The sequence below is a fragment of the Chroicocephalus ridibundus genome, chromosome 1 (assembly GCF_963924245.1).
Source record: "Chroicocephalus ridibundus chromosome 1, bChrRid1.1, whole genome shotgun sequence".
Classification (NCBI taxonomy): Eukaryota; Metazoa; Chordata; class Aves; order Charadriiformes; family Laridae; genus Chroicocephalus; species Chroicocephalus ridibundus.
In genome coordinates this window covers 155,647,998-155,792,176 of record NC_086284.1, presented here as the reverse complement: position 1 = coordinate 155,792,176, position 144,179 = coordinate 155,647,998, and the positions used below count along the sequence as shown (strand labels likewise).

At 39.3% G+C, this 144,179-nt stretch overlaps 1 protein-coding gene across 2 annotated transcripts; it reads left to right on the top strand.

Annotated features, from left to right (window-relative positions):
• Window positions 1-74,023: 74,023 nt before the first annotated feature.
• On the top strand, window positions 74,024-123,400 carry SYT10 (synaptotagmin 10). 2 transcript variants are annotated; one of them, XR_010069024.1, is made up of 8 exons: window positions 74,024-74,324; window positions 86,578-86,935; window positions 94,976-95,540; window positions 107,633-107,753; window positions 108,103-108,274; window positions 109,758-109,887; window positions 110,981-111,122; window positions 111,701-123,400. XR_010069024.1 is itself a non-coding variant. In XM_063319579.1 (7 exons), exons 1-7 carry the CDS (start codon window positions 74,174-74,176, stop codon window positions 111,050-111,052), a joined length of 1,569 nt encoding a protein of 522 aa, XP_063175649.1. In that variant the 5' UTR covers window positions 74,024-74,173; the 3' UTR covers window positions 111,053-123,400. The 2 variants fall into 2 exon arrangements, 1 of the variants encoding a protein (XP_063175649.1); XM_063319579.1 differs by having other exon boundaries at window positions 110,981-123,400.
• The last annotated feature ends 20,779 nt before the right edge of the window (window positions 123,401-144,179 follow it).

Sequence of the window (144,179 nt, the reverse complement as noted above, 5' to 3'; positions counted from 1 at the left end):
ACTTTCTCTACTGGCCAGAGTTTGACTTAAATCCGTTGACATTGAGGAGAGAGGCTGAACTCTGGACCCCATATCACTGCAGACCTCGTGCAAGGGATTACCTCCAGGTGCCAGCTGTTCTGTGCTGTTGATGTTACTTTTAGAGAAAGGAAATTATTTCTCATTTGGTTTCAGTGCAACTTAGTAATAGCAAGCATTCGCTTCAAGTGAGTTACACTAGGAAAAATAAGGGTTGACTAGGACTCATTTTTTTCTATCATTCATATTCCAATCAGACAGCCCCTACCTTTCTGCTGTTTTAAAAATATGTTCCAGCTATGATTAAAGGTTTCTTTGTTTTGCCTTTCAATTATGCCTCTGCAAGACTGTAAATGCTTTTATATGAGAATTGTAAAGCATTGAGCATGCATCTGTTTTTAAGCTTGGGAACTATTACAGTCATTAGCTGCTTCTATAATTTGCCCTTTTTATACTAATACTTTCTCAGCTTGAAGGGCATATTGCTTATATATTGTTTCTTTGTACTTCCGTGTCTCATTTACCGGGAGTGGCACAGTAGGTTTGCTAAATTAAGGATTAGACAGACAATGGCCAGGATACTTCTCCCATCTCTATTTTCTGTAAATTTTCACAGATAAAAATGAAATCTTTAAGTTCACAGAATGGGTAAAGCATACTAAATAATAAAAAGAATAATTTAATAGATAAAAGTTGAAGAAATATATCTGTATATGATGTGTATACTATATTGTTTGTTTTTCTTTTCTCTTTTCTGGTTTTCAGTAGGACGAGTCTGGTTTGCTGGAAATCCAGTTCCCACAAGTAGATAAAGCAGTGATTGGCATCGGCCTACAGGCAGATTATAAAGTTCCAAGTATAATTTTTTATGTGCATGTAAACCCTTTTTCTGAACCAAAGGTGGGCCAGAACGGCACCCCTCACCCAGCTGGCAGTCCTCACGAAACTGCCCCTCCTCATAGTACTCAGAACACCAAATCTGTTCTGCAACAAGTACAGATTTGACACAGAGAAAAGCTGGGGGTTTTTTTCTTTCTTCTTTTAACACATCCTTCTAGTCAGGAACATCGTTTAGCAGAGCGAGGCCTTCTCTGAGACAAAAAAAAACAAAAACCTTGCTGTACAACTGAGGAAAAGACTTTCATTAGATCACGCGTAACGGTATCAGACCATGACTTCTAACACGACAATGCAGTTGTGTTCTTATCTCACAAGGTGAAAGGTTTTTACCCAGCACCTCCCGGGAGCACCACGACAAGGCCGAACCCAGACCAGCAGCGGTGCCTCCCCCTCCCTGCCTCTGGTGAAGCTCCGCCCCGCCGGTGGCATCACCTATCCTGCTGCTCCTGGAAGTCCCGCCTCTCTTCTGGTCACGTGGTTGTTTTGCCACCTCCCCTTTCTGTCCTTGGGGGCGTCATTCTCTAAAGTGCCCTGCCCCCACATGTGCACAGGCTGTCCTGTCATTGGCTGGCATTGCCATCTGCCCCTGCCAATTCAGCCAGGTGCACTCCGCAAGAGGAAGTCCCGCCCCAGTACATGCATGGAGGCCGCCATTTTGGGTTGTCCACCATTTCCTGGCAGGGAGCTGCCATTTCGTAATTCGTCATAACCAACATGTTTTCATGCTCTTCTGTGATTGGCTGAAGGCTGTTTCCTAGTTCCATTTTACCCCATGTGTTCAAAAGACGACCTGTGATTGGCTGCCAGGACCAGCCACGCCTTCCAGCTGACCCAGAAGTGCATCAGCACTGGAAGCCCTGACCACAATATACAAGGAGGCCACTGTTTTTGACATCATATTCCACATGTTTCCATAGTGCTCTGTGATTGGCCGCCTGCCATGTTTTGAAACTGTCACACCCACGTGATCCCAGAACAGCCTCTGATTAGCTGCTCATTTCCTTTTGACCAGGAAGTGCTTATATATAAAAACATATACACTAAATATGTGTGTGCGTGTATGTGTTTGTTATTGATACAAAGATAGACATTATATATATTTACATAAGTTATGTCATAGAAATATATACATGTATAAACATATATACATTTAATATATACAGCCAAAATTGTGTAAAAGTACGGTGTATACAACATAATTATAGAAAATAATGAAACAGAGTTAAAAGGCAGTTTTGGAGCCCCGCACTTCACAAGGCTGCCGGTCAAGCCCTAGCATGTTTGGGGTGGGGGAAGTTCAGGAGGGCGGGATGGGGCACCAAAGGGGCAGGGGGCAGGAATGATCTAGAACATGCCCCAGAGCTATGGACACATCCCTGGATGGCCGATGCCACCAAGGGCCCCTGAGGAAAGACGCACCCTGTGAGCTGCACCGAGAGGCGCCGCGTATGGAGCCCGAGCCCAACAGGACAACACAGCAGCGTGATGAGGGAGGCTTATGGGCTTCGCTCAGGGCTGCAAGGGAGCTCCCGTTGCTCTCTGCTGTGGGGGAGCTTGCACCTTGCAGTAAGACCATTAGAGGGTGTGCCAGGTGTGTTTCCTTATCCTTAGGCTGATGACCTGATCGAAAGTCTCAAAATTCCCTATCTGACTGACTGAGGAGGGAGAAGGGAGAAGCGTGCTCTGGCCCGTTGTTCCTTTTTCTGCCCCATCCTGCAGCAGAGAAAGAAGGAGCAGGTGCAGAAAGAACAACGCTGTTTGAGAAAAGAAGGAAAAAGGCTGGAGAAGCCTGATCAGCAACCAACGCGCCCATGTCTTGTTAATAAAGAACCTCAATGCATAAGTTAAAATGATTGTCCAGTGTTTCATTTCTTACATGGGTATGGAAGCAGTCTGTCAGTAAACATGCCTATGCCGCCGCTTCACTTAAAAGCCGTTGATTATGCTCCTGGTAGGGTGGGAAGCTTTGGCAACGGAAATCCCCTTTCTGAAGCCACTAAAAGGTGAATTGCTGGTTTGAACAGACGCCAAGTTGTAACCTGACTGGCAAACCAAGATGCTTGCAGGTTACAGAAGGCAGCAAGAAAGAGCTTTGAAAGAAACAAGGACTACAACTGAATAAAGATTGAATTATTCTCCTCAGTAAATATTGATATTTTCGCTGTATTCAGAACTGTTGAAACTATTTGTTTAAATACTGTAATTCTTTTATTTCCTTTTTTTTTGCATTCTAAAGGTCATATATTTATTTTTTATTTTTCATCAGGTTAAAAATTATCCCTGAATATTTTTTTCCTCATCAAAAGGTGGGAAAATAAGATTTCTTTAAAGTTATTTTGTCCTGGAATATTTGTGATTAAACCTATACTTAATTATGGCTTTATGGTCCTACTGAAATCCGTTATTAGGGCCCCTAGTTCCTCAAATGAGTACAGATTATTCTTTATCATCATACTGCTGTCTTGAGAACATCATATATGAATAAGCTTATAGGCTATTAAACAGTTTGAACTTCCTAGGTGATATTCTGGTTGCTATGCAGTTTATCTTTAAGTCTTTTTTCCCTTCTTAGAATTTTGTGTCCTTAAGTAAGTACCTTGTCTGCCTGATTCTTGCACAGCTCAGTTTTCTATTGAACACCCTGACTTTCTCATAACAGTGATTTGTGGAACTGAACTTATTAACTATCTGGCATTGATCACTGGGCTGCTGATGTCAGGAGGTAGTCAGCTGCTGCTCTCAACTACAAATACTGGATAGAGAACCTGGATCAAGGTTTTCATCTGCTGTCAGCTGACATCTCTGTTATAACCAATAAAGTTCTGATTAGCCACGAGCTAGCCCTCGATGAATATGTATCAGAACAGTCAATGAAAGAATATTATGACCACACAGAAAGAGTATTTAGAACATTAACTAAAAGCAAAAGAAAAGTTTTTTTCTATTACTCAACAGATTTCTTTCTGTCTGTCCTATGAATGACAAGTGTCTCTTGTCCTTGCAAACTTTTTCAAGTTTGACATGTAAAAAATAGGATTATATAAGGGGATGTCATGGTTTAACCCCAGTCGGCAACTAGGACCATGCAGCTGCTCACTCACTCCCCCTATGGCATGATGGGGGAGAGAATTGGAAGAGTAAAAGTGAGAAAACTCTTGGGTTGAGATAAAGACATTTTAATGAGTAAGGCAAAAGCCATGCACACAAGCAAAGCAAAACAAGGAATCCGTTCACCCCTTCTCATAGGCAGGCAAGTGTTCAGCCATCTCCAGCAAAGCAGGGCTCCATCACGCGTAATGTTTACTAGGGAGGACAAAACACCTTAACTCTGAATGTCCCTCCCCTTCTTCTTCTTCCCCCAGCTTTATATGCTGAGCACGACGTCCTATGGTATGGAATACCCCTGTGGTCAGTTGGGGTCAGCTGTGTCAGTGGTGTCCCCTCGCAGCTTCTTGTGTACCCCCAGCCTATTCACTGGCAGGGCAGTGTGAGGAGCAGAAAAGGCCTTGATTGCTTAGCAGCAACTAAAAACTTTAGTGCGTTATCAACACTATTCTTATCCCAAAACCAAAACATAGCACTATACCAGCTGATAGCAAGAAAGTTAACTCTACCCCAGCAGAAATCATAACAGGGGAATAATGGAGAATAAGAAAGTGGAAAGGTACACTAAAAAGCTCAGCAGAATCCAACGTAATAGAGAGAGAGGGCAAGAAGTCTGGATCAGATTAGAATTTATAGGTAAAATGATTGCATAGAAGGCAGTGAACTATGACATTCATTTGTAGTTCTGGTGGAATTCTGAGCTGGGAAAGTAGAGAGTTTACAATCCTATTATGTTTAGAAAATACTGAGGGGCAACATCAGAAGCTTGGGAGACTAGAGAAGAAAACTTGTGAATCATAAAAGTTAGCTGTAATGTTTTTCTCAGCAGATACCAAAGTGCCTATTTTGTATTAGACAACAGAAACCCAGGAATCTTTTAGGAAAATTGTAAAAATAATGTATATATTAATATGAATGGAGAGTGAATGTGAACGCCTGAGTGCAAAATCCCAGCAAGGCATAAAAATGGCATGTGCTGCTGACACCTGCAGTAGCAGATCATCAAGATCCTAGCACCCGTCTACCTGTAATTTCTCAGAACAACCAGATCGGAAACAGAGGCAGTGGCTAAATCCTGATGACTGACACTCACAGAAGTGGGACAGGACAGAGAAGTTAATTGTACCTGAAGGGTATAATGAGATGCATCCAAAACCAGCACACTTCTCGGTGGATTCTTACTTCTAAGTAAGGTCCCAGGTAGTGGGGGTAGAGGCTTGGGGTTGGGGGTAGAGAGTTGGGGTTGCTCAGCCTGGACAAGAGAAGGCTCCAAGGAGACCTTTCTAGCAGACTTCTGGTACCTAAAGTGGGCCTACAGGAAAGATGGGGAGGGACTCTTTATCAGGGAATGGAGCAATAGGATGAGGGGTAATAATTTTAAACTGAAAAAGCGTAATTTTAGATGTTAGGAAGAAATTCTTTACTGTGAGGGTGGTGAGGCAGTGAAACAGGTTGGCCAGAGAAGCTGTGGATGCCCCATCCCTCGAAGTGTCCAAGGCCAGGCTGGATGGGGCTTTGAGCAGCCTGGTCTAGTGGTAGGTGTCCCTGCCCGTGGCAGGGGGGTTGGAACTAGATGATCTGTATGGTCCCTTCCAACGCAAACCATTCTATGATTCTATGAAAAGATGACAGGGCTGGAACTGTTTAGCTTGGAGAAGAGAAGGCTCAGGTGGAATTTCATCAATGTTTATAGGTATCTCAAGCAAGAGTGTAAAGATGCAGCCAGGCTTTTTTCACAAACTGAAACACAGGAGGTTGCTGCTGAACATGAGGAAAACACTTTTTTTGCTGTGTGGGTGACTGAGCACTGGCAAACATTGCCCAGAGAGGTTGTGAAGTCTCCATCCTTGGAAATACTCAAAAACTGCCAGGCCGTGGTCCTGGGCAACCTGCTCTAGGTGGCCCTGCTTGAGCAGGGGGTTTGGACAGGATGATCAACCTCAACCATCCTCTGATTCTGTAATCTACTTGACACATGGTAGCTGAAACAAAGAGGTGGCCCTCTCTCTGAAATAGGAAGGGGCTTCCTCTTTGAGGTACTTTTGGGTAAATTGGATGGGGCAACTGATGAGTCACAGAACAACCTGTAAACATGTTGGGGAGAATGTTTTACAAAATGGTCGAGGTGGAGTCAACAGACCACATGACCGTAGAAGGGGCAAGAGTCCTAGGGGCAGTGGGACAGCTGGTGGCAGGGAGGAGCAGGGCTTTTCCAGAAGTTGGGGACTGGGCATCTGCCACTTCTGTTCTTGTATCACAGTTGTCTATAGAAGTATAGTACTACTCCAGTTGATTATAAAGCATGCCATTAGAGAAATATTAGCTACACTAATTCTGAATATGGTGCAAAAATTTATAGAATAAGAATTTACCTGCTTTCAGTCACTCTGATCCTAGATGAAAAGATAATCAGTGTGTTGTATATTACTCACAGGGGATAATAGGATGGTGCAGATAAGGAAAATGAAGTGACCATGGAGCAGTAAATTGGCATGAGGATCAGACTGGATCATTGCTCTTCTTGATTTCCTGGTACCATACCTTCTCAGTCCCATCTTTTTATACAGACACAGCATGAGAAAGGCTATGTAGGCAACTGGAATTTCTGGCTGGTCTCAACATTGCCTTGGCAATCTGGCCCAATGCAACTGGCATAGAAAGTACAAAAGAAAGAAACATGAAAGCGCCTCCAAGAGTTAGATGAGCAAAGAAAGGGACTAGGGGAGAATGGAAAAACAGTGGTGCGGCTGAGCATGAAATGGACATAGGACCCTGAAATAGGGATACAAAAGTGGGATAAGAGAGAAAATAAACTGGTGAAGAAAATGTACTCATAGACAAATAATCATCATGTGAGAAGTGACGAGGAAATAATAGTTTATTGCACAGCATACTGAATAGCAAGGTGGCAAGGAAGCAGGTTGGAGAAGAGACAGACATTGCATAGGCAGCAAGTCCTTTTTGTCAGGCATCATTTGTGAGCTATTTTATGTATCCTCTGTGGGATGCAGAGAGGGGAAGAAGATGCTTCAATACTGACTGGGGCTCTTGGGTGCCATCATCATAATAAGACTTAATCATATTAATAATAGTCATTATAGTTGTTTTTCCATCAAACACTAAGCTTGCTGGGCTTTGGGAGAGCCTGAAAATTCATAACGAAAATGCTAGCTGTGTGTGCTTTAGTTCAACTTTAGTTGATTGAAAACTGACATCCTCTACAGGCTCTCAATGTTCCCAAATTATTATGGAATAAATAAGAGAAAAAAGGCTAACCATTCTGCATGAACAGGAGTGAAAGTTTAACAGGACTCAGGTGGTTTTGCAGGTATTCACTGTCCACTGATGCAGCATGTGTCCCTGCAGAGTGATCACTGCTGACTGGCCTGTAGCTTAGTTTTAACAGCCATTTTCTTTTTCCTAAAAGAAATCAGCACACTATTCACACAGCCTGGCATGCTGGAAATTCAGACTGTGTAAGTGTGTCTCACCATGAATAAACAGTGATTTGTACTTGGAAAAGGGAAGTTAGTAATTGTAATGGGCATGCCTGAGTGTCTTCTGACCGATAAACAAATGGTGCATGTGACATAAGCTGTCTCTGATGGGTGCCACAGTAAGAAATAGCATTCCTTTTATCTCTTTCATCTTAAATATTAAAACAAATCCTGGTGCCTTTAAAATACTGAAGTTCAGCAAAAACAGACCGAGTTCCATGCAATGAAGTCGAACTACTTACAAACACTTTGGAGTAAATCAGTATTATTTCCAAAACATCCATGTCAATGAACTGCTCTTGTCACTAAAAAGTTACAAAAAGACCTCAAAATCTTCAAACGAGCTGTCCATACATGCCAGGCATGAAAAGTGGACTTTACAGCTTGCACAAATGGAAAGAGGTCAAGGCTTTGCTAGACCCAGGAATCTCAAAACTGTCTTTCTTAGACCATGTAAAAAGGCTTGAGGCTTGTAGTCCAGCAAGGACAGGGGATTTTTTCCTCAAGGAGGCCAACTTTCCTTCTGCCCCTGCCCCTGACCAGCTCTGTGATTTCGGGCAACTCACTGAACTTTTTGATACCACAGTCAGCCTCACTGCAAAATAAAGGCACTTAGACCACTGCCTTCCTTAGGGTTGTGTGGCTTAATTTGTTAAGGTCTGTAAATAAGTCTCTGCTTGACAGAGGGAAGATCTGATTAATAATTATGATCTATGTTTGTTGTGTATTTGGTTGGGGATAACATCAGCTGTCTAGTATGAACATGGAGAGGGTAGAGGAAATACTATCTCCCCCTCAGATGAGATTCCAAGACACTGATTTTTAGGACCAGAAATACTTGACTGGGGCTAGGAGAGTGAGACACAGTTGCACAACCTCATTATCTACAATAAAGCTTCCACAAAAAGGAGGCAGCTTTGTACTTCTCCAGAGAGTTAAGATCGAAGTGGAAGGTCCTGAAGAGCTCCACAAGCAGAAGAGTGACTGAGGAAAGCACCATGACATGCAGAGAGCTACTGGAAGGAGAGATGTCCATATACTTCCCTGAAGTAAAGAAACATTAAAAAGCTTCAATAACCTATAAGGTATACTCTAAGTAAGTACATACCTATAATGCTCACAGAATACGTGTCTTGTTTTCCACCTGAATTCTTTTTTCCACCTGAATACCATAGGCACCATTCAACATTGCTTTGCAATTGTGTGTCTTTATTTATATCTGAGTGTAAATAAATTTTCTAAACATCAAAATAGATCCAGCACCTACCTGCTTTGCATAGGTTAAGTGCAAGCCAGAGGAGAACAGTTACCTCTCAGAGAATCTCTGTATGAAAAGGACAAAAGCTTACTCAAGCAGTAAGAGAAATATAAAATTGCACTTTCCGTTATAAATGTGTGGTTTGCTAACATATCATGCACAGCTGGAGCTGTGGTTGCATAGCCATCAGCAATCCACCAGTGTGCCTGTCTACGACGGTTAGCACTTTTCTCAAGTCTCAGGCCACAACAGTGGGAATTATTAGGAGGCATTTGCCATAGTCTCGGCCCATTCAGTGGTGCCTTCTGAAACATTCACTCTAACCTCAGTCAGTCCTCCTACTCTACTTCTTAAGCAGCATCTGGACCTGCTGAGGAATAATTTAGGGAATTGTTATTCTGTGTTGTTGTAGGAATAAAAAAGATAATAAATGTAACTACCTGGAAAAAAGGCCCTATGTAGGATGAAGAATGAGTGTCACAAAATAAGTGGTACACAACAGATCAGCTTTTAAATACCAATTTCCAATATTCACTAGTGCCATTAGCTGTAGGAGGTATTAAAATTAGAGTGCTTCTGCACACCAAACTGGCTTCCAACTTTTTTGACGTTGCATAACTTTCCTTTTATTCATGTTTTTCTCCACTACCCCTTTTATTCCTTTGCTTTTAGAACATGTGTGTCTATGCCTCATTAAATATCCCGGGCCTTCATGGTTCTCACATGGTTCATAAATGAATGAGGTCTGTCCTCTCTTTCTGAGATTTTTTGAACTGTGCAAATTTGAAACACGTCTTATATTCCTGACTGCCATATAAGGGTAGGCATAACTTCTCTAAAGAAAAACAAAATGTTCATTAGGCAGTCATTAAGGCTGTCAACAAAGGCACTCCTTTGACCAGCATTGTCTTCTCCTGTCCTTTCAGGGGCACTGCCTTGTACAGTGGAGACAGGCAAGTTTGGGATATAATTACCAAAGCAGGTGAAATTATCATTTTTTTTAAATTAATAGGAAATACAATAAGGAACATTTTGTCATCTTGAAACAATTTGAATTCTGCTCATATTCACCACATGAGATTTTCCAGCAGGGCAAAATGAGATAGAAAGAAACAGCTTTGTTATTTTCATACCCTGCATGTGTGTACTGTATCTGATGGGCACCTTCTTGCTATGAAGGTATCACTCTCCCCCAACAGAAAGTTTGCAAGCCCTCTCTGTGGCTGCTAGGAAGATCTGCACTTTGCTGAGCCTTTATGCTGTCAGCTGTCTGACAAGATGAGGCTTTCTGCTGAACCTTATACTTGCAAACAAGGAAGAAACAATGGAGGATGCGAAGGTCAGAGGCAGTCTTATTTTCAGTGACCATGAGATGGCGGAGTTCAGGATCCTGAGAGAAGGGAACAAAGCAAATAGTAGGATCACAGCCCTGGACTTCAGGAGAGCGGATTGGACAGTTCATGGATCTACTTGGAGGGATTCCATGGGAATCTTCTCTTGGAGAGAAGAGTGGTCCAAGAGGATGGGTTGATTTTCAAGAATCCTTTCTTCCCAACTCAAGAATGGTCCATTCTCCACATGCAAGAAGTTCTGCTAAGGCGGTAGAAGGCCCTGCATGGATGAACAAGGAGCTCCTGATTAAACTCAAATATTAAAAAAAAAAAAAAAAAACAAAACCAAACCCTACAAGAACAAAAAGCAACCATCAAACAAAAAAGCCAATACAAGATGTGAAAGAAGGTGACCCAGGACCCAGGAAGAAACATAGAGATACTGGCCAAGTGTGCTGGGATGGGGTTAAGAAAACCCAGGCTGAAGTTGACCAGCTGAAGCTGACCAAACAGAGAGCAGCTTTGCAAAAGAGGACTTTTCATTGTGAGCAATGAGTTGACCACAAAGAGACAATGTGCCCTTGCGGAAATGGTGGCCAACACCATTGCCAGCAGTTTGAAGGAGGTGATCCTTCTGCTCTGTTCAGTGCTGGTGGGACCACATCTGGAGTGCTGAGTGCAGTGCTGGGCTCACCAGTACAAGAGGGACATAGGCGTGCTGGAGTGAGTTCTGTAAAGGACCACAAAGTCAATTAAGGGACTGGAACATCTACCATACAAGGAGAAGCTGAGAGATCTGGGATGTTCAGCCTGGAAAAGAGAAATCTCAGGGAGGTTACACTATATATAACCTTAGGAGGTTATATTCATGTGTACAAATACCTGACTGAGGTGAGTAAAGAAGACAGAGCTGGACTTTCCTCATTGGTGCCTAGGAAAACGACAGGGTAGAATGGGCACAAATTGAAATACAGGAAATTCTTTTTAAACATTAAAACTGCTCTCTTCTACTGTGAGGGTGGTCAAACACTGGGATAGGTTGCCCAGCAACTTTGTGAAATCCCCATTGTTGGAGATTTTCAAACCTCAACTGGACTAGAGAGCTCCTGGACTAGAGATGCCCTCACACCTCAGCAGTTCTGTGATTCTATGATTCTGTAATCAAGGAAAATTCGTTTTAGGTCTTGTGGAGACAAAATAACTAGGTTGATAGGTAAAGAAAACAGATACTGCAGAAAATCATCATATTCTCTCTGTACTTGATTTGCATTCAGTTGAACTAAGGCATTAAAGAGTTGTCAAAAGAAAATATTCATTAGTAGTTCATTGCAGGAAAACATCAAGAACAAACTTACACACATCTATCCAACAACCTGCTAATCTGTGTTCATTAACCATCAAAACAGCATTTAATGAGCTTGACTTTTATCTAGACCTCTGTATTTCACCTTGAGAGAAAAACATTTTTCTGCTTGGTATATTTGTTCACCGTTTGGAATGAGAAAATACAAGAAATCTCTCAAGATCTCTCGGCCAAGAGATTTGAACCCCTCTTTAGTACATATGAGAGTCTCAGATTCAAGTTTTAGGCTATATCACAAAGGATACTTCACTGAATCATGTTGGGGGTTTTTTATGTGTTTTATACCAAATAACAACCTTATCCTACAGCCTTTGACCAGGCACAGTACACTCCAGTTCGTGCCTAACACTCTTGTGATTTCAGTAGGACTGTGAGCCAAAATAAGCAATCAGAGTGAAGGGTGCTCTCAGTAGTTACCCACATGTCAGTAGTCATCCAAGCGTCCCCTGACTCAGAAGTACTCAAAAGGTCCCAGTCTCCACAGAGCTTACAGCTATGAGAGTGGGTAGCCAGTTGGCAACCAGGCTATAAATAATTAGAGGGCATCTCTGACTTGTTCGGTATTGCAGTGGACGTGCTTTCCAGAGGAGGCCAAAATGTCATCAGAACAGGAAGGGAAAGAAGCACTTAATCCACAAGATGAAGGGCAAGAAAAGCCAAAGCCAGGGCTGAATGAAGTATGTTTTGCCTTCATTTTTAGTTCTGTTTTGTTTTGCATTTTTTGAGGTCGCCTAATCTCATTATTTCTTGTAAAGACAGCATTAATGAATACAGCATTGGCAAGCAGCCCGTAGCCTCGAATGGAGACTTGACACTGGGAGGCAGATTGGGTTAGGGCCCCTTAATTTTGTTTATGCTATTCTTACTGACAAATCTTCTTTCTACAAAGTTTCCACTTCTTTCTCTGCATGCTTTAATGGATAAATAAGGAAATGGAGAGTAGGTGACGCTCTCTGCCTGGAGTTTAAGTAATCTTAGAGGGCTCTAGAGAGAATTTAGATATTTGGTGCCTTCTGATATGTTCATACATCTTAATAAATTTGCACTATGTAACAAGCTCAAGCTTTAGCTGATAGAGAGTCCTGCTGGCAAGTAGGCATAAAGATCAGTAGGATGGGCATAAAACAAAGGATCACTCCAAATAATATACAGTATGGACACACCCCTTCTGAACTGGGGTAAGGGGAGGGGAACTTAGCAATGTGCTGATAAAGTGCTCTGTGCTACCTGGCTGTAATGCTCAAGAATATTCTTATATTAACAGTAAGCAGTGTTGGCAGAGCCACTGAGGTGAACAGCCTCTGGGGTTCCGTTACTTCTAGGAAGGCTTTAGGTGTTCCCTTCTTTTCAATAATTTATTTGGCTGTGGGGACAATAACAGCTTTTTTCTGCCTCTGACAAATATGACTCGCTGCTTAAATTACTGGGGAATGTTGGCTTGTTCTTTTCCCGGGTCTATGAATGCTTTTAGAAGAAAGTTAGTCCTCAGGATGGTAAATGGCAAATTATATTCCAGGAATATGGTGGAAATTGGAGGGTGAAAGTGGTAGCTAACACCTTCAAGAAAGAGAAATGAGAAGACATCAGGAAGCCAGAATACTGACACACCACCCATAGAGTAGCTAGTATATGCTGGGCACCTAGGATAGCTTCAGGGAGAAGGTTGACAGTGCTCTCCAGCCATATGGAAAGTCATGTCTGGAGTACGTTGAATCTTATGTAGGGCAAGAGGAAACCACATAGACTGAGAAGGAGGTGAGAAAACTACTAGAGAGAGGGTCTGTAAATGGCAAGCAGGTCTGGACATCCAGGTAACAGTTGTTGACAGTCATGATACCTTAGCAATACAGAGCCTGGAAATTGCCACAACCCTTCTTCCTTGGGGCCCTGGTGACATTCTTGTCACTGCTCAGGAAGAGGATGCCAACCTGTCCCAGGAGGAATATGCCAAGCATCATGGAGGGATAATGGACATGAATCATCAGCAGTGATTCTCGAGCCCAAGATGATGGTCCGGTGTCTCCTGTGATCCATGTGATCAGATCCATATTATTCAGCAGACCCATTAAATGAAAATGTGTATACAACAAACGACCTAGTACAGTTGGGTATGACTTTTTCTACGTGGAACAGCTTGAAAGCAGAAGGTAATGGCCACTTTTGGACTGTGGGGAGAGCCCAGGGACAAATGAGCTCTTTCTCAAAGAACAGTCCCTGTTGATTGCATTAAGCATAGATGTGATCTTATGCATCTTAAACTTAGCAGCCTGTTGGCGGCCCAAATATGGATTTATGTCCCTCTGACCTTTGCATTTGACTGACTTTTAAAATAAGAAGTTCTTCAGGATGATATTTGTCTTTGCATCTCCAGTTTATAATGTGCTTGCTTTAATGATGTGTTAATTATAAATGAAGCATCAGGATCCTGACATGCAGATGTTACAAAATAACTCTAATTACTATGATGAAATATTCTTGTTATGTATTTGAGTTAAACTAAACACTTCATGCTTGTTTTAATAAACTTAGTGCAATTTATAGGATTTCTCAAATCTCATTATGTAAACTGATTATTCAAATAACAAAGGAGCAAGGAATTACACAATATAATGACCTTCCTCCCGTTAATAAGTATTGTTATTTGTTAAATGTTATGTTAATATGTTAAAAAAATAGTTTTGGTTTCAGTTATTCTGTGGCTGTGTTATTTGGCCGTAACATCAAATAAGAAATGTTCAATACACTGAAAATTCTGGACAATTTTGAAACGAACATACAAGGCTAATGAATGAGAGGACATAGTATAAATACAAATACAGGTTTTAATTACAGATAAGCCTAGATGCATGCATATGTTCAAACACAAATACAGACACATAACACATGAGCATGCACTTTCACTGTATCAGCATTGTTGCAGTACTTTTTTTAAAGGATGTTGTGTACGCAAGCTTTCTGTGTCCAACTACTTAAGATTTTCAGTTCATAACCCAGTGCCTCCTACCCCTGAACCCATCTAGGTTAGGCAGAAGAGGTCAAATTAATAATTATGATATGCTTTCTGCAGTAGCCTGCACTACGAAAATTCTCAAATAGACAGATATCTGACTTTTATTTTTCTCGTATCATGAAGTAGTGTCTGGGATATAGAATCATAGAATCATACAATCATTTAGGTTGGAAAGGACCTTTAAGATCATCGAGCCCAACCGTTAACCTAACACTGCCAAGTCCACCACTAAACCATGCCCCTCAGCACCACGTCTACATGTCTTTTAAATACCTCCAAGGGATGGTGACTCAGCCACTTCCCTGGGCAGCCTGTTCCAATGCTTGACAACCCTTTTGGTGAAGAAATTTTTCCTAATATCCAAATTAAACCTCCCCTGGCATAACTTGAAGCCATTTCCTCTCATCCTATCACTTGTTACTTGGGAGAAGAGACCGACCCCCACCTTGCTACAACCTCCTTTCAGGTAGTTGTAGAGAGTGATAAGGTCTCCCCTCAGCCTCCTTTTCTCCAGGCTGAACAACCTCAGTTTTCTCAGCTGCTCCTCATAAGACTTGTGCTCCAGACCCCTCACCAGCCTCGTTCTCCAGACCCCTCACCAGCCTCGTTGCCCTTCTCTGTACTCTCACCAGAATCTCTATGACTTTCTTGTAGTGAGGGGCCCAAAACTTAATACAGTACTTTAAGTGCGGCTATAAAAGGGAGCACTCTCCTCTTGAATAAAGCAAAAAACACATTAGGTGAAAAAAGACAACTTACTGCGCATTAAACTCCCTTTTCTGATTTTGCAATGTCTAGGAAACCTTAAACAGAGGCTCAGAGGAAGTGTACTGAAAGTTCTCCCTGTTTACGTACTGTTGAGTCACATGTTTTCCCCTCTGTCAGTCTCACTAGCAGTTTCAATGGGGAAAGGTTCTCAGAGTCAATTACAGAAGTCAAACAAGGTGAGATTCAGGAATAATCAATAGGTTCAAAAACGCACTGTGACTGGGAAAATGTTGTGGTTTTTGTCAGAAAGGGGTTGACAGAAATTTATTTCTGGTGTCAGAAGACAGGAAACCAGAGTGGAGGCTAGAAAGGAATTGGAAAAGAATTCAAATTCTCAAGGACAAGTATGAGTCAAGAGGATGGGAGATGAGATCCTTTATGAAGACGGCATACAAGATCACGTAAAGTCACTTTCATACTGTGGAAGTGGATTCTTTTTCCCCAGTTTTATCAAAATAAACAAATGTAATTGTGTGTGACTAATTGCATGTTACTGTAACTAATATGCCTTAATTCACTCTAGTTCTATCCATCGCAACATCTGCAAAGCCACTGAAGTTTGGGAACACTTGCTGCTTAAAATCCTACATTGGCTGCTAAATTAATGAAGTGAAGATGTTTTATAAATTCTTGCAGCTCTTAGAGAAATTTAATTATTGAAAAATATTACCAAACCAGAGAGAATGTGCTGTACGAGCACTGGGGCACCAGGGGAATTAAATCATTTTGCTGAGTATACATAACACATCACTTTGCTTCTTCAGAACTACCTCAGAGCAATCAGTGAAATGACTGATTTTTCAATGAACAATGGAATTGAGCAGACTTACTGGGTCCTCTAGTGATGTCCCTTGATGGTACAGGTAGCCATATCAAGTAATATTTTCACATATATACCAAGTTCTCCCTTAAAATCAGCTCGATTTCCCTGTAGGAAGGTTATTGCAGAACATCTGTCCCCTGAGTCTTAGAAGCTGTAAACTAGCTGTCAATATTTGTATTTGTAGTTATTTAGCTCCTATTTTCTTCAGAACACTATTAATTAACATAAATTAGTCTTTTCCCTCTCTCATGTTTAGCACATGCAGTTTTAGAAATTTACTCACTCAGCTAATGAAAACTTAAAGGCTTTCAGTTCTCTAAATTGTTAATCCGTCTTTCTTTAAGGTCCATGCCATGAATTCATCTTTTTTCTTTTCTTTTCTTTTTAATTTGGTAGAATCATAACTCCAAAATCCATTTTTCCAGTCCATTGCATGAATTTCAAGGCTTACATCTTGACTGGAAATGTACTGCCAAATTGACACCTCTGTCCGACATCACAGCAGGAGTTACAGAGGGATGGCAAATTCAGAGTCACCTTCTGATCTACATTCTGATCCACCAGTGCTTCCAAGTCTTTCAGCACCTTTTTATCTTTGAACTGGTAACTAACTAACTTCTTCGTTTTCATTATTAATTCATCGATGGAAGTGTTTTCATGTGACAGTATGAAATTTCATCCTATTCTTCTATTGACGGATTTTAAGGCATCTAATTCTTCCTGACTGTGCTGTACCTTGAACAAATGTCATTAGTATACTTCTATTCTTTGATAGTTATAATAAATTCTAATAGTTCTAATAAAAGTGTTAAAGAAAAAAATCTTCAGAATTGTACTAAAACTTCTTTCTAGCACAGTAGTTCCTATTCCAGTGCAGTATAAAGATCTTCCCTTTCGCCTGTTTTTTGCTTGCTTTACTACTCAGGTAATAATCCACATGTTCTCTAGTTTCAATAACAATTTCCTTTATCCTTGCATCAGATGTATACTGAAAGAATAGTTTAGATCTCGTCTAGACACTGGGAGATATCAGACTAGCCAGGTATTATATGGCATTTCTGCTTTCTAGCTCATTTTTTTTCACTTCTTTACTTATTTGTCCTTTGCAGTCTTCTTGTTGCTGATCCCTGGTTTCAAAGGCTTAGCCCAGAACAGATCAAGAAAGAAACAGTCCCTGGGTTCGTGGAAGCTGGTACACAGTTGATCTAAGTACCCTCTTGGGATTAGCAACTGATAGGAGACATAAGAAACTTCCCTGTGATAAGGCACATCCAAACTTTTAACCTTTTGCAAAGTTTGAATTTAGCCCCCTAATCCTATACATTAGAAAATAGATCCAAACCAACTCTCAGTTTGGAACACACTGATGCTGAAGATATCTGAATTCCACACTGAATACACATCTATCTGTGGATTTTCTGAATAGCTTATTCTGTACTGCAGTGAGACAGAACCCATGATATAAACACCAACGCATCCATGAATGCTCAAAAACTGGATGCAGATTTTTTGCCCGATGTCCATATGCATGACACATAGTCATTAAAAATTCCTGACTCATGAACACTAGGCTAATATACATCACATAAATTGAGTTTTTAAGTATTATATTTAGCTGTTTCTCATTCTTCATCATTAATCATTTGAGAAGAATTAATAAAAGCTGTATAAACTACAAAGATAGTTTAAGGTATTCCATCTTATCTTTGTATGGGATTTTTCAAAGGAATCAAGGAAGCAAGGTCCAATTGCCACAGTGAGATTTAGGTAGCTAGTCTAACTGAGCTTCTTTGAAAATCCCATCTTTAATGAGATCACTGAAGTTAAGAAATCTTTGTGACAGATTAGATTACATCAATGGGAAGAGCTATACCATATATCCTCGGGGCTCACCACTCCACAGGAAGAGTCTGTGACTTCATTATTTCCCTATGCTGAGGGCACAGTCAGCCTCTATGTGTTAAAGATACAGACTACAGAGAGCTATGATCGATCTCAGAAAGGATGACTGCCATTTTCTTTAAAATCCTTGGTGCACTGATTCTGGGCTCTTAAGGACTTGACATAAAAAGATCCAGTTTAATTTGGAACTAAAAATATCTACTCTCCTTTCACTGTACTATTGCAGGATGTTCTAATAGCAGCAATGGACAATCATAATTTGAAATTCTTCAATAATTTGTTTTAGATAGTATATACCTGTAACTCTGCTGTCTTCCTCACACATTTAAAGGGCCTGTTGTCTGTGAGTCTGCAATAATAAATTAACTTAATAAAAAAGGCAATAAGTAGCTGTCTTGTTTAGGATGTGATTATCAGGAAGGACATATTTTGTTTAAATAGCATTGCTGGGAATATTTCTGTACTAACGGAAGATGCCTCATAATTTAATTTTAATTTCATAATTTAATTCCTCCCCACCACCATCCTTAAAACTACCATACATAACTTCGTATGTTATACAATACTTTCTTACTTAAAAATATCAAAGAAATACATCACATGCTTCTCTAAACTTTTTTTTTTTGGAAAAATAGAAGTTCTGAAAATTTAACTTTCTAACTGAATATTTTTTTTTTCTTTTAAATATCAGGGTTTTATCAACTTGTTCTTCCATATGATATTTTGGTATACTCAGGCTACTTATAGATGAACTAAGTAGGTGATTTTTAAAACAGTTAAACATCGTTAACAACTATATGTCAAATTGTACAATAGGAAGTTCAACCTCACACGCGAGAAAAAAAGATTTTACCAAATGACATAAGACAATGTAGAAAATATTTCTACATTACAAAACCATTTTATTATTGAAGTTTATCTTTACATTGTCAGATTAAAAATATATATCTGTATTTGTTAATATAGGTTACATGATGAAATTGTGGACTAAGAAAGGCCAATGGTTCAGTTTCAGAAAGCACGTATATTTGTCTTCCCTTCATAAAACTGCTGAGAAGGTGAAAAATTACAGACATGGCTAGTAAGGACAGAATAAAAAGGCAAGATAGAAGTCAAGAAATGGGAGTTAAAGTAGTTCTGGTCTGAAAGTAATTTTGGACTCGTTTTTGGTATGGATTTACTGACTCCAGTGACAAAATGAAGGGCAGCCTCACAGAGTAAGAGCAGCTGTGCTGAAGCGGATGAGGCTTGAATCCTTCATGCACATCATCAAATAATTGCTTGCTAAATTCTCATCTGTAACTTCTAGACAATCTCTCTGCTGTTGATGGGTTGCACCAGTTCTCACTGGGGATATAGTTTAAAGGAAATCTAAGTGCAGAATGCGATCTACTGACTAGTTTGAACTACATTGCTTTTATCAGTCATGATCGTATCTGAGGAAGACAAGTCTGAGTTGCATTCGTACATCTGGTATCCAGATGTCTGGGTAGGCAGAGTTGTTCTGTAACCTGAAGAGATTTGATCCCAAAATATACAAAATTTCATTATGCCAATTAGTTGTGGGTTTTTTTCAGAAAAGAACTGAATTTTAAGCACTGTACCATTATAAAATGCTCTTTATAAATTACATGATATTTTATTCCAAGTTCAGTATCTTCAATATTTTTTCCCAGATTTTTTCCCCCAGATTTTTTCATAGATTATGGCATAACTGAACCACATTTAATGAATTACCATAAACATTATAAATGTGGTTTCTGTTTTGTCTTTCTTAGGAACATAAAGGTATGGTGTAAGCTAAGGTGTAAGATAAAACCAGAGGGAGCCTACATTAGAATTTTGGTTCAGATCAACCGTGAATGAACTTTTAATTTCTTCTCCTGGTCACCCCCACCCTGTCACAGAGTTTTGGAGTGCGTGTCCTGGTTTCGTTTCAGATGAACCCATAAACTCATGAGATTAATTCATTTTTTTCAGATTAAACTGGACTGGAAGATGCTCACCAACTGTTAATGAGACACAGGTTAAGCATGCCACAAGTCAAGGCCACAGGACCAGACTGGAGCCCAGCTCATGAGACTCCTCCACAAAACTCATGTATGATGTGTTCACTGCATTCTCTGCCCGGATGGTTTCATCTTTAAGATCTGCTCCTTTTGAGTGACAGTACTTTGTAATGTGGGTATAAACTCTTTTGTGTATGTAATCTTTTTATTGAAGGTATTGTAGGTATTCGTGTGCTGGTCAGTTACAGACTGGCTTGCGCTACAAAGGAGTGCACTGTGATAACCAGATGTAAGTGATTTTCCTATAGCAGTTCAGCGTGTCGTAAATGGAAGGGACACTCCAAAGGATGTCACTGCTTTAATTTATTATTTTTTTTACACTTACCATTGGTTGTCTTCTCAGAATCTTGAAAAATACTTTTCTCTACCACTCTGCCTGAAAAATCAGTTTTCTTTTTCATCTCCTGGAAGCTTCTGATAACCAAAGAATACACAATGCTTTTATTTTTCTTTCCTTCTTCTTTGTACCAGTGTCATCAGTTCATGGATCTATTAGTTCATCTTTACTTTCTTTCCTGTGTCTGGGATTAAAATTTAAAAGTTATTTTGAGATCTGCAAGACAGGTATCTATTCTAAGAGATCAGGCTCAGAATTCCCTTTTAGATATAATTTATTCTAGTCTAAGAATAACAGTCATTTGGAAAAATTGCACATTGAGCTGCTTCAGAATTGAAACATTTTTTTGTCATGGAACATAAATCAGTGTATTCCAACTGCCCTCTTTTCAGTAAATTTGAGTGATGCTGAATATTTGAGATTGATAATATGTATTACACACAGGATTAATGATAACTTGTTAGAGTTGGCATAGGCATGTAACAAATTTGTGGCTCCTCTGAGGCAAGAACTTAATTCAAAGGAAACAGGTCTCACTATAAAGCACTAAAAACTAGAACAGGGCAGGTAGAACACCATCACTGCCTGCAGCCAAGGCATGGGGTTGAAGGGTGTAGTGCTACATCTCATTTAGTCAAAAATGGTCAGTGAACTCCAAACCAAAAATCTTATTCCAAACTCTCAGGCTATCTCCTTTCCTATGGAGCTACCTAGATGAAGGTAACACTCAGTAAAGGAGAGAGAAATAATGATAGAGTGGGTGTGAGTTTTAAGTATTGTTCCTATTAGCCTGTTAGCTTGTTTAGGATTGTGAAAGTCGAATGCAGTATTTGGTCAAATGTGATGTGATCTACTTCTGTAGATCAGTAATGAAAACGGTTGTTATATAAAAAGTAGAGAAGGAGTAAAGAAGCAGGGAGCATGGCACCAAAAATCTCTCACTGTCTTAGTACAGCAGAAAATGTCTTTATTCTCCACATCTGCTATATAATCACTGAAAAATGGGAATACTAGTAAATATCTACAGTCCTGTGGTTTGCAGAGAATCAATGTACTGTTACTTTTGTGACAAGGGGATCTTTAGTCAAAAGAACAACCCGATCTCAAAATACATTGTAAGGCTTCAAATACTGGAGAAAGCTTTCTCCTAATAGTTTAAAGCAAAGGAGCAAAACAACTATCATCCGGAGGAAATAAGCGTTGACACAGCCATCCTTTCAGGGTAACATCACTACAGCCACTGCTCTGACTGATGTTTACATAGATTTAAGTGAGCAAGCATTTCACTGACATGGGTATTGCCTGTAGTTTTTTCATAGCAGTATGGAGTTCAGCATAGTCATAAAAACCTAAGCAAGAAGTGGAGCTTCTGTGTAATCCATACTGAGCTCTCTGCTATCACAGTTAGTAGCTATCAGTAAGAATCAAGAAGTTCAAAGCTGTAGATATTGGTGATGAAAGACCAGAACCTATTATCAAACCAGAAGTTTTCAAATCTTAAATGCACCCAGAAATCATGAGGATAAATGTCCTGAAAACTACAGAGAGAAAAAGCAAATATTCAGTTTTATTCTGTTTGTCTTGCTGCCAAAGCATTATTAATTACAAGAATTATTTAAGGTTTGTGAATATTTGCATTTATAAAGGCTTTGTTAAATAATTAGGGAAGTTAATAACTGCTTGAGCAACTGCTTTTTGTGAACAGCAGCCTTATTTAGTCATTTTCACTATACATATGATCTCTGATTATATTTCTTTTACATTCATCTGGAGAAAATCATCTTTACAATGTCATTTTCATGAAGAATTTAGCATAATGTTAATGTAATAACATTTTGTTGTAATAACCCTTCATCAATCACTATTTCTTTACGCTGTCATTGTCATTCAGCTCCCTAAAATTTCACATTCATCTGGGAATAAAACCCTGAAAATGCAGACATGATCTATTCCAAGTCTTTCTACTGAACAGCTGAAATTTGCTCAGATACAAGGGAAAAGCAGAGAAGTCCTTCAAAGGATTAAGAGTTTTCTGGGAATGGTACATTAAAGGCAATATTCTCAAGTACAAAAAAACCCACCAAACAATGCTTCCTCTGCCCCCCACCCCCACCCCAGAAAAAAACCCTAACCCCCAAACAAAAAAAAAAACTAAAAAAAACCAAACAAGCAAAAAACCCAGGACCAAATCTATATAATAAAAATTCTAAAGAAAAATGTTAGTGCCATACTGTCATGCGTGTTTGAACACTCACAATATCATCTCATCCTTTCTTTCAAATTGGAATAACAGTGAATAGTACTATAGTATCAGATGGTTTCTTAGGAGTTTATAATTCAGCAAACACTTTCAGTGCCACTCTAACTTTTGAGGTTTTATGGCCCTTTCCCCTTACCAGATGACATTTGGGAATGTAGATAAGTCACTCAAATGGTTTGAAGTGTTCTGTGTCTGTTGCTCATCTCAGAATATTTGGTTGGTTTTGGTAGTTCTTGTTGTTTTTTTGTTTGTTGGTCTAATATTAGTAAAAAAAAAATGTAGCTGAAATGATGAGAGGGAAAACTATGTCCTACCTGCTGCCTTCCCTTAACACAATCATGGTACCCATGCAGATCAAGGATGTGAAACTCTCCACAGCCACAGCCTCTCATCTCAGAGACACACCTGTGGACTTTCTACAAGACACCATCCTCTGAAACATCACAATTCCTCATTTTGATCTGATAACAGAAAAGGGTTATGAAATCTAGGAGATTTCAAGACAGGGCATCTACCTAGAAGCCTGCTGTCTGCTGATTTCGGACTTTGGGGGAAGAAGGTTCTCATCATCATAGATGAGAAACAGTCCATAAACCAGAGATTGTAATAGCATAGCCTGTAGTGCAACACTGTTTCTTGAGTTGGTATAGTTAACCTAAGTGGCTGGGTGTACCAGAAGATTGACTAAAGGGTGCCTGTTCAGGCTATGGAGTGGGACTTTTTTAGGAGGTACAGGGGTATTTGGTAACTTTTTTTTTTTAACAGGTTGGTGAATTACCTTTGTTCCAACATGTCAGCATTGCCAGTCACACACAGTGGTCAACTTTTACCTTCCTTTAAGCTGACATTGTGACAGTGCTGTGCGTTAATATGGGTTCTCATCTGAAGGTGGAATTTTTCATCAGGAAACAGTTTTCTATTTAACCAATTTTTCAGACTCTCAAATCTATCACAGAACAAAATTCCTTCAAAAACTTTTAGATGAAAAGGTTTCCTCTAAGAGATTGGTTTGTAAAATACTGAAATATGTTAAATTCAAAACTTAATTGTATCTCTTAAAAATTTTACATTCTTTTTCATTAAATGTTAGCACTATGTATTGCTATTTTTACTGGTGAAATGTACGGTTAGTGAAACAACTGGAATATGATTTTACTAGTTTATTTTATTTTTAAAATCATTTTGCTCTTTAGTACTTGGGAAATTGCTCTTTAGTACTGAAATAACTTATCAGTCATTATTCCACTTGTATTTTAATAAAGCAGCTTGACACCAGCAGAATGGAGAACACATAAGGAGACATTTCACCATATCCTGCGTTACTGAAATACTTGAAAAGCACCTAAAATAATAAATTCAATCATTATAAAATGAAAGATGATGCAATATTAAAATTTTGATAATCCCAAAGAACATACTGGGCACTCAGGTACAAATGTCTTTGGAAAGCCATTTTGCAGGGAGGACAAAAATATTTGATTCAGGTTCAGTTCAAAGTAGAAGGTTCACTACTTCCTTCAGAACAGAAATTAAGAGTTTTGATGGCTTTAATCAAAACATGATCTCATCAAAATATAACCCCCTTTTTTTCTCTTTTTTTTTTTTTTTGAACTCAAGATTCTTCATGTCTATTCCCATCAAGATATACCTTAATTAGGTCTTGACTGAGTGGATATAGCTAGTCTGTCTACTGACTCAGTCTTGATTCACTTACGGGTAGAGAAGAAGGTGTCATTTCAGTCTAAAATAGAAACCTTTCCCCTAAGCTCAAACAAAAACGGACCCTTAGAGGGATGTCGAAGTGTTAGCTAATTAGTTTTTTATTGCCATAAAATTGACATTTTAAAATGTCTTTGCATGTCTGAATTCTGCTTGAAATACAATGGTGGGGGGAAGGAAGTAAATGAGTAAGGAATCTCTTACTGTGGTGTTTCTAATTTGGATGCAGCCAGAATGAACTGTACATGTCATATGAAAGCTTTCATATACTGTAGTCTGATGGCAATGCTAAGGACCGAAGTCTTGAATAGATGTTTTGGGAAATTTCATCTGAACAAAACCTCCCAAGTTTTTACGGGTTCCTCAAAGCAGTTTAAATCATATGAGTTTAAAAATGAAAAGTCAAAACAGTATGTTTTGGAGGGATATAAAAAAAATCGTACTGTCAAGAATGATAGCTTGTCTTGTATGGTCACAATTTCTTCATAGATAATGTATAGATCCCTTTGTAATACATGGTCTTTTATTAGATGATAAATTGATCCTTTCAGAGAGAGCTAGTATCTTTCGCTGGTCCCATAAACCAAAACTAAGTCTTGGGAATTGTATATGGGCCAGCAGTTCATGATAGGAAAAGAGGCAGGGAGAGCCATGGAGAGATACAAGCTACTGGTGGTAAATGCGAGTGAAAAGTAAAAACATTTTTGAGAGTGTCTCTATGAAGAGCATTTCCTTGCTCAGTAATACTCAGAATTCAGCTATCCCTTGGCCAACTTATTAAAAGTAGGATAATTTCTTCACTAAAATGTTCACATATCTGACCTTTAAAAAAAAAAAAGATATTTGGCCATTCCTAGTTGGAAGGTAGAAGGCTTATAATTTTTTTTTCAGCAAAACATTGGGAGAAGTCCAAAAGATGAGGGAAACAAGAAAGCTGAATAGAGTAATTTGAGGAAGTCATGATGCCTTCAGCTAAAAAGCAACAGATTCATTTGAAATCTGGAGAAAGCAGCAAAGGGCTTTAAATGTAACCTGGTGGTAAAGAAATACTTGTGAGATCCGGGCAAGCGGAGAGAACTGTTGAACTTCTGCTTGCCTGGGGAAGGAGAAATGGTATGATTTAGCTGAGGACTAAGATACCTCAGTCAAGGGAATAACAGGATCCAGATCCTGCCATTAAGTACACAAGATGAACATGATGTCACCGTTTTCTCTTCTGAATAGATTCCAGCAAAAAACCACTACTGATATGAAAGCATAGTATTTGGAAAGAGAGGATGGCTTTGAGTGTAGTGTTTATATAGTGCAAGCTTATGGTAAGGTTTTAAAAGGTTAAATATTTCTATTTGAACCTAGAATTGGAGAACAAGGAGAGGAAGGAGTATTTTATGTACCTGAATACTATACCTGCTATATTTGAAGGGAACTCTATAGGCAAGGTACATATTATTTACTTTCAGTGGCATATGTCACTTTACAAAATGGAAAACTGACAACAAACAGGAAACATTCATTTCTCTGAATGTGGCTAGTATATTAAACAGTAAATGCTACTATTAAACTCCGCAGAAGCCAGATCACAAGAGCTTTACAAAATAAGACAGTACCAGCAGAATGTAACCCGCTTTGGTTCAAGCTTAAATCGAAAGCTAAAAATGGGAAAACTCATCCTCAATCTCATGTTTCCTTGGAGCCCTCAAGCTTGCAAGCAAGAATAAGCAAATATATACACCTTAAAAACAGCAGCGTGGCTTGTTCCCCCAATGCATATTCCCTAGTTCAAACAGTATCTTCCCTCAGGTAGTTCAGTGGGCACCGATCAAGGCAGTCCTTTCTTTTTTTTTATGACTTTGTGACTCCTGCACAAACGCTAATGTAGATTCAGGGCTAACTAAAAAGCAGTATGCTCAGACTGCAGTCTTTTCCACAGGACTTATTAATACATTCATAGCTGGCTGCCTGTTTTCACTCTGTCGTAGGAATGCACCACATATGAAACTTGTATTCCCTTGGCATATCTGATTTAAACCGGCAAAAGAATTCAGAATTTATTATAGAAAACAGATATGCGTGCTTGCAGACACAGAGAATAGGAAACTAGGCTGAAAAAGAACAAATCACAAACTGCAATAAAAGCGTAGCTTTAATGTAAATTGGAAAATTCTCTGTGGCTGGTGTTATTCATGACAAAGTGAGTTTTTAGGTTGGGTTTTTTTTTGTCCAATTCTTTAATGTAACTGTGAAAACAATTCCCAGAAGTGCTTTGTTTTTTTCTTCTTGTTGATCATTTCCTGGTACCACCTTTTCTTCCTCCTCCTTAAGCAAACAAAAGCTGTAACTCTTATCAGCCGTAGAAGCCTCATCTTGTGTCTGCAAATCTCCATCTGATTGCAATTGATCAACACAAGTCTTCATTATCTTCCCCTTTGATCTCTGCTAAATAGATTAAAAGTGACACCATGTGCTTTAACAGCTATTTTCTCCACTCTATTCTTCCCCTGTAATGGTATACCAGCACTGTCTGTCTTATGCAAGAACTCCTATTGAATGTATATTACGATTTTTTCAGTATTCAAAGATTTTATTTCCTACTTGTTCATACTCCAGCACTCTTGGTAACCCAGGACTTAGTAATTAAATCTAGTCTACAGCTGGCATTTTAAAAGCAATACCACTGGCAATATCTGCAGAGCAAATTTATGCGGAAACAGGATATTTTCACCACAATGTCTTTTCTCAGTTTTGACCAGAGCTCTTGTCAATGTTTTCCCAAAACGCTCTCCAAGCTCCTACAACTCTGGGTGATTGTAGATCTCCAGTGTAATACTGAGTTTTGGTCCCTGTAAGTAGCAAGTATGGTTCACTGGGTTTCAGATACTTTCATAGCGGAGGTGGCTATTACATGCACCACTTCTGGCTACGGGGAATAGACCTCAGCCACAACTAAGTACATTTGATTCTTTTCTTTATTATTTTTATTTATTTTTTCTCTGCATAGCCGAATTGCTGCTGTTTCTAGGGCTCTGTAGCACATTGGCATGGATGGCAGGTGCTGCTTCTAGAGTAGCTCGTAGAGAAGTCATATCCAACACATCTGTTTTGTGGCCAGCTGGCCCAAGGAAATAACTTTTAGTTTTTCATGCTTTCATTGCTGTACCTTGATGCTACACACAGATCTGTGCTAGTGGCCTTCTTAGCAAACTTTTTGTTATTATTACTTGAATTCCTGCAGCAAACTAATTCTCAGAGTTACCTTGAGTTTCCTGTGCTAGTAAAGCACAATTTGGTCTTTGTTTTTTTCTGTCACGAAAGAGCATAAAGTACCTTACCAGTAATGAAACTTTTCCTTGTTTCCCAAGTCTTCCTTAAGTGTCAGAGGAAGATCATTAGGAAAAGATCCTGCAGGTACAGAACTGCGCTGTCTTTACGCTCCTTTAGAGAGATGAAAGCAGAACAGTACAAGTTCACTGGAACTGGATTTTTCTGATGGCTGACAGAAAATGTGCCACTGCCAATGCTAAAATCAAGACCAAAGTCTTAAGCCTGGCTGCTGCAAAAATCCTCGTTTATGGTTCCAATGTTTTAACTGTGATTTATGACCTATACTGAAGTAAGTATTACTGAATGGATATTCATTAAATGTAGTTATACCCTCTTCTCCAAGTTCCCCAAGCAATGCCTAAAGCTTCTGTTTCTGTATGAACTTAGTTTCACCCAGCTTTTTACAATGTTCTGAAAACATATTCAGCCAACTGTGGACCAACACCCCCAGATCCTTTTCCATTGAGCAGCTTTCCAGCCACTCTTCCCCAAGCCTGTAGCGCTGTATGGGGTTGTCACCCACATGCAGGACCCAGCACTTGCCCTTGTTGAACCTTATACTTTGGCCTCAGCCCATTGATCCAGCCTGTCCAGATCCCTCTCTAGAGCCTTCCTGCCCTCAAGCAGATCAACACTCCCGCCCAACTTGGTGCCATCTGCAACCTCTACTGAGGGTGCACTCGATCCCCTCATCCACATCATTGATAAGGATATTAAAGAGAACCAGCCCCAATACTGAGCTCTGAGGAACACCACTGGTGACAGGCCACCAACTGGATTTAAATCCATACACCACCACTCTCTGGGCCCAGCCTTCCAGCTAGTTTTTTACCCAGTGAAGGATATACCCATCCAAGCCATGAGCAGCCAGTTCCTCTTTGCCTGTTTTATGGTGCAATTTTTCATTTGGGAATGACATATAGATCCATTTCTGGCTAGAACTTTGTCATGATTTAATACTATCCTCGAGTTGTAACACTTCTAATTGCTCTAGGGAATACACACACACAAATGAAATGAGCTTTACTGAATTATTCCCTGATTTTGCAGTTCATTCAGCTGAAATTCAGAGGCCTGGATTCTTGCTGCACTGCTGTGTACGTGACAGGGACTTAGTTTTACGTTCACCATTTCTCTGCCAAGTACAGGGTTTTCTTTTCTTTATGAAATACTCACTTGACATATACAATATTCAGTTTAAACTAATAGGCCTAGCTCATGCCCACCACGGAGTGTAGGGGGGGGGACACCATTGCTTTTCAGTTAAACTGAGAGATGTTTACGTGCTGTGGTTGTTAAGGAAACCACTCTGCGTGCTATCTTGTTTGCAATGAGTTTGGAAAAAGCATTATTATCTTTTTATCTTCATATAATTTTTTTTTTCACATGTCCTCAAAACTAGGTATAGGTGGTCTCATGCTTATTCCCATTTTCAGTGTTTGGTGTTTGGGATCTTAAAGATGAAGTCCATAAAAAAATTTACAGTTGAAAAGTTTATTACAGCTATAAAAAAAATTATGAGTAGAGTCGATCAACTCAAACTCACTCCCCTACTGGAAAATAAGTACTCAACCTCTTCACTGTGCTCCTCATTTTATAATGCTTAAGGGAATATATATTCCTTCTCTTTCTTCCCTTTCTATGTGTAGAAAATTGACCCATAACAGTCTACTATATTGTACTAATAAGAAACACATCCAACTATCTACACCATTAAGTGGTGTCCAGTAAGTCTTTCTTCTTATGAGTACAATGTAATTTTTTTTCATCTCCAAAGAGGTATTTCATTCACTGCCTCTTTCTGCCAATATCTGATCTTTCATGGTTCTGCCTAGCCCTCACTTTACTTGTAGAGGCTGTTTCTTCAGTTTGCACTTGCGTATGCCATCACACCAACCTACATGCAGCATAATACGGCACCTTCATTTTCCATGCGCATGGTTCTGTTCAGCCTTACAAATCCTTTCTCCTCGCCTCCCACTGCCACCCTCACAGGCACCAGCACCTGCCTCTCCTCGCGCTCCCTGGTGTGCTGCCTGCCGTGCACCACGCCGACAGGGAGCCCCCCTTCTTTATGCTTTTCTTGCACTGACGCTTCTCAGTGCAGCTCAACTCCCTCCGAAGATGTGTCTCAGACCACTTGACTGGAATCCATGTGCTGTTCAGACCTCAGTCATTGTGCTCTTCACCTGGGGCCCTTTTGCCGCATCTGGCTGGTTTCTTTCCAAGCGTCGGCACATTTTCGTCGTGAATTCAAATGACATGACTGTCGCTTTGACTCAGCGTATAAACAATTCCTTCTGATAGACAGCGTCTAACAGCTTCTCTCTGGTCGTTTTACACTCTCAAAAAGTGAACTTTAACATCAGAAAAGTTTTTAGAAAACGAAGCAACAGAATACTTTGAAGGTTACCAGTGAAAACACCAGACAGAAATATTTCCTAGTTGCTTTCTGATATTTTTCATTTTATTTACATGAAGCTTTAATAGATGTTTATTTTCTGTAAAAAAATATCACAGGCACATGTTTTTTCTTAGAGGTTAATTACATCTTTCTGCTTTACCTCATGGAGGAAGTCTTTACATGATTGGATATGGCATATTTCAAACTACAAAGACAGAAATTCACCCTTTATTTGTCCATATCTTCTATAAAATTTGTGCACAAGCATTGTTACAGTCTTTAAATATAAATTGAAAAGCATCCTTTTTTTCATTAAATTGTCACCTTCCAAAATTATAGCTATTTAACTTGTGGGGTTTTTCTTTTAAAATTTCTTCCTCATGATAAGTTTTATCTTTTTGCAGTTTTGCCAGACACAGGAAAAAAAAAAAAAGCAACATTTCTTAAAGAAGGATTGACAGAACAATCTTTGTACAGAGTCCAAAGCAATAACTTCCACCATCTCAAACAGAAAGGCAGCACTGCAAAAATCCAGATTATAACTGAAGCTAAAAACCTGGCCCTCGCAACATGCTTCCCCAGAACTCCTTAAATTGTAAGGAGGAAACAGACAACTTCTTAAAATGTTAATTGTTATCTCTGTTTTTTTCTCAGTCTAGCAGCAGACAGACACTGTGATTTATGAAGCCTTTCTGATAAAGTCATTTCATGACTTCTGTCACACAGATTTCAAGGTAATCTGGCTCTGGAATTATTTTCATGGACTTCTCTTATCTGCTGTTCAAATAATAATAATAATAAAGCTTCTTCTATTTCTTTGGAGTGAAACATCTTTTATCTCCTGAAAATAGCTGAAACATCCAACAGGAAGGGGAGGAAAATAACTAACATGTTGAGCTGAGTGAAACTAAAACAATTGGAAAGTAATTTACACTAAATTATTGGTTATATTGAACTTCTGTTTCTTTAATCTTCGGAAAAAAAGAATCAAAGCACTCCATATCTTCCCAAGGTACCTCTGGCATTGCATATTTCATTATCATGCAATCATTCCATTCATTTTAGATGCCTCCTTTTCCTCACCAGAGACCCAGGGAGGATTTATGTTTGGGGAGCTGTGAAGTTTAATATAGCCATATCAGTCCCTTACCCGCGGTGCACAAAGGAAGAGCTCGCTAGCAGGGCGCAGGTTGTGCTCCATTGTGCCTGCTCATCGCTGTGCCACTGTGCTTCGATGGTGGCTGTGGCCAGGCTCTCAAGCACAGCTATATGCAGCGGTGCACCAGGGACCTCGGGGGTCCCTGCACCCAAAAGTCCTGCTGTGTTTCCTTTAACTGTGTGGCAAAGGCACCTGCTGTGAATAGCTACGCAATTCTGGATCAGTTCTGCCTCGGAGATGAGTGAAGTTTAATATCTGCTCTTGAATGTTTGATGACTTACTGAAAATGAGCTGATGTTTTTCATTCTTTCACATAATTGGCATTAATCGGTCACCTTTGCAGAGATGTCAGGACCTCAGTAGGCATGCAGATATCTGCTGCTATAACCATGAGGGTTGTTCCCTTCACCTTAGACCTGAAATACACCAAAATTGCTATGAAAAACCCTTCTGCTATCTTTGAAGCACTTCTCCTAAAGTCAAACACAATACTTGCCTCAAGGCTACAGAAGACTGAGTGTTGCTTCTGCCTTTAAAGGATTTAGGTATTGGTCAAGGTTTCTAAAAAGGCAGCGATAGATTTCATAGGAGGGATTGTAGATCATTTTTTATTTTCCATTGTAATTAGCAAGCAGTAACCTAACTGGAGAGTCTCAATCAGCAAATAAAGTTATTTTTAATTTCAGGTAATAACGTACATACTCTTGCTAACCAAGTGACTCTTCGTCCCGCCCTAGTGAGTTTTAGAGATTATTTTTAGGGGAAAATTTCTTGCCATAGTAAATGTGTACATTTTTGTGTATGGTTTTGGATAGTTGTTCTCTCCCATGTGGAAGTCCTGATAGACAAACTGTGTCCACCTGCTCTGAACAAAAAGAGCCAACAAAATTCATCCCTAAACAGGGCAGCAGGGCAAAGGATCAATCTAAGGGCTTTAATGGCTTAAGGCATGGTAGATAGGCCTGTAGAGAGACCCATTTCTGCAGAAGTAAATATGTAGTTAGTATTATAGCTGGCAATCAGCTACTACTACCTATTTGTGGTTGGTGTTGATTATAAGTGATGGCCCTCTGATTTATAATACGTAATTTAAATGAATTCCAGCAAAACCACTTTTAATTCAGTAACAAGCACGAAGATACCATATTTTCATCAATGAAACTTTCTTCTTTCAAGCCAGATAATAAAATATTAAGCCAACATGACCTTCATATACTTTGAACCATCCATGCACGCACTCTCTTGATGATTACTCCTGGCAGTACACTCTACTTTCTCATTTTTCATTTGTAGTGGTACTTTATATCCTTCTTGCAACCACTTTGCCACTCTATTTTTCACTACATTGTGTATGAGTGGCCGCACTTGCAGAAACTGTCAGAATCCAGTCATGTCCCTACAAAGGAGAATATGTGGCAGGCATAGGAAATTGCCACATTCACCTCAATCCTTATTAGGAAATGAAACTATTTTAAGGAGTAGCAAATGCTGAAAAACCTCAGATCACGACAGTTAGGAGTACTTTCAGTTGGAAAATTAATTCTACGTTAAGTATTGCACAGTTGTTGAGACAAAAAACTAAAAAGATTGGTCTGTTTCAGTATTGTCCTTCTTCTTAAAAGTCTTCCTTTTTCCAACAAGTCTATACTCCTCCTCAGTATTTGAAGATACGGTAGTTAAAAGTGTTCCATCATACATATGTGAGTGGGGACAGGCATTATCAAACCGATTTTAAAAATGAATAACCTCAAACATGAAGTGTCTAAAATTCACTGCAGTCAAAGCTGAGAAAATTACCTGGTTCTCATAATAACCAATTTAATGTCATACCCGTTGAACCAAACTGCTTCTTTGACACACTAGTGAATCAGAGTGCTTAAGGTGCTCCTGTAATTATACATTCACATGTTTTCATATGAAATGTTTTGTCTGATAATTATACAAAGGATGATGAGCCTGTTGCAAAATCCATTTGGATGTTTCTGTCAACTTTGTGTCATTGAAACTTCATATAGTATTAAGAAGCTGCGAAGTTATGCGTTTTTCTTTTAGAGAATAAAGAGCAGGTTGATATTTTTCCCTGTCTAATACTTATATATCAAAGTAATTTTCTTTTCCAACCAATGATTATTAACTTCTAAAGGTATATTTTGAGAAACTAGCAAGCACTTATTATAGCCAGTTTCAAGCCTAAAAACATTCATGAATTATGCTTGCAAGAATGGAAAAAGAACATCTTTTGCAAAGATAAAGATGACTCGCAGAAACACAGGGCACTTCTGTCTCTGTTTATTATTACTCTTTGGTAATCTTCCTGTGCAAGTACCTAAAGACTAAGAGTGGTAATAGACAAAAGAAGGAGAGCAAGAAGAGTAATGGAAGGTATGGAGAGAGACAGAAGTAGTTGAATTAAAAAGAAGACTCAAGCTCCAGGATTCCCATGATTAGTGATTCTATACAATGTAGAGAGTCAAGTATCAGAGTATTCATATAGGTTAGTTCTTCTCAAGAGGGTAATCTTCTTCATGACAAGAGTTCGCATCTTGAGGTTAACTTAGAGGAAGGCAGAGGAGGTTGTTTTTCCCATCATATTTGCAGGCAAGAGGCCCCTAAAACATTAGTAGACTGTCGGTTTTATCTCTTTATCATCATAATTTAATCAGAATTGGGTAAAAGCAGGTAATACATCAGATGTTGATAAATTCTCCTGTGGTGAAACAAGACAGTACAGAAATGCATGCTTGAAAAATACGTAAGTAAACTTTCCTCATTGTTTAAAGTGACAGACATGTATTTTATCTTAGTCTGAGTTTTGCTGGAAGATGAAAGTTGTGCAGAACGTAGACTCTCTGGAGATGGAGCTCTCTAGGAAGTTTGCATTGCTTTTCTTGACAGCCGATTGATACCTGTGGAGATAACCACATTTTAATGCAATTTATAGTCATGCATGCCACAGAAAACAGAAAAAAAAAAATAATAAAAAAAGATAATTAATAAATAAAATTAAAATACAAATTAGATAAATAATGATTTTATTAATTGATGTATTGTTGCTTTAAATTATATTAAAAATAATTTGTGGCATGAGACCTTGCATATTCCTGGTTTCAAAGACAAACTGACATTTTTTCCTCCTCCGCTTCTTTCTTTTTTAAATGAAGCAAGTTACTTGTGAAAGTGTTCTCGTTGATGGAACTCTGCCAGTCTATTTTATTATAACATATTTTTATTCACAAAGAAAGAAAAGGTTATTGCACATGTCATATCTTTATTATACTTGACAAGCTGTAAAGCGTGTATCCTTAAAGGAAACAGAAAGTGATATATTGGATTACCTTTCCATTATCCACAACAAGAGCTGAGATGCTGGGTGGCAAAACAGGACTGAGTGGACACTGAGATTCTGTGGCAATTGGTTATTTTTTGCACTTAATTCCCAGGAGAAAAAATGTTAAATACACAGTTCCACAAGAGGACTTGGAGACTGATGTGTCCTCATCTGTGGGGAAAGCAATCACATCATCGTAGGATTCCCTTACCCAACTTGAACTGGAGAGGAACTCTACAAAAATATTCAAATCCTTGTTAATCTGACCAAAGCCTTCATCCATATGTAATGTGGCTGCACACAATTTTGACAAAAACTGTGAAAATAAAATAAAATTTTGAAAGCACTTTCCCATAATAGGTAAATGGAAAAATGTTTTCAATTTTAAAAGAATTTCCAATTAGTAACATTCATGTATTTATGCAACAGTATAACAAAGACCTAATTTTGTTAGGACTTCTGAATACTACAATAATATTAGTACTTTCTGTATACTAAACTTAGGACATATTACTTTTATCTACCTGTGATTTTTTTTTTATATACAGAGCAGACTAGGTCTCTGTTTTTAACTTTGATGTTAATTGTCTGGAAAGAATTTAATTCAGATACTGCAGGGTAAATGTAATCTCCATGTATATTCACCCTACGCCATGCAAAGATAAAGTCGTGCAGGTACCAAGTAAATTTATAAATCAAAAATTTCCATTGTGTAAATTTTTCAGGACACTGGGTCCTGATATTCTAATCTGATTCCCATTATCTTCAGAAGGATTTTTATTGTGTCCCAAAATTTTACTTCTACATACAGTCACAAAATGCAATGAATATATTACAAGTACATACAAGTATATTACAATATTTTAATACTGGATCAGGAGACATTGCTAAAAAAGCATGAGGTGAAGAAAAAGTTATTTGATCTGAATTTGGAAGAACCGATTATTTTTGAAAAGAAAAAAATTAACAGCAAAGATAAGCAAGCATGCCATGTAGTTTTAGGATTGACAGGCACCCAGAAGAAAAAGAAAAGAAAGACTGGACATGTACAATATTTCATCTGTGCAGTAGAACATTTTATTAGCTGAGTTTTATGGCCCTGTTTGCAATAATGAGCAGGAACAGCACAGTGTCCAGATTAGCAGGCATCAGTGCTACCATAAATCATTTTAAAACAAGACAATTCTTCAAAGAAACACTAAACTTGTCAGTGGTCCACCTTTTAAATAACATTTTGTATTAATTTTGATGCCACAGGACGAGCTCTTAGAAGCAAGTATTTCTGCTTGAAGAATCATATTTAAGATAATACATTCAGAACAGAATTTGGAGACAAAATCTATAGCCCTGTTATGTGAACAAGCCAGACTGTAATGATCTCTTTTGTACTAGAAGGAAACAGAAAAGAATTAGACAATTTTGTCATTAGTTTTGTTTGTCTTGGCAACAGAGCACCCTGGCATGTCACCAGGAAAAGAGATTAATAAATTTTAAATAAAAAATGGGAACACATATGTCGTGTGTAGATTGAAAGCACTGCAGAAAGTTTCAGGAAACATCCGCATCAATACCTTTATCATTATGTGATCGCGCTATTGTAGGATCCTGAAAAAGGAGGGCACTCATTTTAATCATGGCTATTTGTACAGTTCCATTGATTTCTTTGTAAATGTTTATTAACAGACAATAAAAAGTGTTAGAATGCAGTCTCAAAAAGCCAGGGTCCACAAACCCAGTGTAAATCACACATTAAGACATGATACGTGATGACAGGACAGAGGCCCTAGAACTATAAAAATGCTGAAGGAAATAACATACAGAGTTTTCTTCCTGCCCTTTTGGATTCGCTGAAAGGCTATTCAAAGAAATTTTATGTGAAAGATCAAAATAGAATTAGTTACTTAATAATTCCTTCTCCCCACAAAACACAAAGGGCAAAATTTAAAAACATATTTAAAATGTCTTTCTTCGTAAGAACTGTTTCATTTTGGAAGCTAGGATTATTCCTTAGGAACTTTTTACGTGGAATCAGCTTTAAGAAATCAAAAAGAAAGAGAAATTTGTGCCTTTGAGTCATTCATTGGGTCAGCGTTAATCTTCTGGCTTTTTCAGTGTGCTATGAAGTCTTCAAACACTTTTGAATGCTGCATCTAAGCATCTGAGGGACTGGACCTGTCAACCCTATTCAATCACATAGCTGTCGAATGGACCTTGGGCACTGTTGTTCTTGGCTCTTGGATATTTATTTGCATGTAAAAGGACAAACTTGGCCTCTGTATATGCATGATTCTGCACGCTGTAATTTATAGATGCACTTCTTAACATTTACATTTGCAAACTAGATACTGGTATCAAGCAAATAGATGACCTTGAGTACCAGTAGCTTCATCATCCACCTGCTGGTTTCCACTGCTTTTTTTTTTTTTAACCTGATAAATACAACTATATATAGTTATGTTCACATTTTCAAAGGTCTCTTACTCCTGTTTCTATTTATGGACTTAGAGGAGGTTTGATGGACTATAAGACCTTTTCATCTGAGGAACCAAGCTGTGCTTCTGGAGAATGTCAACTCCTTTGGCCAGCAGAGAAGTAAAGGGAGAGCTGATTAGACAGGAATTACTTATTCTCAGGTAGTGGGGATCCATTTTGAAACTTCTTACCTGACTAGCCTATTTTGGCTGATGCTCATGTCCTCCAATAGGAATGTCACTGTATCTATACCCATGGATTGTGATTTGTTTCTCCAGCTACTTTGTTTTCTGCTACTTTAATCCACTGGGCTATATGCCCATATATGGGCTATATGCCCATATGTGACGATACCCTACAAGTCCATAGCAGATGTCAACTGACTGTGGCCACCTGAGTTGCAATACGATAAACCTGTTTATCCTTCATCTTTGCTTCCCACTTAGCAGCATAGACTCCAAAAAGCCTGAGAACCACACATCTGGAAGCTGAGCAAAGTACACAGATTTTTATTCTAATGGCTGTGAAAAGGAAGACCTTTTAGTAATGCCTCTGTAAGGTGAGATAATTTAATACCAGCTTTCTGCTTACACAAATTACTACCTGTAGTGCTTGATGGGAAAGAATTTGGTTGGACCTGGCAAGTCTCTCATTTCTCCCTTTAGTCTCCTCAGGGATAGAAGCTGTGAATGTTTTTCCAATTTCATACAGAGTGCACTGAACATGCCATAATAAAAATATTCAGATTACTGATAACCTGAGAGATTGGGATAACTCCCCTCAACAATAGATATAATTAACCTTCACATGCAAGCAAACATCACGCATCGGTGGCAATATTTTGGAAAATGTGCATGGTAACCACAGTGCTAACGTATCGCAATTATCCTTAATCATCTGTTGATTTTGAAAATCTTTGTTACTGCACTGCTTCACCTAGATCTCTGGTGTTTTCTGCTGGCACATCTTGGTTCAGGTGTTTGAAGGGTTAGTGGCTGAAGAAGTTTGTGTTCTACCAAAGCTGCATGGGGTGGTTGCCTGGTAACAATACCTGTGGTGTAAGAAGTACTGCATCAGGCATATGCCTGTTCCTCTGTTTTTAGGGGACAGCAAAGAATTATAGAGAAGATGTATTTTATTTAAGGAGCCTAGAATAGCTAGAAGAACTGTTACCTGAGAGATGAACCGGAAAAGGAAATGCTGTGAAACCAATATATCATTGGAGACCGCCGTCAGTAAACCACTGCAGAATTAAATTCAGTGTTAACGCTCTGGATAGCTGCCTTGGGAAAATAATCTGCTTCCAGCTGCTTGCTGGGAGTCCCACCCCAGCAAGGCAGCCAAGTGCTTTGGAGAGCAGTTAGGCAGAAGGTCCTCTGCGTTTTGGCCTCAGGGGGCCTTCCAATGTGTTTAAACATCATCCAGCTAGACCATATGTTGCTGTCTGCAGCTGTAACACTCACTGGGCACTACACCAGTCTCCTCTCTCAAAGGGAGACACAACACCACACAGCAGTCTGAGACCTTGGTGACAGGTTCTGCACAACTTTCATTGCTCCCCTGTAGCAAGACAAAATTACTGCCTCATATCAAGTACCAAACCCACAAACTGACCAAAGCAGTATCAATTGGCCCGATAAGACTTTAATTTAAAAGTCTCTGTCAGGGATGGATGGGACCTCTATTATTGCCTCCTCGTCTTCTCAGCTGTTCCACCATTTTACTAGTAGGTTTCTTGCCATGTCTATCCACTTGTTGGGGGTGGGGGGGAAGTTACATTCTTCAGTAACTAATAAAGGCTAAACAATGAATAAGTGACAGAAACGCTCAGATAGACGGAAGGTGTGTTTTACCTGCCCGCTTAATGACACGATAGGCTATTACCATGGCTGTCAAACTGCAGTCTGGAAAACAGTGAGCATCTGTGAAGGGTCTGAGGGTCCTTGTTGAAGAAAGACTTTTACAGCGTCTCCAGTTCCACTTAGTTTGAGGATGAGCAGAGGTCTGCTGGTCCCAAAGGTTAAACATTACTTGAGCTTGAATTAAAATGTACTGTACTACAGAACTACAGAATAACTGAGGAGGTAAGGGACCTCTGGAAATCGTCTAGTCCAACCCCATCACTCAGAGCAAGGACAGCTAGAGCACGTTGCCCAGCACTTTGTCTTGTCCTTCGCTCAGAGGAACTCTAGTCCATAGCATTAACTCTTTTCAAGTATCTCTTGAGTCCTTAGAAGCTCACTCTGATTGACACTATAAAGCCAGATGTGGCAAGGTTGAAAGGATGAGATAGGGTCTTCTAGCCAAATTTGCTGTTTATTACAGTCAGAGATGTTTGCCTAATAATTGTGGCATCAAGTCCAATAACTTCTGGTTGATTACAGCAAATCTTTTAGGCTGACATTTTAATCTTGAATTTAAAACTCCAAGTGACAGAGAAGCCAGAATATCCCCTGGAAAAATTATACTAATGATTAATTATCCCTTCTGTTAAAAAAAAAAAAAGTGCAGTATCTGATTTTTTCCAGGAATGGATCTTGCTATGCATATCTGCCAGATTAAAAAGACTTCTATTGTGAGGATTTTTCCCCCCAGACAAATATTTATGGACCAAGATATTCATATTTGTATATGCTCTTGGATAAGAAATATCCAGCAGCAGTCATAGCATAGTATTCCATGCAATTTTAATAATTATCGAATCACTGTTTTGCTGTGCTACTACTTAAGTAGATGTAATATGATTCATCACGGAGTATTCTATAAAGAACTGAAAGGAAAGTAAGCAGTGCTGGTTAGCTACTGTGAAGTGGGAAAAAAAAAAATCTAGTTCTTGCAGTGAAGTTGCATCCTCAAATCTCCTGTGGCCAGAGTTCACATTTGCTACATTTTGTTGTCATTAAATGGAATCTTAACCTTGGGCATAACACGATTTCAAATAAACAGCTGCGAAACACGAGACAGGCAGAAGGTTGTGTAACGCTTGTGTGCTCAACTCTAGCAGTTCTTTTATTTTTTTATTGCTAACCCAGTTTAATCCAGCCTTACTCATATTTTATAATTGCAGCACCTGAAGGGTGAAGTGTGTGCATGTCTGGGGATAACTATATTCTGTCCAGTGAAATGACCCGTGCAAGCAGAGCCCAGACTCCATCACACCCTAGCACCTGTCACTGCCCTCTTTCCTGACTCCCTCCCCATGCAAAAACTCTTCAATCACATCAACAGAACCCTGAAAAAGAAAGAGCCTGGAAATTTGTTGAAGTTATGACAGCAGGCTTCTGACACGGTCTGCTCTTACCTTCTGAATTAGCTAACCATGATTCTACCCATCCCAACTGCAGACTGCAGATTTATGGCACCAGCATGATGTTTGCTTTTAGAGAACTGGAGGCTTTATACATCAACAATAGTAATTTACTCCTTCTGGAAACAACACCGGGTGTTGGACATTGGCTAGCTGAATTCTTCAGAAATGTGTAACTTCTGAATAATGCTGAATTATAATAATCTCTCAAATTGCTTTCTTATTTGAATACAAGACCTACACTCTTCTAGCTAAGAACGGATGCTGAAAGTCTTCATGGACTTTCTCCCTAAACAGCCACAAGCAAATAAGGATCTCACAATAATCCAAAACTGGGAAACTCAATATCAGACAGTAAGCATATCTGACAGTGGTAACCCTGTCATCTTCTCTCCATGCCAGAATACTGAACGGTAATAGCTGTGCTGCATGTCTCTGGTGCACACTGACACAGACAGTTCTTGTGAGAGAAAACTTTTCACCACCTACTGCTGCCCCGCTGCTGGAGACAGGTTACTGGGCTGGATGGGATGCTCTGAGCTACCAGGCTGGCATCCACCTTCTCATGAAGGCCTCTTAAAAACAGTTTTCTGAATAAATAAGGCTAGCAACATTCCAAAACTCACTGAAGGCTCAGAAATTTCACCTGTTGGCCTCGGCGTTTATCATTTTTAAGAAAAAGTAATTAAGCTTCCTCTGGGCCAGTCTCCAACGAGCACCACCTGATGAGCTGCACTGGTAGGCTGCCTGCGGCCATAGCCTGCCCCTCTCGCCCCCGGCTGCCTCCGCCACAGGCAGTATCACAGGCAGGCAAACATTTACCTTTGGGAAATCAACACCAGCTAATTACGATTTACATTTTCAATTACAGGTGAGTAGGAGTAAATTTTTCTACGCCTCTTTGCAAATCTTTCAGTTATAATTAAAATATCAGTGCCGTTTTTGAGAGCGTCTCTCTCCAGTCTCTATACTGAGCCTGGTAGTTTACCGTTAACATTTTTCAGCCGATCACATGTTCCCCTCACAGCTGTGCTCTCTGTGGTATGTGGTGGAGGTGGTTTAAACAAAAACCACAGGAGAGGAACACTGCAACCAGCCTGGAATAATACGCATTCGTCTGGAAGACCTGAGGCACTTGGCAGTGCCTGGGCTGCAAAAGCAGACATAAATGCTAACATAGGTAAGGTTTTCTTTGAGGCAGAATAGAGGGACACACCAGAAAAAAGTCTATGAAAGACGGTCTCCTAAGAGACCCACTTGCAGATGTTTGTTTAAGCCAGAGATGGAGGTTGCACGCACTGTTTACTCTCGCACTGTTTTTTCACACGCACACATGGACTAAACTTTTGCCTGGCCTCAAACCCATTTCCAAGTATCAGTATTTGGGCTCATCTCTAATAAACTTTTTCCATTTTCATTGGCTGTGATTCTTACTAATCTGGTGCTACGATATCTGAGAAAAGAGGGGACTTGATTCCTCCATCAGGAGACCCTGTAGAGAAGACAGAGTTGGCTGTTTCAAAGGAAAAAATATAGCTGTGGTTCTCCTCGCCACCAACGCTCTACTTTTCCCTTGAATCTTCCTGATTATCCACAGAAAACTTCTAGGCATGTGCTTTCCTAACACTGGAGAACTGTCTGATGTGTCTCTGCTTTATATATACAATTTATTTTATATAATTTATTAATATATTTTATAATATAATAGTATAATATTAATTATATTTTTATATAATTTATTTTATATAATTTATACCCTGTTTTGTTGACCAGTAGCAGAATAGGCAGAGGTGAATGTCCCTGGTTAGATCTTCTTCAGCAAGAAAAGCAGAGGGTTTCCTTGGAGTAGTTGGGAGAAAAGAAGCAGCAAACTGATGGGAAAAGTAATTTACTAGCAGTAAGGAGAAGGATCTAGAATTCCTCAATCTCTATGTGCACATAAAAAATAGGACATACAAAAGATGTTCCAATTTCCTAATTCTCATGGGAAATTCAACTGGAAAATTCATCAATTTATTATATGTTTGCTTTATATGAATACAAAAATCCTGCCTTTGCTTTATTGTTGCAGAACATAAACAACAGAAACCGTGTCTGGAATCATCCTCAAAACAAACTGTGTAGAGAACAGTACTGTGTGCTGTAGTAAAATATGTGCGGTTTGTCTACTTCGGAATATTTCAGCAAATATCCATGCATAAGATCTAAAGTCAGCTCCCACTCCATAATGCTGTCCTTGTTCACGGAGAGTTCAGGAAATTTTTATTTCAGAATTTCCAAGTTCTATCAGAACTACAATGTCAGAAACTATATTAAATGTAGTCAGTTGTCAGCACCATAAGTTTACATCTTTGGTGGTGCCGTATCAGTAATACAGAAGGAGAAACTTCTAAAGGACTGACGTTGATAGTTGTGTCAATTTTGTATCACTTCTTGACAGCTGAATGCATCTCTTATATAAGTTAAGATTTTTGATTTTTGAATCCTGGCAAAACCCCCCGGAAATTAGAAAGTTGTTTCCTGTTTAGACATTTACTTCTGCTCAGACAAATAGATAGGTAGACATATTTGTATATAAAGTTTATTTAAATGCATGTATGCATATATAAAATATGCAGATTTTTTTTCATCTGCATATATATACATTTTAATCAACATTTTGGATAGATATTATCTATCAGTCACTTTTATTTGTGTTTCCTCAGTATTTTGTCTTACAATGTATATAAAAGAATCCAACCTTGCTTCAGTGACAGAGGTCTTGTTTTATCAGAGCTGATGCTGGTCTTGGCACTGCTGACAACCAAAAGCAGATGGGTCCATGCTGTTCACAGAGGCAGTGGCCCAGGACTACCAGAGAATCGTACCGGCCCAGGCACTGTTTCATAGCTGCACCTGCATCAGCTGGTTGGTGGGGAGGAGTTTCTGGCTTCAAATCTTCTTGGTGTGTCCTGTATGAAAACAAGTTGCCCACAAGAGCACCCTTGACTCATACAATTACTTTTCCTTTCCATCAGAAACAGTAGGAAATGATATAAGTATTAATTAAGACTGTGTTTTTCCTTGTTTTAGTTGGATAAACAAGCAAAGATGATAAACTGTGTTGTCAATAGGAGGAATTTTCCATCCAGCAAACCAGTACAGCAAAATCCAGCAAAGTTCTCCCAAAAACGGCCTTGCCCTAGACAGTTGAGAGCTAGATGAAATACTGTGAAAACTGGCTGGCATTTTCACAGGTTGTTTACAGGATAATAAAGATGAGAGTCCCTTTTTCTGCTTTCGTTCTCCCATTTGTGTTACTTATTTTAAGGACAGGCTGGCAGGCAAATGAGTTCTTAACCTTACTCTCTCCTTTTACTCCCCCCGATTTTTTTTTTTTTTTAATATTTAGGATTTACATTATTTCCAGGTATAAAACAGAACTGAGAAATCCCAGCGGCTGCTTTGCTAGGTACTGTGCACACACTTGAAAGAAACAGACCCTAACTCAGGCTATCTATGAAAGATGGATGAAAGAGTAGGTAGAAAAGAAATCTCTAATTGCTTCCTACCCCAAGCCTTTTGTACGTGTGTGTGTGTCTGTGTGTGCATGTGCGTACGTCTTGAGGTGTAGACAGCTCAGAAACTGTAAAGGTTTTCCTAAGCCTATGCAGGAAATGTATTACAGAACCACGGGTTGATGCAAGTGCCACTGTCCCACTCTTAGACTTTAATCACAAACCAGTCCTTCCCTTCTTAGTATCTTCCTTTTAAAAAAGATCTTTAGTGATCAGAACACAGACACAGACGTCCAGGCACATTTCTCCTCCTCATGACAGATAAATGCCGTTAAAATATATACATATGGAATTTAAGTTTGCTTTTGCTCAAAGACTAATAGGACAAGAGCTTGGGTTAGACTTCCTTTCACCAAAAGACCCTCAGGCTCAACCCCAGGACTGAGATACCACAGAGAGCTGAGAGACAGCAACAAAGGCAAATTTTGGAAAGCAGAAGTAAAGCCAGAAGATTGTTCTGTTTTCCTGTTGGTCTTTATCTGAATTTATTGGTGACTTTTTTAGAGATTAACTTCAAGGATTAGATGGTGCAGCAAGTTGAGACTCCTTTGGGGCTTTGCAACCTGTATATGAAGTTAAAGTTACCGCACTCCCAGACTGACATAAAAAGATTTCAGTACAAAGCAAGGAAACTTTTCCCATATCTGATTTCTTTGCCCAGTTTGTGGTTTGGTGGTTGTTTGTCTGGTTTTTTTTTTCTTCCATCCTAATCTGTTTATTTCAAGAACATTCTTAATGATGTTCTTGAAACTACCTCAGGGTAGTTTTGGGGTCTGTCTAGCCAATAGCGTGTCTTTTCAACAGCAGATGCCTCACGAGAAGGGACAAGAAATCTACTAATCTATTCTTCCTAATTTATGCTAGAACTTGGTTAAATCCTATAACATAAAAGCTTACATCCTTAAAACTTTCTTTCCCCCTGTAGCTTGCAAGTGTTTTGAATCTCCCTTTAACTTTAGATTCCTGGTTACAAAAATCAACGCCAGAAGAAAGAATTTCCTGTCAGTTTTCATTCTCTCCTGCTGTTTCCATTTTTCATATTTATAGCTTTTTGCTTAGATATAAACTAGTATAGACCTATTTGTCCTGGATAGAAATGTAGGTTCCACCTGAACACTAGCTATTTAAACAATTTTTTACAGTAACATTACCAATTTTCTTTCACCTGTGAAGAAGAAATTAATGTTATCATAATACCAGAGTTCAAAGCAGGTAGGAACCACCTTCTCTACCCTGTAAGACAGCAATGAGCATACATCATAAAAAATTTCTCCTCTCTGATATTCAGCAAATCAAAATTGCCATGCTTCAGATCCCATTCAGTGAAACTGAAGAAAATACTAAGTTTTGAAGAATACAAAGTGAAGAATCCTAAGCGTTACTTTAAAATGTCCCTAAATGCAGATTTACATTTTAAATGCTAAGTGGACAAGGAGAAGAAGGAGAAAAGCAGCATTTTGCACTCCAACTGGGAAAATCATGCAGCATACATGCTTTAGTACATGCTTTAGGGTATCAATTCCCCTGCCCAACATCTGGAAACAGCAGTCAGTGGTATGCCAGAAGGAGGCTGATAGGCAATCGTGCATCAACAGGGACCATCTTATTGCCATTAGCCAGCGTCCCCTTCTAACAGTTTTTAAGCTGATTTAGGCAATGAGGAAAAGAAGAATGGCATTAAATTATTACTTTCCCTTCCCAGCAACCAAAGACAGCATCCCACTGCAGTTGTAGCTGAAACCCACAGAACATAAAGATTGAAATAGTCAGCTTATCAGCTATAAAGTTAGAAAACACATTTTCTCTCTCTGATAAAGGGAGATGAAACTAGTGATAATACAAACATTTTTACCTAGAGAAAAACAAAGTAAGTTAGGAGCAGCAGTTCTCTGGGAGAATATTCTAAATTCATAAAATTGCTCTTTAGCTTTCTAAATAATAAATTGCCAAAGAGTGATTTTTAAGAAGCTCTACAGGAAGAAATTGGCATAATTATTCCTTCTTAAACAAATAGCACAGGCACTCCATCCTTTATTTAGTTATGGAGGCTTTAAGCAATGTACTTTTCCACATTCATTAAACAGAACCTGAAGATCATGCATCGTCCGCCTAGAAGCAATCAGAATCATGACAACTGTGCTATATCTCTGAAAGCTAATCACTCAGATACCCACCATTTAAACAGAAATTCAGTAGTTAGAGATTCCAGTTGTCCTTCATTAAGAGGCAAGTGAGGTACAATTTCTTTTTAGGTAACTGCATTCGTTTAAAATGATTTTTAAAATTTTTTAAATAAAATGCATACCCTTCTGTTAGCATATATAGCACATTATAACAGCTCCTGTACGTAACTGCTTCCTTAATACATACGTATGTGTTCCAGACATTTAAGTCTGCCATTCCATAGGTCACTACACAGCATTCCTTCTTTGCCTGTAGTCCAGCTCAGGGGGAAATTCAATGAAATTAAACTCATTTCCAAAATCCTGAGTGAATTAATGGTAAATCACATTAGGGATTATCTCTAATCCCTCAATTTGAATGAGCATAGAGGATGTGCCCGACAGCATCTGTGTGTCACACAAGGGCTGAGGTAACAAAGCTTTCATCAAGCACTTAAGTAACAGGAGAATAACCCATGAGGACTCTTGCATAACACACACCGTTAGCACACCTGGCTTAAACTAACCTTTTCCCAAGTGATTATACCAAGGACTTATTGCAAAGGAATAAATTGCTACACTTTCTTTCCCTCTCGCATTTCTCTCTCCTGAGAACATATAATGCTGAAGTGGCATTATTTCCCCTAGAAATGTGAGATCTCACAAATGGGTGGACATAGCTCCGCCAACATAGGTAACAGCCCGAGGATCTGAATAAATGAGTCCTTAGCATTAATTCCATCCTCTAGTAACTTTAGGTAGGAACGTCATAGCAATTTCTGGGAAAAAAAATCAATTATAGGTTAAAAGAAAGTGGATTTGAAGTTATTAGAAATCATGATGAACATCTGTCAGTCAAAAATGGATCTATGATGCTCCAGTTATATCTTTAAAAATGCTATTTACAACACTATTCTGCATACCAGCAATTTTTAGTTTGTATGTATCTTTAGCTCATCTCACCTTTTGATCCAAGAGACCTTTAATTAGAGCAATTCTTTCTATTACCATTTCAAATGGTTTTGTACAAGAAAAAGGAGAGTTGATTTTTTTTTTTAAACTCAGCCAGGACTCGTAATCATTTATGGCTTTATGAAATAAACACAGTGATATTAATCTCTACCCAGGAATGAAATGTACATCAATACAGCCTGTAAATTCTTGCTTCAGTACAGCTTTCTGGTCTGTAAACACTTTGAATGATTCTAGCCTCACGTCCTTCTCACCTGATTGATATGCACTTTGCAGGTTTTTAGAAAGTTCTAGCTTCAGCTCTTTCTTGGCAAAACTTTGCTCTTAAGGATGCACAGCTAATATAGCAGTAGATCTGCTCTTTATCTTAATCAGCAAAGCTCCAATAGCTTAATAGGCAGTATACTGATTTATGAGAGCTGGGCGTATCCTGTAGTCCCTGAAATTGTCCTCTTTGTATGATCTAGAGGCAAATCAGAGTTAATGTGCAGTAGATATGTCTGAAAGCTAAATTCGTCCCATAATCCTGACATTCATCACCACTTACTATGCCATGTCCGCTTTAGCATTGTTTCCGGGTTCCATTAAATCTAGCAAAACTTGTAATTAATGATTGATTCCATTTATTTTCTGGCACTGTATCTGTAGGGTTGCTGTCAAAGGAGTGTTGCTGGATTACACTTTTATTTATTTATCTACTTGTTTCAGTCTCAGTGGTTTAATGAGCCTGCATCACCTCCAGAAAACTGATGACAGGACAGTAGGAAAACAGTCTGCTTTGAGGGACACAGCTGGTATTTTGTAGCCCTGCCTGCTTGTAATGCTCTGGGACTTGTGCACGTGCACACTCATTGAAAAAGCAGAACATCTGAGCATAAAATCATGGCAACTTTAGCAACACTTTTTTCAATTTAATTCAATTCTTACATTTTTTAAAAACGCAACGGTATTTAAACAATTTTAGAAATTAAGGGTGGCTGCTTTCCCTACCCACACACAATGTGCACTTAGTAAGAGAACATTCCAGTTCCCCATAGATATAAGGGAAGGTAATCTATGGCTTTAGAAAGTAGGTGAGCCTAGAAGCAGTAGTTTAGATTCTGCTCTCTCTCAGATTCTGTTTTCCAGAGAGGTTAAGTCAGCATTTACAGTGAACATACTCCATGCCCAAGGACAGATCTTCAACAGCTCTAAAGGGATGCTCTCTTGCCTCAGTTGCTGATATATCTGTATCTAAAATCTTAAACCTTGGCTTCCCACAATTAAATAACTGGAATTTTGCTTTCCCAGTATGCCTACAGCGTAACTATAAGCTGAGATCATTCATGTATTTTGCAAAACATGTCCTCCTCAACAGATTTGTAGGAAAGGTCTTAAGAAGAGTTTTATCATAATCCTTAAGTGATAGCTTAATTTACTTAGCATGCCCATTATGAAATTACTTACTTACTCTGAATGATTCTATAAAAGTACATGTTTTAAGGAATTTAAATATTGGGTAATTTTATATTGAAGCTGAGAGTAACACATTATTTCTATTGCAAACACAATGAGTTGACAAAGCACAGCCTAAATAACAGTATTATGGAATTCATATGATCTTTATATTTGATAAAATTCTAACATATATATTTATAGTGCCATTCATGCATGACAGTTTTACATGTTCACAACTGAAGAACAAAGCTAGTGAAAAGTGAGTGTAAATTTGAAAATACAAATGATAACTAAGATGTATCTGCAACCCACATACTGATCACAAGTGTTCTTTCTCCTTTTCTCAAAGAACTGTCGCTGCATAAAACAAATGGTAGATGAATATTTTGTTTCATTTAAGAGAAGGCAAAAACCACACACAGGGTCACTGTGAGAATATGTAGGTGAATGCAGCGTCCCAACCCGCTGATGAAGCTATGGAAAGAACAGGCAGCTTATCCTGGTATAAGCCCCTGAGGCACCCACATCCTCAAGAAGGAGCCACATCTAGTGAGCATGAAAGGGACTTGCCTCAGCAAACAGAAAGTATTTTCAAAGAATGTTAGGGAGTTAAGTGCTCTAGAGATGCCCAGATTCCCTCATCTTTTCTCTGTAGTAGAACAGAGTATCACTTCTGTTTTTCCCTCTCCATATTTGTAGTGGCTTTTAGGAATAGCATTAGGGCAGCCACTACAAAAGATATCAAATAAGTGAAGAAGTGGAGGTGGGTAACAGTTGTACTATAAGGGACCTTATTCTATGCTCATGACCTTGACCTCTCCACATCATGACAATCTGTGTCTATAAAATGCTGAATTCTCCGCCTATTATATGGGAGGAAAATTCTTCAATGGAGAAATGAGAGAAAACATCATTAGTTCAAACTCATAATTTCCATTCCTCTGCATGAAAATTACCTGTCAAGGGAATAATAAGGCCCTTCGTCGTGCCTCTAGCAGTACAAAGTATTGCCAGGAATTTAAGGAGAAAACTGAACAAGCTGACCTTATTTAAACTTCAGTCTGCCTAAATTCTGAAAAGCACTTACATCTATAAAACGGCATTCAGTGAATAAAAGGGGAGAAGTTGGAGGAATGAGGTTTTCCTGTCTTTCCCTCTAAAATGCCAATTATTGCTTAGATTGCACATTATTTGCCAAGCCTGGTGATTCATAACCTTGAATACCCAAATGCTCACCACATGGTTGCAAAGGCTTTTTTTGTAACAGACTACATAAAGGAATCTAGCCAAAACCCAGACTAAATTTAGATTCTACCATTGATTTAATTTAAAATTTTCCTCCACTGGTCTTAGCAAAACCGCACACAAGCAAATCCCCAAATAATGTGTCAGGACTGAACACAGAACACAAATCAAATGTCCAACTCAACAGTTTTCAGAGCACTCCCCCTCCAGAACCGTATCACTCTCTGGTTATGCCAAGGAAATCTGACAGCAAATTCCTGAATGTTGTGCTTTAATCCTTTCGCTTAGAAATTCAGTGTGATGTTTCTGTGCTTGTCATGGAGAAATCAGGAGTGAAAAGGAAAATGCTGACAGGTCTGACTTCACCTATAACTGTTGTGTTGTCTGTGAAGTCACACTATTCAGTGTGTTAGTGCAGGTGTGTATGCACTCTTCCATATTGATAACAGAAGGAGAGAAACTAGTGATCTCCTAAGAGACAAGAGTTAAACCTTTTAGACTTAAGTGATCTTAATAAAACAGTGTGCATTGAATCAAATCAACTTAGCTCGTTTACGGCCTTAAATATTGACCGGAGAATCTGCACAAGAAAAAAATTTCCACTTTCTTACTAATAACCAGTGATAGTGGAGAGAGATGCTGGGACTGCCGTTTATACCTAATCAGGATATGCTTTAAGTTTTTATAATTTCCTTGGCTGCTACTCATTTCTATGGAGTTATTTAATGGAATAGTCCTTACTGTGATTAAGCCTATTTATTATTAATGATGTGATTGTTTCTTTTGTCCTCTCCCTTGTTCAAATGGCTTTAAATCCTGATCATGGAAGACACAGTTGGTCAAATTCTGATCTCAGTAAGATTGTCATAAACTGAAATACTTAACTACATTGAGTCAAAGGAATCATTCCTAATTTATAAAGGTACAAAATAAAAATCTGGTAAAGCGTATCAAAGTTAGACAAACATAAAATTCATTGCTTCATCCTCATGAAAACACAGCAAACTACAAAGATCAGTGGAGCTTCTTGAAGAAAAGACAAATGAGTGGGTTAACTGATCCAGAAACAAAACAAAATTAAACCAACCTTTACCAACAAACATTTAAAAAGTGCTGAACTACCCAGAACATGACTAACATTAGCCACAGACAACATCTTAATTTCAAATGAAAAACCTATGAAATCATAGCCCCATGTGAACAAAAGGAGCTAAAAATAAACAAATCCCAGTCCTGCCCAAATAGGGCAAGATATTGAACGGACCTAGGGAAGCTGGTAGACTCTGGTAAAATTAAACATAATTTTGAAAAGATTAATTTCTAAACTTGAAAATTTAACTCCATTTTAGCGCATACTTCTTAAAATATGAAGAGACGGTTCTTTCAGAACAACTGCAAGTAGTTAGTTAGGGGTTTTTTTTCCAATGCAAAACCAGTAATAAAAACGGTTCTGCTTTCTGAAAAGAGCAGCTACTCCTTCCCCCCCTGCCCATTTCCTTCACCCTCAAAATAAACTAAATGCAGCTGTTTTGTTTCATCTGAAATTATTGGAATGATTGGGTTTGTTATCTTTTGTAGCCTATACTTCCATCCAAATTTTAACCCATTGTGGATTATCTGAACTTTGGGACATCATCTATGTACCACTATATGCAAAAAAAACCCAACAGCAGATTGATGTGAACTTCTGATAACTATGGCACTTAGCAGATGAAATATTAGTCAGCTGTCTGTGGTTCTCAGGAAAAAATCACACAAGAGCAAATGGCACTCTAAAGATGCATTCCTTTCTTCAGCTTGGAACTGTCAGGTGAGGATTTTTATATATAGACATAAAACAAAGTCTACAAAATGTTGCTCTTCCTGTATTGGTTATATTGGTAACCAGCTTTCCAAGATGATGTTACTGACCTTCTGTGTCACTTAGCACAGACTTAAAAGACAACAATGAAGTCACAGACCTACCAGTGACCTCCTTTGGATTCCTGTAGCTGGAGATGTGCAGATGGAGGCTCTCAAAGCCAATCAAGATGCTGAAGTAGCGCCCTTGCTTGCTAGTGGGCTGCACTTTAGAGGCTAATATGGTTAACGTGTCTTCCTAATTGTCTAGAAATAGTTGACTGGTCTTGCTTGCAGACAGTGCAAAAGGTAAGGACTCTCCTTTGGATACTCCACGTTTTCTCAGCATGAGCAATTTTTCTGCTGCCAAGATCCCCTTGCTGTGATGAATTTTTAAATCTCCGACACTTAGACATATCCTGGGAAATCTTCAAATGGTTAGTTATCTTGACTTTCCAGGCTCTTTGTTTTACCACAATCATTCAAAGAGAAGCCAAAGATCAGATCCCTGACTACTTAATATTGCTTATTGTGGTTTTCGCATCCAAAGATTGCTTCTTCACTTTTTTTTTATAAACTGTTTTCAAGTACTGTCTTTAATTCAATTGAAATTATTTGCTTGTTTCTCAAATCTATTTCTATTTTAATATTTAATATCTTCCATCTTTGAAGACATGAGGAAGAAGAGGAAACGATCACTGACCTGCTACACCGCTTGGATGCACACAAGTCTATGGGACCGGATGTGTTACATCCAAGAGTGCTGAAAGAGTTGGCAGACGTGCTCACCAAGCCACTTTCCATTATCTACCTGAAGTCATGGCTAACTGTGGAGGTCCCAATAGACTGGAGGGTAGCAAATGTAGCACCCATCTACAAAAAAGGCAGAAAGGAGGATCCGGGAAACTATAGACCTGTCAGTCTGACCTCGGTAGCAGGGAAGGTCATGGAGCAGATCATCTTGAGTGCCATTACAAGTCATATAATGGACAAGCAGGGGATCAGGCCTAGTCAGCATGGGTTTAGGAAAGGCAGGTCCTGCCTGACGAACCTGATTTCCTTCTATGACAAGATGACACGATTATTGGGTGAAGGAAAGGCTGTGGACATCGTCTACCTAGACTTTCGAAAAGCATTTGACACTGTCCCCCATTGAATTCTCATGGAAAAACTGGCGGCTCATGGCCTGGATGAGCATACGATCTGCTGGATCAAGCACTTGCTGGATGGGTGGTCCCAAAGAGTGGTGGTCAATGGAGTTAAATCCAGCTGGCTGCTGGTCACAAGTGGTGTCCCTCAGGGCTCAGCGTTGGGACCATTTCTGTTTAACATCTTTATTGATGACCTTGATAAGGACATAGAGTATATCATCAGCAAGTTTGCAGATGACACAAAGCTAGGCGGGAGTGTTGATCTGCATGACGATAGCGAGGCTCTACAGAGAGACTTGGATAGATTGGACCGATGGGCCAATGCTAATGGAATGTGCTTCAACAAGGCCAAGTGCCAGGTCCTGCACTTGGGCCACAACAACTCCACACATCACTACAGGCTTGGGGAAGTGTGGCTGGAGAGCTGGCTGGCAGAAAAGGACCTGGGGGTTCTAATTGACAAGCAGCTGAACATGAGCCAGCAGCATGCCCAGGTGGCCAAGAAAGCCAATGGCATCCTGGCTTGTATTAGAAATAGTGTGACCAGCAGAAGTAGGGAGGTGATTGTCCCCCTGTACTCAGCACTGGTGAGGCCATACCTTGAGTATTGTGTCCAGTTCTGGGCACCTCAATATGAGAGAGATATCGAGGTGCTGGAGTGAGTGCAGAGGAGGGCAACGAAGCTGGTGAAGGGCCTGGAGAATAAATCTTACGAGGAGCGATTGAAGGATCTGGGACTGTTTAGTTTGAAGAAGAGGAGGCTGAGGGGAGACCTCATCGCTCTCTACAACTACTTGAATGGACATTGTAGAGAGGTTGGTGCTGGTCTCTTCTCACAGGTAATTAGTGATAGAACAAGAGGGAATGGGTTCAAGCTGCAGCAGGGTAGGTTTAGGCTGGACATTAGGAAAAAATTCTTCACAGAAAGAGTGGTCAGACACTGGAATAGGCTGCCCAGGGAGGTGGTGGAGTCACCATCCCTGAATATGTTTAAGACTCGTTTAGATGTGGTGTTAAGGGATACGGTGTAAAGGAGAACTTTGTAGAGTGGAGTTGATGGTTGGACTCGATGATCCCAAGGGTCTTTTCCAACCTAAATGATTCTATGATTCTATGGCATGAAATAGTATGATAGAAGTATTACTTCTTTATTAAAAGTCAGTCTAACATATGCATATTTTGGACCATGAAGAAGGCATGATGCTGTCCAAAATTCATTCAGTTCTTGTGTTTAATGCCCTACACAAGCTTTCCAGTCTGACTTTTCCCAACTCTGATATTATAGTATATACTATTCTTTCCTGTACTGTAAAATGCAGATTATACTGCAGTTCTTTCATTCCCAGTCTAACAGGAACATTTTTTAAAGCTGTCACTTTGTTAATCGTTTTGTAGAAGCTATAGCAACAGAGAGAATATTTTTTTTTGTTTCAGTTGATTGTGACAGAAATTATGAATTACCATTTATGCATAACCTTTTCATCAGCAATATTGCAGCAACTTAAAATCAAGTGATAACATAGAACATATTATCTAATGCCTGCACATGGCTTTTCAGGCAAAGCTGTCCTGACCATTCTTCACTTGTAGAAAGCCCCAAATGCAGTGGTTGTGCTTTCACACCATCATCCAGTTGCAGCGGAGGTGAAAGTCAGGCCTACACAAAAGGATCTTGGAGAACCCTTATGCACTCTGGCATGGTGTGATTTCTCTGTGATATTATGTAAATGGAGAATTTATGGTCATGTTATCAGCCTTATCTCTTTGCATGGTTTATGCTCCACGTGCAAGATAGGTAGCAAGCAGAGCACAGGCTGACTAGTGCTTCTTATCTTTTCCTTGGCAATGGTCTTCCCCAAAAGCTCTAGTCTGATGCTCACAGCAAAACTGAGAGGTTTACCTCTAGGAGAGGTTTACTTTCTTTACGTTTCTGAAGAAAGGCACTAAACTCCTGTGTGTATCCACACTTCAGAAAGTATTGGAGGAAGGCACTACTGATACAGCTGGAAGTCTCCATATAAAGTAAGAAGCAAGTTCCAAAAGCAGAAGCTCTGCAAACTTTCTTGTCCTGACTTTGGGTAAATTTAACCTCCTTACTAGCACTGCCTAGTTCAGAATGTATTCTTGCACCTGTAACACGGTTTTAACCATGCAGCTGCAAACCATTCTCCCCTCTTCTGCAGCCTGATCAGGATGGCATCCACCTGACATTATAAATAACAAGTACCTCACGTGGAAACACAGACTCCATTTTTCATTCATTTAAGCATAGTACTTTGTTCCTGTATCAAAAAGAATAATGAATTCTGGAACACATGTAGAAAATCCTGCTATTTTCTGTAAAAGGAGAATCTCATGCTATCTCACCTGTGTGCATAAGAATCTTGTTACCTCATCAAACCAGAGCTAATAGCAGCTGTTTTGACTACATTTCTCAGCAGTAGAAAGGATAGGTGAGCTTTGGCAGATCTTGCTACAGTAGTTTAAGGCATGATATTGCCTAGATATTTAATCCAGTCTCTTCTCTTAAAGTTATTGATTTCTTCCCTCCATCCCTCCAACTGGCACAGGAGGTGGTCGTGATTCAGATTCTTACAGTCATTGCTCAGCATCAGCACTGAAGGTGAGTTTGCACTGTGCCACCAGACTGCAATTCAAAGCGGCCGGACTAAGAGCAGACAAGACTGGTGTGACCTGCACCAGTAAAAGGCTGGATCAGATTGCTTTGGTGCTGTGGTTTAAAGTTTTATTTAGGAAATATATAAAAACATATATATACTGTAGATTCTGATTATGAGTCTAAATTATGATCTTCTGGAGAAACAGACCTTAATTTCTTTTTTTATTTTTTTTCAACTCAGAGGCACAGAGGTGCTGGCCTGAAGAGTCCTGACAGTAGATCAGGATTAGAAAAATTCAGGAGGGGGAGGTCCTTTGCTTGCTATTAACACAGTTATTTGGACGCAAACTTTAAATCAGGAAGGTGGCTAGAAGCTGGCAGATGGGGAATGATCATTCTACTCTTGCCATGTTTTTTGCACTCTTTCCCAAATCATCAAATACTGGCTACTGTCAGAAAGTAGATACGGAGCTCGATGGACACTGGTATTAAGGAGCTTGACAGCACTGTGACTGCATTCTTTTGTTATCCTTATCGTGCTTGTACTGGCATCATTAGGCTAATATGAATATGCACAAAAGAATGTGATTTTTTTTTTTTTCTGCTGAAATGCTTGCAGTGATTTGTGGCAATAACGGCATATACAACCTTACAGCATAATCAAATATAATTCAAATACAGAAAAGATTACAAATGCCTAATATCTACTCTGGAGGTGTAAAAATTAGCTCAAACCCATTCTGTCTTCTCCAGACCCTCAAAGAGCATAACCCATTCTAGGACCAATGTTATTTTAATTCTGTTCTAGAAATTAGGAAACAGGACAACTAGTTTCCCATATAACTGTCAGATAGAATTGAAAGTAAAAGTATTTATTGGGATATATCTGATTTGAAATCTAATGTTTATGACCTGTGGAAATGCCCTAAAAAGCTTTCTTCCACGAAGTATTATTTCAAGTCAAGTTCTAAACACAATTGTAAAAGACAAGATTAAAAGAAATATGTGTATGAGTAATGGACATATTCATTCATTACACAAGAACTTGAGATGCGTGGTTTTTTGCGGTACATGTTAACAAAAAAGCTACTGTTACAAACATTCTATCTGAATACAGGGGAAGAAAATGTGCCAAACTTAATACATGACTGACTCGATATAGCTTGGTAATGGTTCTGCTTTATGGTTACCATCGATAAACTGAGCCATTTAATCTCTAAATCTCTTGAATACAGCTTGGGTAAAAAGATCACTTTTTTTTTAAAGCAATGCAAAGACCACAGTTCTGCACATGGCTTTGTGCTGGCGAGTTACTGTACCTGTGCAGAGAGCCAGCAACAAAGCATCATCTAGAAAAATTTGCAGTATGAAGTCTTTGCTCTTTTGCCAATGCATTTTGCTCAAGAATTAAGATTAAATTACAATTTATCCATACATGAATGTTGTTTGCAACTTCTGTAATTCCTTGTGAGGCCAAAAATCCCATGCTTTTCTGGCATCCATCAAACCTTGTGGACATTCGGAAATTTTTTTATGGGAGCAGGCGGTTACAGTTTCTTCTGCATTCCCGCTTGTATTCATTTATCTAAGCAGGTATATTAATAGAAAAGTCCACATAAAACAGTTTACAGCTGTGTTTGGATGAGGGCAAGGACATATAAAGTTAAATGGAAGCAGTCATTTTGAAAAATAATATTTTCAACAATGTAAAATATGTTAGAAAAAAATAGATAAAAGTCATCTTCTCTTTTGGTATTTTCTTGTGAGGCTACAGTTCATGCCATTATGCAAAAGGACAATGATTGCTGCAGTCATCATTAATGTTTTATTGTTCAAGTAAAAATAATCACTTTTCCTGTGGTTATTAACATTTTAACATTATAAATGTTTATTAAAACAGTCAAAACCTATGTTTTCTGTTTCTGAAAAAGCACGCAGACCAAATTAGTCCTGGGTAAGAAGTGTAAAACCATTTCTAAGATTAATTTGCTCAAATAGTGCTTATAATCATGAACCTTTTTGTGTTTGACTATTACAGCAAACTTGCTTTTTGGCAGAAATATATAAAACATTGAACTTTAAGTGACCACTAGAGAATATTTGTGGAAAACAAACTGTGAATTTATAAATATTCCATTCCCATCCTCAGTTAATCAGGATATGAAGCTTACCTTATGATCTCAATACACATTTAAAATCAACCAACACAGCACAAATTTCAGCCTCTGCCTCTATGCTTCTGCATAGTTTATGGACCAAGAATTACTAATGAGAATTTTTAAGATGTCTGAAGTATACAGATTTGGGGTTGTTTTGGCACTGCCTGCATTAGCAAATAGTACAGCACAGTTGGAGAGACCCACAGGGTGAAACCATTGGTGCTGAGAGTCCAATACCCACAACACATTTTTCAGAAGGTTTAAGCTAGCCCCCGGATGAATAAGTGACAAATGAGTACTCATTAATGGCTGGAGTGTGTTGAGCACACTCTTAGATCTCTTCTTCCAGGTTCATTTCTTTGGAAAGGAACACGGCTCATAGCTCTGAGACCACCCCAAGATGCAAGCCAAAGCACAGAGAAAGGGGACAACTGGAATTGCGCTCCTGATCTGGACAAAAACAGGGCTGTAGGTGGGCATTGTTTGTTGTCAGAATTTATAATGTAAGGTACTTCTGTGCAAAATAAAACCAATAATACTCAATTTCTATTATGTGAACTTCTGAAACAGTCATAAGTATCTTTGCGTGAGTCTAAAATACTAGCACATATTTCAAAGATTATAACTATGTATACGTATTTTATTTCAGGTCACAGTCTTCTTCAAACTTAACATGTACATTTATAAACACATTTAAATGACTTTGTGATAAAGATTTTTCCCCCCAATAAAGCTAGAGTTCAGACTAGCTTCCTTTTCTGAGAAATGGTGTGTTACTTTAATTTCACAGTATGTACTTTTCTGACATGAAGGAGAGATAATATAATAAACTTTCTTCTAGGAAGATCTTTAAAGTCAATATCTAAATCACCAGGGTTATACATTTCAAAAAAATAAAAGCCTCGAATTATGTCAGGCAGCGATATGGCACTGGCGAAACCTTTAGAGTTAGCAGTATGGTAGATTAGCTTTCTAGCTTTTCACCTCTACAGAAGTAGCTTCAGATTCTGGTGCCAGTTTAGCTCAGAAATAAAATGAGTTTGCAATTTTCCTGCTAATACCTGGTGGTTAGTCTCAAAGAACTTGTGCCTGGTTCTGGATGATTACCAGTGCTAGTTTAATAGAAACTTATCACTAGCATAGCAGGCGTAGCACATTATTAGTGAGGTGCATTACATGTCAAAATAAATTCATAGCATCTATAGCTAAAGTCAGTCCTTCTAGTCACTGAGTCTCAAAAATAGCGTGCTAACGCTTTACCTTAGCATGGCCAGTTTTTAAGAAGCCATGCCCAGTAAAGAATTAGCATGCAGATGGAATTTCCTTCTCCTCCAGCAGATGAAATTTGAATCACGCTTTGGGAAAAGTATAAGAAAATTTACTGTCTTGAGGTACCTCTTCTGTAGATAAACAGCAGCAGTTTTAGTATTCCATAAGGACGGAAAATGTATAAAATTATCATTTGAAGAAATAATTAAAATTCTGTGAGTGACATTTCTTTCTATGTAGAGATACAGACACACACAACCTATTTGCTAGACTTAATCCAGACATAATGGATGGCAGCTGTTAATTTCCATGTATGGAAGCCCTTCTTGAACAAAAACTAACTAAATCATATGATCACGGAACACTTTTGTGTGTAGCAAGGTTGTGGGGTCAGATTAGTAAATATTAATTCACAAAGCATTCATTTTATCAAATACATATTCAAAGTTCAGATATTTGTGTGATAAAATTAAAAAAAACCCAAAGAAACATAGCTTCTCTTTTCTATTTATAGAACGCGAGGGAGCACTTATATAACAACTGTATGAAAGGCATCAAAAGTTTTCATTCCTTAAATTTGTTACATTTCACATCCCCTTGGAAATGTCACTTCTAAGTGACAAAGGTTGATTCTTTCCTTGAATGTTATTTAAAATATTAGCATTTTTATAAAAGCTCATTTGAATCTGCAGTATTTCTTTATGAAATGTGGTATAATCAAATTGCTTATCCAGATCCACACTGCATTACTCTTTTTATAATGGTGTGATAGCTGCATTCATTACTGTTATACCGGTATAAAAGCTAGACAAAAACAGTGAGGAATCAGGACCCTATTCTCTTTATTAACAGATCAGTTTTTATCTGAAAACAAAGACTGAATGTTTTCTACTTTGCATATTTTAAATTATCTCTACCAAAAAAGGGAGAAATGTCTATTTCCAAGACCTATACACACTATTCATTATGTCTGGAAAGAGAGGACAGGCTTAGTTCATTAAAAAGTTGTTAAATTTTTTATTAGACCCTGGCTAGTTAATCCATAAAAATGAACAAACCGCTTCTTCTCAAAGTTTAATAGCTTGCTTACATCGTGCTGTGAAATACATAAGAATGTGCACAAGAGACAGCTCAAGTTTTGAAAAGTTTTATCTTTTCATATAGTTGCTTATCATATGAAACAGATGTAAATATGTAGTAGTCTTGTTTAAGACACAGGAGTGTCTTCAATGAATATCTTGCATTATGTTTAGTGTCTTTTATACTTTATTTTGATCTATGATTTGATCTGAGTGCCCTCTACTGAAAAGTAAGATGAAGTGATTAATTATTTAGTACCCAAAGATATAATGCCTGCAAAACACTTAGGCAGTTGTATGTTATTAAAGGATATATGTATTGATATACGAATGGCCTTAGAGCAAATCTACTATTTCAAAGATAAGTGCATTATGCATATGTGTAAATATATATTAAAAAATGGTGTGTTTGTTCCTTCTGCTTCCGATTTTCTGAAACTACGTTTTTTTAATGATCTAGGGTTATATAACAGCAGAAATCCAGTGCATTTGTTGAGTAACAGATATCTCCTGAGAGCCTGTTCCAATACCCCGGAAGTCAGTAAGAATCTTTTCATTAGTTCAAGTGTCTTTGGATTGGTCCTAAGTAGGTATTGTACAATATGAACCAGTTACACAGGCAGCTTCGGAAGGGTTCTGCTCCTGTAGGACAATAATAAATTAGAGAAAGCAAAAGCAGAGGGTGTTTGAAATTTGGACGCTGAGAAACCAGTTATAGATGCATATATGTATTTTATATGTATATATATTAAAAATATGCATATAACTCTCACTACAACAGTTAAAATGAGATGTCCATCTTGAATGATAATTGAATTCTTACTGTTCAACAAGTTTCCCATAAATCATGGTTCTAAACATGGTTCCCATCTTGGTTCTACTCAATTGAGATTAAACAAAATTCATACTTTAAAGTGCTGTATTATTGTCATTTTTAGTGTTGAATGCGTCATTGTGTATAGTATTTTAACTAGTACTAAAAAAAAACCCTAATCAAAACTGTAGACATACACCCTGTTTTATTGGGATAGTATAAACGTGCATTCCATTCTGTGTTTCAAAGGAATCAGATCATCTCTGATGAGGCCTAACATTGCTCCCAGCCAAAGGACATACAGATCTTTTGGTTGAGATGATTGATAAAAACAGCAAATTATGATGCTTCCTCAGCATACTGTTTGCTAAGTGCGTGTAAAAGTGAAAGCTATCTGGTACTGCCAAGAAAATGAATGAGCTAGAGATCCCCTGCCAATAGAATGTAACCCCAAACTCCCTCCATCATACTGTAATAGATATGAGGTTTCACCAGCTCTTGAATCAAAACTAAGTGCCTCTGAACTTTATTGGCCAAGTTCACTAATTCCCCCTGTACTCAGTGCAGTGTTCGCTAGTACACTGGTGTCAATATCAGCCTCCTGCTCTAGCCTGCCTTTCTACTTTTTTTCCTGTCTTATAATTACCTTTTAAGCAAAGTTTGCTGCTTATTTTGATGTTTTGGGTTTTTTACTAGTCAGAGCAGGCACAACTTTAAGCATTCATTTATCTTTTATTTCTCCAGCTTACCTACCTTTTCTTTGATTGTATCTTTTCAAATGTTTCTGTTTGGTTCCCCTGAAGAACCTCTTCTGGTTTGTAATTCTCATCACTCCAGTAGCTGACTGACTACAACTCATATTCATGCCAGTCCTTCTTCTGTTTTATGCGTTATTTTCATCAGATTTGTTCACTAAATATCATGTAAACATTGTGCACTGCAAGTTTTTCTAAATGTTTTATAATATATTCCTTAGATGTTAGTCTCCATTACGTCTGCATGCTGATTTTCCTATAGAAAACACTTTCATTTCATGAGTTTCACTATCACTTCCATAAAAAATACCAGTATAAAATGATTAGTTCACTAGCTACCAGTCTTACTGACCTCTCTAATGAGCTCGGATTACCTTGCTAATTAGAAATTATATACTGTCTTCTTATTTATGATGTGGAAAAATTTCTACAAAGATAATTACTATTTAGGTTTGTTCCTCATAGGCAACATGTATAACATATATACAAGTGCATTTAAAAGTGTGCAGACACACACATTTATTTTATTCTTTTATTAAGGGTGTTCCAGTCCAGCCTGTTCCGGTTCATTCTTTGAACAGATTTGCCACTTCTTAGAGGGCACATAGAATCTTAGAATCATAGAATCGTTTGGGCTGAAAGGGACCTTAAAGATCATCTAGTTCCAACCCCCCCGCCATGGGCAGGGACACCTCCCACTAGACCAGGCTGCTCAAAGCCCCATCCAGCCTGGCCTTGAACACTGCCAGGGATGGGGCATCCACAGCTTCCCTGGGCAACCTGTTCCAGTGCCTCACCGCCCTCACAGTAAAGAATTTCTTTCTAATATCTAATCTAAATCTACCCTCTTTCAGTCTGAAACCATTACCCCTTGTCCTATCATAAGACTCCCTGATAAAAGAGTCCCTCCCCATCTTTCCTGTAGGCCCCCTTTAGGTACAAACCTATACTCATAAGTAATTCTGCATAACCAGCACAGCAATACCAGCTGGATCCATCAATATGCTTTGTGGGTCAGTCCTCATCTTCAGTCCAAACTCTGCTGTCATTCAGGCAGCTTAGCAGACTAAGGAATTTCTGGTTCTTCCTAATTGCTCTAACACACGGTCATGCAACACCTAGAATATGTGGGTTCAGGGAAAAGAACATACTCCCAAAGAAGGCAGTTCCCCTTAGTGAGCAAGGGTTGTAATTGCAAAGCCGCCATATAAACAGTGGGCCCTCTACACATCTCAAGAGCTGCCGGTTGGAACATGTGCTACCCACGTGTGCCCATGCATGTGCAGGAAATCTATTGCTTTTTGACTGTTAGGCTCATGAGGCCTGCATGAATCAACTGTCATGGCGCAGACAGCTAGTCATTGCCTGGGAGCTTTAGAAAGTATGTGGTCTCGGTCATGTTTTGTAAGACATCAAACCTTGCTCCTATGATAGAACTATCACAGTATGCTTTCTCTTACATTAGATCACTCAAGCAACTGAGAAAGGAGAGTGTCTGTTCCCTGGTGAGGATGGGCAGTATGCAAATACCATATCAGTACTTAATAACCTACTTGCTATAGCAATCTTACGACCCACAATGGAGCCTCTGCATATTCTTTTGAGTCCCAGTCACACCCTCCAGAACTGAGGCATGGTTGCTCCGGAGGAAGGGAATCTAGGCAGGGAAAACATACTTTTTTTAGTCTTCCCTCCCAAATCAGTCCCATTCCCAACCCATTCCCAGCCCTACCACCAAGCAGCTATTCTTATGTCTTTCTATGGCAATCTGCCAAAGCAGACACTGTGTGCAGGAGGTCCATAGAAATGTTCTGACTCCGCAGAAGATGAGTAGCTGAAGGAGGAGATAATCTTGGTCTGTGGCTTCCATCACAGATGATCTTCATCAGGCAACAAATCCAAGCACCCCCATGAGACCAGACTGTGTGAGGAACTAGGAAGATTTCCCCAGAACCTCTTGGTTCTGTAGTTTCATGGTGTACTGCAACATCTTGATGCTTTCTACAGGTGCCATTATCTTAGAAGGCTGAAATTCTAAATCACAACACTGGACTCAGTGTCCTGCACTGGGATTCACGTGCCTGTCTGAGCTGGTCATCCCTTCACAGTCAATGGAGAAGAATAAGTATGCTAAGGGACAAATTTATCTCATCTTAGGCTAAACAAGGAAGAGGCCTCAGATAAATCACAGTACAGTACCCACTTCTGACCATAAGCTATAAATGGATGACAGCTGAGATACATGCATCTACACCATACATATCTGAATGTAGGTAAGATGAATCCTAAATTCTTCTATGACAATAGGCCTAGGTCTTAAGCATTCGTGAGCTGTGATTTCTAGCTGATCTTCAGCTGATGGACTGGCACAATGGAGTCACAATCTTTAATGTATTTTAAAAAAGCTTTTAGGCTGCTCTGAAATAGAGCAAAACCTTAAAACCTCAAAACCTCAAAACCTCATCAAAACTGGAATATAGTACCAGCCTCATAACCAGACCTACAAACAGATTCTTTGTGGGCTTCTTCCTATTAAATCAAATGATGACTGCTAGATATGGAGAAGAGTTTGACCATATTTTTATCTTTACTGGGAGGAGAAATTATGTCTACACTGACAGGCTCAGAACTTGTGTAAAAAGCTTTTAAGTTTACAAAAAAGGCTTGTTTTTAAGTTTTTCTCCTTTTGCTTTTAAACCTACATTTTTAAAGTTCGTGTTCTCAGATTTTTCTCCCTAAGGGCATCGACTGTTAAGAAAGGAACACTCAATGTTCACAGCCATTTGGCGGTGATTCTACCCTAAAATGGTGGCTTGATTTCTGAATTTTACAGTGGAAGGGAGGATCCTGTAATTAGAGTACTCCAGACATTTCTTCTTGGTCAGTTAATATATGGCTAATTCAAATCATCATTATATTATTTTATCATTATATTTATTGGCTTTGAGTGTATGCTTTGTAAACCTTTTGGGAAAAGTTCACTTTTTAAGAGAATAAGTACTTGTAACAACTAATTCTTAAAAAATCTTGGACTGCCATTTTGCAGGTATAGATTTTCTTAAGGGACTTTGAGATGGTAAAGCATCCTCTACAACTCTGTCACATGCCTTCTCAGATACGTATTTTGTGAATTAAATACATATTGTGACACCTTTCTGTAAGGACACAGAGACCAAATATCAAGAGAAACTGCCTGTGAAAGTTAATGAACCACATGTCTTAGAGACTCAGATGTACTAGCAAGAATGTTTGGCTCTGCTCCCACCCCTTTAACTTTGTGCTTCACCAGAAGTTATTTATTTAAATACTGTTCATACATATACACAATGATTGAATGACAAGTTAGAAATCCTGATATGAAATCTTGATAAGAATATTCATGACTCAGCCACATTTGAAACAAGTTAGTTTACATGCTTCACTTGTTAATATGGGTATGCTGTCTAATATCCTGATCCATTCCTACATTTGTGTATACATCACAGGACCCCTATTGGTGTGGTGGGACAATATAATTGTGTATTCAAAACAGTTGAAAAAACAATATTTCTTTTATATTAATGAAAAAAAAAGATACATAGTGCACTTAAAATAAAATAGCCCTGATACAGCTTTCACAATTATTTATAGCTGTGACCTCTAAGCAGGTTCTGCTGCTGTCACTTTCCTCAATGCTCACACACTAGATCAAGAAATTAGTGATATGATAATTCAAGATGCTTAACCAGAGTTTGGGGTGGCGTGGAGGGAATCAGCATCCTGGCATTTATGTATGCCATTTGCAAACCCGCAACTATTGCATGAGGAGGAGACCACCAGGAAATCCGACTTCCCTCAGCACAAGTGAAAGGGAAAAGACAACTCGCCAAAGAGGTGCAGCACATTTCTTCCAGTGCATCAGACTTACCCATTTTGTCAGTCAGTGCTGGAGGAAAAACTGATACCATGGCCCTGTGTGCTCTCTTCCCATCCCTTCTGGGAAGCCATGAACACTGCTAGCCCCCATCCCTGCCAAATTCTTCGGTCAGTAGGGTCAGTAGCAACTGCACTCTGCTTGCTAATGAAAGACCCCATAAACAGGTCTCTGCATGGCGCTAACACACTGTCTTTGAGCATTGTTTCCGGCTTATTCCCCTGACTGTAAACTAAAGGGAGAGCAGCGATTAAGGGCTAGCAAGAAATCCCTGAAATTGAAGTTGTGTCAATTAGAATTAACAGAGATTAGTTGCTTTCTCTCACTGAAAAAAATTAAATTACAAATTATTAGAGAATAGAAAGCATCCCTCTAAGCCTAACAGAATTTATTTACCATGACCTAGGTGGGAAACAGGCTCTGTCAGAATCAGTACATGATATATCAATTTATGATTGGGCACATTACTATGGTCCCATGGTCTAGCCAAAATATTATGCAGCAGTTGTTAAAGTGCAAAAGACTCAAGCATAGCAGGGAGAATGTGATTAATTTTCAATTACCTAAGGGGGTGGCTTTGGTTGAGGATGGCCAAGGAGTACTGCATTCCTGCTGCCACCTTCAGACCTTCAAAGAACATACCTCACTGTGCAAATTGCAAACCTGTCTTGTAGGATGTCAGACACCCTGTTAGGGCAGCTCTTCTTTTTCCCCAGCAGAACAAGGGCAGGTGGAAAGGAGAGGAGGACGATAGCAGGGTGAGAGTGATCCACAGGTGTGTATTGAATGGCATCTTCTCGTTGTAAAAATTAGTTTTCTGAGTTCATTTTCCAGCATCTGCTGCGAACAAGGGAAGTGAATCATGAGCCACTGGTTAAGAGCTGAGAATTAAGCTCAGTCCTGACACAAATGGACATAATTTCTGTTGCGAGTAAATGGCATTGTACCCACTTAAGTCAAAGCCGAATTTGGCCAGTAACATATACCAAGCTCCAAACTAGTAATGACAGAGATAATTAAGAAATAATGACAGTGGGATAGAACAATGTCACAGGATAAAGGTCTCCTGCCACTCAACAAATGCTGAAATGAGGCTCATTTATCATGAATGAATGTTGAGGCAGAGCTGGTGTCTTTTAAAAGCACGAAGCTTTACTTTTTTGACAATGCTGAGTAGTAATTATTTGTTTCTATTATGTGGAAGTAAATGATTGATATAGATGTAATAATTTTGTTCAGTAGCTATTGATAGCATAGATGAACAGGTGTTCACTTTATAAATAGTTGACCTATTTTATTCTAATTAGCTTAGACAGGAGATGTCTTAATGTATTGTAGCAAAAGAGTGCAATCCTTCAAAACAAATGTTTTTGCTGTATTTGCACTACTACAAATTATTTCAGAGAGTTTTGTACTGCTCCATTAGGACCTAATCATACATTCACCAAATAGTGTTGCTGTGAGAGGGGGATGCCACATAACGGGCCACAAAATCCTTAATTTACTAGGTTTTCTAATGAAATATTTTGGAAGAAAATTTTGGAGACGTTATAGAAGGCACTCTACCATGAAAAGTACAGAGGAACAAAACCAGAACAAAAATTACAATCACCAAACAAACTGCTTGTGGCTGGGTTCAGGTTTGATAGTAGCTTTTGGAAATCAAAGTGGAGCATGCTCATAGCCACCTCACTAGAAGGCACCCAGAGACATAAATTCATTAGATGCAGATGAATAGCCCAAATTCATCAGTAAAATCTGGCTGCATTGAACTATTCTAGCAGCAAAACATACCTTATTTCACCAAGGCTTACGGTTGGCTTGTATTACCAGAAATAGAGTATTCTGAGGAAGCTGGCTGGGAGGAAAAGCTTTGAAAAGTCTGCTGAGAAAGAAAAAAATCATTATTCTATTATTCTGAGTTCTTCAAACCCACCTGCTTCACAAATCATGAGATATTTCAGCATGAGTTCTTATCCACAGCTGAAGACACCTCTCTAATACCAGTCACAATCTCATTCCTCAATAAGTAAAACTAAGAGAAAGAAGGGAAGGTAATAGGAAGAAAAAAGGCAACAGAGATTGTTAACATTCTACCATTCAATAGAATATGTCCTTTTAAGGCACCACGTCTCACACACATGCTTGAACACATTGCTTCTCTGTGACCTTGCCTTTATTCTGTTTCAAAAGTAGGTGAAAAATGATAAAAATGAGAGGTTGTGTGATGCAGGTGATACAGCTAACAGTCACAGAGCGGAGACAAGGACTAGCCCTTCAACTGAGAAATGGCAGATATAAAAGGCTTATTAGCTTCAAAAATACTTTATCCGGTAAAAAAAAAAAAAATCAGAGGAGGAAACCGGCTCCAGACTGCTCTTCTCACCTTTTCCAACATGTAATTAGCCATCATACAACAGGAGTTACTGCTACCTTGCTCCACTGCCCGTCGCCAGCCTGGAGCCACCTCCTCACAGAGCACCACGTCTTCAAGCACATTTGCACCCCATTTAGGACTGAAGATGAGCCAAATGAGGTTTTCTAAGCACCCCTTACTTCCATCTAACAATAATTATGTATCAACAGCCAGGGCTTTGTGGGCACTGCTAGGCCAGACAAACCCTGCCCATGCTCTGGAGCTCCCCTCACCCTGCCCATGGCCTAGGACTCCATTTCAGCCCCTGGGGCCACCAGCTTCTGCACCAGGGGCATTGCAGCAGAGCTGGCCTCCAGCTTCCCACAGCCCTGCCCTGCCCGGCCATGGGCCCCACCAAGCCAGGCCCACGTCCTGGCCCAGCCTCAGCCCATCCCTCTCCACGAGGAGGTGCCATATGCATGGGGCTGGGGCTGCCTCCAAGTGCCCCCCTGGCTGCCCTGCTCCTGAGCCACCACCGCTCCCTGCTCCACGGCCCTCCGCGACCTGCCAGCCTTTCCTGCACCCTGGCAGCAACATACTTATTCATTTTGCGGTCATTAATCAATGAACGTTCACAGCTCCTTTGCATATAACTTGTTAGGTAGGCCTTAAAATCTTCATAGGGGGCAAATGGTGTGCCACACAGCCATTCCCCCAGACAGCCAGGATGAGCTCTCAGGATCTAATGGCTTCCCAATCGATTGCTTCGCTACTCCCTCTGCTCAAATAGCCACAGAAAAGACCACATCACGTGTTTATAACTATGCAGTGAAAAAAAAAAACACCACCACCACTAAGTATTTAATTTAATTACTAGCTAGTGGCTGAAAAGCAAACAATTCACTGTGGATTCAGGACTCTGAGACACTAAAAACTTCCCCATCCCATGTATCACTTACAAAGCACGATTTGAAATAAAATAGAATAGTAATCACTTTGCCCTCTGTCCCTAACCAATTATTCTCGAAGAATTATAACATTGTAAATCTCCATAAATTATTCCATGCCATACATCTTTTAAAAAACATTTATTTGCTAATTTGCTGCTGACTCTCAGAAGTTGCTTTAGCTCTCTGTGCAGGTCCTGTAGGACTCTCTTTGCTCAGACTTAGTCTTCGGTATCAACTACACCCAATTAAACAGAAAAAATAAACTAATGGTTGCTCAGCATTTCTGAAAATTGAGGAAGCGTCTATTTGGACCAAATGTGGGGGGCTGCCTTTATGATTATGGCTTTTATTCATAGTGAATTAGAAGCTGGAAAAAGCAACCCAGGTGAGGGCTGCATTGTACCAGGTACTATGAAAGTGTGGAAGTGAGAAGAGCAAATTCAGAAGAATGGTAGAAAAAAAGGAAATTTAAACTCTTTTGTATTACTGCTAAAGCTAAAATAGTGTTCCTGTTCCTAAGTGTTCAAACCTTATGTTGGCAAGAAAAATAAAGGATACTAGAAAGAGTTACTTTCCTCAAGTTATGGTTTGTAACTCAGAGAAATTAAGGGTCCCTCTCAAAGACACAGGGACATCCTGAAGACTGTTAGAAAACAGGAACGCCCATCACTGCTGTAGCCACGAGGCTTCAGTCCTCTTCCAAGGAGGCAGTTCTGAATACTCAAAAAGCTGGAAGCTCTCTCCCAACCCATTCAATATTTGCTCTGATGACAAAACAATGCCAAGCAGTTAACTTTTCGTGTCGCAAGGAGGAAGGGTGTAATTTCATGCGTTGGATTCCTCTGCTAGTATTTCACCTCATGAGCAGAGACCCAATTCTGACCAAAATGATCTCATCTTCATTCAATTAGAATGCAAAGAATGGCAGCATTCCCATATCCAGCTGACATAATGTTTCAGTCTGTTATTATGGGCACCTTTACATAGCTTATGGCACCCGTCCTCTCTAATTTGCAGGTTAGGAATGTTCCGCTTTGACTGTCTCCTGGATTGCTGTATAACTGTAATAATGCCTGTCAGGTAGCTCTCTTTTTCTTTCTTTTTTTTTTTACATTAGGAGTGAAAGACACTTCTTACTGAAAATTAGAGGGTTAAAAATATGTAGCTAGAGTAAAACAATCTTTAATGTTTCAGGGTTTATTTTGCTGTTTAAAAGGGATTTAAAAGTTAAGGAGATACTATCATGAAAACACTGTATCTGTAATTTTGTTACAAACAAAAACTGTATTTGTAACCTGTGTTTTCACTTTCTTCTTCTACTGATAGCTTCTTAAAAGCTGAATGCTGAAGTGTTTCTTTTCCCCCAATTCTATTGCTTTTTTGGTATCCTAATTTATTTCTAAAACAAGAGACCAAAGCCAAACTTTGAAAGATGTAGAAATACTTGAAGGTTCCAGCTGAGACCTGTGTGCCATCTTGTTAAAAACATTAGTTTTTAGGTAAGAAAGTAAGCAGGCATGATAGACAAGAAGCACAGAGGCGACCTGTTGAAGACTGGACAAGTCAAGGGCAAATCATGGTTCTCCCCGGGTATATCTACACAGCCTCCACTTGGCCGTGCGCAGTGGTACCCTCAGAGCCAGCCTCTCCTTGCAAGCACGGCTACAAATGCAGTTGGAGACTACTTTCTGTTGCAGATGTCTTTGGCATTGTACACTGCCACTCTGGCTGAATTTCAGACAGAAATTCACTTCAGAAAGTGGTCAAAAGCTATGAACTGTGGAGTATACCATTACTATGGCTATTCTTAAACCTGCTTATCATCATCTGCAGCAGAAAGAATACTTTTGACCCCATACTCACTAGACCAGACCATTCTTCCTTTGCAAATTACTAGGCCTTCACTCATTTACACCAGATAATTTGTGGCCTTACACTTAGTAATGCAGCTTAACTCTGAAAGACATCTTAAACCTATCTCCCTTTAGGCTACCCATATTGACTAAACTTCAAAAATCCTAACGCAGTGTTTGTTAAAGGACACATCTTACAAAACTGGGTATTTATCCCATGTTTTTCTAGTCTGAAGTCTAGTACCCTAGCCACTGCTTGGATATTGCATAGACAATATAAGGATGTGAATACATTCAATTAATGTGAAAAAACCTGAAATTTTCTCCCTTAGTCAACATCAAACAACAGAAAGCAATCAAGCCAGTATGAACTTGGTAATGACCAGCAGTCAGGATAGCAGGAGTGGATAAGTTCTGGTGTGATCTCAGCAGCTGGAACCCATGAGGCATGAGTCCACTGTATCCTAAAAAATCACATGTTGTGAGACAGCCTGAGACCACTTCCAAAAGGGAAATAAAATAAGTGATCTTTGTGGCAACAAGGGCACACCATGCAACTGCATATTCATTTAAAAACCACCGAGCCATGGAAAATCCAAGCAGCTGGAGCTGAAGCTAGAAAGAAAGCTTTTCTATCCTTTCATATGCAGAAAAAGTAGTTTTCCACTAGAAGAACACACTGGAGAAAAATGCCATGATTCCTAATCTCGATCCACACTTTGGACTAAAGTCCTCAATACAAAAGTGAAGAATTTCCTTCATCGATAACTTGACCCCAACAAAAAATGGTATGTCTGTATCTGGTGTAGGACAAGTGTCGTGGTTTGGGCCGAACTGAACACTGAAGCAAGCGACAGATGCTCTCCCCCACGACCCTGAGATAGAAAGTCTCATGCTCTACCAACTGAGCTAGCTAGGCAGGAGACTCTTAATTCGTATCTCACCAGCAGAATCATTTTATTTCCTAGTGAACCTCATCTCATAGTACTTAAGCTGAGAAAAACTATTTTGTTGATAAATTAAAGTTTACATCCATGCTACTTACTGAAGAACAGGATTTAGATGGTGATGCATTTGATAAAGATACAGTGATACTACTTACAGTGGCTGGTAGTTTCTGCATACCTAAAAGCATTTTAAAAGTACTTAGGACAGCTAAGAGAGGTACCAGTTGGGTACCTGTCTCCAGACATCTACCTGAAAATCTCAGTCTTCAATTTTTTTTTTCTTAATTGGTAATGTAGAATATACCTGTTTGTGCTTTTCTATATCTATGTACTTATCAATATTACCAATAGTAATGGCAAAAAGATAGTATGATCTTCACTGAAATTATGTTCTTGTGTGCAAAAGCGAACAATATAAGAATGTACCAAAGTCTCACTAAGTAAGTAAACACGCAGGGTGGCAAACCGATCTATGTGTGAAACTTTGACTCCATTATAATCAATGGCAAAACTGCCAGTAACTTCAGAGACAAAAAATTTCACTCACGGACTGCGTGATACGTCCATGGGCACAAAGACAGTCTGTAGAAAGGCTCAGGAATAGAACAAGTTGGGTCTCTGCCTTTTAATGCAATCCTTACTATCCTTAAATCCAGTTTCTGCTTAAGACCCTTCCTTCATCAGTCTGTATATGTATCTCCTGTTAGCTTCTGCTGGAGTTCTGAATATGTCTCAAAGATAAACAGACTGCTTCATTATTAGTTGGTGGTACGTGACAGAATTTTGGGAACAGGGCTGTAAATGTCACATGAACAGTAAATATGTTCATATTTTGAAGTTTGGAATTAGGCATCAGTTGCCTTCACTGCAATGAAAATATGTACATACCTTTTTATTGCTGGCAAGCCTATTTTAATGAGATAATTATACAGACTTAGATCCCTACGAGGGTTAAATGAGTCTTCAAATAATACTGCACAGCTCTGTGCCCTGGGCTAGTTATAGTCTAAACATTCTAGGATTTGTCAGAACATTTTGCAGAAACAACACAAGAGTTTTGACAATGCTAGTCTCAGGAAATGCATTGAACAGGGAATGATTTCTTTAGTAGCATCTGATATTTCTGAAATACCTGATAAATCTGTGAAAAAGCTTTATGGAATAGACTTTCTGAGGGTATTACAGTCTGTATACAACAAAGTCTATTACTTTCCTAAGATTTTGAAAAATACATGTTCATAAATTCATATGCATAAGTGCATGAGGTTTCAAAATGCTAAGTGGCTGATTTTCGAAGTTTTTCACAAGTATCTATTATGTAAAGTATAGAATTTCAGAATTACAACTGGAATACCCATTTCTTTAATATTTCATAAATTACAGTTATTGATTGATGGTTATAAAGTTTTCAAATGTTAAACTTTGTTAGAAAGAAAGTTAGTTAGTTAGAAAGAGTTATTAATTTTCAGGTAACAGACAAAAAATTCAAAATCTGGAGGAAAAAAAGCAGACCAGTACACAAGTTAACTTCTCATGCTTATGAAACCAAGACACCCTAGCAGCAGACTGCAGGCAGTGCTGTTAAGCAAACTGCAAGCAGACTTCCTTTCAACTATGCCTAATTAGAATTAAGTATTGAAAGACGTACATATGCCACCGAAGTAGAAGCATGTTTCTCCGCAAACATAAAAATGTATCAGAATTTCAGTATGTATATGCACAAATTAACAGCTTAAGTCTTGTTCAGCTATGCAGCCGATAACTGAAACAACCACTAGCAGTATACGCTGTACTGATTTTTAGAAGTATTTTCAAGCACACGCAGTGCCTGGAACTCCTAAATCTATAAAAAACACCCCAACCAACTACACAGAACTTGTTGAGGAAACAGACCGTGAATCATAACGTTACTCTAACTCCTTTACAAGTTAAAGAAATAGCCAAAGTCAACTGTTCGGTAACTCCGCTGCTGAAGAGTGTAGTGGAGATGGTGATTTGGTTAATGAAGTTATCTGACGTTGCTCGCTAAAACCGTATTGAAGATTAACTGCCCGGGTCACCTAAGAAATAACGTTTCGGGAAAAACGACAGGAACGGTGGGGAATAAGCTCTGCTTCATCCTGCCGGCGCGACGAGCCACCGCGGAGCTCCGCACCCCGGCTGCCTCTGCCGTCGGGGCTCGGGGGTCCCGCCGTGGGGAGTGGAGCAGGACTCCACCCGCCGGCACCAGCGCAACCCCCGCACCGCTCCGCACGGCTCCGCTCCTCCCCGCGCAGCCCCTGACCGAGGCCGCCGCCCGCCCCGCCGCGCTCCCAGCGTGGCCGTCACCCCGGGAGCCGTCCCGGCCGTGGGGCGGGGGAAGGAAAAGTTTCCCCGGGGGGAGGCGAGGAGCCCCCCCCGCCGCCTGCGCCCCCCCGAGCCAGGCTGCCATTGGCCGAGCCGCCTACCGAAGCCCGCTAGGCACAAAAGGCGTTGCTAAGTGGATGCTTATTTTTTCCCCCTCTTTTTATTTTTTTTACCTCTCCCCCCCCCCCCCCCCTTTTTTTTTTGTCTCTCCCTCCCCCCCTCCCTCCCTCTTCCCCCTTCACTACTTCTTCGGATGAGAGCGCGGGTTCACTCGCTCCGCGCCCGCCGCTCCGCTCCCGCCGCCGCCGCTCCGCTCCCCGCGGGAGGTTGCGCGGGTCGGGCGCGGAGCCGTCCCGCGCCGGCCATGGCCTAGCGGGCGGCCGGGGCCGGGGCAGAAGATGAGTTTCCCCGCGGAGGACGGCGTGGGCAGCCTCTGCCACAAGGCGCTGCAGATCATCTCGGAGCTGTGCCTGGGCGGGCAGGTGGAGCGGGAGAAGTGCGCCGGCATCTTCCCCTTGGAGACCGCCCGTCAGGGCATCGGCGGCACAGGTACCGGTACCAGACCCGCCGCCCCGCCGCTGCGCCGACCCCCGTTCTGCCGCCGCCGCGGGGCGGGCAGCGCCGGCGTGGGCGGCCGGAGAGCGCAACTTTTTCCTTTGCCTTCTCTGCGTGCGGAGGGGGCGGAAGGGGGGGGGGCAGTCACACAGCCCGCTTTAAAATCGTCTCCCTCTCGCAGCCCGCGGAGGCTCCCGCGCCCGGGAAGCAGCGAGGGAAGCGCCGGGACTGCCGAGCCATCGCCGCGGGGTGACCACCACCACCACCACCACCACCCACCCCACCCCGCGCTTGGGGTGGGGGCCAGCGCCCCGAGAGAAACGCGGGGAGGGCGGGGGCAGGCGTGGGGACGGGGAGCGAGGAGAGGCGCCGAGGGGAGAGAAATCGCCGCCGACGTGCGAGCCCGGCCGTCGGCTGGAGCCGCGCCGGCGGAAACGGCCCCTGTCCCCGGCAGCTCGCTCGTTTGCCCCCCGCCGCTCCGCTTCGGCAAGGTTTTCCCCGCGGGTGGGAGTTTCTCTTTGTGGAAAGCCCGGAGCCGGGCTCTTGGTTGCGTCTGTGGGGCCGTGCGTGCCGGCAGCCGGGGAGAGGGCGGTGTTTGATGCTCTTGTCACGGGTGGGCAGCGGTTCCTGTGGTTTTCGCCCCGTCGCCCCTTCTCTCCACCCCAGCCGTCCTTCGGTGTTTGGCGGGCGGTGCCGCGGCCGCAGGTTGCGCGGGAGGGGGCGGCGGGGGTGGGGGGGAGGCGGTCGGGGCCGTGTGGCTCGGCGCGGGGCGGCGGGGCGGGAGATCGGGCAGCCGCCGGGCTCGGGGCACAGCTCGCCAAGCCGCGGCTCAGAGTAGCCCTGCGATGAAATTTGACGGAGCCCGCTGCGCTTTCTGAGCGGGGTTTGAGATGTTTGACATCCCCGCCGTTGGTCGCTGAGGGCGGCAGGGGAGCTCTCTGACAGCTAGTGGGAACCTGTAGAGTCAGGGCTGCCCTCCGGTGCGGTCCGGTGCAGGACTCGTCCGGGAAAATTTGGGGTGGGGTGGGGTGGGAGGGGGCGGTGGGAATTCGGGCTAATTTAAATATTCCAAAGCCAGAAAAATCGTCAGGGCCGAAACCAAGATTCTGACTTCTAACGGTGGTGTCGTTTGGTCACTGATGTCTGGATTGTCTGGGTCTTTCGGAACCGGCTCTGCGCTTTTGCGTTATTCTGCACAGTACACTCTGGACCCCTTGCTTTCCATGGCACTTATTTTTGGGACGGGGCTTGAAAATTAGTCCAAGGTCTGCGCTTAATTCCTGCCAGAAGGGCATTCCATATGTGCAAATGGACAGCTTGCACTATGGCCAACAAACAACAAGCGTACAGTGCAAATTAAATAAATTAACACCAAGTCATGAAAAGCAGCAGGTCCTCAGCATGTGCCCCAGGTGCGCTGTAGCTACAGCCGCACCTGTTACTTTTTTATTATTTTTTTTTCTTTTCTTCTAATGCCCACAGATTTTACCGCGAATTCCGGGTTATTTGTAGTATCTAGGAACATAAAACCTGTTGTCTGAAAGAGAAGCGATTCTTCTTTCGGGCCCCGGTACCTGTAGCGCGCTTCTCCCAGGGCTTTGCGCTCAGTTTCCAGCCGGTGAAGGCGGGCGCGTCCCGCAGCTGCAGCGCAGGCGGCGGGGGGGGGAGGCGGGACGACCCTGTCCGGCTCGACCCGGCCGTCCCGGGGCTTACTCGGTCCGCCGCGGGCGTTGCGGGGGTCGTAGCGTGTCCGTCGATTTGTTGTGCTTTAGTAAATGCTAACTACCGGGTGTGTTCCCGTCGCGCACCGGGTTTAGTTGTCTTGGCCCGAATCGTAGAAGGTTGCATGAAAATACGGAGCTTGGAAAATTGGGCTCTGAAAAGATTAGTTTCTCTATCTGATTTTTAGAGAGTACTGCAGAGGGAGTCAGGTGTCATATAAAAGCAAAGTTGATGTGTAAACAGGTGGGCTGTGAAGGGTACAGAAATGTCCCAGGAGGTAAGCCAAGGTTTGCTGTGTAGAAAATTTGACTCTTCAACACTTGCCTTGGTATTGCCTTCTGTACAGTAACAGGAGCTTCTTTTAGGCGTTTCTTCAAAGTCAACCATCTTCCTTTTTTTTTTTTTTTCATTTGTAAACCCTAACTAACTTGCAACTGTTGGATTAAAAAAAAACCACTGATATTTAACAGATCAGAGGCTTAAAGCACTGGTTCACACATCTCAGCTAAGTTCCTAAATCTCACTTTTTCCTCCTTGAAAGAAAACCATTATTAGATGATGGGTGTCAACTTTATTGGCACAAATATTAAATTAAACATTAATAACACTGACAGTGAGCATATATTAATACTTTCTGGCTCCAGAGGAGGAACAGACACACTGTTGTTGTTGATAATTGACAATATTTTAATATGCAAACACTTGGATAGACAAGGCATAAATATCACTCACATTAATTTTATGAACTGCAAGATTTTAAATACAGTGTCTAGGCTGAGAGAAATGTGGTCATTGAAAAGCGAATCATGTAATCTCTCCTGCTTTTCAAATGTACATAGAGTTCCTTATCATCTCTATGGATAAAGTTAATGTTGTCCACAGTGCTGAATATCTGTAGTTCCTGTTCATTAAAGGTAGAAACGTTAAGTGTTCTCCATCATCATTCTGTGAATGAAGCCATAAATGTTTGTGTTTTCCTGAAATACCTGTGTCTCATACATAGGGTGGTAGCATTTGACATGAGATTCCATCTCATGTAGCCATATCCTTCTGTGGCTGAGTAAATTCTGCACAGTTCTACTGTCATGCAGCTGTAGCTGTATGGTAGAGGGGAGGAATGGCTAATTTAGCCCTCTCAGTTTTGCTGTATCTCCCAAATGATGATGCAGGAAGCACTTTCCCAATGTATGCCCACGCCAGGTGATACACGTCATGGAACCAGTTCAGTTATTTGCAGGCTGGGGCTCCAGCTATAGCAGTGTGATGGGAATTAGCTCCTGCAACAAGCACTGAAGTGTGTGGAGAAGAACCTACCATAGTAAGAGTAAGAAGATACATGAGTTGTGAGGAGGACTTCTGGAAGATGTGGAGGAGATAAAAGACCGTGAGAGGGTTCTTACAGAATAATGGTTTATTATTGTATGTTGTTATGTTATAGAATAACAGTTAAGCTTTCAATGAAAATCCGAAAAGAAAATAGTCCAGGAGAAGATATGAAGAGGAGAGAAAGGAAAATAATAGTGGTCTATGTAGGGATAGTGTGTTTTCTCTTTAAATGGTGGGTTCATTCATTTTTCCTAGTCTCAAAAATAATACACCTTAAAGTGTAACAAAGATAGCATAAGTAAAAATCACTAATGAGATTTAATTGAAGGAAAGAAGGCTAAAAGATGAGGAGACCCATATTTGGAAAGGAAAGAATAGTGCAAGAAACATTTCAGAAAGTAGAAGAGTAGATGATAAAAAGGAAAGCAGACTGTTTCTGTTTCATACAAGAATAACATGCTCTGGAAGTCGAAAATGTTAAAAAAGGCAACTAGAATTGCTGTGATACGGTTATGTTGGCAGGTGTGATGGTTGCTTTCTGTTCAGCTAGACCGTGAAAAGCAGCCAGGCTTCTCAGAGGAATCAGCTACTTGAGACAGAAGATGTACCACCCAATCACAGCAAAATATGAGGCAATATTCACCTCGTGACCCAAGAAGTTTCACTGGCAAGCAGAGAGGGTGGGTACTGATTTTTTTGGTAGTGTAGGCGTTAGGTATGGGAAAGAAGCATAACGAGGATGACAGAATCAAACACGAAGAAGAGGGAGCCAGAGACACAGTCAGAACAAAAAATGGAGAGTATGGCGTTGGGAAGGCAAAGGACAATAAAATGAAGCAACAAAGCAGCAGGGAGAGTTATTCATGTTTGCTGCTAGCAAAAAAAAAATAACCTCCATATGTTTGTCTCTTCTTATTCTCGGAGAAATAAGAGTTTGGGTGTTCTTTGTAGGCAAACAGAAATGGCTGATTCTTGAATAGCTTTTTCCTCTCACTGACACCACCACCACCTTAGGACCCTCAATTACTGCTCACTGCTTGGGTCAAGAAGGGGCAATCATATTTAGTGTAACAGATAATTAATCTATGGAACTCATAGCAAGAATCTTAGTGAGATAAATAATTTTGTAAATTTCTAAGAGCTTTAGACAATTAGTGAAGATACGACATCTGCTGTTATATTTTCTGCCCTTGTAATTACAAGGACTATTAATTCTCTCATCTCAGGGGAATGCTCGAGTGAAAAGATTAGGAAGCTGTTTACATTTATGGTACCTTTATATAGTTAGATGACTGTGTGAGCTTTCTTCTTAAGGGTATAACATTTTTGGCAAAATGATTAATTAGATGTGTGATTTTTCTGTTTGGGTTTTTTTACACCTCCTTTATTTCCAGTAGATTTGGGCAAAATGATTAAGATGTTTGTCAACTAATAGGAAGAGTTCATGTGGAAAATAAATGGGAGCTGGATGTGCGGGATTGCACCTAACAAAATTTATCTCTAGTCCAAATAAAGTATTTCCTAGAAGTATCCAAAATTCATATGTGCAGCTTGGTTATACCTGTATTTTTACTCAGGTTATCTGATTAATAAAGGGCTCTAATTCATTTTTGCCAGTTAAGCATCCCTCCTCATTTTCAAAGGAACCAAGCACATCAAAGTCCCAGTTGGGAGCATTTCTGAAGGTTAAGCCAATTGCTTTGGCATCCAGCTCTAGGGACACATGTTTAAAATTCATTGCATGTCCTCTACAAATGGTGGGCACTTTTTGCTGTCTTTGCTTTTTTTTTAGGCCTGCTGGTCCTGCAGAACTTCACTATCTCATTATCAGTTCTCATGGGGAACTGATGTTTATAACAGAGCTGTGAACCCTGTTGCTTCCCTGCCAGGAGGGCATATTTTAGCCATGTAGAGAGTTCTAGAGAGTGGTATTCTCTCTTGCTCTTTTGCTTGTCAGACACTGAATTTTTGTAATTTGACCATGCAAAGAGCCTCAGCTTTGACAGGATTGGTTTTTATTCATCTAAATATTCTACTCACAATTTTTCCATTACCTATCAAGTTTGTAACCCTACGCTTGATCAACAATTTACCGGAGAAGTATAGAGGGAGTAAGAAAACACTGGAGCATCCTGCACGCGGCCGTTCTGTAATATAGTCCCGCTCTTCCCTGAAGAGCAATGTCATGGGTCCTGCTGCTGTAGTTGGCATGAGTCTCCCATTGGTGTGCACACACACACATACTTAGAGGGGAGAAAGAACAGATTTACCCCATAGTGTGCTTGCAAGTTCTTCTCAACCATGCCAGAGAAAGCACCAAGGGGACCAAAATTGGCTTGAATTAATGTGAAGACTACTGTCATCAGTGTGGGACTGTCATACAAGAAAGGAACATTTTTCTTCATGAGAATCTAACTGTTGTGTGAAACAATTGAGCATTCTGTGACAGAGAAATGTGATAAAACTAAATAATAAACATTTGAACAGTTAACAGACCGATCAAATTATTTACAATACAGCTCGTCGCCTGGTCAGAACAAAGTTATTACCAGAGGGAAATAAGGGTTTGGGGGAAAAATGTGCAGGGTTACTGAAAAATATGCTTTCCAAAATAAGCGTTAACAAGTGGTGAAAACCAGAAATGCATCTAATTCAGCAGCATAAAGGTAGAACAGAGGGTAACCATACCACAGAGACCAGATTTATTTACAGTAAATGTGAAGGCAGTCACAACAATGCAGAAGTACTCAACATGCAGACAGCAGCGATACACAGCAAAAGCAAGAGTTTTACAAAATAATCATCCGCCATATATGTTTTGCAAAGAAATAAAGATGAAAAATACAGAAATGGTTGTAAACAGCCGGAGGACAAATCTGTAATGATGAAGAGACACAGTGTTTTGCTGGGTCTCATCATCTGTGTGAGATGTTTGTTATATAATGCTGGGTAAGAATAAATATAACCATGACAATTCAAAAATTACACTTGAGCTGTGCAAACCTTGTTACAGCTGTGGTATGCTTATGATTAATGGCAGTCCAGTGGGCTTAGGTTGTGTTTTCATTTCATTTTCTTGTCTGAAAGAGGATAATGAGGTGTTCTTGCAGATGCTTACAGAGACATCCTCACAAGTGTGAGAGCAGCATGAGACCAAGCCCAAAGCTGGTTTTTAGTTTGATGGAAGGCAAGGGGGGCAGACGTGGGTTGCGCAGAGATGGGAGTTGCCTCCTATTGAGATTAAGTGAGAGTTAACAAGTAGGAAAGTAAGTAGGCCGAAAAAAGCCTTGGAAGTGGAGACAAGTGATTCACATTTGGTGTGTTAGAGAGGAGAGGCTAGTGCAGTATCTCTTGCTTCCAACAATGCAGGCAGAACACCATGACCCTGTCAGGCAAAAGCGAGAACCATCTCCTCTAGTCACATACAGCACACCGATCATGTACCAAGGCTCATGAATACACAGCTGTTGTGGCAAATTCCTTCTGATTTCTTGAAAACAGAAGGTAATGTGGGCTAGGAGAAGGCTAATTAAGATTTTGGGAAATACCTTGTATCTGCTGTATGTCATGTAATGTAAAGTCCCGTACAAGGAGCTTGAAATGGCAAAAGAGGGTGTTCCACTTGTGGTTGGATGGGCATAGATTATGAGATGCATTAATAAATAATATAACTTAGATAAAAGATCTTGTCAAGACATTAAAAATTTTATGTGCTGTAAAGATGTAGTAAATCACGGTGATAACTGACTCCATTTTATTCCCTTACTGTCAAGAAACATGCTACCATAGAGCTTTGTTAGCATTAAGAAGTGATATAGCAGCCAGTAGGTGGTGATGGCTGTTTTGAACAAATTCAGGCATCAGACTGAGTTAACAGCATAGGAGGGAACACATTCTCAGTAGGGCCAGAGTCAAAAGATTTGAGGAAGATCTTCAAAGTATGTTTCTCCATGAGAATGGCAGAGAAGATCACACGTAGGCTTTTAAGTGAAAGGCTATTTTTGCAGTTTGAAATTTAAGTCGGGTGTTTTGACAGGTTCAGGTTATGAGAGAGAATACACGACTGTGCACCTGCCACTTTCTGAGGCACTCTAAAGCATTATATCCCCATCTGCAGGGATTTGGATGAAACAGAAGTAATTGTGGAAGATCTGCTAATGCTGAGTAAAAATGAACGCTAGCAACTTTTTATGTTCTTCAAATTTCCCCAAGGAAAACTGAACAGCAGAAATGTTGGGTTGGACCAACTAGTTCATATACATGGGGATAAGGGAGATTTGTTGGACCCAGACCTTTTACAATTGATAAAGCTCCTGCTTTCCTGCTTTATCTGATTGAGCTGACTCCTGATATTCCAGACACAAGAGTTCCCTTTGGAGTGGTCACTATGGAAAGAGTGAAGTTCCTTACAGCTGATGAACAAGAGAACAAATTAAAAGTTAATGAAAAATATATTTGAAAAAGGTTACATAGACATTGTACTTTAAATATTTAAGAGAACCAAGATCAGATATAGACCAAGAGGTGGGTCAGAAGAGAATATAACCCCCCTTTTCTCCAGGCATTCCTTTCCCCCTGTTCCTTTGATGGCAGGAGTACTTTCTCTTCAGCATGGTCCAGATCAGACACATGCCAGCCCCTTAGACACATGGGCAGCTACCTCATGGCACTGTCTGGCCTCTCTCCATTCAAGATCATGGATTTGTGGAGCATGTTTTTCCAAAGTTAAGCATCAAGGGGTATAGGCTCTCAGGGTACTGACTAAAATGTAGATGAACTTAATTTGGTTTGGAAATGGAAAGTCTGTCAATGTGCATGTTTGCAAATGGATTCATGGGCGGAACTTTTTTCAGGCAAGTTTCCAACAACAAATTGTTGGAAGCCATAGTATGGAAATCATTGCTCAAAACACTCCCTAGCATCCAGAAAAAAGATGGGGATGTTTCTGAAGTGCTTGCCTAATATGGAAGACTGGCTATCAAGGAGGCTGTTATGGTGGAAATGTTTCTGAAGATATTTATAAAAAATGCAGAGAGATTTTGAGGTAGGTAGAATTCACGCACTTCCCAAATACACATGCCTTTCTAAAATAAGAAATATAAAATTTTCCAAAATTCCGTATCTTGAAAGAGTACTTTTAAATAGAAAACCATGAGAAAACAGGATACTTTCTTTCAGTTATGAAATTTTATCAAGACTATGAAGATGACGTTTAAGGACAGAGATCAGTAAAGGAAAATCACCAGGAGGGAAATGTTAACTCCATTGAAGTCAGTGCAAGATTTCCCACTGATCAGAAGTGGGTGTGTTGAGAAAGAAGATTTGCTTCACATTCCCAAGATTACCCAGCATGTGAACAGGAAGGGCAAAACCATAATGCTGCATGATCAGATGAATATTCAGAAAGATGTCCTCTTCTGTGCAAATGTGTAGCACTGAAGACAAGCTGCAATTACCAGTTCAGAAAAAAGTCGTCAAACAACTGCTTGTAGTTTGAGATAATTTTTCTCTTCCTTCGTACCAGAGGCCAGCGAGAACATTGTTTACAATGGTGGCAATTAACGTTTTCACAGCGGAGTGAGTGTATCTCCTTCTGCCTCTAAAAATTTAGGCAAAGTTTGAATTTGCCACCAGTTCTAGATCTTTAAATAATAATTACATATGTGAAGTGCAGCCCTGGTCTGATGATACATCCATCCTTCGGTACCCACCAGATTTCCTTGGCAGGGATATGAAGAAATTCCTAGTCTGCAGAGCTGTCTCTTAATTCTTAAACCAAACTTCCCATTAAAAAAGTAATATAAGAGATGTATCCAGTCTAACGCACAAAGGGGCTGGGAAATTCAATGTGTCTGCTCTTCTGCAGATGATTTCAGTCTTCACATAACAGCAAATCTCTCATAATTGCTCAATTGAGTGACTGTCAGAAGTGAGGAAATGAAAAATATGGTTTTTATGTCAATTTATATAGCATATTGATTGCTTTTTAGCAATTATGGCAGTACATGTAATTAATTTTTTTTTTTTTTGTAACGAAGTATTTTTTGGTCAAATTCCTGACAATTAAAATATCTCATGTTTATGTTTAAGTATTTGTTGTATTATGAAGTACAATATGTGAGATTTTTTAATTTATTAGTAAAATAGCGAAAGTGGAGACTGTAATTTGTACAACTGCTTGTAGAATCAGCTCCTACATCTTTTCTCTGCTCTTGAGACTTTGGGTGTTTTAGGGCTATAAAACATACATTTCCTGTAAAGATTTTGAGATTGACTTAGAATTTGAAATAGTTTAATGGAAAAATAGAGAAAAAGCTTAGAGAAAGTTGAAGTACGGGAGTAGGTGTTGAAAAGAGACACCAAGTTATTTGAAGGCTTGAAAAATGTCTTGCAGTGAAAAACTTAAAATAGGGTTGGCTAGAAGTGCTTTGATGGAATATTTTTCAGCTGATAGTATCTATTCATCAAATTGAAACTCTGCTGCAAGGGATCGGTTTTCATATTTCTGGTTTTGAAATGTTTCCAGCAGTTTCAAAGTTGTTAAAACATCCTGTTTCAACATTTTCTAAATGAAAAATAATAATATAGTTTTCAGTTCTAAAAGCCTTCCTCTCAAAATGTAACCTAATTATGGCAACCATCTCTAAACTGAGCTGGAAATATTGCAAATGACCCAAAACTGAGTTGCTTTTTAGTTTCTTTTTTTTTTAATTTCTGATACATCATCGACATTTTCAAGGGTTCTACTTTTTGTCAGGCTTGGAGAATGGAAAAATACTTTGCCCATCTTGATTGAAAATTCAGCTAGTTTGGTTTATCAAGAAAGTTCCCTCAGTGGGGCATACCTCTGTATCCATATATTAAATTCACTTAAGACCATTCTCTGGCACTGAAGCCAAGTCGCACGTAAGAGCCTCTCTCCACGCTAGTAAAGCCTGTCATCTGCTGAAACAGAAGAGCCACATCCAAACCGCCTGTTAAGAATGATCATTGCCCTGCTCTAATTCCTGGTCCATGCCCAGGAATTGGTTAGGAGGGTATGAACTGGCCCGGTTTAAAACCATTCCAGGGACTGGTATAGGCAATCGAGTTTCAAGTCCTGGGTTTCTTTCCTGGCACTGTTTAGTTTATTTGTGTTTTGCTTAGGCATGTCTTATGAAGCATATCATATCTTTTAATCTCTTATACGAAGACATGAAAGAAGCAATGACTGTAAATTAGAACTACAGAAATACAAATCAGAAATAAAAATTTGCAACAAAGTCATTAACCATTGAAAAGTGCGGTAACTTTCAGCATCTCTTAATGTCTTCCCTTGTTGTCAAGATCGGACAGTCTGCTGCAGAACATGCACAAACCGAGTAAAAATTACTGGGCTCAGGAAGGATATCAGGGTAAACAGTAGATTAAATCCAATAGCCTAATAATCCCTACTGGGGATAAATTAACCTAGAAAAGTAGTATGCAAAAGTATCCTTTGCTTCTTGTGTTACACTACTGTTAGAAATAATTATGCATCCATTCATTTTATGGAAGAATCTTAAATCAGAATTTGCCGTATGAATTTCTCGTTAATCTGACATGCAATATTGCGAGGGCTACGTTTTGACATTTAACTACAGGCAGAAAAGGAGGACGCCTTTCTCAGGACTGTCAGGAAATGGTCAAGGCAGCATATTTCTGTTCAAGGCAGGGCAGCAGTTTGTGCCAAACTCTTTACATCAAGAAGCACATCCTCTGCCAGTTCCCCCATGACACTGGCCAGGACGTATAAGATGTAAGGTTGACTGGGACCGTATCCAAATCCCCAGACTGCAAACATTCTCTATTTGCTTTTGCTGCTGTCACACATTTTCCTATTGAATGGGCTTTAAGCTCAGTGTTTGTTTCTGAGAGATGTATCTGGATATTATATATTAATAAAGAAAAAGTTCCCAAATTTTCTACTGGAATCTTGATCTCTCAAAGGGACCTGTGAGCTACATGCAGTTCCACGGACTTAGTACATACCTAGAGGACTCTTTTTCTTCCTGTGATCCTCTAGAAAAAATATGCTTAAACTCTCATTGCACTTTTCCACTGGTTCAGTTTAGTAGTCGGTAGCCTGGAGCTATGGATACAAAATATTAGCTGTTAAACTGTCAAAACTTGTTGTAACAAGCAGCCATTGCTTTAGGGACTTTTAAGCAGGGTTTACTGAATACTTTTAAAGCATACAAAAGGCTCTTTTCAAAAGGAAAGGGATTTTTTCAGTTATATTTTGTAATATGACATGATACTGGAAAAATCAAAGTGAAACATGTCACATGGAATTAAACTCCTAATTAGGGCTTAACTGGCATTTCTGGTGATCCACCATCTCCTAAAATGCAAGTACGTTTACAGAATTTCCTTGGTATGAGATCTGTCCTCCTATCTTTGTCCGTGCTAGTGGATAACCTAACTGATTGTGGCAGAAAAAGTCAAATACAGGGCAGCAGGGGTAGCTAAGTGTCTCTTACTATGGTCTCCGTGCAAGTCAGGGCATTTTATGGTGAAAATGCCACTCAAGCTGCATTTTCAAAGGAGAATTTTAGATACTAACGTATATGTGCTGTCTTGGTCTAACACAGTCTTGGTCCAGAGCTTAAGATTTAACTCTAGAAATTTCTTATTTACGATAGACTATATCCTATCCCTATTTGTGCCGCTTAAATGTTAGGTTTTAACATGCTTCTGAAGCAGTTAGCACAGAGAGTCAAAAGTTTGGCAAGTCTTCAAGAAATTTGTGTTATCAGCCTGGAGGTTTAGAACTGGTCTATCTTCATGTGCACTTATGTTGACTGGGGTCTAACTTTTTGAGCAAGATGTGTTCCCGAGCAGACACTCGTTGACAGCAATGGCTAGATGTATTTGGGACCATTTGAGAAGTCTCTTACATCCTGAGAAGTCTGACTGAGCGCATGGCTAGTGATACAGATACTGGCCCCTGGCCTGAACAACAATTAATGGAGTATTTCTGAAATAGATATTAGAGAATGATAACATTTTAAACATAGAGGCTTAGATATCACAAAGGAAAAAGCATTAAATAGGACTTTAAAGCTCGATGCAAGTTAATGATCAAAATGCTTCTATCTCCTTACCTGTGTCATTTTTAATATTTTTTTTCTCTCCATGTTTTTCTGTCATGATGATCTTTGTTTCTAATTCTTTGCAGACATCTCAGTCAGTCTGTTAGCAGTAGTCGTCAGCTTCTGTGGGCTCGCCTTGCTGGTAGTCTCGCTTTTTGTCTTTTGGAAGTTGTGTTGGCCCTGCTGGAGAAGCAAACCTCTCACTTCCAATGCCAGTAATGTCCCTCAGAGCAACTCCAGTGTTCCTACGGAGGTTTTTGAGACCACTGAGAAAAAGGAAGTTAAAGAAAATGGAAAACCTACTACAAAGGTACTTGAAGCTGCATTGAAAATTAGCCACACTTCACCTGATATACCAGCAGAGGTCCAGAACGCACTGAAAGAGCATCTGATCAGACATGCACGCATGCAGAGGCAGATCACTGAGCCCACGTCCTCATCAAGGTAAGTCAGGGGCACTTGCGTCTGTGCATGTTTCCTGGGAGCAGGTAGAGCCAGAACGCTCTGCTGAAAATTTCCAGGATCCTAGTTTATTCGCTGACTTCTTAGCAGTTAATGGTGAAACAGCGGTCACGTGAAGGCGAAGCCTCAGAGTCCTTTGAATAGAATATTCTGGAACATATGGTGTACCTTCAGTTATGTCATTATTTTAACACAGGAAGATCAAATCTATGTCTTCTGCTACTTTGTAAATACGTATGTTACTACTTTAAGCATTTCCATTGTAGGTTTTGTGTATAGGAAAATCTATTTTGATGTTATTTTTTAAAGTACTGCAAGTCTGGCTTTTCACAGAGATATTTTTATAGATACAGCAGTTGCTTTTGCAGATTAAAGTTTCACTCTCCACTAAAGAAATGACAGGTTTGTTGTTGATGGCAAATTTCTTTAAGAGGTGTTTAGCCACTTATAAAGGAATTAAAATCCCAGTCTAAGAATGTAGATCCTTATGGACTGATCTTAAAGCAGCACAGATTTTATATAGATCCTTAAATAAATGACAAGTATATAGTATTGCTGAAGTGATTTCGTTTGTGTTAAAGTGGAGGACACAAACTTTTCTTTTGTCTCGGGTACTGCTTTATATTGAAAAGTAGTGAAGACGTGTGCAGTGACCTATTGTTTCAAAAGAGATTTTCTTCAAACACTACGAGCAGATTTAATGCACGGAGAACAAACAGTGAACTGCAAAGATCACTTTCTACCTCAGAAAAAAAAAAGAAGGGATGTTTTATAAACAAAGAATGGGAAAATTAAGGTTAAAGGAGGCACCTGAAGTGTTACATAATGCCATAAATAAGAATACAAATACTGTATAGGAAGTAGCTTTCCCTCAATAAAACATTTGCTACATGAACACATGCTACCAAAGGAAAAAAAAAAAAGGCGTAAAAAAAAAAAAAGACAAAAAAAAAGCTCACATTCACAGTAATTGTTGGAGGCACAAGGTTGGAAAAGACACATGCATTACATTTAGGGGGCATATACTTTGCTGGCCTTCTGTGAGTCCCTAAGACAATGTTTTGCCAGCTCAGTGCACTCATGGTGGTGAGTGCTGAAATGCTTTTTCCCAGCTATTCCAACACTGTGGAACAGCCAGCAGGCAACCACAGGAGGTTCCCAAAAATGAGAGCACTGCAGCCAGGGGAGGTCTAACTGACTTTAACAGCTGAACCATCTCCTGAATTACGAGACTCTGCGGCTGGCTTTAAGCCACATTGCCCTGGCTATGCCTGGCTCCACTGTACCCGTCTGCTAGGAGAGGGAGCACAGTATCCAAGTCGCTCTGAGGAACATTTCCAAAATACTGGGAAGGCAACTTTGAAATTGTAACTGTTAGACTAAACACAGAGGGACCAAAACTGATGCAGCTTAGCATGACAAGGGTGTTACACAACTCGCTGTTACCTAATAGCAAGAGTTTTATCCATCACGTAGCAACAGGTAAATCTGAAGGTAATCAGACTGTCTGACTTTCTGAACAGACAGAAGAAATATCTGGCTGGCAAATGGACTTGAATAGTCCCTGTGGTACTATAGCAGAAGACAGAAGTTCCAGGGACACAATCCAGAGTTACTTCGGGCTGTGAAAGTATTCCCACAGACCTCTAGAGTGATTTGGACTGGGATCTAAATGCATATAAAATATCTGCGAAGCCAAGAACAGTTTTACAAAATTAAAACCTGCCATCAATCCCACTCTTTCTGCACATGTTGGAAACTTTGTAAGGGTGCTTTTTCTTTTTATCGTCTCAAGATTAATAGGGTTAAATCTCTCCTGAGAGGACAGTTCCTTTGCTTTGAGTAACCTTGGTTATCCCACCTCAGCCAATTAATAGCAGGGTGTTTGAAGACATCACCTTCCTTTACACTTTGATGAAAAACTCTGCACCTTTGCTACAAAACATGTTTAGAATGAGATGTGTCTTTAAAATTACCCAGAAATGGTCCTTTCTGTGTTTGTAAATGCATTTTTTTCTATACCCCTGCCTGCCTTAAGTGACTTTAATCTTCCAACAGCCCCTATTAATTATTGCTGCCATGTGTGAGATGAAGACTGGACATTTAAACCAGCTTTCTGGATTACTCTTTCATTGGGGACCTCTAAATAAAGGGGAGCCATTAGCAGGCCCCTTCAATGCAGCAGTGCTTCATTGTATTCAGGAGTCCTGAGTGGCCCAAATGCACCATCTCCTAACTGCATTCCATTGACAAAGGGCCTAATGGAAATGTCTGCTGTCTGGATTGTCTCCTCTACACTGATCGCACCTGAGCTGGGGCAAAGAAAAGGATTGTAACCAGTTCTATGATAGGTTCTTGCAGCCATCAGCTCTTAATAAAAGAAATAGAATCATATTAAGTCATTTTAATTGAAGCATAAGGATTTTAAGAAGCCATTCAGAGCAATAATAAAATGTGCCTAATCACTTTTTATAGACTGTACATTTAAGATGAAGACATGTCAGTGTAGGGAAATGATGAATTTCTGCTTAATCAGAACTATATAATTTTCATAGTTCCTGATAATATGAAAAGATCTGCTTGTTAAAAAAAAAAAAAAAAAGCCCTTTAGTCCCTGATCCCCATTAAGCTATGGTAGAAGTCCTGAATCACTGGTGTTCATTTACAAATATTTTTGCTCTGAGTTATTGAGGACCACTCTTCCAAGTACTTTGTGAAAATATTCTGTAATATAGTTTATTGCTTCTATGATATTCCTTCCATCAAACTTTCACCTGTATTTTCAAAGGCCATGCTTTTTGCTCTTTAGCATTAGGTAGGAGAGGAGCTTATCATTCAGCTCTGCAAAGAGTAAGTTGGTTTCCAAGAGACATAAAGGCAAAAATGAGGTGCTTGGGAATCATAGAATAGTTTGGGTTGGAAGGGACCTTAAAGATCGTCTAGTTCCAGTCCCCCTGCCATGGGCAGGGACATCTCCCACTAGACCAGGCTGCTCAAAGCCCAATCCAACCCAGCCTTGAACACTTCCAGGGATGGGACATCCACGACTTCTCTGGGTAACCTGTTCCAGTGCCTCACCACCTTCAGAGTGAAGAATTTCTTCCTAATATCTAATCTAAATCTTCCCTCTTCCAATTTGAAGCCATTACCCCTCATCCTATCCAAAGAGTCCCTCCCCATCTTTCCTGTAGGTCCCCTTTAATTACTGGAAGGACACTATAAGGTCTCCCCAGAGCCTTTTCTTCTCCAGGCTGAACAACCCCAACTCTTTCAGCCTGTCTTCACAGGAGAGGGGCTCCACCCCTCTGATCATCTTCGTGGCCCTTCTCTGGACTTGCTCCAACAGGTCCGTGTTCTTCTTATGTTGGGGGCCCCAGAGCTGGATGCAGTACTCCAGGTGGGGTCTCACGAGAGTGGCGCAGAGGGGCAGAATCGCCTCCCTTGACCTGCTGGACACACTTATTTTGATGCAGCCCAGGATGCGGTGTCTTTCTGGGCTGCAAGCGCACATTGCCAGGTCATGTTGAGCTTCTCATCAGTCAGCACATCCAAGTACTTCTTCTCAGGGCTGTTCTCTATTCATTCTCCACCACCCAGCCTGTATTTGTGCTTGGGATTGCCCCGATCCATGTGCACTTGGCCTTGTTGATCTTCATGAAGTTTGCACAGGCCCACCTCTCAAGGCTGTCCAGGTCCCTCTGTATGGCATCCCTTCCCTCCAGCATGTCAACCACACCACACAGCTTGGTGTCGTTGGTAAACCTGCTGAGGGTGCACTCAACACCACTGTCCATGTTGCCAACAAAGATGTTAAACAGCACCTGTCCCGGTACTGACCCCTGAGGAACACCACTCATCACTGGTCTCTGCTTGGACATTGAGCTGTTCACCTCAACTCTTTGAGTGTGACCATCAAAGCCAATTCCTTATCCTCAGAGTGGTCCATCTATCAAATCTGTGTCTCTCCAATTTAGAGACAAGGATGTCGTGCGGGACAGTGTCAAATACTTTGCACGAGTCCAGGTAGATGATGTCAGTTGTTCTTCCCTTATCCACCAACGCTGTAACTCTGTTGTAGAAGGCTACACAATTTGTCAGACACAATTTGCGTTTAGTGAAACCATGTTGACTGTCACCAGTCACCTCCTTATTTTCCATGTGCCTTAGCAGAGATTTCACTAGGATCTGCTCCATGATCTGGCTGGGCACAGAGGTGAGACTGACTGGCCTGTAGTTCCCCAGGTCTTCCTTTCTTCCCTTTTTAAAAATGGGGGTTATATTTCCCCTTTTTCAGTCAGCGGGAACTTCACTGGACTGCCACGACTTCTCAAATATAATGGATAGTGGCTTAGCAACTTCATCCGCCAGTTCCCTCAGGACCCGCAGATGGATTTAATCAGGTCCTGTGGACTTGTGCATCTTCAGGTTCCTTAGCTGGTCTCGTACCTGATCTTCTATAGTAGGCAGTTCTTCATTCTCTCAGTCCCTGCCTTTGCCTTCTGTGACTTGGGTGGTGTGGCTAGAGCTCTTGCCAGTAATGACTAAGACTAAAAAGTCATCGAATACCTCAGCCTTCTCCACATCCCAGGTAACCAGGTCTCCTGTTTCCTTCTGGGCTGTTGGAATGCAAGGATACATGCTCTTTATGAAGGACAGGCAGGGAAGACAAGGAGGGGGTGTTGCCCTCTGTGTCAGTGACCAGCTGGAGTGCATGGAGCTCTGCCTGGGGACAGACGAGGAGCCCACCAAGAGGTTATGGGTCAAGATTAAAAGGAGGGTGGGGACAGGTGATGTTACAGTGGGGGTCTGCTACAGACCACCCAACCAGGAAGATCGAGTGGATGAGTCCCTCTGTAGACAGATAGGAGCAGCCTCACGTTCGCAAGCCTTAGTCCTCTGGGGGGACTTCAACCATCCCAATATCTGTTGGAGGGCATAAGCAATCCAGGAGGTTCCTGGAATGCACTGATGATAACTTCCTTCTCCAAGTGATAGAGGAGCCAACAAGGAGAGGTGCTGTGCTGGACCTTGTTCTCATCAACAAGGAGGTGCTGGTAGGGAATATGAAGCTTGTTAAAGAAAAACAAGCAGGTCTGTTGACTTTAGTGATTGCAAGGGGCAGACAGCAGCCTCTGTTCTGTCTAAATACCACAAGTGCTGGTGTCCGTTCCTGCATTTGGTTCAAAAGTTTGGTGTAACGTCATCTAGGAAAGCTAGTCCAGAGCCATGCCTCATAAATCTCCAGTCATATCATAATTCAGCATCCTGTCCTTCTCTTCTGTCTTAGATAAGTCAATCGTACTGAGTTAGAAATCAGCTTCATACTATCATTATTCCTATTCAAGCACAATTTCATATTAGATATTTACATACAGATTTACTGTCACTCAAAATGTATTTGTTCTGAGTTAAGGAAGGCATGTCTGTTATAGGAGTGCTACATAAGAGCCGGTAGGGGTTGAATTATCTGGATTTGCACACGTTAGTAACTTCGCAGCATTTTCACAACCTGGTTGCCTGACATCCTTGTACTTCATTATCACAGTCATTAATTCCTTTGTTATTGCAGAACAAAGGAAGATAAATATGTTGCCATGACAACAATGAAGCATCTTAATAATTAACAGACCAATTAGCTATCTTGTGAAATGCTGTGACTCAGAACAGATTCTAGGCACTATGTAATTAGAACTTTGGCTTACTAGAGCAAAAGTGCTGCTGGTTCCCGTTGGGAACAGCCATACAGCTGCACTGTTTTACTTAGTGACATCTTGCAACAATGACTATGTTCACTAGAGGTTCTTACATGCCCGAAGTTTGAAAATTTGAAAGGTTAGAAGTCATAGATTTGGGGTTTTATATATTACTTTTACAAGTATTAACTCAGATCTTCATAAATGCAAGAGAAAGCGAGGAAAAGAGAATTTGTCATGTATCCACTCAAACTGGAAATGCAATACAGTCAGCTTCACTGTTTCCCTGCGTAGAGAGTTTTCTCAACTGCTTGTCTATGGCAGGGTTTGAACATGATTATCCAGATATCTCAGTACTACAGCTGCAGGCGTGAGGAGCACTCAGGAGAGCCTACCTGCACGTGTTTCATTAGCACAGGTAGAAGTGGCAGTAACGCAGTCTTCCTGCACTTCGTTATGAGTCAGAGATACTAGAGAGCTAGTGCCTAAATTGCTGCATACCCAAACATTTATTGCCACTACCTTTTGGATGGAGTTCAGTTACTTCCCTGTGTTTAGCATACCTTTGAGGCTGGACTTCTTGAAGGACAAAGGCACAAGGACAGCCCTAAAACTCCCTGAGGACAATATTGTACTTTTCTGACTAGTTAGGGCCTTTTGATCCCTCACTCCATTCCAATGTAGACATGGTATACTGTGAATTCAGTGAGTTTTAACATTTAAGAGAATAGAAAACCTTTCGATTTGTCTGCAAAAAAAAGAAAGGTAGAGTGTGTTATGAGAGGGGTGTATTGTTCATCTAAATTTGGCATCAAAACACCTGGATTTTTTGGAGCTACTTCAAATCTAGACTACAAAGTTCTCCCTCCCCTATTCTTGTGTTACGATAGGACTGCTCGATGCACCTACCAGTACTGAAACAGCCAAAAAGGGAAACGTTCTTGTCTATTATTTAATGGCTGCAAGTTACCCTCTTGTATCTCTGCTTGGCTGAACTGCGGTAGTTTTGTGCTTCAAGCCTTCTGCAACCACTTCACTTACAGCAAAAAATACAAATAATATCTATGAAATGAGTCCTGGTTGCTTTCAAATGGACAATTTGCATTTCTGATTTAAAGAAAGAAACACACAGCTGTGACACCTCTTGTTTTCAGAACACAACACCACAGGGAAACCAAGCAATAAGGCAAGGCTGCATCTGGCATTAATAAGCAATTGATTGCAAAAAGCAGAGGAAATTCTGACAATTAAATTGGTTTTTAATGGCAACTAAGTATGCTCACAGGAGGAGGTAGTGAGCTTTTCCAGTACAGATTGTTGGGGTGGTGAAGTACCAAGAAAATGTGAAAATGTCCAAAAAATAAACTGGACAGTGGGACCATCTGCTGATGCTTAATTCTATGAAGCTCTTTGACCGGTGTTTTTATGCTACCGTAAGGCTGTATGGCATACCAAGGGTTTGATTTCACTCTTAGTAGGAAAGGCACAAATTTCCATTGATTTTCATGATTCAAGATAAGCCCATAAATACATGTGCTTATGCAACAACGTATTCAGAATTACAAGGATTTAAACATATTGTTTCTTGCTAGGAGTACAGCTTTCTAATAAACTACACAGCAGAGTGTGAGAACAGAAGGAAAAAAAACCTGTAGCAGAAAATGTTGACCAAAACTCTGAAATGTGTTGCAGCCAGAACAAAATGTTCCAAATATGACTGGAGAAGGCAGCCTGTACCTCAGTTTAGCAAATGCCAAGCAGGTGTATATAAAATGTTGTAGGGTGGCAAAGCACTATGCTGAAAACCTCCAGACATGGCTCCGCGTGGCCTTTTCAGGTGGCCTTTTCAGGTGCCTTTCACAGCGATCAACATGAAGCTTGGTAAATATTTAATTGGAAACCCACCAAGGAATACCTCCAAAAATGAGGAAGTACTGATGACAATTCTGCAAGTGATTGCTTTTCTGCCTGACTATACTTTACTCAGGCCCTAGCACAGTGGGATCAAGCAATGTTGGAGCTGTCAACTTGTTTTGCGAAAGAACCTGAATTCAGCTTCAGCTGCATAGCCTGAAAACAAGGTTATAAATATATGTATTGCCAGGACACGGGGTGTCTCTCAGGCCAAGTAGCTCATTCTGAATTACCATTTCTTCTTGAGGATGTTTTAACACTTGCAAAACAATTGGGGTCGGGGGGCAGTATTTTAATTATTTTAAAGAGAGAAATCCTTACTAATTTGGTCGTCTTGTATTTTCTGCTTAGTAGTAGCCAGGTCTTTTCCCGGAGGTAACCATGGCTCATTTTGTGTGTGTGTGTATGTGTGCAGGCACAATTCTTTCAGGAGGCACTTGCCAAGGCAGATGCAAGTGTCCAGTGTTGATTTTAACATGGGGACAGATCCGATTTTGCAAAGGGGAGAGACGACAACCAGCATTGGGAGAATAAAACCGGAACTCTACAAACAGAAGTCTGTGGATTCTGATGGGCAACAAGAAGATGTGAAAACATGTGGAAAACTTAACTTCACTCTCCGGTATGATTATGAGAATGAACTTCTGGCTGTCACAATTGTCAAAGCCTTAGATCTACCTGCTAAAGACTTCACAGGAACATCCGACCCCTACGTTAAGATTTATCTGCTTCCAGATAGGAAAAAGAAGTTTCAGACACGAGTTCACAGAAAGACATTAAATCCTGTCTTTGATGAAACCTTTCAGTTTCCTGTAGCCTATGATCAACTCAGCAACAGGAAATTGCATTTCAGTGTTTATGATTTTGACAGATTTTCTAGACATGACATGATTGGGGAAGTTATTCTTGATAACCTTTTTGAAGTCTCAGATCTCTCCAGGGAAGCCAATGTATGGAAAGACATCCACTGTGCCACCACAGTAAGTAATGTGTTCCAAAAGCATTAATGTGGTATTTTCATTTCTCTTTTGTAGTTTGTGGCAGAGCATCCTGTTTATCAGCAGAGTCTGGAAGGAAAAAAAAAAAAAGTTGTCAATGCCTTTAAGCACAGAGAATATGATGCTTAGGAAGCTATAAAGTGTAATTACTGAAAAATCTTCTGGGAACATGCCATCACCCTTGTGGCTCACAGTGCAAATATAAATTAAGTTTATTAATTAAATAGTATATCACCAAAGTCACTGCTTAACAAGAACAATTAAAATTCTCCTGTTAGCAGAATACCCTGTCCTTCAAAATGACCATCTATTAAGGAACAGGCCCTGTCCTGCTCTTGTTTGCAGATTTTCACAGGTTGGGAATCTTGTGAAGGAAGAGAGGGGGGCTAAAAATGCTTGAAGTGTAAAATGTTCTTCGCTGGCTGCCCCGTGCTTAGGGTCCCCAGTAGATGTATTGGTTTTGTTGCCTATTACTAGCAAGACTCAAGAAGCACAAGCAAGTAGAGTTAGGAAACAGATATTCTTTGTTTATTGTTGCAAGCAAGAAAAGGAGGCCTGTGCATAGAGGACAGGATGGATGACAGGCTACCAGCGGGAAAACCACCAGTCTCCAAACATTGTTTTTATTAACCTTGAAATCCAAACTCATCTTCCCTGGCTGGAATTTAAGGGGGGGAGGGTGGGGGGGAAAATTAAGTGGTGGAGTGTGGGGGGTTTTGTTGGTTTTGTTTTTTTTAACTACTATGCTATTTATACAGAATTTCTCCCATCTCTTGTTCTGTGGAGATATCCCAAACAGTCTGAGTCATCCCTTGCTTTGAGTATGGGCTGGACTTCCACAGCAGGGATGAACAGAGGACAGAGCAGTACTAGACACTGCTTCAGTGACAGAAGCTTCTTGTCATCCCTTCAATAGAGCCGGAGACTTCCCATGCCTCTTTTCCCAAATGTGTTTGTGCTGTTCATACCTGCTAGGCAGGGAAGTCTAAGGCTGCATGACAAGGAGGACAAAGAGGAGTGGTATTTCCTCACTGGTTTGAGCATAAGCAATGTGTTTCCTAAGGACCGAGAAATATTAGGGAGTGCAGCATAGTGAAGAGAGTTTTTGAATGTGAATTCACAAAAACAGCTATTTGTTTTAACTGCTGGGTCTACCAAACGGATCTGAACAGCCTCCGGCCCACCTCCAGAAAACCGCATCTGTGTTTGCTTAGTTTGATCAACCTCAGGTTTCAGGTAAATTTAAGAACTGTGTTCTCAAGCTTAAAATTGAATCTGTGTTTAAGGTCTTAGAATAATAGCCCAGTAATAATTTTTTAAATTTCTTCTAGCTTTGATATTATCTTCAGTACTTTAGTAATCATTTAAATGCTCACCGGTCCTTTGCAACAGGCGCGTGTGTGAGATTTTTAGCTGATAACTAGAATGGCTTCAGCAAATTAGAATCCCTGAACTATTCATCATTTGTTTTGAGCAGATTGAAATGCCATACCAAATTATGCAGTTGAGAGACATATTAATATACATCTGGATGAAAATGGTTGCTAATCTTGGCACTGAATTCTAATTCAAATTTCTTCCTTACTAAAGGTTAGCACTTAGCACTTAGAGCGCTTAATTCACTCTGCTGGTGTTCTACAATGTCTGAAGTTTAAAAGAAAGCATGGAGTTTTTGGATTTCAGCCTTTCAGCCAGTATAGTTTGCAGTATTCTCTGTGTGTGAATAAGTTGTCTCCACTTAAACCATTAACAATAAACACATAAAATTGAGATATCCTCTATCATTGGGTGACTGCATCAGCTTTTACAAGCCTTACACAATCCTCAGAAAGGCAAGTAAGAAACTGATTAAATTTATTTTTCCTGGCAAAATGAAATCCTCTTATAAGATATCCTGATACTATATGTGCAATGTGCTGCCTTGTGTTTTACTTCAGCTGTTTCATGTAGATTAAAATTGGTTAGTAATAAAGGTTTCTAGTTCTGCCATTTCAGAAACTGTAAGGTGAGGGAGCCAATCCTGCACAGGAATAAACAGTGTATAAGATGTTAAGGAACGGAGAATTACAGCTTTAAGCACTAGATCTAAAGTTTACCAAAGTCACTAAATAGCAGTTAAATAACAAACACTTGCCAGACTCAATTGGACTTGGATTAAACTGTAAAAAAAAAAGATCTCTCTAGTTCTACAGTTAGTGAAAAATAACTTCACTCCAGGCAAGTGGTGCTTTGGTGCTCATAAAGAATCTTTAAAAAACAAACTGCCTGTCTCAGTGGGAAGGTCCTTACACAGTAGAGCATAGGAACCAAGATGCAATTCTGCAAATATATTTCTCATGCTTTTTCCTTCTTCACCTCTGCTCTGTTTTGTTGTATGTTCTGTGAAGTTTTTCAGCCTGTTGTTCAGACATGCTTCCTACACCCAGTGGTTTGCTCATGTTGTTGCTAAATGATAGATGGTAGAAAACGGCAGAAGTAATAGAACAAAAGACTGGTCCAAAACTGTAAAAACACAGCAGAAGTAGCCTCTCCTCAGCTTTGAGTCTCTTACACCTCTCCCATAGCCAAGAATTTTCTATTCAAAAGGTAGAGTGAGGGTATAAATAATTCCTATTACCTGCTTGGAAAGAAACTATTTTTATGACATAAGATTCTTGGAGTTGAACACCTACTAGGCAGATTTACCAAGGAAATGAACTGCAACATTTTACCAGTGACAGGATTTATCACAGGGGAACTGGAGATTCTCTGTTGTGCAAAGACTCTCTGCCAGTAGTTAACATCATTTTTAAAAGTTTTGCTTGCGCATCCGTAAAGGGTTTTTATTTGGTACAGGAAATACGCAGTCTGGGGAAAATCGGACTGGCTGGTTGCGCTGAGTCCTTTTGGCCATAAAACCAATGACTCTGTGGGAATCTACATTTGGATTATTATTTTTTTTTCTCATAATAGTAATTTGAAACTATTTTATGGAAGTGCAGGATTGGCCCCCCACATGCTCATTTTTATTCTTATGGTTTTCAACTGTTGATATTTATTCATCTTTTGTAGTTTGTATTTTGTTCCTTTATCTTTTCATTCATATCATTGTTTCTCTGTTATATGTTATGTAGAAAACCTACAGCTATTGTACGTGTATGTAGCATGTACCTGTTGTAAGTGCTAAAGCATTTTCATTTCTTAATGTTAAATTATCAAAGTAAATTTGGTGTAAAATTGGTTGTGGAAAAGAAGTATCCTAGATATCTGATGATATTAATATTCCCAAATTTTGCTTATAAATGGGTGATTGAATTTTCAATAAATAATCTATCATTTACTTCTGTTCGTTTGATTAATTAAAACCAAGAAAATCTTAAGAGGCAGCTTTGGACCACCTGTGAAGGTTGTTCAGTGTATTGGAATACTGTATTTCTTAATAAGCTTTAGGAAATCAATCCATAATATCAGAGGCAAACCAATAATATCAAATGGATTGTTTAGTCAATGTATCTAGCTTCTGTTTTCGCAAGATGCATGTCAGTTTTGCATACATTTCTGAGATTTTGTTACTAGCAAAATATACCGCATACTGTCAAAAAAGAAAACCCATTTATTGGAATTGCTAACAAGCACTTAAGTGCAAGTATTCATTGTTGTAAAATTGTTTAGCCAAAAAGACCACCTCTTGTGATCTAACACTTTCTGGATGTAAAAGTTTATTAACTTCCTATTATACTTTTAAAAATGATTGATTGCTTCGGAAATCTCTGCCTCTAACGTCATTGCTTGAAAATATTGACAAGTGATTGTCAGAAACATTTTTTTTTCCAAAGGTACTGTGTGAACTCTCTTAGTATAATCAATTACAGGAAACTCTGCAATTGGTAAAAAAAAATAGCGCTCAGAATTTAGATGAAAGCCATTTCCAGCACAGTGGTAGTCTCTTGGGGATGTTAGTCATGGAGCTGTCATATACTTGTAGCCTCTTGAATTATCTCACGTAGACAGATGGAACTTGATTATTATTTAGTTTTCCGGCACCAGGCATTTAAGTGCTGCAGTTCTCTGATTTGTGAAGTGGGATATGAAAGAAGGTTTTGTAAGGACACAGACTTCATGTGATGCCCATGATGTGTGATTGCTGTTTCTAGACCACCTGGAATATAACTGAATAGCATTGCTGCAAAAAACAGAAGTGCTTAAACACCTTTTTTTTTTTTTAATAAGCGGGACAGTAAGATTTTGTCTCAGTTCACTTAGCTCAAACACTTGCTAAAGTAGGATGTCAAAGAGGTAATGCTGATAGCTGTTGGCCTCTGTTATGGAAAAACATTCTTCTGACTTCCTGACCAAACAAGAATGAAGCCCAGCTCTGCAGTTCACCCAGAGAGATTGCAGACATTATCTTTGCTTAGTTTTCTCCATAGTTCACTATTTCATAAGTAGACAGAAAACAGCACACTAGACCTTACTCTGAGTAAGGCAATAGTGGCATAGAGCTGACAAAGATATGTCTATGGCAGTCAAACTTTGAGGCTACATTGTGAGGATTGTCCTGGTTTTTAGTGTTGAAAGAGCAGCACTATCAGGAAATGTTTTATCACCAGCAGCGTAGTGGACTATGCCCTACGGTTAGCCACCCTCCTCAGAATAGACTTAGACTATTAGTGTTTCTGGAAATGTACATAAAAGCTTTAACACAATGTGAAAGAGTTGTGAAGGAGTATAGAAGCATTTATCATCTCTATAATAGGAACAGCCCCTTTAAAGCCAAGAATAGCTGGCGCTTGTCATTTCTACTCAGGACCAGCAACACAGAGGATTCAGGTAATCACCTGCTCCTGAGCAGATGAGAGAATACTCCGGGTCAGCTTTTACAGTAAATGTGTTGAGGTTTTTCATTTAGGTTTGGGACTGCTTTATGTCTGGGGGACAACTAGAAAAGGTGATGGAGAAAGGGTGGGTTTCTGTCCAGTTACTGAAAGCGGTGGGGGTATTATTGAATGTTTCTTTTCATTTGAAACAACAAATGATTTGAATATTCTGCTTTGATAGAGGCAAACTACTAGTTTCAGTCTACCTTAAAAGTAAGAAACATTAGATGAACTAAGTCCATGGTTTTCTCAAGGGAAATTAATATCTCTGAGTCCAGGCGGTACCGTGGTAGCTATGCTAAGGTGTACGGCTTGACTGACCTGCTGTGCCCTAAGTGCTCTCTGAGTTTCTTGCTGCAGATAGTCTCTTTGCAATCAATGTATTGCTGCTTCGGAAGATCATTTTTATATGGGAAGCCACTTACATTTTGGTTCATGCATGTGCCAGTAGATGCCTCGGTTAGTTCACAGAAGTACCTCTGTTCTCAGATGTTGTGAAGCAGAAATGGGCTTCCTTGCTGCCAGGCAAGATGAAACTACCCCCCTGGTGCATGAGACAGATGGTTTTGTACAGAGGGAGTGACAAAAGAAGGACTCAGGAGGCTTTGCGGGGTGTTACTGAGAGCATCCAGCCTGCTGGACCCAGTGTGCTGTCTCAGGGAGTCCTCTCCAGGCCATCAGGACTGCAGTCAGCAGCTGTGCTTACCCAGAGCAATTAGGATGTCAGGTGAAAACAAGCACGAGGCCTCCCCAAGCAGGAGACACAGTCATTATAGAGCAACGGGCCCCACTGCTTCCATACTGTCTTCCACAGAGGCAAGAACAAACACAAACCTCATTGATTCATTTCCCAGGACAACAGCTCGATCAATAAGTGGTGCTGGGAGGGAGAAAATGAGTTTGATTTGATATGCAAAGAATAACAGGAGAGGAAAATAAATATTAGCTGTGGGGACAAGGTTCCCAAAGTAAAATCCCCTTGAGAGGTGGTAGAATTAGCTCTCCACTTTGAGCGTCCTGTAACTTTTACAACTTCTGTGTTAGCATAAATACCATCAAAGTCTACATGCATAGATGAGAAAATAAACTGATAGTTTTCTGTACGGCTCCTTCCTGTCATTAACTCTTGATCTATACCTCAAAACCAGAGATGTCTTAACACATTCTTAGCTAACTGTCTGGGAGGACAGATATCCCTCCTCTTTTTTTTTCCGTCCAACCCCCAACATTTATAGTTATGTTTTATTTTATCGCTGATTCTTGAAGCTTGAGGTCAGTAGTTCTTACTGGAAAGGAGGAATTTATGTAACGTGTTTCTAAACAGAACAAGAAAAAAAGAGAGAGAGAAAGAGAAATCTGTCCTTTGAGAGAATTATCTTCCTGCAGTATTCAAGTCTAGATCTGCCAATGCATTTTTCTTTAAATTTACACACTATACAGAAAAGCAATTTTCAGTGTGACCAAAGGAAGCAGCTAAAAGTCTAGGAATGTAAATGCCTGAATAACTTCTTTGGTATCTGAAAAATTGTTGTTACTTAGTATAGACGCTTACTCAAAATACAGCAGGAAAATGAAGAGAAAAAAATTTGCAAATCACTTTTTTAGGAATCAATACAAAACAAATTCATGCCATGCTTCGTATTTTTGCTATGCTACTCTTACATGCAATCTTTAAACCATAATTTAAATTACAATTAATAGGAAAGTAGTTCTGGATATTAAAATTGAGATTAAGAATTAAAATGATTACTTACTGTGTGTTATGATGATCTGAATTATAATGAAAGTAACAAGGAATTTTTTGAGGGAATCTCATTTCTAATGCAGTATTAATTGTGCAAATACTTGTTACCTTAACCATGGAAATTAATGACACACTAGTAACAATAAAAGTGACAACAAAATAAAGCTTTTAGTTCCAGTAACATTTATATAGCTCTTTATCAGAATCTATAGCAAGTTGCTCTTCTAAGACTTTATTTGAATAGCAAAACCTGAAAAACTAGAGAAAAAGAAGAAAAAACAAACATTGGTAAAAAAAAGGCATAGAGTTCATTTGTGATCCAAAAATGACACCTTATTTCACATACCAGCTCCCTATAAGCTTTTCACTTCTGCTAGCAGAGGAAAACGGTTAAGATCTTGGATTACAGGAGGGAGACTGTAGAAGTCCTTATGCTGTCAGTGTAGTCAGTTAATAGTTTTTCCTGTTCAATTCAGACTTATGGGTGGTGATACGTGAGAAGAAACTACCCTGAATATGGAAGGACCTCTAACTTCCTCACTGAATTTGTGGAGGTACTTAGCTACAAGTTGCCGGTTCTGTTGAATTTAATGGAAACAACTGGGAAAATTAGTTGCAATAAGATACAGCAAAGCTTTCTCCAGCAACAGCTGTTCTAAAAACTCAATCAGGCTGATTAACACTCCTCTGCAAGGGCTTCAACCTTCTCCTCACATGCCTCCCGTTTATCCCTATTTTGAGTAGGGAGCACAGCCTCTGTAGAAATGCTGCTACATCTATAGGCATAAGTGTGAAAATGAGAGCACTGGTGTCCATTGGGGCTGATAACAAAAACAGAATAAGGACCTTTTTTCATCCAACTTTGCTAACCCCTGGACTGATTTCCCAGAAGCCCATAAAGCAGGGAATGCGTACAGAGCCTTGGTAACCTAATGGAAAAAATTATTAGCACATCCATTCAGGTGTGGTTGCTTGTGTCAGATAAGAATTACTCTATTTGAAGAATCTGTATTCTGTAGATAAAAAACCCCAAGTTCATCTGAATAGCTGACATATGCATTTCAGATCAGTGTTTTTGTTTTATTTGTTCTAGCATTGCTATGCCAGAAAATGGATTGGATAGTGAGGTAAACCGGGAGCCATAAAAATAGCTGAAGCTGGTATAGCACTTACCACTGTTCCAGTTCCTTAGTTCTGTATGATGGCTTGTGTGCACAAAAGGGACATAGATGAAGAAGAGATATGCAGTACCAACAAATGCTTCCTTTTGCATTAGTGCAGCTGTGCTAGATGCTGCATTTTTTGTACTGGTTATTGGAAGTTGGGGGGGGGAATCATTATGAGCATCTGTAAAGCTAGCTGTTAATTGAAATCTAAGTTTCATTTAGTAAGAAAAAGGAAAACTCAAAATAGGCCTAGGAAAGAGATAAAATCTCATGGGAGTTACCTAAGTAATGTGCAATTATATGATACATGTAAGACAATTTGAAGCACAGTTAAAAATTTGCATAAAAGGCAACCACTGGGTCCAGGTTTGTGTCTTCTGAGTTGTGTTTTGTTTGAGGTGGACTGTAATGCAGACGTGATTTTTGAGGGCAGTCTCTGCCTTGGCTTCCTCAGATTGGCTTGTACTGAAGGGTTCCTGTCAGATGACTTGTATGAACTTAATTATCTAGTGATTATAAAGTGAGAAAAATATGAATTTTCTAGAGCACCAGGATTCTGAAGTAATTTAAATCCTATTTTTAAATCTCAATTAAAATCAGTAACACTTAAGGATCCAGGTCATTTAAATATGTTACTCGTGATAATCAATGTGGTAGACAAAGACTAAAGTTTAAATGCTGAGCCTTACTTTGCTCATCTAGGTCTGGACTTGTGTTTTTAGCTCCAAATTCAAGAACATTTAGTGCTTAAGTTAACAAAAAAGTGTGGAGGGGAAATGATGATATCCCAGGCATTTTACCTAATACTCAGTCTCTGATGCATCATATACATATGCATAATTTTAGTCTTAATCCTTCAAAAGAACATTTAAAAGTTCCTAAGTCTTTGGATTCACCCCGTTTGATTGATTTCCAAAGAATATTTATTTTAATGATGCATTTTAATGTCTTAATTCCCAGTTGCCCTATGACCTGTAGAGGTCCTAACAAAATATTGTCAGTTCACTCCAGTATGAAGAAAGACCACCAATCTCAGCAGATGTTTGGAGTAGAAACTGAGTAAAAGTAAAAAGTACTAGGACTTTGTATTCCTTACTAACCAAAAAGACACTGTCTACAAAACTTTCAGAAAAAAATCAGCTGCCACAACTGATACCAAATTAAATTAAAAAGATAAAATCCTCAGAGTTGTTTAAAGGATTCTGAAAGAACCTGTCCTTTAACTCAATCAGAGGACCATGGGAACTCCTAGTCTGTGGTGGCAATCTGTAACAGCCAGTTCTGTCCACCAGGAGGTGAATTAAATGGTGTCTACAGAGTAGTGCTGGATCACTACTAATTTTATTTCTCTCCCTTTGATCTTACAATGAGTGACTCATAAATGTCTTTGATATAGATGACAGTGTTTACTTGAAATAGTATCTATTCTGGTCTACTGCAGAATTTATCTATTGAAATAGCATGTAAAGCAACATGAGTGTTGTTCCACAACAAGAAAATCAGATATTTCAGGGCAGCACAAGGCACGTTTTTTTCCAGGTATAGGTCATAGGTGTCAGAAAATGCCTGCATAAACAGTGTAGTGGTAGAGAGTCTTTTCCAAATCCTAAAACCATCCCTTACCACTTCACACTGAGTAGCCAGTAACACTGGTTACAGAGCTCTGATAACTTCAGTACATCTGCCTTTTGTACAGTCTGCTGTGCGGAGCAAATAGATTCACCTCATTTATTATCCAACCATTTCTTTTTGCATAAAGGCATCTTGCTCATTCATCGCATGGTCAAAACCACTGGATTTGATTGTAGGGGATTTTCCAAATTCTTTTTCAATATAACTTAAGTACACAGTGTTCAGAAAGGAAAGAAAAAAGACTGAGCATAAGCCTCAAATGGTTGCCATTTTATTAAGCCTGACGCTTTTCTCTGCTCTTCAAAAAAATATGGTAGAGTAACCACCATATGGAGTTTTGCAAGTATTTTGAGCAACGTTTTTTTTAAAGTATTTAAGTCATGGGAAATAGTCCTGTCTGTATTCTTGTTTATCATTTGAACTTACCCAATCTTTTAAGTGCCTATTCAGTTTCTCTTCAAAAAGCAATAATAGAATAGTCAAATTCATACTTCCATCTTCCAAAAATGACTTTTTCTCTATTCACCTACACAAGTCGTCTCTCTGAAGAAGGAAGAATTATTCCTTTTTATGAGCTGCCCACTGTGTTTAATGATCCAACTCATCTTCATCACCTCTCTCAACATAGACCTTAAACTTTGAAGCACTGGATGTGGGGGAACCATATTTACTTTTCAAACAAAAGAATGAGATCTTTTTGAGATATGGGTATGAGGAACAGCAATCAGACTCTGAATTCAGAATGTAATGCTAGTAACAGAAGCTGTGCTTAAAACAGATTTCAGGTATGACAAAAACTGTAAAATACAACAGAGCATTTGCCACTGTAACAAATGAGTGAAAAGAATTGCACTTAATTTCTTCAAGTTTTATTTATATTTTCTGTTACAGAAAAGTGACTTTATTAATGTACTCTGTGGTACAAAATTCTGCATGCTGTGTGGCAAAGGAAGGGGCTGGGCTAAGGAGTTGTCAAATAGCTGTATTATCCTATGTTGACTGAATGAGCTAAATCGTTTTGAAATCCTGAGAAATCTGAAACCCTGAAATCCCGAAAAGGATGAAATTTGCCCTCAGTGCATGTTCACGTGCTTATCAATCTATTAACTTTCAGAACAGAATCCCAGCAAAATGACTGAACATGTGAATTGACCAACCTACAAAAAAAAAGTCAATATTTTATTAACAGTGCAACAGAGAATTTAAAGCTATTCTAAAACTGCATTCTTCAATTAAAAGTCTGCAATACAGAGAGGAAAAAACAAAACAAAGCAAAACACTCTGGAGCATGTGATTAAGTCCATCTTTACTCAAGAAAGATCTGAAGTACCAATTTCAATTTAGACAGAGTATTAACCCAGAGAAAGTCAATAAAACTGTTCATATAAGCAGCTGAAAAATGTGAACAGGAAGCCCCAGTCTGTCTCATAACTATAAGCAATGTATTTGTCATCTACACATCAATCATTATTTTAGTATGTATCATTTAAAAATATATCATGCTTCCCTTCTGATGCGAAAACAGCTGTACCATAAATCCAGCAGTTCTCAAACAAATTTGTACTCCTGGGATAGCTGTAGGTTTGACAGATAAAACATTGAAGCTAAGATATTAAAAATAAGCTTTTTAGTAGTACTCAAAAAAGAGTCCTTTGAGATTGCATGAGCATGCTTGAGAGTGGCTGCCTTACAGAAGTGACTTCCTTACGTGCTCCTTACAAACTCATATTTAAAAATCCTGAGTTTTTCTTAATACAGAGTTTTCTTTGGGCTTTTTGGGGGGATGTATTTAAAATCTTAGAAGAACAGAAACAATTTAGAACATAACTAACATCTCAACAACTGAACCTTTGCAGTATTAGGATAATGCTGTGAGAAAAGAAAAAATAAGAACTCATGGAACCTCCCTTCCTTATATTACATTTCTCAAACGTTGTAGCATCTGAACTATACAGCAACATCATATTGCATAAATTCACAGCACATTTTCTCAACATAGAAACTATATCTTTGTGAAGGTTATTAAGATCCATATGGCCCTTGTCCATCTTTCCAAGTATATTATCCTCCAAAAAGTTGCTGTTGAGCCAGGAAAATTGTAGATGCTACTCCTTTACTTTGCTTTTCTTCTAGATCAGAACACAGTAAGAGTAATAAAGCAAGCATCTTTTACAAGCACATTTGTCTTTTTAAAGCACTTAGGATAAACTTTTCATATGCATACATGTGTGCAGAAATAAAGCTCCTACATAAATTCCAGTGGCTAAAAGTCATGTAAATGTACGCGATCAAAATATCCCACCAGATTTCTTTCTATTGGGGATGGTGGAGTTTGAGTCTTTTCAAGAGCAGAACTTGATATTCTACATTCAGCATCTTTTCATTTGTGTGAATTCAACACAAACATATCAGGAATCCCGAAAGTTTTGACTCTGCTTTTGTTTTAATATCTCAGTTTAGTAACTCTAAATCCCATCACTGAAATATTATCCTGTTGATACTCTTTCTGTCCTTTATGGAAATAATTTCTGAAAATTATTTGTGACCTGTTCAAAAGCACATGAGGCTGCAAAAGAAGTCTCTTATGTTAAAAAAAGAAATTCTAAAATTTTGCATGGTCTGAACTGAATTGTTGGCAGTATGGTCAGATTTCTAATCATTGCTTTTCTTTTTCAGGAAAGCATAGATTTGGGTGAGATCATGTTTTCCCTTTGTTATTTGCCTACTGCTGGGAGAATGACGTTAACAGTCATCAAATGTAGGAATCTCAAAGCAATGGATATAACTGGCGCATCAGGTGAATCTACTTTTTTTTTAAATAAAAAGGCAGAGTCTCTTCAGGAAAGGGACCAATAGGAACTCCTTGGGTTTTGTGTGTTTAGCATGGTTGTGAAATGGAAGTAGTGGGAGAATGGGTATAGGCCTTGTACAGATCTACTGGCTATCTTTGGTCTGGCAGTCAATATGTCTGTTCAGAATGCCTGTACCTTGACAGCATATTGGAAGCAGTGTTTGCCAGCATCACTAAAATTGTTGTAATTTTTTGTCTTATCAATATGACATTCCAACAAAAAAATACTGCTTTTATGCTACACATCTGAATGCCTTTGAGTCCAAATGCACACGACTGATTATCTGTTACTCAGATCCATATGTCAAAGTGTCACTGATGTGTGAGGGTCGAAGACTGAAAAAGAGGAAAACGACCACGAAGAAGAACACGCTCAATCCTGTTTATAATGAGGCCATCATCTTTGATATCCCTCCAGAGAATGTGGACCAGGTCAGCCTCTCCATTGCAGTGATGGATTACGATCGGTAAGCACAGTTTGCTTTCTGACCATTAATCTTCGGTGAGAAGTTACCTGATCATTGCAAGCGACTGCTTTCTACCTCCTTGAACTTTCAAGTAGGTTCAGTGTCACAAAAGATAAAACCTTTGGGTCTTTTCCTGAAGAGGTTTAAAGCTTCTACACCTTTTAGAGCTCAGGCCATTTTCTCTGTGTTATAAATAACTGTGATGAGGAAGAAAAGTGGCTCAATCTTCTTATGGGCCACTAGCCTTGGCATACATTTCTGTCCCCCTCTGGTGGCTGGACTATGTAAAAACTTTGCAAATCGGGTATGTCTCCCAGTTTAAAAAAAGCTCTCATACCTCTAATCTCTATTTAAATGGCAGGTATTTGAAGTCAAATAAAATTTAGATGACTAAAAAAGAATTAGATTCTAATTACCTCGTTGAATTAAGTCACAATTAATTCTTTGGTTGACTCAATAAAGAAGCTTTGTAACCTTTGGGTTCAGCCCTCGCTAATAACAAATCTGAGCCTCAATTATCTATGTCCTCACTGAGAACTGACAGGAAGAGACTCCTGCGTGGCACAAGGACTGTAGGTTAAACTAGACAGTGACTGACAGAATCGTGCCTGAGCCAAGTCTGCTTCATTCAAGTGCTATTAGTAATGAGCTCTTGAGATTGCAGAGCAAATAAACAGTGAAGCCTACTTTAGTAATACGAACCTTCAGCTTGTTTTTCCTTGCCATCAGATTTCTGATTGTCCTCCAACTTCTGTCAGGAAGACTTTCTCAGTCAGATGTGAAAGGGGCACGGTGGTGCTGTTAGAGGGAGAAGAGCACAGTAACTTGTACACTTTTCAGTCCTCTTCAGCTGCTCCTTTCAAAGCGTTTGCTAAGAGGAAGTTAGGAAACGTTAGTCTAAGGTACATATAGGCAAGAGACAGAAAATTACTTTCTGGAGTCCCTCAATAAGTCTATGGCACTGCCAGGAGTAAGAAGTATTAAAGGTATAGCCTGTTACGGCTATGTCTCTTGCCTTTCACATTTTTCACTGAAGTTCCAATGACCACAACAGTTAAATCTGGGAAATGTAGTGTGAAATCATGTCTGAAGGATTCATAGCAGGAAATATATTCCCTACCATTTTCCTTCACCTTACTCTCCCACAAAATTTAAGCATGCTTTCCTTCTAGATCATTTGGTGTATTACGGTCTTTTTCTGTCCTTGTGTCTTTCGGTTTGTAACGTTTTAATGACAAGGGTTAAGTGTTCATTGATATTTTTATAGCTGCTGGAAGCACGCTGGTAGTGGCTGGACATTTTTGATGCTACCATTACAGAACTTAATATTACTATGGTACCACTAAAACTAATACCTGTAATATGTAAGGTGAAAGTTTTGGGCATGTATTCTGTGCCCCACTAAACCGTTAAACAGAATTATACAACAGATGTTATTAAAACTATTTTTATTAAAAAATTTCTGCCTCTCTGCAATTCTCAGAGTAGGGCACAATGAGGTCATTGGGGTATGTCGGACAGGAATTGATGCTGAAGGGCTTGGAAGAGATCATTGGAATGAAATGCTGGCTTACCCACGTAAACCAATAACTCACTGGCATCCACTAGTAGAGGTAAGAAGTAGGGAAATTTTCTTCTTCTCTGTATATTGAATGTTTTTGATTCTTTCGTACCTATGGGCTCCTGAGATCCTTAGCACAACCTAAATCGAGGTGCATGCATTTATTGATTACTTAAATGTGCCATTTCAAATCTTTCTGTGATGCGCTGATGGCATCGTAAGAATAAATTAAGACATTTAAAATTTCCAGAGATTATGATAAGGAGCTTTACGTCCACTTGGAAGAGATCATTTGCAAGTATTTCAAAAGCAACCATTTCCTATTCAAAAACCTTTAGCATGAATGTTGCTAAAACATTAATCTGGAACTGGCCTGCTAATTAGGCTAAATTGAGGCAACATACCAGAAGCTACCAAAGGTATTATCAGAGTTACTCAAACAGACACTTATTGGAAGCTTGAATAAGCTTCCGATGCATGGGTGATTATACCTACAAGTCTCTGGGCTTGGTCTCCCTCTTCAGCCCTCTTCAACCAATAATCACATTTTGTTGGCTTTCTGTATGCAAAATGCTCACACCTTTGGACTCAGAATGATTCATATTGAAGCCCCAAGATGCAGCAAGCCCCGGCTGGGGACACAGAGGACACACTGCTTAGCCCTTCCCAAAAGCAATCTCTGCAGAAAAATGAGTTGCTGTCTGAGGCTTCACGGGCCACTTGGTTTCCCCACTGTGTAGCACGTGGCTGCACAGCATGTCCAGTGACAGGTAGGAAAAGCCCAACAGCAAGGTTTCCGTAAAACACCTGAAGAACAGTGTGAGGGCAAGGAGGCTGAGTCAATGCAGCAGGGAAGTCTCTTTTTAGAGGTTTGTGGCACTCTCTGGATAATGTAAGTTTGGAGACAGAGGTACCACCCCTGATTGATTGGTGAAATAAACCCACTCTGTGAAATGAGTCACAGGCATTTTTAGGCGGTCACTTTAGGGATTTTATTTCCATTATTAGTTCTGCTGGAAACTTTGATCCAGAAAGGTTCTAGGTGTGATTTGTGTTCTTTTTTGAGGGAGTCTCTTATCCTCTGAAATGAGTATGATGCACATCCAGATATGATGACATTTGTAAAACTAACACTTTTCTTGCAGTTACCTGGCCGAGCAACCAGTTTTGATAGCCAGGGATCTTGTTCATCACCAAAACCACCGCTTACGCCCTAGGGAACAGGAGTGGATTCATCATGTCCAGTGTTCAAAGCTCCCTTGTAGCTCACATCTACATAAAAAGAAGGTTTGGCTTCCGCAGATGAACTGTATCCATATTTTTTTATTAAAACACATTTTTCCTATTCTGAGTCTTATATTACAGTTTATAATAATTTCTTAACTTATGAATGAAGTTGACTTGAGCCAAATATAAACCTTCCTCATACAAATTCATTCACCTGTTTTCTTGCTGGCATATAACCAGTGTTATATCCAAGCAGTGTTTTGATATGACCTATATCTTTGCTTAGACAAAGAAATCAGAAAAAAAACCCACAAACCCTTAAGCAATTCAAAATCACTGCAGGTTGTAACGCCTAATTCTTTTGAGAAAGAGCAAATAGTCATATATAGCTCATGTAGTAAATTTCTTCTAAATTGCACTAAATCCTGTATGACTTCTCAAGATAATACTTCAAACCGAATGTTGCATGATAAACCAACTGTTGTCATGTTTTGACTGTTTGGAAAATCAGTTCATTCCTTGGGCAGGGAGGAAGGGCTGATCAAAAGCCCACTGAAGCCAATGAGAAGGACCTTACTGGCTTCACTGGGTTTTAGTTCAGCCTATATGGAACAGGTCTCACAACTGGATCTATGCAGGTATAATCTTCCAGCAACCAAGATGCCGGCTGTCCCTACGGGAACTCCTTAGCCTGTCCAGCAAAACAACCAGCCACGCACGCCCAGGAAGGTGGCTGTACTCTGTGGCTGCTTTGCTTCAGCTACCCACCAGCTGATGAAGAGCGAGTCTGGATGTCTCTGCATGGCACCGAGCAGTGCATGTACGGGTATCGTTGTGGGAAACTAATGTCTGCAATGAGTTGTGTGGAAGTCAATGCAGCTCCGCAGAGATGTAGGTGTCTCCTGATGAGGTGCATCCAGCCCCTTCAAAGGAGCCCATTTGCTGCTGGCATCATGCAGTCCTTACTTGATCTTTACGCAGGTCCAACTGTAGATGAGAGAATGCTCTGAAGTAAAGGAATTGATTAAGTGTATTTCAGCTGTTCGAAATAATGACCAAAAACTGCAGTTACGCACAATGGTTTTCTGATTCTTGATTTAATGTGACAGTATTAGATTTCTTTGAAGTTATTTTGACTAAGTGCATAGCTCATGTGGAATAGTTTCTGGTCCCTGGCTGCACGCCTCTAGAATTATATGCTAAATATGAATTTGAGATATGTTTTGTGTCAATATATGGAGAGAGATAAATTGAAATGTCACAATTTTATAAACTAGTAAACTCATTTATTAGGATACATAGTGACAGCAAATGCAAAAAACCTATTGGCTGAAGTGAGCTGCTTTAGAAACTGTAAGAGAACTACACATTATTTTGTGGATTTAGCTCTTTTTAACACTGCAGTTTACCTCAATCAGATAGTTATTTTTGTTTGTTTGTTTGTTTTCTGGGTTTTTTTCTTTCTGTGAAGAACATGGCAAAGACTGCATGATTGGGGCTGAGATTTTGAAAGCTGAACTGCAAATAGAAAAAAGTTGAGGTGGTGGCTCTTTTTGTATCTTTGTAAAGTAAAAAGAAAACTGAGAAGGTAATATTTTCCAAAACAGCATTTTTAAGGAAGAAAAGTGTCATACACGACAAAAATGCCAATGGAAGATTGGTTTATGATGATCGAAGAATTTGTGAGAATTAATCTAGTTATGAAGGGAAAAGGCAGTTTAGACAGACTTCTGAAGAACTGTTTTGTCTTGATTAGCTTGGCCTGGTTGACACAGAATACATTTATAAAGGTCCGGTCCCTCCATTCTGCTAACTAATCTCTAAGACAGTCAAATACGCCTTCAAGTGTCTTAACGGCTCCAGGAAATTTAGGAAGGCTGGTCTTAACATTACAGGTGTTTCTAAGGCAAAAAAGGAGGCATGTTTTATACCTTGCCTTCTGTGCCTACAAACACAGCAAGCAAGCAAAGAAATAAATAAATCTTTCAGACATTCTTTTCAAATTAAAAAAGAAAAAAAAAGGAAAAAGAAAAAAAAAAAGAAAAGGCTCCAACCCAAGTTTTTGAATGTCCATTCCAGATTGCTATTTATGGCCTCTAGACAGAAACAGTTTTTCCCAGAGAGGGTTGGTAATGCTGAACACTGATCCTCCCTGCTCAAGATTGTATTTTCATCACCATAAATACAGCTCAGCCTTGCAGAATTTCATTCCTGCATTTGCTCTGGGTGAGTAATTTTTTAAATTGTAGAACAAGCTCTCCTCTGTGGGGTTTTTTTCCTCCCATCATTGTTATCATCATGAGATTCTGTGGCCTAGATCATCTACATCATGATTTTGCAAGGTTGATATAGAAACAGATATATAGATATATATATATATGTGGAGACTGAAAACCTATTTTGTGTATACATTTGTCTTAATAGAAATTATATCAGCAGTGGCCTTTGTGGCCTAGAAAATACTTTTTGTAATGTGGTACTGTAACAGTTAACTAAATATTCTTTGCACTTTTTTGCACCTAATATCCAAAAAGCTAAGAATTTCACGATCAAATGTAGCATAAGTGTTCAGCAATGAGCAACATATTTTTAACTATTTTGTTGTTCTCTATGAGTATCCTGTATGTTTCATCATATGTAGAAGGGTAGTTCGAGATTTGTTTTCTTCAATTTAAATTGTTGTCAAACACCAAAGGAATAATAGCTGAGTTTGTGCCCTCTTGTTGTGTTATTTTTGGTATTGTTAATAACAATAGTGAATGACTTCTGTGTCTAAACTTGACTTATGGGTGCTCTGCATCTAGCATAAAATCAGGCTGCAAAATTATCAGGACATCTAACTTCAAAAATTATTCCTTAATTAATTATTTTGAGTCCCTTATCAGTGATTAATAGAATTAATGCAAAAGATTATTTTTTTTCCACTGCTTGCTTAGCTATCTCACAAAATAGGGTACATATTTGGTATAGCCAACCCATTGGCTTTAGAGCCTGCTTCACAAGTTACTCTCTGAGCGTACTCACAGAAGCACCAAGTAAAAGCTTAGCACAGTTTTAATCATTGAATATATTGCTTTATTAATCTCTTAATGAAGAAATATAAAATATTTTAATTTGTAGAAGTTGTAAACTCCCTGCTTCCATCCTGAATGGTTTTTTTGTTGCTTATCCACATTTCTGCCATATCACAAACATTAGCCTAATTTGAGCAAAATCAAATCTGGCAAATGGTTTGTGTAAAATATATTGCAGTAATTTTACAACAGTTTTAAAAAATCACGTTCCTAAATGCCTGAGTTATTTTATTGAAATGATTTGCTGGAAACAGTAGCAGTACTTAATAAGAATTGTATTTTGCACTGCAGAGCTTTTTTATATTTTCACAACAGTAAACCACGGAACTGTACAGAGAAAGTACATGATGGATTAAGTGGTTCCAGGGGAGCTGTTAAATTTTTGTATTTATTTTCAATAATGCACTGTAAAGTGAAAAAGCCCACATACAAATGTATCTAATGAGCCATTCCAGTCTTTTGGGTAAATATTGTTTTCAAGCAACTGTTTCCCTTCCCCACATTAAATAAGTTTTCAGGGACCATTAGATTTGCTCTAAGCAACCATAAAATTGTTATTAGGTCTATGCAAAATGTTAAGTAGGACCCTAAACCACAGGTAGATTTAGGATTCTAGTGGCACTGCAGACAGTAGTGTAGGTGAGCACATGCTCAATAAGATGTAGGTCACGTATTATAGTCCGTGATCTCAGCTTTAGATCACTCTATCGCATACTTCTGCCGATATGGCCTTTCCCCTCACGCTCCCAGCAAGTAACCATCTCTTTTCCCACCATCTTTTATCTATGTTGGGCTTCTGTTCAAGCAGTAGAGACTTGACCCTAACTTTTGTCTGCAGTGCTGAAAGCTGACTCCTGGCCTTAAAAAAGTAGTAAGATGAAACCTGTGTGGTCTTGACCAAAAGCTGTAGGATAGCTACATCACTCATTTTCGTTCTACAAACTGCTGTGAAGGAAATAATTTCCCTTTTCCACAGTCCCTTATGATCATCAGACATTCAGAAATCAGTAATCCTGGTTTTTTGCTTCTAGCAAGCATTAAAAGAGCAGTATACATACCTCCGGGGTGTGTATATTGGTCAGGGACAGAGAAAGTGGCCAGAACCAATAAGATAAAACAAAACTTAGTATATCAGGACAAAAGTTCCCCTGCAAAATTTCTTCTTCAATATATGGAATTGTTCTGACTTCTTATGTTTAAGTAACAAAACTATACATTTTTCTTGAAGAATCACAACCGCATTCGATATTTTTGAAGAAAATTTTGAGCAAACAAGAACTGGTTTGGTTGGATTGACTTTTTCCAAGGGAAAAGCAATTGCTTCCTCATTTCTTTCTATGGATGCATTTTTCAAGCAATACTAAGAAAACTTTAAGTTTCCAAAAAAGAATTATTTGTTCCATCCATTTCTCCGATTTCTCAGTTTTTTTAATTGGCTTCAATGTCATCCTTTTGAAAGTTTTTAACACAATGATGCACAACAAATACATGATAGTCTATTTCCAAGATTATTTTGCTATGTCTTTTTAATCAATTAACTGCTTGTATCCTATAAACTTTTGTATGTACTAACTTTTTATTACACTCCATTAATTTAACAAGCTTTATACACCTGAAATCATTTGACTATATTTTTAAAGTGTGTAAACATTTAAAAGAAGAGTAACTATTTTAGAACTCAGTAGTAGAGTTCTCCTGCTGAAAATGTCAAATTTTTCAGAGATCCGTAAATGTGCCTGCAAAATTTGAAAACCACCTTATTAGAGCATGCAAAAACCTAGATTTGCACATACAAGTATTTGCACTTGCGAAATGTATAATTATTATTTAGCACTTCTATTACAACAGAACACCCACACCTAATCAGAAATATGTTCCAATTTGTGATAAATACTGAACAAATCTGTACTGAATGACAGTTCCTTGACCTGAAAAGTACATATGACTTTATTTCTACAAATGAATATGCTTGAAAATTCAGTAGGTGTTAAAATATGACTTATATGTTAATTAGACAGTGAGGTGACTTTTGGACAAAGCTCATGTAATGTCTGGTAGACCATCCAAAATATGGATAAAATATAGTATATATGACAGGAATATTAATGTATGTTTTGATGGAAAATTTTCTCTCTCATTCACACCACAGCTGAGACTCGGTTTAACCCTTTGCTCAAGATTGACTTTCACTTAGCTTCTGAGGCTTGCCAGTCTAAACTGAGCTCTCTGGTGTCAGAAAATAGCTAAATCACGGCACGGAGCAGACCGCAGAGCTAAGAAAGACAAAGGAAAGCATGGCAGTAGGCGCACAGCTATTCAATGCAGGGGCAAACACTCTGAAATGAAAATCCTCCTTTCAAAATCGGTAATCATTACAATACTCACAGTCCTTGTCCTTTCTTTCTGTACTGTAATGCAGGAAGAAAGAAGGGTGTTCCTGAAGAAGAGTCAGCATTAGGTATAGGAGTTAATCGAGGTGCTGATCACAGCCATTTGCCATTTCTAAGGCAAATAATACCTTAACTCCAAAAAATGTCTTTTGTTTACTCGTCCAAATTAATATATATCTCCTGCACAATTCCCCTTTTCCTTAGCCCCAGCTGGAAACTGGTGGCTTTTTAAAAGCACGCAGGAAACCAAGAGCTGGAACTCTAAGGGAGAAGTGAAGCTGCAGGTGGGATTTAAATATCACAGGGGAATCTGGCCAGGAAAATGGAACTAACACCTTCAGCCTTGCACTGAGTGCTAGGGGATGCTTGATGATAGCAAGTGCTCAGGGCTGTGATTTTATGTTTTATCTGATAGTACCTCTACAATGTTGCTGTTGCTGGGAAACCTCTTCTTTACTGGCTCAGAGAGGAGAATGCCTCTGGTATTGCTATGTAAAATTTTTCCACCCAAGCATAGACTGCGACTCTTATGTTACATGGGACTCAGTCCTCAGGAAAGGCACAAAGCGTGTTAAATTTGCAGAACAGGAAAAATCAATTAAAGCTTTGCGCTGTACCATCATGAGGACTATTCACTTTGTTGATACTAAGGGCAAGCGTTGGTGCCTTATCCATCCAAGGGAGGACATTTCGTACAGTGCTCTGTATTGCAAAGCCCCTGTTGGTGAGCCATGTCAGCACTACTGAAGACCCTCTGTATCAACACTGTCAAAATATAACTAATAAATATAAATACAGGTTACATAAGTTATCAGAGTACCAAAGCTCTCTGCGGTGGGGAAGGCATACCGGCTCCCTGATACATAATTCAAGACAGTGTGCTCTGAAAGCTGGATCTGCAGGAAGTCACATAGCTGCTGCGATGAAAGTGGAACTGCTCTGTAATAATTTATAAATACAATAGGTTGACTTGGCTATTGGTCTTGAATTAGGTGAGTTCAATAAGTAGGCATTAGGGGAAAAAGAACAACAGGCAGAAAATGTTTGACAAGGGAGCGCCTCTTAGAAGAAAGTGAGATTTACAGAACGTTAATGTCCATCCTGGTGGCCCGGGAAATTCTACTGATGCTACAGTCGTCTGAAAAATGCATCTCATCTAAAATGGTGAAAACCCAAGCAGGCATAGGAAAAGAAAGCATGGGAATGATCAAGAGATCTGTTTCAGGATAGACAAGATTTTTGTCTAAGCAGGCTGGGGTGCAAGCTGATGCTATAGTTTACAGAGAAATTAGGCTGGGTTACTTTCCCATTAATGGATGGGAAAGCTTGACGCGGGACAGGTATGCATATAGACTGTTATTTAAAAATCCACTTATTTGAAATATTTAAGCTTACATATTTTAACTTAAATATTTAAATAGCATTCTTTTTTTAATGAAGTGGAGTATTCACGGACTCCCTGAAAGAAAAGTTGCAAATCCATTCAGACTGTCTGGGCTAGCACAGTTACTACAGACACAGGCAGTGTCCCAGAGCCCAGCAATAATTACAGGAGAATTGTGAAATCCTGCCTCTCCGCTGGATAGGAGAAGTCAGGAAGCCTGACATGAAAAGAGAACTGAAGACAGACCTAGGAAAGGATGAAGGCATAGCTATTTCATGACAACTTCAGAGTTCACAGGGAGCTTTGCCACTCATTCGCTACCCAGGGCACAGCAGGAGTGCCAGCAACATGTTTTCATTGCAGCAACCTACCCTGTATACAGTTTTCCCCTCCCTCAAAATACAAGCATAGAAATGCTTTGGAAAGACCGATGTCTTAAATAGTTTGGGATCTTTTCTTACCTTAGACATTCAAACCCCTGAGGTAAGGCAAATCTATCTGTGCATCTACTCACGAGGGAAAAAAAAAAGGAGGAAAATCAAAACTTTCAGTAAAAATAAATAAAGCTTTAGAGCATGCCTTAAAGTTGCTTTCTTGTGTAGAAGAGTGTATAAATTTAGTACTGGATATCTGGAGACCTCTTAGGGTTAAATAGAAAGGCTATTATATATTTCCTATTATAAAACAATATATTTCTGCAGGTACAGAATTCTTACTTGCCTGGTCCCTGTGTGATTCCTAATATCAGAGATGTTCTAACAAATGATTGTCAACATAACAGACAAGGCATTTTAGACAGTTAAGATTAACATCACCATAAAGGAATCCATTTTTCAGGGTGGTTTCTAGGCAAATTTCAGGGGAGGGTTGTTAGTTGTTTTTGTGAACAAATACATTTCTATAAATATAGTCTACAAGAGGAGGGAGAAAAAGGGTGGAATTTTTTTTTTTTTTCAATATACTATGAGTTGAGACTGATAATTGCATCAGAAGAGAAGAGGATAGAACAAGAAGATATTTAAAAACTTTTGTGGCATCTGAGCCATGAACATGAGAGAAGAGAGGAGGGGGAAAGCCTATTCATCATGTAAAGAGCTCTCCAGAAAAAACCTGTTAAAAAAAAAAGTGGAAAATATAAAAAGGGGGTGAATTGAGAGGGTGAATTGAGAGTATTTTCAGTAGTCAAAAATGTGTGTGTAGCAAACACTTCCAAAGAAAGAAAGAGATTTTTGATGTAATTCCCCTACCTCTTATCTTGTACAGCCATTTGCAAGCTCACAAGGGTAGTGGGAGCCATGTTGCAGAATTTGGGTCTGTTCTTAAAATAGAAACAGCCCTCTGCCCTACAGATCCTGATCCCAGAGGATTCACAGTGCAAAGAGCACTGGTAGCTGCTCATAGCTCCTCCTCCCCCTCCGATCTTTCTCATACAGCATACGAGGCAAAGGCATGTGCTCAGATGCGTTCCTCTCTAGATGCTCTAATGGTCTCCTATTTATTCACACTTGGCATAGGTTGGGAAATCTCCAATAGGTGAAAAATCATTTTTATATAATGTCATCTCTTCACATTTTCAAAGCTTCTGACAATCAGTACTTGAATTACCAATAGGAAACACCTCTAAAAATGCTGCTGGGATACACAAGGTATTGGTTTTGTTTTCATGTCAAGCCTAAACTAATGTCACACAACAGTGGAGGAGTCACTGGGCTGTTGCAGGTGCTAATTCTCCGATGACTCACAAAACTGAGGTCGTGATTATGGTGTATTTCTCACTTAATATCCCACAGGTCTTTGTGTATGAATAGGGTCCTGGAACTGATGTTCCAGACAAGTCCCATCTCCTCCTGTTCTTACTATTCATGGAGGTTCGGCTGAATAATGAACTCTTATTCCTTTGTCCTAAATTGTCACATAGCACTGGGTGTACTCTGATTGTTTCACCCTGGGAGTAGATGCCTCTTACTGAAAATCACTGATCAATAGAGGACCATTGCTTCCCTCACCGCGTTTTTTTGAGGCTTAATTGCATAATAATAGTTATGAGGGAAATGAGTGCATAGTTGACCAAGACATAGCATTGCCATCTGTAGTTATTTCTGGCAAATGGGTATGTGTGGGTGGGTGTGTCTTTCTTCTTTATGTAAATGGAAATTTGGCTACCACAGGAAATGAAAAAGGAGATTTCATAGACTCTCCAAAGAGCACTTTACTCTCTTACACTTATTCCTTTCAAGCTTTATATAGTATAAGTGTTTAACGATCCTAATTATCCTTATAGCACAAGAACTTGATTCATCTATTTAAATCTACAACCTTTTCAGTTCTTAGTCCACCAAGGTAACTTTGGGCCAGAGAATCAAAATCACTAATGAAAAAGTATAGCTGTATCTTAGCCAGCAACTGGATCTGCATAGCTAGACTTTTTCTGCATTATTCGGAAAGGGAGCCTGGCACTATTGCACTTTAGCTACTTGCCAGTAGCAGACAGACAATTGTAGGTCATAGCCAGGTTTCAGAGAAGCTCTGAGGATTAACCTCTAAAATCTTGGGTCTAATTCTGCATGCCCTCCAGAAACAGGGCAGCCTATGAAGTCAAAGAGCAGTCCTACCTTAAGAGGGCTCGATAACGAGCAATCTGTGGTGAGAAAAGAGATTTCATTCAAATTATTCCAAGGCATCTTTTAGAATATTTTGCATCGTGTTCTGTACTGTTCTTAAAAATGAATTTTTTCTTAAGGCAAAACTTCATAATTGAATCTCTAGCAGGGCAAAAAGTGGTACTAAAGTACCAGTCTACTCATGCACTGAAAATAATATTGACGCAAAAAAATTAAAAAGCCTTTTAGCAAAAATATCTGTGGCAGCAAAATATAAAGATGCTGATGAAAAGACATTTTGCTTTTTCTGTGGTTTTTTTTTTCTTTTTTTGAAATAGAATTAGAATAATTCACCTATCTTTTTTGGGCTATCTCAAGAAAAACATAAAATGGTAAATGTACCTAATGTAGCTTTAATATTTATTGAAATAATATAGCACAAAAAAAGTTATTAAATTCAGCCTTTTAATCTGTAGTTTTAACAATACACATTTATACATTTTGCATTGCTACAAAAGCTTACCAAAATCTATTCATTACCTTATTTCCAATATATAAGAATTATAACATGCTTCCAAAAGGAACTTTGTTTTAGGTCTATCACTTGCTACTTTATATGACAATTGTTCTTGTGTTAATTAAAATAAAAATATTTTTTTATTATCATGGCAATAGTCCATTAAGTATATCCAGCAAAATTACTCTGTAGGTCTTTTTAATATGTCATTTCATTTCAAAGCACAGCATTACACGCTTGACCAGCCCACCATTGAAATCGAGCAGAAGCACTGCTATTGATTTCATTGGCTTTGCTTCAGGTTGCATTTGATGATGCATCGCAGCATCTTATGAAATGAACCCGGAAAGGAGCCTCAAGGCAAGCAGAATGAATTCTCTTATATCCACCATGGATGTTTGTGGCTTGCTGACAATTTCGACTACGTTAAAAGTCTTCAGTGCATCTCTAGGGTATGAACTATTATTGCAAATGCTGATTTTACTAATACCAGTAAGAAATATGAGCCTCAGCTGCCTGATTTGTTAAATAAAAATGCCTGGTCTCTGTAGTCAGGCATGGAGGTCAGATGTATTTTTACTAGATTTTTCCTTTGTAATGGTGGCCTACAGTTTTCCACAAGATGCTGTCTTGTTATTGAAGCTCAGAGGGTGTCTGTATAGACTAAACCTTTAATACGTAACACTTAGATAGTCCTGTTGCACAACAGACATAAAGCACTTCTTTTCACTCTATATTTCTATGGAAAAATATTGAACAAAATTTACTTTTGTTAAATAAATAGAAAACTATTTCTCAAGGAAAGGAAAAAGTATAGATATATATTTCATATTGTTTCTTGTTTCTTTTTCTTCCGAGTGTGAGTCTACATTCTTTCTATTCTTCTCTATTTAGGTGAGTAGTCTCAGTAGGATACATTGGACTTACATGCATACGTCTAAGGATGGGATATGGCTAGTTCTCTACCCTACAAGTAGGCACTGTTGGCGTCCTGATCTGGAGACGCACTTCTGACTTGTGTTTTCTCACCATTCTGGTGGAGATCATGAGGGCATTTGTTCAGCAAATCACATGAAATAGTTTTTAAATATGACCTGCTAGTCGAGTCCCTGTGAAGTCACAATGGCTTGGGCACGCACCCTGAGCAGAGCAGCCGCTCAGGTGCTTTGCTGGCTGGGAACGGGGTGGTGTGGGGAGTCTCACAGCTAGTCTATGCTAAAAGCACATCTCAGCACCCTCCAGGCTAGTGTAGCCATGCTAGCTGGGAAGAGAGTGGGCAAAGCCAAAGTGCATTTCTTCATTGTCCTGCTCTGCCCAGTCCTCACCACCTCAGGCAGCAGGACTGCAGCGCCAGCCCCTCTGCGCCAGCCAGGTGCTCCTCTAGCCACTGCAAGGGGAGTCCCAAAAAGCTTCTCCTTTCTTCTCGTGAGCTTGTAGTCCGCACTGCGTTCAAGCCAGCTGGCTTCAGTGCGCTCCTCACAAGAACTGAAGCAGGGGGAGCACAATACAGAAATTAGCCACATCTTTTCTTCAGCACAGAACATTACGTTTTTCTAGTATATGCTTGTTTGCGGGGAAGGCATTCTCCAGAGTGTATGCTTCAAAAGGTAGGAAGTTAAATTGGAGTTCCTGGCCATAGGAAGCATTGACAAATAAAATTAAAAAAAATTTTAAAATCCTCCATATTTTAACACTTAATATTTTGAAATATTAAAAGAAAGCACCCAGTCCAATAAAAATGTCGGAATAAGCATCTTTGCTGTGACAACGTGGGGTTCTGGATTAGACCCTAACTGGCCCAAACTCTAATAGAACTCCCTACCTTTAAAATAATCTTTATGATTAGATCAGAAATGTTGCCAAGTCTATGTAGCTTACAAAGAACTGCAGAGTTCTTCTAAGATTTTGTCTCTTCTTGCTATGTGGTGTTGGCTGACCAAGATCTAATATTGAATACCTGACTGTTTTAGTACCCTTTATTCAGTGTTCATGATGTGACTTTTTAAATGAAGTCTGTGATTTGATACCTAGCCATTGTTCAAGTCAATATCCTTGGCTTCTGCGTTATAGAGACAAGAAAACAAAACTTTTTGAACTTGTGTTACTGGCTTTTTGTATGCGCTAAATGGCCATTTGTGAAACTTGACAGCATAAAATTGTACTACTGATAGTAAATGGGTTTTTTTTGCACTAGCCTTTGAGAACTGTAACACATTTCAGTATTTTTACAATGTATTCTCTAGAAAGTGTGAATCTATCTGTCAGTTCTGAAAAAAATATGTAACAATGAAACCTCAAAAGATGTTATGAAGTGTACAGTTTGTGATAATTTTATATTTAAAAAGACAAGAAAAAGAAAAGAACTCATTTGAAATAATTTTATTCTAATTGTTTCATATGTATTTTGAACCAGAAATAAAGTGATTAAAATTATTCATTTTTTGGTCTTTCTTACAAAAGCAAACTATTCAAAAGTAAATAGAGATCAGTGGATTATAATTGCAGAGTTCATCTTTTCCTATTTATCCTCTCCCTTTTCCATGTTGGAATTCCTTGTGCACCTACAGCGTATTCCCATTGAGTTGATGCCTTAAGATCAAGTCTAAAACAGAAATATCAGTTCATTTTCATTTCCATGGGTGGGAAGAGCAGCCTTCTTAACCTTTTGATCCCAGGCATCATTACAAAATCCTTTCTTCTCATGAATCTGTTACTTTAAAATCTTACACCATGAGGACGTGTAGGACATTTTTGCCACCAGCTTTGCAGGGTTGATGACAGAATATCTTTAAATGGAAGCAATTAAATCAAGCAGCTCCATTATTAACTAGTACTTTGTGTAATGCTTTTCACATTATCTTCCATTTTCTGCTACAGTATTGTTTACTGTAATCTTCAAAGTCAGTAGAACATATTTTAAATGATGGGTTAATTATTCAATTTAAGATTATTAAAGTATTTAAGATTATTGAAGTATTTCACTGAAGAGAACTAAGCCTAATTTCCAACTTCCTTGTTCCTAGTTGCCTAATCACATAGATCAAACAGACAAGAATTTTACCACCATGCAAAGGAAAAAAAAAGCCAGATTTGGACACAGCTTAATTTATGTTTAAGTTGAATTGGTGCTAATGACAACACGTTATGAAGCAATGGTGATCCAGGGTAGACGGGATCAAGCATGTCAGACACTTTATTTGCAGTTATCAAGATAGCACTGTTTAAACAGGAAACCTAAACTGCAAGCGTTCAGTTTCAGCTGGATGTGATCTTTTCTCATTCTAGCAACTGCTTAATTGCATCTGATAAAAACTGGGAAAAAAACACCCCTGTAGCATATCTGCAGCCCTGGAAAATATTGTCTGGAGAAAAATAGTATCCAAGTTCAACCTACAAGCAATTGCCCCTTGGTAGGCTTTTGTAATTCTCCTGACGTGAAATTAGATATATAGTATTGAGGTTCCAATCCTGTTTCTGATCTCTGCTGGCTGGGCGTTAATCTATGCTAAGTCAAATTTCTGGTAAGATATTAAATGCAATTCTGTTCTCCGCTTCAATTCAGGGACTTGGTTTACATCTGTGATTGAAAGATTCAGTTTTCTTTGACAAAATGCTTGTCTTTATCTAGCAAGGGTAATGTCATTCCAGTTTGCCTTTGCCTTTAATCTTAATATTTCCTCTTTAATATATCAAATACTCATTTTTATTAGAGGGATGGGTTCTGATGGTTCTGAGTAGTACAATTTATTTTGGAAAATTAGCTGTATTTCACACAGAAACAGTATCACCTTCTGTAGGATTTCATTGCAGTTTGTGCAGTATTATTTCCTCTTAAGTCCTAATTCTTCTACTTCAATCATTCCTGAATGTTTCTGCATTCCTGACAATAATCAAATTTACTAGCCCACAGAGGAGCTGGAGAATGTGCAACTCAGAACAGTACAAGAACCTGAAGGGAAAACAGGAGCAGATTTGTCAGGAAAATAGGAGAAGAACGGAGGGCAAACAAGGCTCTGAGAGATTTTAGCCTTTCTATGAGTCCTGCTCCAATCAAGAAGCAAGATATGGGCATTCTCCAGGGCAGTGTGGTGGCTCCTCCTCAGCTCCCCAACGCATGAGGAGGGGTGTCAGGCTGGTGGTACAGATGTCTTCCTGCAGTATAGATGCCCCCAAACTGGCCCCAGCATGGGGCTCAGGTCATGCTGCATGGTGGGAAACTTTGCCCGTACCCCTCTCCCACACCTGCTCCTGCAAGTGAAAGGGCTCATGATGCACCACAATATGTTGTTTCCAGACTACCATCTGTTTTCAGGCAACCTTGTGGTTTGGGGAAACTTGGTGGCTGTCACCTCCCTTTCCATCTTGCCTGAGAAATACATGAAAACAGTTACTGACTTCAGGAGAGGAGAATGGCTCCTGTAAAAAGCCATAGTGTTATACCCTTTAGCCCAGTGAAAAATAAACATGATATAATTTCACAAATTATTGATATTCTTACATGCAGAGAAGAGCTCTCTGTCTCAGTCAATGCACGCAATTACCACATTAAAAGTGATGCAGAGAAAATCAGGAATCAGAACCGAATCCATATTTCCTGTCTTCTAGGCCACAAAACTACCATTCCCCTAGATGGACTTGTACTTTGCACGGATTATATGAGAGTCTCCCAGAGGAAAAGTTGTTATGCATATGAAGGCAGAAAAAGAATTTTAACATATATATGTACTGCCCTCTTATCCTGTTAAAGCACATTGGTTCAGATAAGGAAACAGAATTATTATTTTCTCACAATACTGCCTACTATGTCATTCTGAAAGTTGAATAAAAGCCCTCCTGCTGTTACTGTTGTAGATAACATAATCTGTTTTTTAACTCAAATGACAGACATATGTATTTTTAGAACAAAAGGTCCTGCATGAACTCCATTCTCTGTGTTGCTTATATGCAGTTCAGTTGATCCCAATGCTGGTTATAATCATACAAAACAGATTATTTTTAAAAGCTTTAAGTCTATGGCAGTATAAAGACAGAAATCTTTATCACTTGTCACATTCTGAAGGTGGTATTTTGGGAGCAGTGCGAGTGCTCTGATTTGCACACGCACTGATTTTGCTTAACATGCCCACCATGCTTAAATTGCTCAATTACTCTCCCCTTTGGAATTTTAAAATGCAGCAATCACAGCCTAAGCTCTTCTGCTGAAGTGGTAAGCATATTCACTCCCGCTCAGGTGGCTTTTTGCCTTCTCCAGCATCTATTTTTTATGTCTTCAGGCTTCACACTACACTTCTTCAAAAAACAGCACTTCCCTTTGTGTCAGTGTCATACATCCCATGGAGTAGTGCATTTCCAGTTAAGATGACCAGCCACAGTTTCCCATTTTGATTTCTTCTATAGCTGTTCAATATAAAGTCTCTTTGCTCTAATGCTACTTCTCAAGGAAAATGGTGAAGAAAATTGCTTTGCTTCAAAAAGTAAGTGAGATCGACAAGACTTTGTTGCCTGTCCCAACTCTAACGGAATTTCAAACATAGAGGGGATGAGAACAAACAGGACGAGGGCTAATGGGCACAAGCTGGAACATAGGAAGTTCCAATCAAATATGAGAAAAAACTTCTTTACGGTGAAGGTGACAGAGCACTGGAAGAGGCTGCCCATGGAGGCTGTGGAGTCCCTTTCTCTGGAGATTTTCAAGACCCGCCTGGATGCAGTCCTGAGTAATGTGCTCTAGGCAATCCTGCTTTAGCAGGGAGTAGGACTAGATGATCTCTAGAGGTCTCTTCCAACTCTGAAAAATTCCGTGATTCTGTGATAGAGCCTTTCAGGATCAAAACTTTCTTTGGAGTGACCAAACAAAACTTTCCATAAGGTTATCTAATATGAAGGACTCACAGAGATGCAAGAATCAAGTCAAGACCTGAGACTTTACATATTAAATACCATATGTGATGTTATATAAAAAAAAATTATTTGTAAAATCTTTTCAATAGTAGGATTGGATAGACATGTTTTATGCAAAGCTGATTGTGTTTTACTCATTGAATACCAATTTTGTCGATAATACAAAAAATCCTGAAAATATTGAAATATGATAATAGTGTTGCACTTAAATATAGACGAAACTAACAAAATAGAAGTATGGCTCACTTAGATTTTATTTAATTTAGAATTTACATTTGGGAATTCTTGACATTTGAGCTCTTAATTTCTGAGCTCTTTGTCCATTGAGTCCACAAACAAACCTGCCTAATAAGCTTCTCTGCCCTTTGGACTTGTCCTTTAAGATATGTTTGTGAAAGCCAACTTGTTAAAAACGGTCATAACTATCAGTTTCAGACATCCTTGAATTAAAAATCATGAAATACTTTTTGTTAAGGAAACGTCCTGCTAAAATCCCTCTGATACCAAGTCAGCCTGAAACAAGTCAGCTAGCCATCTTAGATAGTCATCCACCACCTTCCTTACCATTAACAAATTACAACCAAGCAGAAAATCAGAAGCAGAAATGTTTCACGGGAGGAAGCTGTAGAAAAACTTTGGTTTAGAGTTGTGGCTGCTGGCTAAAAAGTGGTGTAGACGATCTAGGAAATGCATGTCTGTGCTTTATTCCTAAACTCTTGATCAGTTCTTTATTCCTAAAACCTGATAAACTCAATCCACTAAGCTTAAAGGTTGGGAATTGAACTTGTCACACAAGTGTAGAACTGTGGAAAGTATAAAAAAAAATATTCCCTCCTCTTCTTCCCAAGCTCTGTGAGATCACATATGCATTCAAAATGACCATCCACTGCAATAACACAGCGGATAATTCTTGTTGTCTCACAAACATTTTCATTGGCAGCAGAAACTGGTTCACATGGTTTAGCTGTGTCACAAATGCTCTTTAATGAGATCAGCATAACCATAAATTCAACCACCATTCAGGATATTTCAGAGAAGCAGCCTTTGGGGTGAGACAGAAGGAAGAAATCCAGGATAGATAAGAAGAAGAAAACAAAACGTATTGTCAAACTACACAATGTTGTGTTGCTCTCATCTGACTCCCATTAGTTCCCTTGGCCTGATTTTAAAGTCACTTTACATAAATATCTCTAGCAGAAAAACAAGTGGCAGTCAAGCAGATAGATCCATTTATCTGAATAGCAGTAGAGCCTGGTTCCTAATTGTTTTAAATGAGAGAAGTAAAGCTGTCTGATGCTTCCCATCCAGGGGCCCACATGACGTCTTAGTTGATTGTGATAACCTGCCTACAGTGTGGTAATACGAGGTAATTTCAGTACCCATTTTATTGCATAAAGAACTCACAAGCTCATATAAACTCTGATTGTCCTCCAAGTGCAGTGAATTATGCGTAATTTTGACTGACATTGTTGTCTGGTAATATTTATCTGTGTGCTTGCCTGCTAGTAATAATTGGATTTAAATATTTACATTGAGTTCTAATTGAATTTGGATATTTAAGTTATATTATGCAGACAAATACAGGCTGCATGCTCAAGTAAAATGATATCAAGCATAGCTTTCAGAAATCTAATTGAAAATCCGTAAGTAATGTTTTAAAAGTGCTCGCTGTATGAATGACTGTGTAAACATATTATGAAATTAAATTCTTTTAAAGTGTTTATTTTTTTCTCTTACCTCAGGAATAGTACATGTGGATAGAAAACTCACATCTATATTCTTTTCTGCTTATCAATGAATATAAACTCCTGGTTTGTTTCCACTAGAGACCATACCACAGCAAGCTGTGGGATTGTACCGAAAGGAACTATTGTATTGTTCCCTTTCAAGCATGTCACCCAAAAGCCTCCTGCACTGTTCAATTGGCTCCTTTCCTTCACCCTTCACGGTTGGTATTTAAGTGACTGGACTGATCCTCACTTCTCTCCCCAGGGGAAGAACTTACAAAATTCAGGATCAGCCTGGGGAAGTAAGTGTAATCTGTGACATTTCACTGTCTTCATGGCTTCTGTTTTTGCTTCAGGAAGGAAAGCACATGTGACGACTCTCCTCATGACAAGTTATTCTTTCCTCAAAATCCAGGTCATTTCCATTTGAAATGATACTTTGAAAGAAGGCAAAGCTTAGCCCTTTTCCTCTCTATCTTCTCTACCCCCCTACCTGCATCAAGAGGAAGAACATAACAGGAAACGCCCACTTTCCTCCAAATGACTGCAGCTCTGGCATACCACAGTTGTAGAAGATAGTGAGGGATGCTGGTCTATCTTCTTCCACTGTGTAAGAAAGACCATGTCCTATCCTTAAAGCAACTGCTTACACCCAACTCCAGTATTCCATGCAGAAGCAGAATCCCGCCATCACAACCCAGAAACATGCTGTTTCCCATCAACGTCGTTTTCAGTTGCAAGGGTGACTATCTGCCTTGCCCATCAGTATCTGCTCTTGTTCAACAACACTTCCAACCTAACTAGAATGACGAGGAGTGAGCAAAAAAAGGGGAAGGGGAAGGGAAAGGGAGGGAAATGGAACATACCTAATTCTAGTGAAAGTCATGCAATTTTGATTTTGTAAGTGTTCCACAGCTGCCGTTGCTTGGTTTTGTTCATACAACTTTGTGGGCTTAACACTACAGACTGGCAGATATGTCTAAATAATTGGTTTGTCCAAAGAAGTTGAATTAAAAAATGGAGCTACCTTTAAAACTGATTGTGCAAGGTGAGATGCTGAAGAGTAAGGATATATTGTTTCATACTTTCAAAAGCTTTCAGAGTTACAGCTGATTGTCTGGTGAATGATGACTCTTGCCAAGTGCTGGCTTCAGTCCACTAAAAATATTTTTCTGTGTTGAATTCAGGCTGCCTGCTGCTGTCAGTATTGGATTAGTCACTAGAATACGTTATTCTTCTCTTGGTCCATTGGCACAGGGCTTGATGATGTCAATATTAATCAAAATGCCCTAGGGCAAGAATAGAGGAACACAGACACATTTCCTTCAGCTGTTTACCTAGGAAACAGAAAATCTCAGTGACTTTTATCATCCATCTTCAGTAGCAATGCTTGGTGACAGCAGTCAGACAAATTACTTTGAGTGTTTAGTGTCACTTTGTATTATTTAGATTTAATAAACCAATGAAGCTTCTTATTTTGGAACATACAGTCAAATTGCAAGCATTTTGATTCAAATAAAACTATGCCTTCCAGAGGAATAAATGACATGTACAAAAAGATATAATATCCCTCTACATACAAAGTTGTATTTTCCCCTGGAAGAAGAGTGTCCTTTCTCCCTACATCCACAAGAAATTTTCTGAATATGCATGTGGATTCATTACAGTTCACAGTCCTGACTGTTTCTGAAACAATCGGTTTTAGCCCTCTGTGATAAGTAAGGCCAAGCTAACGTTGTTCCATTCTTGTTTCTAAGGTGCACTGGTGCACTGGAATACAGCACTGTCTGCTCCATACAATCTGTAAAGCGTTTTCAAACTGATAGATTTATTTATTGTCTACCAAGATTACTACATCCTTTTTTTTAACCTTGGTATAGGGCTTTTGCCTGTACAAGATGCAAATAAAAACACAGACCTGGTCCTTTTGAACTGGCAGTTGCCAGGTATCTCAAATTTCTTAGGAATCCTACCGTATTTGTTCTGGGCGTTTGGGGTTGTTTTGTTTTGTTTCCTAAAACCTCTGTATTTGGGACTGAGGCACCCACAAGAAGGTGCTAGCTTTTAAGCTTTTATTAAAGCAAATGTTGCGATTATTATTTTGCTATAAATTTGAACACGCAACCAAAGCGTACCTGGAAGACTATGAATTCAGATACATGTAAATGCTGACATTGTTTACGTTCACCACACACAAGTACATACCACATAGCTTTTTAGTAGTCCTGTGAATTTGTGACTACTGGGATTGAGAGTATTGCATTTACGCTCCTGAAAAGTCTGTAGTTTCCTTCACTTTTGAAGTAACATAGCAACTAAAGCTCAGGATTTGTTGAGTGGATTACTAGAGAGATCATGTGTAAGAGTTTGCAGGATAGTTCCTTCTTTATGAAAGGCAGAATTAAGCTTCCTGAGCTGTAGAGAGTTTGAGGAGAGCCAAGGTTATCTTATTCATTCCCTCTCCTGCCCACCTGCATGGACAAATAGTTCCTGTTCTCCTTAGCCCTGAGAGTCTGAAACCATTTCTCATAGTTCTCAGAAGGCCCTCAGTCCCCCTCTGCTTCCCTCAGCGGCATCATCTTCATATTGCTCAACCCAATGAGCACTTATTCAACAAATATAGAAGTAACATCTTCCCCTCTTGTCACAGAAAAAGAAAAATTTTCCCTTCGCTACATCTTCCCTTATATGCAAACCTCTGAACACTACAAGGACAAGACTGGATGTCCTGAACGTTTCCTCACATGCTACAGTCACCTGAACAGGCATATGTAGATTAAGGTAACTTGTGTCATGCTGTAAATAAGATGAAGAAATCACTCCTTCATTTTCTGAGAATATTTGTGTAAAATCAAACCATCACCATAACTAGTGGCTGGGTTTTCCCTTACTTATCCCCACACTCCGACAACATTGAGCATTACGTGTTGATTTCTAAATGTGTGATACTTATATCCCATGCTCTTTGTGACCTTTTGCTGTTTAAGAGGTTGTTTACTCTGTCAAATCTGAACAAATAGCACAGCTGAACAAACTCTTTCAAACTACTTTCTTCTGTCTCATTTAACATAATGACAAACTTCTTGTTACTAATAAATAACCGTGCTTTCTTCAGTTCACACATACATGCTTAGAACAATCTGTTTGTTTCCATTAAAATGATTCTGAAGCTTCCTATACAGTAAATCTCAGAAGATTGGATGTGAAAATTGTAGACATGACTGTTGCAGACATGGCTTTTCTTCTGCCTTCCTTTCTACTAGTCTCTTCCCCAGTGACTCCAGGCATTGAGTGTTACAGGCCGGGGTAGGGAACAGCTCATTCTTAGTTGACTCATTCTTACACTTGGCACCCCACAACTGGCTGCCGCCACTGGTGATGCTCATGATCTTCTTGTCTCAGAGAGTCTCAACACCTTTGCAGCATTCGCAGTGAATGACAGCTTGTTTATGCTTAAGTTACTCCTTTATTCTTATGACTAAGCTACTCTGTGATTCTAAGGGGCTAACTGAACTTCATCAACTTATGCTGACACTGTGTCAACTAGGCTTAATTTATGCTGAGTCCTACACTCACAGGCATACTTCAGCTATTCAACACATTTTGAATACTTTTTATTATTGCTTTTCTTCTTATACTTTTTTACTTTTCACTACATTTTTCCCTGTAAAAGTATCCTGCAAAATGATTGAATTCAAGTTCAGCTTAAAAATAAGCTCCTGTGGACAACACATAGCATGGAACTAGTTGCCAGCTAGTATACCTGGTGATGCCACCACCAACTCAAACAGCAGTAACCAATTTCACCTGATAAGTTGCACCAAAACAACTGTATGTGGAAGTAGTGTAGATTACAAATTATAAGATGATCATTTCAGGCAGCTCAACCAGAAAAACAAAAACAACAACAAAAAAAACCCCAAACAAAGCAAAAAATCCCACAACAAACCCCAAAACCTTAAACCAACACAATTTAATACTAGCCACAGGCAACTAGACACAGGCAACATATAATTTGTTAATATGGCATCATAAGAACAAATAACTATTTGAGATTTACCCACGTATTACTTGAAAAAGTTCAAAAGTAATTCTATAGGCTCAAAAAAAAACTCCTTCAGCTTGCCTCTCTCTTGTATTACGGTTTGTACAGATGTTTATATCTGTACAAAATGCCCACTCTTCTCTGACTATAGTAGAAAGGATTTTGTCTCATCCCGGAGAGGATGTCCCTGGGACAAAGCAGTGGGGCAATCAACTTGAATATGAACAGACCCCAGTGACAGCACCCAAATCAATTATTTCAGAAGAGCACCCTTCATCTTTCAGTAATGTCATGCTCTTCTAGGACAGACCCCAGACACAAGGACTGTGTATGGTTGAATATGTCCTAATATTCAGAGAAAGTCACAATGTTACTTTTGTACATGTCAGTAGTGAAAAGCTGAATATTTCAGTTCAGCGTGGCTTCCTGGGCTAGGAATAGAAGTATAACTGTATTCCAGATGCAGGATTAATTCTTGAATGAACAATGAGAACATTTGCAGTAGTGAGAATTTGGAAGCATGCAGTACTCCCACTGCCAATTTTTAAAGCATAAACTGTAGCAGAGAGCCAAAAAAGAATCAAAATAAAAACAGCAGGAGGAGAAAAGTTCTTGAGAAATAAAAAAGAATGCAATCCTTTCTGAAGAGAATTTTTCCCCTGAAGAGGATTAAATTTCCCTGGTGGTTCCTCCTTACATATAAACTGTAATTCCACCTGCAAGTCTTCAGTTCTATGTCTGTGTTTCTCCACAGGAGATACTACCACTTGTGCCAGAAAGTACCAGTTAATGATACAGAGAGATTCCCAATAGACGGCTAGTCCAAGAACACTATATCTAAGACTACTGAAGTTCAATTTGATCTAGTCTGATTTGGTCAATAATATGAAAAGGAGCCCTCTGACAAACAGCTAAGCTGATTTGTTGCCTTTTGAGGGACTTAGGAAAAGTAAACACAACCTCCTTGGCTGCCTTCTTCAGACCCCCATGTATACCCAGAGTTCCTTTATGTAATCAATAACAGATGCGAGTAATATGCTCCTTTAGCCATTTTCTACAATTAGCCTTTGGATACCTGCTTTCAGTAGTAATCTTGATAATCACAGCTGACATTTCACTGTGTGCCTAAAATCAGATTATTTTTTTTTTGCTGAAAAAAAGTAATCTCATCTCTGCATTCCTGTATGTAGAAGTGTTTGATGGGTCTTTTCTTTCACTGAGTCTATGGTGAGTTTTATCTAAGATTAGCATCTCGTAAAAGGTGATATGCAGGTTTTACAGCTGTGGACAAACATCAAGGCCTCTATATCAACAGTCCTGTTATAGCAATGAACTTTTTTAGCATCCCCAATGCACAATGGTCTGCTATGCAGTTGTGACCTTACTTTTACAGAGACTCATCTAGTGAGTGACAATGAATAATTTAATTCTGAACTTGCTGTCACCTCTGAGCTGACACCTACCTAGTGCTATGTATCAGATCTGCCATTCATATTGTGTTAGCTGAGCATGTGCTATCCTTGAGTACACAGGGACACATAGATTTTTTGAAGACCCAAATAATTACCCCCAGTGGAAATTTTATGAAGGCAATACTTGGAAAGAAGATTGGACCCGGGCAAGATTTTTGTTGGGTTTGGTTTGGTTTGGTTTGGTTTGGTTTGGTTTGGTTTGGTTTGGTTTGGTTTGGTTTCTACTAGACAAAAATAATGTGGTTGTCCTTGATCTCAGGCTGTCCAGTGTGAGTACAGAAGCTGACTTGCCTCCTGGCTGCCACTGAGTTTTGGGACTTAAGTGTAGTTCCTTGCAACAGTTTCCTTACCATGTCATTACTCCATACTGGGTCTTGTATTACACCTGTATTTTCACAATTAACAGGTTTAGATGAATTGTTTCTTAACTCATCTGAGGAACGTGGGGTCCTGCACAATCAAAATGATACGAGGTATTACTGGATTTGTCTATATCATCACTGCAAAACATGGACTCAGATACAGTAATATCTATCTCTGCTTCTCCTAGAGAGGATGGGCTAATACACAGGCTAGGACATCTGTGATTACCTACTGTCCTCGGCCTGTTTATTCTTAAAAAATACACAAGGCAATGTGAGGCATTGTAAAAATTATTTCAATAAATTTAATCCTGTTTTCAAAAGGAAGGGAGAAATGTAATTTTGCATTCTAATTTATTTAGATGCATTTACGTGTTCTTTCTCCTCAAATAAATGGTGTCAAACAACCATCCGTGTAATGTACTTTAGTCCCATACTGCAGCTATTTGCAGTGACTAATATCTTGTTGCCCATCACCTAAGCTATTACAATGCCAGATATGCTAATTACTTCCTTGAATGTGCAGTACAAAATGTGCTTGGCTTGAAACCATTCTTTAGACAAGTAAAGCACGTATTTTTTTTCCTGGCAGTTTAATTGCACGACTGTCAGCTAGATCACAGCAAACAACTTTTCCTTCCCCATCTTTCATGCCCTAGTCTGTCTTCTTGCAGTGTGCTTGAAATTGCTAAGTAAGGGGAAAAAAAAAAATAGAAGGAAAGAAAACACATTTACAGCCTACATAGCTACATATGTGGTCTTCTAAATACATATATAAATATAGGTGAGTAACAGTCTTCAGGAAAAGGAAAGAAATTAAAATTTGAAACGAAATAAGCCAAACTTCCATGAGCATCGTTGATATGTCCATCCTATGGAGTTGTACAAAGGCCATTGACATGAAAGGGAATATTTACACTGACAGAGGTAGTATTTGATCTGCCTACATAAAGATAACATATGTCACATCAACCTCTGTGAAGGCTTTCCATAGCATTTAAGAATTACTTGGCAAGCAGGTAGTGATGGAGGTCAACTGAATGGCTGGCTGCTCAAGTGTCATCAAGAAACACCACAGAGGCTAGACCAGGAAGGTGCATCATGGAAGGACAAGTGCAAATGTCAAATAGCAGCAGGGTGCTGTCATCCAAAAAATTCCTATTTTTATTAGTTTTTATAAATATTAAAAAATATAGACTCACTAGTTAAAAATATCTAGTTGTTGTAATTTTACATGGTCAGAATAATAGTTTTAACTCCAAACAATGCACTTCTGCTAATTTAAAATTAGTTTTGCTCTAAGAGAAATCCAACTTTATCTTTGAAAAACAGCCTTTCCTTTATTCTCTCCCTCTCTTACTCCTCCAGATAAAAATAGGAAGTCCTTAGTGTTCAACCTCAGCATAAGGTAAGAATCATCACTTACTTCTACGCTCTGTGTTATAAAATTACCAAGATCAAGACCAAGTTCTTCATCCACTTTATCTACCTCCAGGAGCACCCTCAGTCCACATGAAAACACTCTCCATGTGGAAAATACCCAAACTGGTTTTTACTCTTTGTCTGGCCCAACAGCCTCCATGTAAACTCTCTGTCTCTGTGCTGCTGCCCTAAGTGGACAAGACAGTCTGGCACGCCTTCCTACTGGAAGAGACTGATGGTGAGGGCTGAAAAGATAGCTGGGATCTGTAATCTTCTGAAATTCAACCTGGGTATCAGTTGTCAATAAAGTCAATATGGACATGAGATGACAGCCCTCCAGACTATGTGTTCAAATTGCTTTGGAGGTCAACTGTCTCAGATGTAACGTGAACATAGACTTGACATCTTCTCTGTCTTGTGCATGCATACAGAGGCCAAGAAAGCCCTTAGTATTTCTCCATAAGAAAAATACTATTTTAAATTACATAATTTTTTCGTTTCACTCTGCTTCTATGTTGAGATAGGAAGGATCTTTCGTCCTTGTTTCTTAAGAGTGTATCTCTGCAGCCAGACTGAATCCTCTCAGCTGTTGATCATATCCTGTGACCTTGAAATATCATCTGGTCCAGCCATTCATGGTAAAGGGAGGCTGGATGAAACTCAGCGTCCGATTGCATCTTGAAAGCCTCCAGTGGATCCCTGAGGAGGTTGTTCCAGTGAATGGTTGTTCTTACTGTAAAAAAAAGTCTTTCTTATATCGAGATGAAACCTCTCCCAGTGCAACTTGTACCCATTGCCCCTTGTCTTCTCCTTGTGTCTCCTTGTGAAGAGAGAGCCTCCATCCTCTTCGTAGCCACTCTTTTAAGTATTGGAATACTGTGATTGGTGGTGTTATTAACACTGTTCTTTTTGAGAATTTGTTATATGTACCGTATCTTTATGACATTTGAAAAACTATCACCCTTTCATTGTCACCAAAGGTTTCATTGGTGACATTAAATAAAATTTAAGAAAGATTACAAAATCGTTTATTAGAACTCAACAGCAAGACAAAAATCACTTGAACCTTGAAACTGTGTATTGTGAGGAGTGTTACAGTTTTGTGTGCATATAAAATTTAAAAAAAACATTGGTTTGCTGTGATGTTTCACTGCTGGTACAATTGATACCTGCAATTTCTTAAACTTTCTTCTCAAAACAGGTCAAGATCATTCTGTAGCTTTTATTTAATCATGTTGCTATAATGATAAGATTCTAGTCTGCTCATAATACTGAAATAGAGACTTCAGCCTTGGATATTTAACACGGAAAAACACAGACTGAAGTTAGACCCGTGGTCTTAATCACAACTAAATGAAAGGTCTTGGGAAAGGGTTATAAAAATCGTATAAAAATCATTATAGACACAGCCTCTTCATGCCTTCAAAAGCATCTGGGAATAACAGTAATGCAAAAAAGCAACAAGAAATGGAGAAGAGGAAAGAGTATGACTTGCCACCAAGCCTGTAAACTCACTAGTAAACTCCATAAGGAGTGCATGGAACTGTATTCTAGCTGACTTCAGATGAGCAACGCTGCGATTTTACTGCAATAACCTCTGAAAAACGATCCTTTCCCTAACACCAGACCCACCCAAACCAAACTGGCTATTTTAGAAATGTGACAGCACCTTAAATATCTTGGTTTTTAGAGGAGATAAAAGAGATAATATATTTTATTAGGCCAGCACATTTACATGAGGTTGTTGTCATCTGTGTTTGTGACTTTTTTTTTGCCTATGGTTTTGAGCCTTCAAAGCCTATATTCACACAAATGTTTGGGCTTTTTTAATGAAATAAAGATTCCTATGTATTTTTCTTATGGATTTTACAGAAAATCAGAATAACACTATCTTTCATATAGTTCACTGAAAGAGACTATAGCAAGGCAATTAGCATACCTGAAAGCACACACAAAATGGAAACCTGTGTTTCCTATTAAAAATGCATCTGTACCTGTAAACTGGTGTGCAATGTGCAAGGACCTAGATGGATTTTTCACAGCAATCTGAAATGAAATACGACAATCTAAAGGTTTCTATTATTTTAAATGTAATTCCAACGGTATTCTACAGTTCAAGGGTTACTTTTCAGTGCACCTTTTACATATGGTGTCTGATGTTCATTACACTGAAATACAAAAGCAGTGGTTTTGAATTACCTTGCTAGTCCAAGGATATCTATATCCTTTGTTTATCTGTATGGAAAGGACAAAGTGACTTGCCGTACAAAAGCCTACCCTTCCCCAGTTTATGTGCCACCCCCACCACACACTCGCAGAGTGTCATCACTGTCTGACAGCTGCTTTACTCTGGATCATTGCAAATTCCACCTGTAATTTTACTGAAGGGCTCATAGATATCTTCTAAAGTGTTTCTTTCTTTGAAGTCTGTGTGTCTTTCTCACACGCTTCGTGCTGATAGATTGATAGTGCACATCTTGCCTCGGGCACTTCTTGCGTTGCCTTCAGCTAGCCAACAGCTTAGCCGTACGCTAGCAGTTCTCTCAACCCGACAAAATCCACAAAAGCAAAGGAACTACACAATGCTATGTGGCAGGGGGGAAGAAGGGAAGCACAGAGGGAAATGGTTCTTGTCGCCACTTACCCTTTCAGTAGCCATCCCCTGCAAACTACATGAGCAGTGGCCAGCGAGGCTGGCACATTCCTGTCGTTCAAAACAACTGTGACCATACAGCTGCACAGCAAAGCTAGACAGGTAAGGCCTGCACCCACCCCAGAAGTGTCACGTTTTAAACACTTCCAGTTTCACAAAGAATCTTTCTTTTTAATGCAAAATAGCAAAAGATCTACAAATAAAAATAAAAAATGCCTCAAAAAGGAGGATATAAGGTACGTTTCTTATTCACTTGTAATCAGTTAGATTTTGTATTTCTGTTGAGTCTCTCTTGTGCTCCTGAATTCCAAAGATAAAATGCTGGAGTAATAGGGACCAAAAAAAACACGCCAAAGGCTAAAATCAAGGAATAAAGAGAGAAAAGGCATTGCAGTGTGGTTGCCCTGATGCATTTTGTGTTGAAAATCAACACGTGTCAATCAGAATAAGAGAAGATTGTTATTTATGTTTCTGCCACTGTTAAATTGTGCTAAGAAAACTCAAAGTATGAGCCCCATGCATTCAGCACTGGAGGTGTGACTCATTTGGCACTTTTGTTTGTTACAGTGTCATCCTGGGAAGTTTCCCATTGTGTACTTTCAAAAAGCTGATTGTCAGACGTAGAAGAGCAAAGAATACGCTTCAGCTAACGACTGTTTACAGAGCCAAACAATAGGCTTGACTATAATCCAAGGGAAGAGGTAAGAAGAAACGAGCTTGCATTCATATAATTTCTTTTAACATTCTGCAGAAGGCTGATCTATGTAGAATTGAAGTTTTCTGTTTACATGAAGGCCCATGTCATAGAAAAAGCCAGGCACTGCATCAGTGAGTCAGTGGTCAACTAAGCCAACACTGTGTGGGTTTTGGAGCACTGTGTTGCCAGATGTGTCAAAGAAAATCCTTCATTGCATCCAACTGCTGCTCAAGTGTAAAATTCTGGGAGTCAATTCTTTGTTTGCTTCACAATGATGTTTTTTCTCCCAACTTTTGGCCACTTCTTGAGCACTTTCCTCCCTGAAAAATATTCTATGTGGAAGATGGAAAGTACTGGCAAGCAGCTAAAATGTCATATCTAAGATAAGCTCCTCTCTTATTAAAGCAGTTTTCTGCTAATCAAAGATGGGCATTTTGCTGTACCTGAATGGTACAAAAGGCGTGTGTTAGCAATGAAATCCTGTCTGTCTTCTCCATATCCACTGTAAGCACTTATCTTAGCATTCAGAAACTGTGCTAGGTGTTGTCTGACCCTCCTCCAAGTGGAAGAGGCATTTGATTTTTATGTAGGTTTTTTTCTGTCCTAAAACGTCTACCTGTACTCGAATCTCTTTTGTGTACCATGAAAGCATGGCATAAACTTGACCGAATGAGAGGAACAATTATGATAATAAATGAGGAATGAAGAGACCAAGAAAACAGCAAGGAAAAATGAGGTGAATCAACCCTGGGAGTAGGCGGAAAATAAAGTCCCTAGAAGAATGTAGGCAAAATGCAACTGCATTCTATAGGAAGGCTTTCATCATGTGAAAGAAGAACTTGAATCAGATTAACCTAATTCTCCCATCGAAATAGGTCATTTGTACCTCTCCTCAGCAAACTGTCTCCCTGTGGGACCTCAGGGAGCTCTGACACAGGGGAGTCCTTGCCACTTATAGGACTCTGATGCAGGCCAAAGTTCAGCAGTAATCTGAGCGGTTTAATGAAGAAAATGGATAACTTTCCAAAACAAATTGTTAACAGCAATGAGGAGAGGCACTTATGAGCAACACAGGCTTATCACTGACAGTGGATTACCCTTCCTAAAATTATTATTTGAAGTCAGTGTTGTTCTACGTGTAGCATGTCTAAATTCTATTTCTCCTCTTCTCTAAAGATAAATTTCAGCAATAAATTTTCCAGTAAAATTTTGAGTTGTAACATTTCCAGCCCAGTCGTGCCTCGCTGGCAGATTGGTGAGGAACATTTTAACATTCTTCCATGCTGGTTTGCTGTTGATTGCTTTTGTGGTGCTTATTACCATTTTGCTTTAAAATCAAATGGTAATGGTAATGCAAAAATAAAAACTCAGTACCAGTTTTATGGTGTCATTTGCTACTGGTTTCTGTGTTGTCAGTTTTACTGTTTGACTGTTGTGAGCCTAAAAATAATCCTCGGGTTTGGGGCTGGGCTTTTCATTTTAATTTCCTTTTATAAATAGTACCATGAAACCAGGCTCTTTTCCATAGTCCACTCAATTCCACTGAGTAGAATGAATAATCATCCAAAAGTCATGGCAGAATTTAACCTGCAAAGATGAAAACCGCATACTATGTATCTTAGCTAAAATGTTTTTATTTGACAGCTCCTGCAGAAACTTTCTTTGCTAGAGGTCAAACAATACAGCTAGTAAACAACTGGTCTGAAAATTAACTGCATAATTAGCAGTTTGAGTGCACAAATAATGGTTATTTTCCAACAAAAATAGCTTTAATTGACATGAATTTCCATAATGCTCTGTAAGAAAACACAGAACTGACAAATGACTGAGAAAGATTGGCAGGAAAGTCTGAGGAAAAGTCTAGTTACCATCAACAGCTTGGGACTGCTAAACATTATAATCACACAAACCTTCACTTTGCCAGTAGTCTGGGAACTACTAGACCTGAACTTCATTAACATTTTTCTCCTTTTCACAGTTAGTCTTCTCTAACAAAGTGTCGTTTCAGTTACCAGTTCCAGGATGCAGACCCTGAAAGACTTCCATGTAGGTGCACATCTCTGCACGATAAGTTTAAGCCAGCAGGCTTGCTTTTCTTACCTACTTTTTACACTCCAAACACCCTTGAGAATCACCTGCCTAAGCAACTTAAAATCACAGATCTAGCCCTACTGTGGAATTCTAGAATAATAAGTCCAGAAGGAAATCTTGGAGGCCTTCTGGTCCAAAACCCCTCACACAGGAGGGCCAACTTTGAAATCAGATCCAACTTTGAAGTTAGATCCTGGTGCTCAGGGTCATATCCAGATGGAGATCCTTCTCCCTGTTGACTTAAGGATATGAGGATGAGATTTAGAGTCAGGTCAGCTTAAGAAAGTGGCTGCTCAAGGCAAAGTCTTGCCTTTCTTCTGCAGACCATCAGAAACACCATGTTTTGCATTGCTGTAGCACATCAGGTCCAGCAGAAATGCATAAAACAGAATACTCCAGCTCAAGTATGCAACTTTCTGTGCACTTGAAATTCAAAGAAGTTATAGTCATTATAATTGGAAAAAAAAAGATTGGAAGGGACTTTTGGATATGACCTAGACAACCCTTGCTCAAAGCATGATTTGACTAACCCTATGCTAAATGGTTTCAGCTCTCTCAGTAGCTGGGAGAAGGGGAAGAGAGATAGGGGAGAGCTCAGGCATCACCCACTGTTCCCTTCTTGGGCACTTTACTCATTTATATCTTTAAAGTAAATTTCCGAACCCACTTTAATGTAGAAAATAAAAATTTATCCAATCTTTGTGTCAAGAAAAAGGCCCCAGTTTCCTTCCAGAATGCCTGCTGCTTTCTCCACAAACCCTAAGGATAATCTGAACCTTAAAGGAATATATGTAAAAATTGTAGTTCCGTAATGTTTTATTGTATTTTACTGGGACATCAATCACTAAACCAAAAAGCTTGCCTAGAGACTAGACTGCAAAACACAGTGATATGCACTGGAGTTTACCCCAAGACAACCCAAAGTTGCAACCTTCAAAACTTGGAGACATGGGTGTTGAAATTTAAATTGTCAGATATGAACTTTGTTCCACTGCTTCGATTTCAGTTCTACTTTCTTTTCAAATTACGATTACAATGTGGCAGAAATTTCATGAAAAACAGCCATTTTCTTAAAATGTTGGACATCCTAAGTTGCTCTCATACTTTCTTAGCATTAGGGATAGAAATTTTGAAAAACAGTGACTTTAACACCGAAGTCCAAATTTCATTATACAGTGATTTTAGACCTGGATTGTTGTTTTATCTCTAATGCAATTGTGGTTTCTAATATTGCTTTCTTGGCCTAACATATGGGAAGTATTTGACCAGATTGCCTAGCAGAACAAATAGGCAAACCCAGCTGAAGTCAGTGATACCATGGGGGATAACACCAAGGAAAAGCTGCTGGCAGCAATGAAGCTCTTCTTGATTGCTTATGTATTCTAAAGAACTGAAAATGAAGGGAAAGTGGATATCTGATGTCGCGAGGCATCTATATTTTCCCTTGGACAATTCAAGAGCTTTTTAAAGACAGAGGCAAATAATGATTAAATATAAAAATTAAATCACACAAGAAAAAAAATTGAAAATAAAAAATCTACGTGTGCAGGTGTTCAGAGGTTTACAAATTATTTCCTTAAAAATAACACATATATTAAAAAGTTATACATTTTTTGTTTGTTTATTTGTTATATATGGGGTTTTGGTGTTTCTTCAAGACTTTCAGTACTGTTTTCTGTTGTTTTCCATTTAAAGTTGCAGGCTTTCCCCAAGAGATCCCTAACTTTTTTTTAAAAGTCAGGCAGCAATATTACAGTAGGTTCCTTGGATATTTGTATAATAAATTAAATAAATATTATATACATCTTATATAAAATAAAATAGACCTTTAAAACACAAGACCCAGAGGTATACGCATAATAGCAAGTCAGTTTTTTAAAACAAAGAACTCTCTCCTCAAGTCAAACACTTTCAAGTACAGTGGTTTAATTTACACACAGAAGGACCCTTTAGGGAAGAAAAATCTTGTAGAAGCTGACTGGATAGATACTTTCTTCTTTCTCTTTCACTTCCCCATGGAATTACAGATTTATTTTCCGCAGAGTGAATAGACTTTTATGAAGTTTTCTTGCGTTAAATTGATTTCTTAGCACTAATCAACAGTTTTTGAAGAACAGACTTTGAAATACAACTTTCCTCCTCTCAGCAGGACATTTTATACTCATGTTCCCTGAAAAAAAACTGTTGATAAGCATTGATTCTTCACTTCAGTAAGCCAGGTAAGACAAGTCCTGAGTCTATAAAGGTGGTCTGTAAGATGCAGTTCATGAGAAAGAGCATGTGAGACCTCCACCCAGGGGTATCCGCTGACTTCGCACTGGAGGAAAATATATTTGCATTTATATGATAGCCTACTCAGTAGGAACAATGCAAGCTGCATGCTTCTGACATTGTGTCTTGTGCTTTGTTAAGCTGGGCCCCTGTTCTGGTTTGAGGTAAAACAGAACCAATTTTCTGTTTTATAATTTTACTTTTTATCGGGGCCTCTCCTAACTGGCTAAACTCTGAAATTAACAGCATATTGTTCAGAAACTGTTCACTCTCAGAGTGATAAAACCTGATTATACCAAGGAATGGTATACAGAGAGACTCGTGCTTATACTTATCGCTATAACAACCAAGGTCAGCTAACTTCACTATTTGCCCCGTTAGAGGGTTGGAAGCAGGAAAGCACAGAGGGGTCACACCTGCAGTGAGGAGAGGACAGGACAGGTGACCCAAAACTGACCGACAGGGTATTCCATCCCACCAGCATCATGCTCAGTATAAAAGCTAAGGGATC

Excerpts from the sequence above, each read along its gene's own strand:
- SYT10 (XM_063319579.1), top strand. The coding sequence starts at position 74,174 with ATGAGTTTCCCCGCGGAGGACGGCGTGGGCAGCCTCTGCCACAAGGCG. Across the intron at positions 95,541-107,632 it reads ACATCCACTGTGCCACCACA|GAAAGCATAGATTTGGGTGA; the intron begins GTAAGTAATGTG and ends TTTCTTTTTCAG. Across the intron at positions 109,888-110,980 it reads ACTGGCATCCACTAGTAGAG|TTACCTGGCCGAGCAACCAG; the intron begins GTAAGAAGTAGG and ends CTTTTCTTGCAG.